The 144,179-nt window shown below is 40.2% G+C and overlaps 3 long non-coding RNA genes and 4 pseudogenes across 4 annotated transcripts; 4 read left to right on the plus strand and 3 right to left on the minus strand.

The window, feature by feature from the left end:
• The first annotated feature begins 4,558 nt into the window (after window positions 1-4,558).
• Window positions 4,559-5,546, plus strand: LOC129011667 (dnaJ homolog subfamily B member 14-like; annotated as a pseudogene).
• A 34,075-nt stretch (window positions 5,547-39,621) lies between these two features.
• LOC129011669 (uncharacterized) lies at window positions 39,622-65,731 on the plus strand. Its single transcript, XR_008493392.2, has 3 exons — window positions 39,622-41,256; window positions 51,704-51,876; window positions 64,881-65,731. It is a non-coding gene; the product is annotated as an uncharacterized LOC129011669 (long non-coding RNA).
• Window positions 51,220-71,779, minus strand: LOC129011668 (brain acid soluble protein 1-like; annotated as a pseudogene).
• On the plus strand, window positions 71,648-73,427 carry LOC129011940 (dehydrodolichyl diphosphate synthase complex subunit NUS1-like; annotated as a pseudogene).
• An 8,691-nt stretch (window positions 73,428-82,118) lies between these two features.
• Window positions 82,119-115,606, plus strand: LOC129011675 (uncharacterized). Of its 2 annotated transcripts, none has more exons than XR_008493397.1 (5): window positions 82,119-82,320; window positions 111,692-111,776; window positions 112,329-112,498; window positions 113,694-113,785; window positions 115,517-115,606. It is a non-coding gene; the product is annotated as an uncharacterized LOC129011675 (long non-coding RNA). The 2 variants fall into 2 exon arrangements; XR_008493398.1 differs by lacking the exon at window positions 115,517-115,606 and adding an exon at window positions 114,591-114,817.
• LOC129011674 (uncharacterized) lies at window positions 97,243-117,837 on the minus strand. Its single transcript, XR_010123523.1, has 10 exons — window positions 117,384-117,837; window positions 116,943-117,281; window positions 116,686-116,804; window positions 115,832-115,941; window positions 115,337-115,675; window positions 114,764-114,899; window positions 113,895-114,013; window positions 112,832-113,005; window positions 109,212-109,294; window positions 97,243-101,719 (listed from the first exon to the last, which is right to left on the minus strand). It is a non-coding gene; the product is annotated as an uncharacterized LOC129011674 (long non-coding RNA).
• Window positions 117,838-121,384: 3,547 nt separating this feature from the next.
• On the minus strand, window positions 121,385-129,230 carry LOC129011941 (centrosomal protein of 192 kDa-like; annotated as a pseudogene).
• Between the last annotated feature and the right edge of the window lie 14,949 nt (window positions 129,231-144,179).

A 144,179-nucleotide genomic window follows, 5' to 3' on the forward strand; every position in this document is an offset into this window, starting at 1 on the left:
TAGCTTGGTAGTCACATAAAAAAGGCTACCATATTTAGATAAGATCATGTAATTATTTTCCACTTGAATGGTTTCTGTAGTTAGGTGTCTCATTTTCCTGTCTTACTTAAAATAAGGGGAAAGAAAAGCAACAGCAGTAGTTGATCATAAAGATTCATGATCTTTTCAAAGACATCGACTCCCTACAAAACAAAAAAAAGGAGTCTACAGAGGCTGTCTTTGCAAATAATTATCTTTGCGCAGACGTTTCCATACTTAGACGTACTCCTTTTCATCATTAGTTTCCAATTTACTACAGGGAAGTTGTCTTTCCAGAATCTTTTACATTTCTTTATTTCTTCATTTCCTTTTTTCCTTTCTTCTCTTCTTTTTTTTTTTTTTTTTTCTTTTTGGTATAAGGTATTAAATCTAGAAGATATCTCAGAGAATATCTAGTTTAACCCCTTAGAAAGTCGATGTGACTTGTCAAAGTCACTGACATTCGGTAACAGAAGTAGCATTTGAGCACTGGTGTCCAGGTTTCCCGCACATCAGTCCTGTGCTCTTCCCATCACAGCTCCTTGTCTTCCCTGTCTTTCATGTTTTGTTTCTTTCATACTCAGAATAAATAGCACAGTATTTTACCATTTAATTGTCTGGATCGCCTCAACACAATTCTGGGGGCTCCTAATCTGAATGGCTTCATTCCATAGACTGTGAAAATAAACCAAACGCACACAGACACACAGTGAGGTGCTTAGAGTCAGAAGTTGCATGGACACTAACTACACTGGAGTGACACCACAGGCATTTCCTTTCTGATCACTCAGCCTATAGGGTGATAACCAATAAATATGAGCAAAACCAGTATAACTGAGATTGGCAAGAAGCCTCCTGGACTCCAAAAGTGTGACTTTAAAGACAGAAAATACATTATTTTTCCTATGGCTAGTAAGATTCAGATATTTTTATGAGCCATCAGAGGTACCTTTGTAGGAGTCCTTTAGCAAATCTTTCAGGCTAACATTATTTTGTATAAACCAACACTGATAGGTAATCAAAGTCAAAAAGGGAGGAACACACGTTCCTATCTATGGTTTCATTGATCTCATCTTACCTCTGGCCTTCGCCGGTCTAAGTGATCATTTCCTCAGACTGACATGTCCATCACCAAGGCAGTTTCTGTAGTTTGACATATGACCCACTGAAGCAAAAATGCCCCAGGGTATACTCCAAGTGAAAACAGATAGTGAATAAATAACGTGGTTTCCAAAGCAAGTAGCATGAAGTGTTGAAAAGTTCTCTGTGCCAATTTTTTGACTTTTCTCTAAATTCTGAAGAAGTTCTAAGTTAACAATTCATGATTATCCATGAAATGAATTAATCTGAACCCTGTTGACTTTTGTCTGATATAACTGTGCTTTAATTCTTGTTTTAATTAACCTGTAGATGAAGAACGCGTAACAGCTCAAAGCTCATTTCCCAAATGAAACATTGTTTGAGCTGGTATGTGTTAATTTCCCAAATAAAACATTGTTGTTTCACTCTTTGAGATGTCAAATTAAATTGGTTACAAGAAAAAATTCTGACTTTGATCATTCCTCTATGCCAGCCAGGAACATTTTTATTATAGAAAATCTGCATATGCAGTGAAGATGTTGCTTTCTCACTGATACAAGGGCGGAGCAGTCATAATCCTTTCTGGTGAAACACAGATGGTCTCTGCAGAGCCCCCATTCATCTTTCTGCAACAGTGTTGCAATTATTCAGCTACCGTCTCCTGTCACCTTCTTTGAGAAAGATCATCCACTCCAAATACTCTTGCTCCCTTTTACTGACACATATTCAGAGCCACATATGTGACATCTTGGACAAATACACCCATCTTAGGAAAAAATTTTAACAGCAGTATGCAGTAGTTAGATCTAGAAAAACTTTTTTTGAGTTCCATTTATTTCTATCTTGAAAATAGAAACGATGTACTTCCAAAACAGTTGAGAATATAGAAAAGCATAGTGGCATATAGTAAGTCACTTATAATCTCATCAGAAGGGGTAAATATTATTAATATTTTTACATATTTTCTTTCAGTCTTCTCTTCATTCATACATATAATATGTCTATTTATTAAACTTCAGCATTCTTTTTTGAACAATTTATGGATAATTTGCCATATCCTTGTGTATATTTCTGAAACATGATGTTTAATTGCTAATAATACTCTACTATATACTTAGCCAATCCTTACTGGCTTATGTTTTTCATTTTTAAATTTAAAAAGTAATATTCTGATTAACAATGTTGTATATAAGTATTTCTCTATGTTTATGATTAAGTTCTTGAAATAAATTCCTGGAATTACAATTAAGTCAAGTAATTAAATGTTCTCAAGACAGCATAATATAAGAACCTATTTTCCAAATACTCACCAGTAAAAGCTATTTTAATAAGTTAAATTTGTTTGACATTCCGTTCAATATTAAAGGATTGACTTTCAAATATTGATTGTCCACTTATATTCTTCTTGTGGACATCTTTTTTTTTTTTTTTTTTTGAGACGGAGTCTCGCACTGTAGCCCAGGCGGGAGTGTAGTGGCGCGATCTCGGCTCACTGCAAGCTCCGCCTCCCAGGTTCACGCCATTCTCCTGCCTCAGCCTCCCGAGCAGCTAGGATTACAGGCACCCGGCTAATTTTTGTATTTTTAGTAGAGACGGGGTTTCGCCTTGTTAGCCAGGATGGTCTCGATCTCCTGACCTCGTGATCCGCCCGCCTCGGCCCCCCAAAGTGTTGGGATTACAGGCATGAGCCACCGCGCCCGGCTGTGGACATCTTTTAATATGCTCATATTTATATGAAGTGTTGTGCCAAAGCATACATTATATTTATAAGGATTAAATGAAATATGTGAATGATCACTGGCACTTGGATGACACACTCCCTTGCCTAGCTATTGCCTGGGACCTCCAGCCTTATCTTATTTCTCCTACTACCATATTGTTCTTAAATATCCCCAGACCCATTGTCTGTGATTGTCAGATGGCACTGACATCGTGTTTTCTTTGATTCAAGTAGCTCAGCCTTATACTGAGAGAAAGGCAGGTTTCATTCTGCAAAACACTATTTGCAGAATCATAACTCATGATTAAAGATGAGGAATGGCCAGGTGTGGCTCACACCTGTAATCCCAGCACTTTGGGAGGCCGACATGGGCAGATCACAAGGTCAGGAGATCGAGACCATCCTGGCTAACACGGTGAAACCCCTTCTCTACTAAAAATACAAAAAATTAGCTCTGCGTGGTGGCGAGCACCTGTAGTCCCAGCTACTTGGGAGCCTGAGGCAGGAGAATGGCGTGAACCTGGGAGGCAGAGCTGGCAGTGAGCTGAGATCACACCACTGCTCTGCAGCCTGGGGGACAGAGCAAGAATCCGACCATAAATAAATAAATAAATAAATAAATAAATAAATAAATAAATAAATAAAATACGGTGAAATTGCAAAGCAAGTCAGATTGATTTCTTTGATTATGTGTTCATCACAGGTGAAATTGGCCTATTTCAGTATTCTGAACAAAATGTTAATTCTGGTATAAATCTGAGAAAATAGGCCCAAAACAAGCTAAAGAGTTTTATGCTGATCTTCATGTGTTGTTAGTGAGTGTTCTCCTTTCCACGTTCTAATTTGTTTCTGACAGTGTTTATGGACAGATGTTGTAAAATTACTGGCATTGCTACTTCAACCTTGTACTTCACATTCTGTAAAACTGGCCAAAATAAGGATTTCCTTCTTCTTTATTCCCTGATATGCTACATTCCAAAATTAGGTGCAATGAAAAGCCTCAACTGAAAGGAAATCTAAACCGGGTTTGCATTTGTCAAGTTGTGTCTGAAAAACGAATGTGGTGAGCTGAAAAAAAAAATGCATGAAATAACTGGGTTCTTAAATTATCAGACTCCTACCTGAGAGGACTAATACAGATGGTGTGTTCATTTGTGTTGCTGTAAAGGAATACATGAAACTGGGTAATTTATAAAGGAAAAGAGTTTATTTGGCTCATGGTTCTGCCGGCTGTACAAGCACAGCACCAGCATCTGCTCATCTGCTGAGGGCCCTGGGGAACTTACAATCATGGCTGAAGGTGAAGGGGAGCTGGCATGTCACATAGCGTGAGACGAAGCAAGAGAGAGATAGAGAGAAATAGGTGCCAGGCTCTGTTAAACAACTAGATTTTGTGTGATCTCATAGAGCAGGAACTCACTCATTACTGTGAGAGCACCGCCAAGTCATTCATGAGCAATCTGCCCTCTTGACCCAAACACTTCCCACAGGCTCATCTCCAACATTGGAGGTCCCATTTCAACATGAAGTTTGGAGGGGACAAACATCCATACCATATCAAATGACAAAGGTGAACACAACTTGAAAAATAGATTTGCAATAAGTGAGGAAGTCTAGATTTTCAAAAAGAAAGAATAAAATTCTGATTCTCATCTTTTTTTTTCTACTCTAAACCACAGTAATTCATATTATTGAGCTGCGCTGCCGGAGGAAACGAAAGAAGGAGCAAGCTGTGGAGGGGAACAGGGATGAGGCTGAGAAATGTGTCGAGATCGCCCGGGAGGCCCTGAACGCCGGCAACCGCGAGAAGGCCCAGCGCTTCCTGCAGAAGGCAGAGAAGCTCTACCTACTGCTCTCGGCCTGCGCATAAACAAACGTAAAAATTACTATGAAGTACTTGGGGTTACGAAGGATGCTGGTGATGAAGATTTGAAAAAAAGCTTGTAGAAATCTTGAAGTTTCATCCAGACAAACACCATGCACCTGGAGAAACAGATGCTTTTAAAAAGTTTGGAAATGCTTATGCTGTTTTAAATAATCCAGAAAGCGAAAACGGTATGACCTCACAGGCAATGAAGAGCAAGCATGTAACCACCAAAATAATGGCAGATTTAATTTCCATAGAGGTTGTGAAGCTGATATAACTCCAGAAGAGTTGTTTAATATACTTTTTGGGGGTGGATTTACTTCGGGTAATATACATTCTTTTTCAAATGGACGAGCTCGTGATAGCCAACAACATCAGCATCGACATAGGCGACATGAAAGAGAAGAGGAAAGAGGAGATGGAGGTTTTTCTGTGTTTATCCAGCTGATGCCCATAATTGTATTGATCCTCGTGTCATTATTAAGCCAACTGATGGTCTCTAATCCTCCTTACTCCTTATATCCCAGATCTGGAACAGGGCAAACTATTAAAATGCAGACAGAAAACTTGGTTGTTGTTTATTACGTCAACAAGGACTTTAAAAACGAATATAAAGGAATGTTATTACAAAAGGTAGAAAAGAGTGTGGAAGAAGATTATGTGACTAATATTCGAAATAATTGCTGGAAAGACAACAAAAAACAGATATGCAATATGCAGCAAAGTGTACTGTGATGATCGACTCCGAAGGAAGGCAGATGCCTTGAGCATGGACAACTGTAAAGAATTAGAGCGGCTTACCAGTCTTTATAAAGGAGGATGAACTGGAATTTTTATTTATACCTTTTAGCGTACTCTTTATTTTTTTCTGTAAGTAAGTTCAGTTTCATCATGAGAGATGAAGGAAAAGATTTGAAACTGAATTGTTGGTTCCTAAAATCTTAGACTGTTTGTGACCTACTGGCTCCTTTAAATAGTAACTGAAAACTAAAATGGAATATTTTATTTACACTTCTACAATTATTTTCATTTTAAAAACTTATATAATTCCTAGCTAAAATGTCTTGAGAAAGGATTATCACGCCTGTAGCAATTTCCAGTTTTAGTGATTCTCCATTTTTTCCCTTGTTATGTAAATATTTATGGAATGATCATTTTGTGTACATATAGGTTACTGCTTTTTTATTTAAATTCTTTTAGTGTTTAGCTCCATGAAACACTTCAGTTTAAATTGATGGAATAAATGTTATATGACACATTTACATTTTCCTTATCAAGGTGTCAAATATGTGGAGTTTAAACAATGAAACTTTTTCAAAAAGAAAAAACAAAAACTTTAACTTTGTGTAAAATCTTACAGTGTTATCAGCCTAGAGAAAATTGATATTTTTAATATTGTCGTTATATTCCAAAACATATATTGAGATAAATGAACTGGTGTAGAATATCAGTTTGCTATTTAGTTGTATGAATTACTATACATATACATGCATAGAAGTGAAATGCTATGCTGATAGATTTTAAAGAAAAATATGGGCCGGGTGCAGTGGCTCACTCCCGTAATCCCAGCACTTTGGGAGGCCGAGGCTGGCTGATCACAAAGTCAGGAGATCGAGACCATCCTGGCTAACACGGTGAAACCCCATCTCTACTAAAAATACAAAAAAATTAGCCGGCCGTGGTGGCGGGCGCCTGTAGTCCCAGCTACTCAGGAGGCTGAGGCAGGAGAATGGCGTGAACCCGGGAGGCGGAGCTTGCAGTGAGCAGAGATCGTGCCACTGCACTCCAGCCTGGGCAACAGAGCGAGACTCCTCTCAAAAAAAAAAAAAAAAAGAAAATTTGAGGAAATGGCTATAAATATTAAACTAAAAGGGTCTTCAACAGTAAGGTGCAGTTATATCATTTACAATTCCAGTAATTAAAAGGCCACAAATTTTGATGTATATGTCTTTGAAGGCTGCTAAAATTTATGAAGAGGACTCACATTTTCCCCCATAGAAATTTGCAGTTTCTTATTTATAATAAATAAATAGGCCGGTCACGGTGGCTCACGCCTGTAATCCCATCACTTTGGGAGGCCGAGACGGGTGGATTACGAGGTCAGGAGATGGAGACCATCCTGGCTAACACGGTGAAACTCCTTCTCTACTAAAAATACAAAAAAATTAGCCGGGCGTGGTGGCTGGCGCCTGTCGTCCCAGCTACTCGGGAGGCTGAGGCAGGAGAACGGCGTGAACCCGGGGGTCGGAGCTTGCAGGGAGCCGAGATCGCGCCACCGCACTCCAGCCCGGGCGGCAGAGCGAGACTCCGTCTCAAAAAAAAAATAAAAATAAAAATAAAAATAAATAAATCTCCCACCTGTGTTAAGACAGTTAAATATTTCTTGATGTTAGCTTGAGGACCAAGTGAGCCATCTTGCCAGTTAAACAAGTCTTATGTCAGAAGACCAAATGCTTAAAAGAGGAGAATTTGTACATTTGTTGAGCTTCCCCATGTGAAGCTTGGGTTCTGTACTATCCTATTACCATCCATCTTCATACTGAGTGAAACAAACTGAAAGGGAACTCATAATCTTTTTTCTTAACTGAACAGAAAAACTAATGAAAACCAACAATAAATCTGAATTTTAATTTTCATTCAACAGCTGAAAAACCATGTCTGTTGACCACATTGGACTATTGCCTAGTTAAAATCCATAAAATTCTCTATAAACCAATGAAAAGAAAGTAGTCTGGTAATAATTTCCAACTTTTTAAATCCTATTTTTTAGGTCGGGCATGATGCCTCACGCCTGTAATCCCAGCACTTTGGGAGGCCGAGGCAGGTGGATCACGAGGTCAGAAGATAGAGACCATCCTGGCTAACATAGTGAAACCCCGTCTCTACTAAAAATACAAAAAAACAAAAATAAAAACAAAAAAAATTAGCCGGGCGTGGTGGCAGGCGCCTGTAGTCCCAGCTACTAGGGAGGCTGAGGCAGGAGAATGGAGTGAACCCGGGAGGCGGAGCTTGCAGTGAGCCGAGATCGCGCCACTGCACTCTAGTCTGGGCGACAGAGCGAGACTTCGTCTCAAAAAAAAAAAAAAAAAAAAAATTCTAATTTTTAGTTACAAAGAGAAGGATACAATGAGGCTTTTCAAGGAATTCTTGCTCATCCCTTCAATAATTTGGCAGGCAACACAGTCCTAGAATTCAGCTTCCTTTTTGGTTTTATTACTGTTAAATAGATACTTTCACATAAATGGAAACACTTTTCCTCAAAACATTAATTCAAAACATACTCCTTATATTAAAAGTTATGGCACCACATTTTTGGTAAATTCCCTATGTGTAACTTTTTCCTGTTGGTATGTAATTTTTTTCATTTAATATGACTATCTGTTGGTGTTGGGGGCAATAGGTTTGTGAATATTCTGTGGATATGTCCATGTATAGGTGTATATATATATATATATATTTCCAGCTAATACCTCAAATGTGTGATTGTTTAATATATACCACACTATGTTTGCACAGAGCAGGGCTTCCATTAGCAGTGGATATTTTTATTTATTTATTTATTTTTTCTTTTGAGACGGAGTCTGGCTCTGTCGCCCAGGCTGGAGTGCAGTGGCGTGATCTCCGCTCACTGCAAGCTCCACCTCCCGGGTTCACGCCATTCTCCTGCCTCAGCCTCCCGAGTAGCTGGGACTACAGGCGCCCACCACCACGCCCAGCTAATTTTTTTGTATTTTTAGTAGAGACAGGGTTTTGCCATGTTAGTCAGGATGGTCTTGATCTCCTGACCTTGTGATCCACCCGCCTCGGCCTCCCAAAGTGCTGGGATTACAGGCATGAGCCACCACGCCCAGAGGATATTTTTATTTCTAACTTTGAAAATCAGTCCACACAATTTCATTGGTGTGAATTCTTTCTGTTGCTCTTTTTCATATTTTAATGCAGAGATTCCTCTTATAAGGCCCATGCTTCAAAGACAATTACATCTTTCTATATCCAGCCAGCTGGAAATATATGGGGGTAAGAAGTATTTCTTGAAAAGTCCTTGTTTAGTAAGTTAGTAACAACTGGGATGACTAGTTGCCAAGATTTCTTGTAACTGCCTAGCAGATGACACCTGGCATGGCAAGTCTCATTCACTTCAGTACAAGACTCTGTACATTTCAATCTGATATTCTACTTTGCCATTTAAGTACACCATTAAAATCATACAGATTTTCGGTGACATTGGAGTACTGTAAATATTAGTTTCAAAAAGAATTATTTTGAATAGGATGATTAAACCAATGAGAAGAAAGAAACACACACAAACGATATTTCGCAGTTTATCTATATTAAGAAATTCTTCTTGCAAATTTCTGGTTTTGGTTTTTGGATTGCTACATAAGACTTTCTTTCCATTTACTTTATGTGTTTTTAAAAGCTGCAGGTGATTTTTAAGATTTGATGGAATTATAATGGGAGCCTTGTATAAGTTAAATGAAACTGGTAAAGGAGAGCTTACTTTGTCTATAATGCATTCAGGATTATAACTTAGATTTAAAAATGAAACATCTGACTTGTAAAATATTTAATGTTATATCAGACTTAAATAAAATTTTCTGTGAGAACTCAAAGTAAATGCATTTGATTTTTAATGAATGTTCTGAATGAAATATGAATTTTTGTCTTTCAGTTTCTATAGTTTATCTCAATATATTAATAAAAAGGTCTGCTCTCACTGTAAAAAAATTCATATGATGATGACATGAATATACAGACTTCCGAATTAGTTCTTTTTATATCTGTATTTTTTAAACCTCTTGAGTTGGGTTATTTTTATTTCCATTTTCTGGCTCTTCTGCTGCATGAAAATCATGCTTCCACTTTTCTTGTGCCCTTTGATAAGCCTCAAAGTTACTATATGGGGTACCCGAAAGATAAGATACTGTCACTAGCCTCAAAGATTTTACTATTCTGGACACACAGACACCAATGGTTTCCCTGTTTCTGAAAGCTCCCAATTTATGCAAATAGAACTTCATGCTTTATATTCTTTATCAGACTTCACATAGTTGAAAATTATTTCCTTCCAATCTGGAAAAGATGATTTTTGAGTTGTAACTGATCACAAATTGCTAGTCAGTCTGTGTGTTCATCCTATGGTTTCAACATCTTCTAAACTGTGTTTATGGTACTAGTCTTAATTCATTTTTATATTAAAAACAGTCATTTTCATCACACATACCTGCATTTCAAAATTTTTTATTAGAAGATGACACAGTACAAGGCAGTTGAACACTAACTTTTGATATTTTGATAAAAACAAAAATGGGAATCTTTCCAAGTGACTTTTGAGCAAGGATCCAGTCATCTATGTATTTGATACCAGTCATTCAATATTTTAAGGTAAATTCAGTTGAAGTATATTACACATACATAAATGTGCATAAATCATAAGTGTAAATCTCAATGAATTTTAAAAAGAAAACACAACAGAAAAACACCTTAGCATTCTCTCTGATGCCTGCCCCTAGTCATAATCCACAATCCCCCTCCTAAACAGTAACAATTATTCCTTACTTTAATTACCATAAATTATTTTTGCCTGTTTTGAAATATTTAGGTAAATGCAGTTAGATAAATGTACTCTCTTTGTTTAAGGCCTCTTTTTATAAACATTGTATTTGTGGCATTTATTCATATTTTGTACGTGGAAACAGTTCATTTATTTTTACTGGTGAATAGTATTTTTCTCCTATGAAAACACCATAGTTGTAGTTCTCTGTTCTACTTTTGGTGAGCATTTTGTTTGTTTCCAATTTTGATATTTTGATTAAGTCTGTTATGAATATTTTCTTTTTTTTTTTTTTGAGACGGAGTCTCGTTCTGTCGCCCAGACTGAAGCGCAGTGGCAGGATCTCGGCTCACTGCAAGCTCCGCCTTCTGGGTTCACGCCGTTCTCCTGCCTCAGCCTCCAGAGTAGCTGGGACTACAGGGGCCCGCCACCACGCTCGGCTAACTTTTTTAATATTTTTAGTAGAGATGGGGTTTCACCGTGTTAGCCAGGATGGTCTCCATCTCCTGACCTCATGATCCGCCCGCCTCGGCCTCCCAAAGAGCCAGGATTACAGGTGTGAGCCACCGCACCCAGCCGAACATTTTCATACATCTATTTTGGTGCACAGATGTGTGGGGTTTTGTTGCGGGGTCATAGGATATGCATTCATTTACCTTTACTAGATACTGTAAAATGGTTATTCACAGTGATTGTACAGCAAAAATTTCCCCTTCTTACAATGTAAATGAGAATTCTAGAGTTCTATATCCTTGTTCAGATCTGGTAATTTCTCCTATTTTTGATTAGCTCTAATAGTGAGTGTATGAAGTTGTATTAACTTGCTATACTATTGATCCTTAATGAAGCATGCCTCCTGGTATTTTGCCATGTGTATCCCTACCCACATTGACTCTGGTCTTGGCCATGTGATTAGATTTGGCCAGTGGGTGCTTAGCAAGTGTGATGAAAGAGAAGGATTCACAACCACTTATGAACACTGGGAACTCCTAATCTTAGAATGTTCCTTGTTGGAAATCAGCTTCCACACTGAGAGGAGCCCAGTAATCCATGTGGAGAGGTCTTTGGGGGAGAACCAAAACTTCTGGTCATAGTCCCAGCTAAGCTTCCAGCCAACCATGAGCACTACTTGCTAGACACATGAGTGAGGTCATTTTGGAAATTCCAGCTGTCTTAGCAACAGTCAATGTCACCAGAAGCAGAAGAACCATGGCCCAGTCAAGTCACAGAGTGATGAATAATAAATAATTGTTGTAATATTAATTTGTTAACTTTGGGATGACTTGCCACCACGTAAAAATAACTTAGACAAAAACATCCAACTGGTTTTAATGTTTATATATCTGGTGATTTTAAATGTTGATTATCTTATTGATATTTGGCCATGTTCTAGTTACTATTGATGCATAACAGGCCACCCTGGGGCATTAAGCAACAGTCAGTTTCTTATACCAGTTTTGTGGCCCAAGAAATTAGGGCTTAGCCGTGAGACTGTGTTTCTGCTACCCAGCATTGGGGGCTGAAGGCTGGAATCATCTGAAGACTCCTTACTCACTCCTATGTCTGGCTCCTGGGCTGGGATCAGTGCAAGTCTGGGCTCACCTGGTACTTGACTGGAGAACCTACACTTGGGCTGGCCGTGTAGTTTGGCCTCTCACAGCATGAAGATTTGATTCTAGTATGGAGCATATCAACAGGGGGCCTCTTGAAAATGAGATGGCGCTCCATGGCCTCTTATGATCTGGCCTCAGAAATCTCATATCATCATTTCACCATACTTGATGGGTCAAAACAGTCACTGCCACAATACATTCAAGGCCATAGACCCTACTTCCTGATGGGAAGATTATGAATGAACAAACTGGGGACCATATGTTTAACCTCTCATTTTGCATCCTCTAAAGTATGGTGCTTGTTCAAGTCCTTGGGACAGAAAAAATTTGTTTCACTTAGGCTATTTTTATTTTTCTTGTTGCTGTGTAGCTGTTAAATATATATGATATGTATGCGTTTGTATATATTCTCTTTTCCCCATTTTGTGAAGTGTTTTATCTCAATAGTACATGTTAATAAACAAAATTTATAATTATAATATAATTCAATTTGTATTAGTCTTTTATTTTTTTTTGGAGACAGAATCTCACTCTGTTCCCCAGGCTGGAGTGTAGTGGTGCCATCTTGGCTCACTGCAACCTCCGCTTCCTGTGCTCAAGTGATTCTCCCACCTCAACCTCCCAAGTAGGTAGGATTATAGGCACCCACCACCACACCTGACTATGTATTAGTCTTTTTATGTCTGGTTTAAGAACGATTGGTTTAACCCAAGGTCAAAAAATTATTCTCATACGTAATATTATAGAAACTATATTTCTTTACCTTTCACACTTAAGTCTCCATTGGAATTGACTTTAATATATGCATTAGGAAGAAGACAAATTTTTTTCCTTATGTGGTTATCTGATTGACCTAGTCTCATTTGCTAAAAAGGAAGGATCTTTTTTTCTAACTTGTGTAACTACATATATCTGGATCTGTTTCTAGACACTCTATTCTATTCCATTAGTCTATTTTTCCTATCTATCCCAACACCAGAATGTCTTAATCACTGTAGCTTTGTAGCTTTATAATACATTTTGATATCTGGTAGTACAAATCAGCTTGCCACTACACACACACACACACACACACACACACACACAAACCCTACTGAGATTTTCACTGGGATTGCAGAAAATTTATACAAAAATTGGAAAAAATTTACAGATTATGAATAATGAGTCTTTCAATCCATGAATATGGTATATATCCCATTTATGTAATTTCTCTCAATTATGTTTTATGGCTTTCAGTGTAGAAGTTTTGCACATCTTGATTACATTTATCCTGAAGTCTGTAATGTTTGTGTTGCTATTGCAAATGATATTCTAAATTCTAACTTTCTTATAAATCTTTTTTCTATTTTTTGCTGGTACATAGGAACATAATTATTTCACTTAATCAGCAAGCTTGCTAACTATAATTATTTTTGACAGCTTTTCCAAAGATATTTTTGGATTTCCTACATAGCCACTTACGTCTGCAAATAATGAAAGTTTATTTCTTCTTTTCTAATCTATTTAGATTCCTGCTTTTAATCATTTATACATATTTCTTGCCTTATTGCACTGACAAGACATAATGTTAAACATTGCAGTAGCAGCCAATAACTTAGTATAATTCCTGATCTCAGGGGAAAAGCTTTTATCATTTCATCTTTCAGTTTCACACTTGTGATTTTTTTAGTAATGATTATTAAAATAGAGAAAATTTATTTTTTAATTGTACATTTTTATGGGAGCTTCCTGATTGAGGTATACTCCACCCAATCTTAAATCTGAGCTCCATAGAAACTGAGGCAAAGACAGAATCATGACTAATTACATAGCCATCACTGTTTACTAGAAGGAATCATACCCAAATGAATGAAAGCTCCATGAGAAAAAGAACTTCATATGGAGTCTTCAATGTCATATAACAAGTGCCTAGAACAGGGCCAGGCAAATAGTAAACATTCAATTAACATTTGCTGGCTGGGTGCGGTGGCTCACATCTGTAATCCCAGCACTTTGGGAGGCTGAAGCGGGTGGATCACTAGGTCAGGAGATCGAGACCATCCTGGCTAACACGGTGAAACCCTGTCTCTACTAAAAATACAACAACAACAAAAAATTAGCCGGGCGTGGTGGCGGGTGCCTATAGTGCCAGCTACCTGGGAGGCTGAGGCAGGAGAATGGCATGAACCCGGGAGGCAGAGCTTGCAGTGAGGCGAGATTGCGCCACTGCACTGCAGCCTGGGTGACACAGGAAGACTCCGTCTCAAAAGCAAACAAACAAACAAAAATATTTGCTGAATGAATATCAATTATGTGGGTCCTAAGAGGACTTTGTTTTGCCTTAAGTTGCTTGTTAGAAGTTCTAATCAACTAACAATGACACCCTTGCAGAAGTTTTATTTTTAAATGAAGACATGTTTTATATTTGGCTGTTTCTTAAATGAGCCTCTCTGAAAGTCATGGGCAGTAGAGTAACTTGCAGTTGTGGGAAAGAAACTTTAATGCAAGGCCAAATTGATGTAGTTTGGATTTGCAGCTTATTGGTTCAGTACAGGTTTAGTGCCAACTTTCCAATAACTTTAAATAATAAATGCTGCTCAGAATAGAATAATCTATTATTCTAAAGCACAGCTCCATTTGCTTAAGAACATGTAAATATCGCACCTTCTTGTATAACTTCTATAAAAAGATTTTGAAGTTTTAATTATTTAAAGGTTATATACGAAAAGCTACTTTAGAGGGAGCTTTTTTATAACATGGTGTTCTTTTATTTTCCGGGAAGAGAGAAGAAGCCAAAAAGTAATTAAAATAATGAAGGTGAAAGTAATTATTATCTCCATAGTATCTCCAAAAACAAAATAGAATGAAACACAATGAAAAACGATTTAAACAATACAGAAAATAATTAAAACCTTGCTAAAATTTTTTAGGTTCTCTGGCTCCCAGTGAAAAATCAGACTAAAGGATGACTAATTAAACCAGTGTTTCCACTGTAGGAAATGCTAACGTCTGAAGAGGCAGAAGAAGAAAAAAATATTTTACAGGTCAGGGATAAGTCATGAAAAGGATAATAGGGAAAAAGGATAAAATAGTCAAAAACAGGTAGGGAAGGGATTAAATGACAGTAATACTGCTCTTTTAGAAACTCTATTTAATTGGCTTTGCCACTATGAAAGCTTTCATATTCTCCAAATATCACTAGGGAGTCCTCAAAATTATTTATATATGACTTCATGACTCATAATAGAAAATATATTCGATATAACATGGGACTCTGTGTAAACTGGGGGCTTTTTCAGAGTAACAGCTTGTCAATAATTCATCTTGTCCATGGTCAAATCTTGTCAAAGTTCACCTCATGGCTATACATTCAAAGTTCAAATCTCTCACCAAAATACAACATAAATTTCAGAGAAACAGACCTGCTCTTGTATATGTATATACAGATATCAATTAAGTGGTGCATTTTCTAAGATTGTAATAGAAGTAACAGCTGCAAGAACTATCTAACAAGGTATTATAAAACTCTAACCTACTGCATCAACACTTAGTATCATAAAGCTGTTGTCCCGCAAGTCTCTCAGAGGTAACTATTAATAAAATTAGGTTAAGAATTGTACCATATCATCCACCTATTGATGACTTGCATAGGAACTATGGCAAGCAGCTTGGGCACTGGAATATTTCAAATAAATTAATAATGCTGAAATAAGTCAAACACCATTTTGCTTACTACTGCAGAAAATATAACGCTATGACTGCTGATAATCTCTGAAAGTTATTCATTGTGTATAACTGAAACTGTATATACATTGAACAGCAACTGCCTAATTCCCCTTTCCTGCAGCCCTGGGCAGCTACCATTCCATTCTCTGTTTCTCTGAATTTGACTATGTTAGATACCCTATATGAGTGAAATTATGTAATATTTGTCATTATGCTGCTGGCTAATATCAATTAGCATCACATCCTCCAGGTTCATCTATGTTGTAGTGTGTGACGGATTTTCTTGTTTTTTAAGGCTGAAAACTATTCCATCATATGCATTCACCACATTTTCTTCATTCATCCATTAATGGACATTTAGTTTATTTGTATATCTTAGCTACTGTGAATAATGCTACAACGAACATGAAACCCTTTCTCAAAAAAAGTAAAAATAGAACTACCATGTGCATTTCCACTCTGCAATCACACTCGGATTACATAACCCAAAAAAATTGGAAACAAGATCTTAAATCACTTTTTTTAAACAAATGGTGATTTGATTCAAGAGAGGAGAAGTAACTTGAGAGATCACATAGCTAAGAAACGGTAGAGTTAGAAATCAGATCCAGATGTGTCTAACTCTAGCATGTATTCTTAAACAAAACATTAATAATTGTTTCAGAAATAAGTAATATATATCTTTTTATTCGTTTTTTAAAAACTGTGAATGCATGATAGCAGATTACCTGATGACCATATGAACCTGTCAGAAAATGAATTTGTAGTGTCTGTTTTAGCATAAGGAATAAACAAATATAAATGTACAAAAACACTTATGTAAATCCCATTGTGCTGGCAGAATTGGCTATCTGGAAGAAAATGCTGACCATTGTGCTGGCAGAATTGGCTATCTGGAGGAAAATGCTGACCACTTAATGCATATCATTAAAAAAAATAAATTTTAAATGGTTTCAAGTTTAAAATATAAAGAGTGATAATTAAGAAAGTAAGGCTGGTGCCATGTCTCAAGCCTATACTCCCAACACTTTGGGAGGCCGAGGTGGGCCGATCACTTGAGATCAGGAGTTGAAGACCAGCCTGGCCAATATGGTGAAACCCCCATCTCTACTAAAAATACAAAAATTAGCCGGGCATGGTGTTGGGCGCCTGTAGTCCCAGCTACTCTGGAGGCTGAGGCAGGAGAATTGAATTGCTGGAGCCCAAGAGGCGGAGGTTGCAGTGAGCCAAGATTGCACCAGTGCACTCCAGCCTCGGCAACAGAGCAAGACTCTGTCTCAAAAATGAATAAATAAATAAATAAGAAAATGAGAAACTAAAGAGTCCAGGAGAACATTTTAAAATAATGGAATGGAGCCTGCTGAAGCAGGATGTGACCACAAATGAATTTGAATTCATTTATATGACAATATGAATTGGGTACTTACCATGTATCAGACACTCTTCTAGGTACTAGGGTTATAGTATGAACAAAGCAGACAATAATACCTGTATGTGGAATTTATATTTTACTGGGGAAAAGACATGATAAATACAATAAGTAAGAAAAAAAAATATGAAACGGTGATTAGTGCTAAAGAGAACAAAAAGAAAATGGGACAGAGAATGCTGGAGCAGGACTGATAGATTTTCACTGAGATGGACACGAGCAGCAGTTCTGCAATGGGACGTTTAAACAGAGAAGCAGTTCTGCAATGGGACGTTTAAACAGAGATCTGAACAAGGCGAGGGAGTGTACCATCGCGGTAAGTGGCGAATGAGCTCTCCCAGGAGAGAGGCGCACATGAAGTCCTGGAGGTAACAAGTATGAGTACCAAGCTGGAGGCCAGTGTGGCTGGAGCAAAGTTAGCAATGGGGAGGGGCCGGTATGCACAGAGCTGCTCCTATATTTCAATGGTTGCAGAGCTGCCGAGAAGTCCGTGTGCACATATTTTTCTTAATAATTAATAATCAGTGTTCTGAGGTCTTTGTAAAACACACAACTTTTAGCAGAATGACTGCCCAGCTGAAAAGTTGAGGGTTGACTACAGGGATCCACTCAGAGGAGGAAGCCAATCCCAGGGCAGTTCACCTCATACCCAGGCAGCCTGGTCTGTAAGGACCCTCAGCCCCGCTGTGACTATGAACAACTCTGGAAGGTGAGCATTCCTAAGAAATGAACAATTTCGGCCGGGCACGGTGGCTCATGCCTGTAATCCCAGCACTTTGGGAGGCCAAGACAGGCGGATCACGAGGTCAGCAGATCGAGACCATCCTGGCTAACACGGTGAAACTCCGTCTCTACTAAAAATACAAAAAAATTAGCCGGGCATGGTGACAGGCACCTGTAGTCCCAGCTACTCGGGAGGCCGAGGCAGGAGAATAGTGTGAACCCGGGAGGTGGAGCTTGCAGAGCCGAGATTGCGCCACTGCACTCCAGCCTGGATGACAGAGCAAGACTCCATCTCAAAAAAAGAAAAAAGAAATGAGCAATGTCTTCTGCAAGCTATACGTCCACTCTACCAGAGGGTGCCTCCCTGGGAAACAGCCTTCCCAGGAGCCTTTTATCCCAAATTCCTTTTTGTTCTTGGACAAAGAAGAGAAGGTTCAAGTTCCTACTTCACACCTCTCCCTGGGTTCAGATAATGGACCCCAGATTGGGAAGGAGATTGAGAAAAGGGGAACAAGAGAAAAAGGAATCCAGAACGAGCCACTTCACAAGCACTAACAACCACATTTGAAAGGACTACAGTGTTGTTGCCAGTACTGCCCTCCGTGGGCCTCCATTGGCCCTTCTATTGGTGGGCCCCAGGGTACTTGGTTCATACTCAGGCTCTGAGTATGAATGGAAGGGCCAATCTCTTAAGCCTGACACTCTTCAAACCAGAGAAAGGAAATCACCTGCACCATTCTTTGACTGGAAAATAATCAAAGTTGAGGTATTTTATAAACTTTAAGTTTATTCTTAATATTATTACAAATACTTTAAGTGTATCAATATATGTTCTATCAAAACCAATCAACCTCATTTTAAAAAGCACATTTTCTTCACAAACATTTCTGTCATCTTTAAAAAGTCTCGTTTTTGAGACAGGGCCTTGCTCTGTCACTCAGGCTGCAGTGCAGTGGCATGATCATGGTTCACTGTAACCTTAAACACCTGGCCTCAAGCAATCCTCTCACCTCGGCCTCCCAAAGCACTGGGATTACAGGCGTGAGCCACTGCACTCAGCCAAAATCTGTTTGTTTTTTTTTTTTGAGACAGTCTCGCTCTGTCACCCAGGCTGGAGTGCAGTGGTGCGATCTCTGCTCACTGCAATCTCCGCCTCCCGGGTTCATGACATTCTCCTGCCTCCTGCCACCTCGCCCAAATAATTTTTTTTTTTTTTTGTATTTTTAGTAGCGACGAGGTTTCACCATGTTAGCCAGGATGGTCTTGATCTCCTGACCTCGTGATCCGCCCACCTCGGCCTCCCAAAGTGTTGGGATTACAGGCATGAGCCACCACTCCCAGCCAAAAAATCTCTTTTAAAGGTACTCATCTGAGCAGCTTCTCTTAGCCCTCTGAGAAAACCAATACACTGTTACAGAAATCAAAACTCTCTCTCCTTTGTTCATGACCTAGGACACCAAGAATCAATCCTGCTTATACATAGTCGATCAGTTATAGAACTTTGTTTTAGCCGTTTTCCCCCTACACACCACACAGGCTTCTGACTCAGTTTTGGTCTGTGTGGAAGAATTTCAGTCCAAATCTGTTGGGGTATGGTAGCAAGGCCATGTTTTCCAATTCTTTGGAAGTTGGTGGTAACTAAAATAGAAAAGAGATTCTTAGCACAAGGAAACTTCGAGATTTGATTAGCTATATGAAATTTAGTCAATAAAATATTCCATGGTATGCATTTACCACATTTTCTTCATTCATCCATCAATGGACATTTAGTTTATGTGTATATCTTGGCTACTGTGAATACTGCTACAATCAACATGAAACCCTTTCTTAAAAAAATTAAAAATAGAACAACCATGTGTAATTCTAGTCTGCAATCACAGTCAGATTACATAACCCAAGAAAACTAGAATCAAGATCTAACACCACTTTTTTTTAACAAATGGTGATCTCAAGAGAGGAAAAGTTCAGATTCAAACGACTCAAAGAGGTAAATTTGTAGGTAAAAAAAAACTGAGGGCTTCAATATTATAGTTTCTCTTCCTTGTGCTGGTGCTGTGTCCAGCAGTGTGGCATGCCGTATGATGAAGGTGATTGAAAAACAAATTCCAATGCTACAGTGTCCAGGACCTAGCTCATTCTTTACAGTCTGTGATCCACATCACCACCACAAAGTTCATCCCTGCACTTTGAAGGTCCCAACTTATGTAAATTCCACACATCACAGGAAAATAAAAACAAGTTATTCTAAATACTTAGAATGGAGGAAAGAATACAAAGTACAAAAGAAAATATGTTGGCCGGGCGCGGTGGCTCATGCCTGTAATCCCAGCACTTTGGGAGGCCGAGGTGGGCAGATCATGAGGTCAGGAGATCGAGACCATCCTGACTAACATGGTGAAACCCTGTCTCTACTAAAAATACAAAAAATTAGCTGGGCGTGGTGGCGGGCACCTGTAGCCCCAGCTACTCGGGAGGCTGAGGCAGGAGTACGGCATGAACTTGGGAGGCAGAGCTTGCAGTGAGCGGAGATCGCACCACTGCACTCGAGCCTGGGCGACAGAGCGAGACTCCATCTCAAAAAAAAAAAAAGAAAATATGTTATGCACATTTCTTTCCAGTTACAGCCAGTGACAGCTCTTCTACTGGATCAGCTATCGATTGCCACAAAAAGCTGCACAACAAACAACCACTCAAGCTCAGTGCTCTCTTGGCAGCCACAGAGGAGCTAGAGAGGAAGTGGAAATATGCAAGGGCCTTGTTGAGGCTCTGTTTTTGTCATATCTGTTAGTATCCCTTTAGCAAAGCAACGCACATGGGCAAGGCCAGAGTGAGAATGGGAAGGCACTGCAAAGTCACGTGACTGAGGGCAACAGGCAGAAGGAAATGATCAGACGCTTAACGTGTTACTGTATTTCAGTTATTGAATACTCATTTGATTATTTTTTTTAGATTCAATCTCTTAATGATGTTTTCCACCTTGGCATCTATCTTCCTGAATATACTAATCACTATTATTTCAGTCTGCCTCTGTTAACTTCAATTTCTGGATCAACTCTGCATCTGTTTCTATCATCTGTTTTTTCTTGGTCTTATACCTTAGAATGCCTAATAGTTTTCTGGTTCTTTCTTTAATTTAATAACTGATGTTGTGTATGAAAAAATATCAATTCATTAGAGAGCATTATCTTCTTTTAGAATGAATTTTTGAGGCATCTGGCAGAGCAGTTATGTTAAGGGAAATTTCCATCATCTTAACACAATGAGGCATGGGGCTGGTTTGAGATTGGATTTCAGTCTTTCTAAGTCCTAATACAATTCTTATTTCCCCTGACTCCTATGGTGTTGCCCTTCTGGCAGCACAACTAAAGTTGAGGATAATTACCAGTGAACTTCAGAATCGAATATTCCAATGTTCACCTTTTCAGCATTCATAAGACAGCTAATAGTTCAGCTGAAATTTTCCTTCTTTTTTCACTTGGCATCATTCCCTAGAATGATGTTCCATAGAAATTGTTGTGTGCATCATTGTTCATTTCTTTGTATTACTGAGTAGTATTCCATGTTATGGGTGCATCATAGTTTATGTAACCATTCACCTATTGAAGGATATTTTGACTGTTTCCAATATTTGGCTATTTCACATAAAGTTACTATGAACGCTTGTGTACAATTTTTAGTGTGGACATAAGTTGTTATTTCTCTTGGATGAATACCCAGGAATGCAACTGCTGAGTTGTGTAGTAAGTGGATATTTAGTTTTATGAGAAACTGCTGAATGATTTTCCAGAGTGGCTGTGTCATTTTTAACTTCCACCAGCAACATCTGAGTAATCCAGTTTTTCTGCATCCTCACCAGTACTTGGTGTCATCAACATTTTTTATTTTAGTCATGCTGATAGGTATATAGTGACATCTCATTGTGATTTTACTTTTGTATTTCTCTAATGGCTGTTAGATAACTTTTTGCGTGCTATTAATCATCTATATATCTTCGTCAGCGAAATATCTGTTCATTTCTTTTGCCCATTTCCCAATTGGATTCTTTATGTTTTACTGCTTATTTTGAGGCTTCTTTATATATTCTAAATACTAGTCTTTTGCCAGATATGTGAGTTGAAAATATTATATTACTGTCTGTAGCTTGTCTTTTCATTCTCTTTACAGGGTTTTAATTTGATAATGAGCAAGGATTTTGACTCCTAGATAATTCCTCAAGAAGCTACATATCTAATAGAATCTAATCCTACATTTGCTAGGGGACACATGAAAGAGTGTTCCAAGCAGAACTGTTCACAATACAAAAACCCTAGGGATAATACACATGTCCACTGACACAAGTAAATGAATAAGTGCTAAGATATTCACAGAAAGGAATCATATAAAGGAATCAAAGTGAATAACCAACCATGTGGTTGAATTTTAGAAATATACTATTATATTTCTAAATATAATATAATATATATTATATTTTCTAAATAGTATATTTAGAAATATACTATTAAGTATGGGAAAGGATTGCTTAGCATATGTTTTCTATAAAGTTAGAAATAAAATATATTGGCAAAATTATAGAAGCAACAAAAATACATAAATAAAAAATGGGTTAATTAACAAAGTGGTTGGATGACTGTTACTTTTGGTGGGAAGAAGAGAAGATTTTGAAATGTAGGGGGACTATAAAGCTAAATGTAAATTATGGCCAAGTTAAAGCAACGAGTAATAGATTCACAGGTGCTTCTTATCTTAACAAGTAAGCAGACTGTTGAAAAAAACAAAAAAATTAAGTAAACCAGCACACTAAATTCAGTGTGTTGTAAACATGAGTCACATCCAAAAATGTTTAAGGGGAAGAAATAGCAAACACATGATTTCAGTTTTATGTGGCATTACTTTATTATGAGATGGATGAATGGACGGATGGATGGACAGAGGACAAAATGGAAAGATTTTAGTGTAACAGTTACTATTTATTGCCTACCTGACATTCAAAGCTGCTTCTTTCTTTCTGACATGATACTGATTTTTTTTTTAGGTATCCACCCTCCTCTATTTAACTCATGCTTGCTTCACAGATTCTAAAAGGCAGGTTTGGATTCATTTTTTGTGTTCATAAGGGCTCCACTCCCTTTGCAGCTAATTGATATAGACATGAGCAATTAAGTGGTTCTTGCTAAACAAATTTGATTGTTACTCTATTAAGAATCTTCTGAAAACGTATCTTCATTCTTTTTTTTTTTTTTGAGACAGAGTCTTGCTTTGTCGCCCAGGCTGGAGTGCAGTAGCACAATCTCCACTCACTGCAAGCTCCACCTCCCGGGTTCACACCATTCTCCTGCCTCAGCCTCCCGAGTAGCTGGGACTACAGGCACCTGCCACCATGCCTGGCCAATTTTTTTTGTGTGTGTTTTTAGTAGAGATGGGGTTTACTGTATTAGCCAGGACGGTCTTGATCTCCTGACCTCGTGATCCGCTTGCCTCAGCCTCCCGAAACGCTGGGATTACAGACGTGAGCCACTGCACCTGGCCCCCAGTATCTTCATTCTTAAGAAGGTACATTATTTTATTTTTTGCCTCTCAATGCTTCCTAGCCTGGAGGATATGAATATATACCTAAATCAACTGCAAGGACCATGCCACCTTTAGAGAGTGATCTAGAAGATCAAGCCCACACATTGAGTTTGGCAGAGAAGAAAGAGGGCCTTAGCCTTACTGAACTGCTGGACTTAAAAAACCTTGGACCTAACCTGCCTTTACACTTCTTGTTATGACATTTACTTTCCTATTAATCCAGTTGATTTTTTTTTTAACTTACAATGTAGATATATAGATGATACATAAATCACTTTAAATGACAGGTTAGAAAACATTTACTTCAAGTAGCAATATTATATGGTGAATATTGTCAAAAGATTCAAAATCATTACGTGATCGGCCTGGCCAAGACAATGGTATGCATCAGGGATCTGGAAGAACCAGCACATTCAAATTGGGCAGGCTGAGACCAGCTTACAAAGGTCTGAGTAGGATGCAGGGAATTCCCAAGTTATATGGTTCGCTGTGTCCTCACCCAAATCTTATCTTGCATTGTAGCTCTCATAATCCCTATGTGTCATGGGAGGGACCCAGTGGGAGGTATCTGAATCATGGGGGCAGGTTTTTCCCATGTCGTTCTCATGATAGTGAATAAGTCTCACTAGATTGGATGGTTTTATAAAGGGCAGTTCCCCTACACATGGTCTCTTGCCTGCCACCATGTAAGACATGCCTTTGTTCCTCCTTCACCTTCCTCCATGATTGTGAGACTTTCCCCAGCCATGTGGAACGGTGAGTCCATTAAACCTCTTTTTCTTTATAAATTACCCAGTCTCGAGGTATGTCTTAATGCAGTGTGAGAATGAACTAATATAGTAAACTGGCACCAGTAGAGTGTGGTGCTGCTGTAAAGATACCCAAAATGTGGAAGTGACTTTGGAACTGGGTAACAGGCAGAGGGTGGAACAGTTTGGAGGGCTCAGAAGAAAGGAAAATGTGGGAAAGTTTGGAACTTCCTAGAGACTGTTGAATGGCTTTGACCAAAATGTGGATAGTGATAGGGACAATAAAGTCCAGGCTGAGGTGGTCTCAGATGGAGATGAGGAACTTGTTGGGAACTGGAGTAAATGTCACTCTTGCTATGCAGAGACTGGTGACATTTTGCCCCTGCCCTAGAGATCTGTGGAACTTTGAACTTGAGAGAGATGATTTAAAGTATCTGGCAGAAGAAATTTCAGAGTGGCAAAGTGTTCAAGATGAAGCAGAGCTTAAAAGTTTAAAAAATTTGCAGCCTGACAATGCAGCACAAAAGCAAAACCCATTTTCTGAGGATAAATTCAAGCCAGCTGCAGAAATTTGCGTAAGTAACAAGGAGCCAAATGCTAATCATCGGGACAATGGGGAAAATATTTCCAGGGCAAGTCAGAGACCTTTGCAGCAGCCCCTACGATCACAGGTCCAGAGGCCTGGGAGGGAAAATGGTTTCCTGGGCTGGGTCCAGGACCCACCTGCTGTGTGCAGCCTTGAGACTTTGTGCCCTGCATCCCAGCTGCTCCAGCCATGGCTAAAAGGGGCCAAGGTACAGCCCAGGCCGTGGATTCAGAGGGTGCAAGCCCTAAGCTTTGGCAGCTTCCACATGGTGTGTTGAGCCTGTAGGTGCATAGCAGTCAAGAATTGAAGTTTGGAAACCTCTGCCTAGATTTCAGAGGATGTATGGAAATGCCTGGATGTCCAGACAGAGGTGTGCCGCAGGGGCAGAGCCTTCATGGAGAACCTCTGCTAGGGCAGTGTGGAAGGGAAATGTGGGGTGGGAGCCCCTATACAGAGTCCCCATTGGGCACTGCCTAGTGGAGCTGTGAGAAGAGGGCCACTGTCCTCCAGACCCCAGAATGGTCGATCCACTGATAGTTTGCACCATGAACCTGGAAAAACCACAGCCACTCAATGCCAGCCCATGAAAGCAGCTGGGAGGGGAGCTGTGCCCTGCAAATTCACAAGGACGGAGCTGCCCAAGACCATGGGAACCCACCTCTTGCATCGGTGTGACCTGGATGTGAGACATGGAGTCAAAAGAGCTCATTTTGGAGCTTTAAGATTTGACTGCCCTGCTGGATTTTAGACTTGCATGGGACCTAGAGCCCCTTTGTTTTGGCCAATTTCTCTTATTTGGAATGGGAACATTTATTCAATGCCTGTACCCCCATTGTATATAGAAAATAACTAACTTGCTTTTGATTTTACAGACTCATAGGCGGAAGGGACTTGCCTTGTCTCAGATGAGACTTTGGACTTGGACTTTTGGGCTAATGTTGAAATGAGTTAAGACATTGGAGGACTGTTGGGAAGGCATGATTGTATTTTGAAATGCGAGGACATGACATTTGGGAGGGGCCCAGGGAAGAATGATATGATTTGGCTATGCCCTTCCCCCAAAATCTCATCTTGAATTGCAGCTCCCATAATCCCCATGTGTCATGGGAGGGATTCAGTGGGAAGTAATTGAATCTTGTGGGCGGGTTTTTCTCATGCTGTTCTCATGATAGTGAATAAGTCTCATGAGATCTGATAGTTTTATAAAGGGCAACTCCCTTGCACATGCTCTCTGTCTTGCCGCCATGTAAGATGTGCGTTTGATCCTCCTTCACCTTCCTCCATGATTGTGAGGTCTCCCCAGCCATGTGTAACAGTGAGTCCATTAAGCCTCTTTTTCTTTATACATTACCCAGTCTCAGATATATCTTTATTAGCAGCCCAAGAATGGACTAATACACCAAGAGAGAGTATAATGCCCCAGGGCCAGGTCCACTGTGACCTGTGGTAACAATGGGTGGGCACAGTTACTGGGACCTGGAGCACAGAACACGTGTCAAGATGCCAGTTGTCAGGAGTTGTGTGGCAGTTACCTATTCCACGATAAAATTGTGGATATCAATATCCACAAGATATCAATAAAATTGATTATCTCATAGTTTCTGTGGTTCAGGAATCTGAGAGGGGCTTACCTGGAGGCCTGTGACTCACAGTCTCTCAAAAGCTGCCATCAAGTCATAGGCCAGGGTCATCTCAGGGCTCACCTGGGGAAGGATCCTCTTCTAAGCTCACACATGTGGTTGTTGGTATTTGGAAATGGAGTCCTTGGAGGTTATTAGGTTTAGGTGAGGTCATGAGGGTGGGACCCTCATGAATGGGGTTAGTGTCCTTATAAAAAGGGATACCAGCAAATTCTCTCTCTTTTTTTCCATGTGAGGACACAGCAAGAAAGCAGACATCTGCAAATCAGGGAGACAGCCCTCAGCAGACCCAAGACCTGTTGATGCCTTAATCTTGGACTTCCCAGCCTTCAAAACTGTGGAAAATAAATGTTTGTGGTTTAAGCTACCCAGTCTATGATGTTTTGTTATAGCAGCCTGAATGGACTAAGACAGATACCTTGAAAACCACCATCCCCTGCTGAGCAATATTGTTCTGCTCCTTAGGCTGATTTCAGTTTTCTTTCATTTAGTGTTTCATAACTTTAATTTGCTTTTTAAAAAATTTATCTGGATCTTTTATTCCTTTTATCCTAAACTTCAAACCACCCACTTTCTTTTGCAAGTTTTCTGTTTGACATCATTCACTTCCTTTTCTTTCTCCTTCCTTCATTTCTCCCTTTCTCCCTCTTTCCCTTCCTCCCTCCATTCATTTTGTCCTTTCTTCCTCCCTTTCTTCTTTCTTCCTTTTTTTCATCTGACTCTTTCCCTGGTAATTGTCCTTGGCTCCTTCGTTTACAGTAGTCACTCTTGATGGTGAGCATTTTGAATCTCCAAATGACTATGAAATCTTTTTATTTCTCATTAGCACATGCAGGTAGTACATATGTTTCAGTAAAATTGAGGAAGGCTGGCAGAGACTCTGTGGTCTCTGCTACATTTTCTCTGGAATAGCTACAGCTCTGCAACTAAAACGCACCATATTGTGTTAAGGCACCATATTGTGTGAAGGCCTACCTAACCACCTAACCTGGGCATCACTGTATCTCTGTCTTCCTAACAAAATGAAGTGGAAATTTCAAAAAAATCAGGAGATGGAACAAAAGTTTTCTCATGTTTTTTACTGCTTATTAAATGAACAACAAACAATAATCCGATGTTAAATGTAAAGTTTTCAGCCCTCTGCCTGATAGACTCACCTAGTTATTTGAACAGGCCTCACTCCAAATTTTGTCCTCAGCAACTGTGGATAAATCATGACAGAGGAGTTGCCCTAACCTACAGCAGAGGCTCCTCAAGCTATGCCACCCTACTGATACAGAAGTGGAGAAAGAGGGCTGGCACGGTGGCTCACGCCTGTAATCCCAACACTTTGGGAGTCTGAGGCAGCGGATCACGAGGTCAGGAAATCGAGACCATCCTGGCTAACACTGTGAAACCCAGTCTCTACTAAAAATACAAAAAATTAGCCAGGTGTGGTGCTGGGCGCTTGTAGTCCCAGCTACTTGGGAGGCTAAGGCAGGAGAATGGCGGGAACCCAGGAGGCGGAGCTTGCAGTGAGCCGAGATTATGCCACTGCACTCCAGCCTGGGTGACAGAGCGAGACTCCGTCTCAAAAAAAAAAAAAAAAAAAGAAGAAAAAAAATAGTGGAGAAAAAGGTGTTCTGGCCCATTTAGTTACATTTCCCAGGGCAAAAATCATGGACACATGGTGAAATTCAATTATATTCTCTGCCCAAGATAAAATCCAATTACAGCCTCTGCTCAAAGAGGAAATCCCATCACAGGTTCCTTTTGCTTCATTAGGAGACAAAGAGACAAGTTTCTTTATAATCTATTTATAGAGGCATACACACCTTAAACAAAAAGAGGTCCTCAAGTAGGAGATTTGCATGTGTTGGTCATTTTATTTCTGGGCAGATGTTCAGTCTTTCTAACTTGAAAATTGTTTAGCAACTTTGGCTGACCTTATTAAGATTAGTTGTCATAATATATTTAAATCCCCTGTTGTTCTAAGAAGGATTAAACAAAAGTTATGGAAGGCCCTTGTTTTAGACTGAGCTATTACATTGGGCCACAAGAGACCAGACCAAACCAAAATGGAGTCACTCATGCTAAATACTGAGAGGTGACAGCATGCTGGTAGCCCTCACAGCCCTCGCTCTCAGAGCCTCCTCGGTCTTGGTGCCCACTCTGGCCATGCTTGAGGAGCCTTTCAGCCCACTGCTGCACTATGGGAGCCCCTTTCTGGGCTGGCCAAGGCCGGAGCTGGCTCCCTCAGCTTGCGGGGAGGTGTGGAGGGAGAGGCGTGGGCAGAACCGGGGCTGCATGCGGCGCTTGCAGGCCAGTGCGAGTTCCGGGTGGGTGTGGGCTCCACAGTCCCCGCACTCCCACTGGCCCTGGGCAGTGAAGGGCTTAGCACCTGGGCCAGCAGCTGCTGCGCTCTACTTCTCGCTGGGCCTTACCTGCCTCCCCGCAGGGCAGGGCTTGGGACCTGCAGCCCGCCATGCCTGAGCCTCCCCCCAACCCCATGCCATGGGCTCCCTCGCCAACCAGGCCTCACTGACAAGTGCCGCTCCCTCCTCCACGGTGCCCAGTCCCATCAACCACCCAAGGGCTGAGGAGTGTGGGCACAGCGCAGGACTGGCAGGCATCTCCACCTGCGGCCCCAGTGTGGGATCCACTGGGTGAAGCCAGCTGGGCTCCTGAGTCTGGTGGGGACTTGGAGAACCTTTTTGTCTAGCTAAGGGATTGTGAATGCACCAATTGTATCTAGCTCAAGGTTTGTAAATGCACCAATCAGCACTCTGTGTCTAGCTCAAGGTTTGTAAATACACCAATCAACACTCTGTATCTAGCTAATCTAGTGGGGACTGGAGAACTTTTATGTCTAGCTCAGGGATTGTAAACACACCAGTCAGCACCCTGTCAAAATGGACCAATCAGCTCTCTGTAAAACAGACCAATTGGCTCTCTGTAAAATGGACCAATCAGCAGGATGTAGGTGGGGCCAGATAAGAGAATAAAAGCAGGCTGCCCCCAGCCAGCAGTGGTAACCTGCTAGGGTCCTCTTCCACAGTGTGGAAGTTTTGTTCTTTTGCTCTTTGCAATAAATCTTGCTGCTGCTCACTCTTTGGGTCCACACTGCTTTTATGAGCTGTAACACTCACTGCGAAGGTCTTGCAGCTTTGCTCCTGAGTCAGCAAGACCATGAACCCACCAGAAGAAAGAAACTCTGAACACATCCGAACATCAGAAGAAACAAACTCCAGACACGCCGCCTTTGAGAACTGTAACACTCACCGCGAGGGTCCGCAGCTTCATTCTTAAAGTCAGTGAGACGAAGAACCTACCAATTCTGGACACAATACTATACAATTAAACTGCAACTCTAAGGAAGCAGGTAGATCCCACATCAGACTTGTTTTTCCTGAAATCAAGGGATGCAAGTCTGAGTCAGTATAATTAAAAAGTCCCCTCTGCTTTAACGCTTATGAAAAAAGTAATCTGCAGGAACCTGAAGTTAACCAGTCAGCTTTTGTTCTATTGGTTTGCTTTCTTGTTCTCAATATGACCTCTCCTTCTATTTTACGGAATGAAGGCATCTCTGATTCACAAATCATGAAATAAAGCCAATTAGATAACCAAATAATTATTATCTCTTACTGAAATAACTCCCAAGGACCTTTGGTAAGACCTAGCACTAACCAATTTTCCTAGAAAAACTTTGGGAAAGGACTATTTGTGGATTGTAAATCACTACTACGGCAGATCTCAATTGATTAGAGATTTATTTTGCCAAGGTTAAGGATGCACTCAGGAAAAAGAAACACAAATTAAAGTAGAACCCGTGCCCTGTGCTTTTTCCAAAGGAGGTTTTGTGAACTTCAGTATTTAAACAGGAAAGAGTAAGAAGGAGTGGAAGAAACAAAAGGAGGGAGCGTAGGCAATGATGCAAGTGGTGAGGCATTGGTTAGCACTCAATGAATCTATATTTTACACATGCAAAGAAGGGGGTAGAGGAAAAAGTCAATTATGCATTCATTTCTTGCTCAGTAAATCCATATTTTCCATAGGATAAAGTAAGCATGTGAAATCACAGCTATTTCTGTTTGGGAACAAAAGGAAGGCAGTTTCATGCGTGACTCAGTTCCCAACCTTAGCTTTTTGCTTTGGCATAGTGAGATGGGAGTCCTAAGACGTTATTTTATTTATTTATTTATTTATTATTTTTGACAGAGTTTCACTCTGTTGCCCAGGATGGAGTGCAGTGGTGCCATCACTGCTCACTGCAACCTCTGCCTCCCAGGTTCAAGCGATTCTGTTGCCTCAGCCTCCTAAGTAGCTGGGACTACAGGCGCCCACCACCACACCAGGCTAATTTTTGTTTTTTCAGTAGAGACAGGGTTTTACCATGTTGGCCAGGCTGGTCTTGAACTCCTGACCTCAAGTGATCTGCCCACCTCGGCCTCCCGAAGTGCTGGGATTACAGGCATGAGCCACTGTGCCCAGCCCTAAGACCTTATTTTTCTTTTACTTTTTCCCCATTTCTCAAAAATTTTTGGAGAAAGTTTTTTTTTTTTTTTTTTTTTTTTTGAGACTTAGTCTCCCTCTTATCCCTCAGGTTGGAGTGCAATGGCATGATCTTGGCTCACTGCAACCTCCGCCTCCTGGATTCAAGTGATTCTCCTGCCTCAGCCTCCGGAGTAGCTGGGATTACAGGCGCCTGCCACCACGCCCGGCTAATTTTTGTATTTTTAGTAGAGATGGGGTTTCACCATGTTGGCCAGGCTGGTCTCAAACTCCTGACCTCAGGTGATCCACCCGCCTCGGCCTCCCAAAGTTCCCGGATTACAGGCATCAGCCACCGCACCCAGCCTGAGAAAGTACTGTCAAATTTTTTTTTTTTTTTTAAGACAGAGTCTCACTCTATCACCCAGGCTGGAGTGCAGTGGCATGATCTTGGCTTATTGCAACTTCCGCCTCCCAGGTTCAAGTGATTCCCCTGCCTCAGCCTCCCAAGTAGCTGAGATTACAAGCACCCACCACCATGCTTGGCTAATTTTTGTAATTTTTAGTAGAGACGGGGTTTCCCCATGTTGGTCTCGAACTCCTGACCTCAAGCAATCTGCCCACCTCGGCCTCCCAAAGTGTTGGAATTACAGGCGTGAGCTGCCGAACCCGGGCAAAAAAAAATTTTTTTTAAGAGTCTTTGTTCATGTGTTTGACCTAATCATTCATCGTTAGTACGGTGTATTCCTCGACGGTGAGAAAGTTAGGTCTCACGTTGGTGGGAAGGCTCATTCCTAGGAGGTCACAAAGTCTCACGTTTCACAGGGAAAATAGGTGGAAAAAGAAAGAAAGAAAAAAGGAACAACAACAAAAAAAGGGAGACAAAGTTCAAATTATAGCAAAAAGGGAGAGGAATACTGGAAAACTGATTCAGACTATAGTACCAAGAAGTCCATACATCAGTAGGCAGGAATGAATGTGCTGGGGAGGGCAGTAGTGAGTAGACAGGTGTGTATAATTTATAGTGAAGTTTAAATTGTCTAACTTCAGTTTGCAAAGCTTCAAGAAAGGATAGTCTTAATTTCTAGTGATTCCAAGTCAAAAAAATGGGAGCACAGCACTTTGGGAGGCCGAGGTGGGCGGATCACAAGGGCAGGAGATCGAGACCATCCTGGCTAACATGGTGAAACCCCATCTCTACTAAAAATACAAAAAATTAGCCGGGCGTGGTGGCAGGCGCCTGTAGTCCCAGCTACTCGGGAGGCTGAGGCAGGGGAATGGCGTGAACCCGGGAGTTGGAGCTTGCAGTGAGCTGAGATTGCGCCACTGCACTCCAGCCTGGGTGACAGAGCAAGACTCCGTCTCAAAAAAAAAAAAAAAAAAAAAGGGAGCAAAAAATTATAAACGTTAGTTGGGAGACTTACAGCAGGAAAATATTCAGGATTCAGTCTAAATACATTGTAGACAAATAACAAAAACTGAAAAACAATGAATAAGGCTAGAATCTAATAACAGATCTACTGTAATTTTTTTTTTTTTTTTTTTTTTTTTTGGAGACAGAGTCTCATTCTGTCGCCCAGGCTGGAGTGCAGTGGCGCTATCTCGGCTCACCGCAAGCTCCACCTCCCGGGTTCACGCCATTCTCCTGGTTCAGCCTCCCGAGTATCTGGGATTACAAGCACCCGCCATCACGCCCGGCTAATTTTTTGTACTTTTTTTGTAAAGATGGGGTTTCACCGTATTAGCCAGGATGGTCTCGATCTTCTGACCTCGTGATCTGCCTGCCTCGGCCTCCCAAAGTGAGGGGATTACAGGCGTGAGCCATCATGCCCGGCCATACTGTAGTTTCTTTTGAAACAATTCTTCTCTCTGCAGTCCCCATTTTTACCAAAGACAAATCACAGTAGGAGCAAACTTGAAAAATAAATTTTAGTCTTATTACACTTGGCCTGATTATTTGCATAAAGTGAAGCAAGAGTAATTATTGGCCAAAGGCTCTTTTTGAATTGGCTTTGCTGGAAACGTTTCATGAGAAAATCTCAGATTAAACTTTTAAAGGCTTCTCAACCCCAGCCAAGGATTTATTTACTTTTATTTTATTTATTTATTTATTTTTGAGACAGAGTGTCACTCTGTTGCTTAGGCTGGAGTGCAGTGGCGTGAACTCGGCTCACTGCAAGCCCCACCTCCTGGGTTCACGCCATTCTCCTGCCTCAGCCTCCCTAGTAGCTGGGACTACAGGCGCCCACCACCACGCCCGGCTAATTTTTTTTTGTATTTTTAGTACAGACAGGGTTTCACCATGTTAGCCAGGATGGTCTCGATCTTCTGACATCGTGATCCACCCGCCTCGGCCTCCCAAAGCGTTGGGATTACAGGCGTGAGCCACCGCGCCTGGCCCAGACAAGGATTTATTTGTGCCTGCAGATAGCTGTATGAACAGACACCTGTACGAATTGGGGGAATTCCTCTCTTCTCAATGTTCCAAAGTAACTTGAGGTTCCGGGCCATTCCAAAAGTGAAATTTTTCACTTACCACAGGTCAGGAGCTTTGTAAAGGAACTGCATACAGTGGGTACCATGCCAGTTTTTCCAAGGGGTTTTTCTCAGCCCTTAAAGTCAATTTTAATTCCTCAAAGCAGTCTGGTTATTTCTGAAAAAATGTCATTCCAGTCAAAGACTTGATAAAATATCCAACATCTCCAATTGGATCGTGTTACAAGAGAAAACAGATTCTTATTGAACTTATGCAAATAATTATATTGCCATAAATTAAGGATTGTCAAAAACAGTTTCCAAATTCAGCTGGGTGCAGTGGCTCATGCCTGTAATCCCAGCACTTTGGGAGGCTGAGGAGGGCGGATCACCAGGTCAGGAGATCGAGACCATCCTGGCTAACAGGGTGAAACCCCGTCTCTACTAAAAAAAAAAAAAAAATTAGCGGGCGTGGTGGCGGGCGCCTGTAGTACCAGCTACTCGGGAGGCTGAGGCAGGAGAATGGCGTGAACCTGGGAGGCAGAGCTTGCAGTGAGCGGAGATCATGCCACTGCACTCCAGCCTGGGTGACAGAGTGAGACTCTATCTCAAAAAAAAAAAAAGTTTCCAAATTCTGGAGAAATCAGGTAAAAGAAAAAGAAACGTGGTGGGGCGCTGTGGCTCACACCTGTAATTCCAGCACTTTGGGAGTTTGAGGCGGGTGGATCACAAGGTCAGCAGATCGAGACCATCCTGGCTAACACGGTGAAACCCTGTCTCTACTAAAAATACAAAAAAATTAGCTGGGCGTGGTGGCGGGCGCCTATCGTCCCAGTTACTCAGGAGGCTAAGGCAGGAGAATGGCGTGAACTCGGGAGGCGGAGCTTGCAGTGAGCTGAGATAGCACCACTGCACTCCAGCCTGGGTAACAGAGCGAGACTCCGTCTCAAAAAAGAAAACAAAAAAAGAAAAAGAAAAAAACGTGTTTCAGATTTTGGTCATAAGAGTATACTTTACTCAATTGTTAAAAATTATAAATAGATCAAAAGAAAAAAGTTATCTTTTTAAAGTAATTTCAACTTTTATTTTAGATTCAGGGGGTATATGCACAGGTTTGCTACATGTGTATATTGCATGATGCTGAGGTTTTGGGTACAAATGTTCCCATCACCCAGGTAGTGAGTATAATACTCAATAGTTTTTCAACCTATGCACCTTCCCTCCCTCCTACCTCTAGTAGTCCCCAGTGCATATCATTGCCATCTTTATGTCCATGAGCTCCCAAATGTTTAGAGAACATTTGTAAATGAGAACATGTGGTATTCAGTTTCCTATTCCTGCATTAATTCACTTAGGATAGTGGCTGCATCCATGTTGCCGCAAAGAATATGATTTCATTTTTTTATGGCTGCATAGTACTCCATGGTGTATATGTACCACATTTTCTTTATCCAATCCACTATTGATGTACACCTAGGTTGATTTCATGTCTAAAAGTTTTCTTGACTGAAAAAAAAAATCAACAATGCTTCAAACAAAAAGGGTTATAAAATATATTTCAGTCCTCTATTAGTTCAGTTCTATGAAATTAATTCATTTCATTTGATATTGGCATTAGTAATCCTCATGAACACAGTAGCTCTACAATGACAGTTCTGGAAGTTTGTTTCTCTCTTCTACTGATGAAATCTCCAAGGTTGTCAGAAACTTACATTTGAAACACCCATCAGAATCCTTTCTGTGAACTTCCCTAAAGAAGCAAGTTTTGGACTACAGCTGATTATTAACTGCTTTTTGAGAAGAATCAAAGTAAAACAATAATTGTCTGTGGGTGACAAAAGTTTTAGGACAGCCATGGTTAAAGATAGGGAAATTTAGTTATTTCTGTGTCATACTAAAATTTAACTTAATAATAATTATTTTGATAATTATGATTATCAGACAAATTAGAACTATAGGATCTCATTGTGCCACTGCATTCCACCTGGGTGACAGAATGAGACTCTGTCTCAAAAAAAAAAAATAATAGGATCTCATACAATTTTGGAACACATGTTAATAACACATTTATGTAAGTAGAACCCAAAGAAACTTAAAAACCTTTCATATTTGAATGTTTCCTGTATGATTTTAACATATCGAATAAGCCAAATGTGTTTCTTTTAGACTTCAGGGGACCTATTATCTAAAAAAGCTAATGAAGTAAAAAAAAATACTGAATTACAACTGAAATTTCAATGTTTGAAAGTTTCTCAAATGTCAAATGTTTAAAACACTCTATACCTCAAGATAGAATTACAGGTCACTATAAAATAAATCATTCACTTAGCCACAATAATAATTCAAAGACTTTAAAAATCAAAAACATTTACTTTTTGATAGAGCAGAGACTCAGTTTCCCAAACAATACGACCTAATAAAGATCATATGAGGCCAACTGAATATCTCCCTCTCTCCCTCTTTATTTTTTAGTTTACTCAACAGGTAAACAAAAATCTTTCTTTATCAAAACAGAAAACCAGCCGGGCGTGATGGCTCACGCCTATAATCCCAGCACTTTGGGAGGCCGAGGCAGATGAATCACTTGAGCTCGGGAGTTCAAGACCAGCCTGGCCAACATGGCAAAATCCTGTCAGTACTAAAAATACAAAAATTAGCCGGACGTGGTGGCAGGCGGGAGGCTGAGGCAGGAGAATCGCTTGAACCTGGTGGAGGTTTCAATGAACCCAGATCAGGCCACTGCACTCCAGCCTGGGTGACAAGAGCGAAACTCTGTGTCAAAAAAAAAAAAAAAAAAAAGAGAGAGAGAAAACCAAATTTTACTTTTACATTAGTGTAGCATAAAGATAATTTTTTTAAAAAAATTTAGAGACAGGGTCTTGCTATGTTGCCTAGGCTGGAGGGCAGTGGCTATTCACTGGCCCATCCCGTTACTGATCAGCATGAATTTTGCACTGCCCCATTTCCGACCTAGGCCAGTTCACCCCTCTGTTGGCAACCTGGTAGTCCCCTGCTCCCAGGAGGTCACCATGCTAAAACTAATTTTTAATGAAACCTTATAAACAAATTCATCCAATCTTAATAAGTTTGATCATAAGGTAAGATTTCCATAAACCTCTCATAGCCTGTTATAGTTTTCTATTAAAGAACAGATTAATGCTCCAAGGAAACCATTGTTTTCACACAGGAGCCCAGACCATGGCATCAATGTGCTTTTGATATTAATGCTGAATTTATAGAAAAACTAAATAATATCTTTTAAATTTTAGCCAACTTGATCACACACAGAATTCCTTTTACAAGATCTGTCTTCCACAGACCTTCTTCAATTTCCTAACATCTTTAGCCTTATCCTATCATTCTGCCTTAGCACAAAAATTTACTTTCTTTTCAACTTTCTATATCCGTTTAGTTTTTAGTTTTATTCATCTTTTTTCCTCTTTTAATTTAAGAAAACCTCTAAACTAGGCAAAATTACTTCCCCTTTAACAGAAAACATATTCCCATGCCTTCTCAAAAGCTTTTTACCAAAACATATCTACTTTTCTAAGTTTGCATATTAAATTGTTTCTTTTATATCTAGTAGTTTTCACTACATACATTGATTATGTTAACTGTTAGTAACTCTTATTTTTAGTGAAAAACTTAGGAAGTAATTTTTATTGTGTGCTAGATGCAAAGTCCAGAACAAAGGACAATGCCTGGAAATAGGCCTCGTTATATTTTAGAGGCTCAAATCTAAAACCATAAGTTTATTTATGAGTTATGTATCAAAAATTACATAAAAGCAAGTTTTGACCTTAAAACATCTAGCAGATACATAGTATCAAACCAGTAGACCAATAGTCTCAGACAAAATGTCTAAATTCTGAAGATGCTTCCATTTTATTTTACCAATAACTTTAAAACTGTCTTTATTTACTAAAGATTATTAAAGTTGCATGAACTAAAAGGCATTTAAGTTTCTATTTTTCTGATAAAATATTTGATTTAAACACATTTTCATTAAGCCAATTAATTAGAGTGCTTTCATATTGAAGGAAGAGAAAGACCCTCTCATATTATTTTATATTGTTTTATACTCAGTACCTGTTTTAAGAAAAAACAAGGAAGTAAAACCAAAGACAGGCAGCCCAGCGCCAGGCCCGAAACCAGGCCTGGGCCTGCCTGGCCTAAACCCAGTAGTTAAAAATCAACTCATAACTTAGAAACAAATGTTATTCATAGATTCCAGACATTGTATAGAAGAACACTGTGAAACTCCCTGCCCTGTTCTGTTTCACTCTGACCACGGGTGCATGCAGCCCCTGTCACGTACCCCCTGCTTGCTCAAATCAATCACGACCCTTTCATGTGAAATCTTTAGTGTTGTGAGCCCTTAAAAGGGATAGAAATTGTGCACTCGGGGAGCTCGGATTTTAAGGCAGTAGCTTGCTGATGCTCCCAGCTGAATAAAGCCCTTCCTTCTACAACTCGGTGTCTGAGAGGGTTTGTCTGTGGCTCGTCCTGCTACAATATATTTTGGTAGTGAAACATCACATACACTTACAACATATAAATAAATAGATAAACAGAAACATAGAAGCAGGCAGTTCTTACGGATGTATAAGATTTTTCATCCATCAGTTTTAAATAGTGCGGTTTTTTAAATTCATCCTCCAATGACATGTTTTACTGCCCTAGGCAATTGTTAGCTAGGCAGCCCTAAATTTGCATTTCTAAAGGAGAAAATTTGCATCTCAAAGTATAGAAAGAGCCTGGGAATTTAAGCTTTTAAAAAAAGAAGAAATTTGGCTGTGTTAGAGGACAATTTGAAAATTAATGGCAGGGTAACACAAAATTATACACATGTATTAGAAGATTTTATAAGAAGACCAATTTCCTTTACATAGGTCTCTACCTTTTAACTGAACCGCTGAACTTAGGACAGAGCCCACACTGAATTTTAGGTCTGCAAAAAGAGACATGCCATGGGGACGGCACCATGCGGTGTTTTCACAATGCATATCATCACAAAGACATTCCCCGTGGGCAACCCAACACCAATCAGCCCACTCTGTGATCTGCCCATTCCCTAGCCATTATACACACCAGAGTCAAGTTCTTCAAAATACAAAATAATTTCTGTTACCACCCCGCCCCTCAACCAAAAAGATCAGGTAATGCAATACAAAAGAGAGTAGAGTTTCAGATACAAGAATGCTCCGTCTGTTGCAGAAGGTATTCAGGCAGACATGAGCAGGGCAGGAGAAGGGCCCCCCACCAGGACTGTCTGGCAACCATCAAGTGATGGTCAGGCAGTTGTTAAACAGTTGCTCTAAAATAATAATTGGTTGCAGCTGGCGCCAGGGAAAGAACGTCTCCCAATAAATAGAAACACCTGTAACTAGTGATCAGCAGCTTCCAGATAAGATCTCAGAAGTTAGGTGTGTGAAGGAAAAATATCTTGGGCCCCTTCAAGATGCGAACCGCTCAGGGCAAATCTGCCTCCTATTCTGTTCAAGTCATCCATTTGCTCACAGAGACAGATGCATATTCTGATTGCCTCCTTTGGAAAGACTTATCAGAAACTCGAAAGAATGCAACGATCTGTCTCTCACCTACCTGTGACCTGGAAGCCCCCAGTAGGGGGGCCTTGCTTTCAGCTGTCTCCGCCTTTCTGGACGGAACTAATGTACTTCTTATATATTGATTGATGTCTCATGTCTCCCTAAAATGTATAAAACCAAGCTGTGGCCGGACCACCTTGGGCACATGTCATCAGGACTTCCTGAGGCTGTGTCATGGGTGCAGCCTCAACTGTGGCAAACAAGCTTTCCAAGTTAACTGAGACCACTCTCCTAAGGCCTTGACTTTTTTTGAGCAAAAGTTTGCTTTTTTATTCTTCTCAGTTGACTGAATTCTGTTTTCACCTAATTTTTTGACTAAAATAGTATTGCAATATTGCAACAGAGGCTACTCTTGGATTTTTAAAGAAGAATATAGTTTAGACACTCAAAAATGTCTTTAAAAAAAAGTACACTGTAAAAGCATCTCCCTCTAGCACTACCAGACTTTTTTTCTGTACCTTATGATGTAAATTTTGCTATTTGATTTTCACCTGAGTTGTTTCCTTTAATGTGCAAATTTAAGGCTATTTAGCTGACAACTGCCTAGGGTTGTGAAACCAGTTATCTGGAATCTGAAAGTCTAAGGTAGAAAACATGCAAAATGCAGGGGTCTTTTGTCTTTTTTTTTTTTTTTTTTGAGACAAAGTTTCACTCTTGTTACCCAGGCTAAAGTGCAATGGCACCACCTCGGCTCACCAGAACCTCTGCCTCCTGGGTTCAAGTGATTCTCCTGCCTCAGCCTCCTGAGTAGCTGGGATTACCAGCATGCGCCACCATGCCCAGCTTTTTTTTTTTTTTTTTGTATTTTTAGTAGAGACGGGGTTTCTCCGTGCTGGTCAGGCTTGTCTCGAACTCCTACCTCAGGTGATCCACCTGCCTCGGCCTCCCAGAGTGCTGGGATTACAGTCATGAGCCACCGCACCCGACTGGGTCTTTATAAATCTATAAAATGTACTTCCATCTGTATGCCTAATATGTCTTTTTGTGTATTTATGTGTCGTATACAAAATGTTTCACTACTAAAAAGAGCTCTAGTTAATTGACATAAAAATAAAAGTGCTTAAATCAGATACTAAAAAACGACTAGTCAAATGCTTTTTCAAGTTTATGTAACAAATAAAATCTTTAATAAATAAGCTAGCTTTAAAATTATTGGCAAAGTAATATTAGAAATGTGTTAAGAATTGCCAGCATACATTTTTGTTTGTATTTGTTAATCAAGCAATTTCATACTTACCCCTGCCAAATACTATAAGGTGTCAAAATTTGACATAAGGGTTACAAAACCCAACCCAAATCAGAATGATCTTTGCTTGTGTAATTTTTAATAAATAAGACATTGATATGGGTATAGTGAAAATAGCTACATCTTGAATTTAGTAAGATTACTATAACTTCTAATCCTGCAGCTATAGGCAGTCTAGTTTCCAGACAATGGGAAGGTTTGTTTTGGGAAAGGACTGTTATCATCTTTGTTTCATAACTAAATTGTAAACTAAGTTCCTCCCAAAGTTAGTTCAGCCTATGCCCAGGAATGAACAAGGACAGCTTGGAGGTTAAGAGCAAGATGGAGTCAATTAGGTCAAATCTTTTTTTTTTTTTTTTTTTTGAGATGGAGTTTTGTTCTTGCTGCCCAGACAGGAGGGCAATGGTGGCATCTCGGCTCACTGCAACCTCCGCCTCCACGTTCAAGCAATTCTCCTGCCTCAGCCTCCCTAAAGGAAGAAAGAGACCCTTTCATATTGTTTTATACTCAATACCTATTTAAAGAAAAAAACAAGGAAGTGAAATCAAAGACAGGCAGTCCGGCTCCAGGCCCGAAACCAGGCCTGGGCCTGCTTGGCCTAAACCCAGTAGTTAAAAATCAACTCATAACTTAGAAACCAATGTTATTCATAGATTCCCGACATTGTATAAAAGAACACTGTGATACTCCCTGCCCTGTTCTGTCTCACTCTGACCACCGGTGCATGCAGCCCGTCACGTACCCCCCTGCTTGCTCAAATCAATCACGACTCTTTCATGTGAAATCTTTAGTGTTGTGAGCCCTTAAAAGGGACAGAAATTGTGCACTCGGGGAGCTTGGATTTTGAGGCGGTAGCTTGCTGATGCTCTCATCTGAATAAAGCCCTTCCTTCTACAACTTGGTGTCTGAGAGGTTTTGTCTGCAGCTCGTTCTGCTACATTTCTTGGTCCCCTGAGAGGGAAACAAGGTGACTGATGGATGGCTGAGGCAGCCCCTTAGGCGGCTTAGGCCTGCCCCGTGGAGCATCCCTGCAGGGGACTCCGGCCAGCCTGAGTGATGTGATCCAAAGAGCGCTGCCAGGTAGGAAATTGCCCCGGTGGAACGCCTCGCCGGAGCAGCGCGTAGCAGGCCCCCGTGGAGGATCAACACAGTGGCTGAACACCGGGAAGGAACTGGCACTTGGAGTCTGGACATCTAAAAGTTGGTAAGACTAGTCTTTGGAACTTGCCCCACTCCATCTGAGTGGAAGCGTGGCTTGATCACCCACGGTGTGCCTGCATTGGCACTTTTGTTCTGGATTTGACTTGATTTGAATTGCTGGATACTTTGGTTTTGGTTTTGACTTGGCTTGAATATTTTGGTACTCGGATTTTGAATTACATGACTTTGGTTTGGTATAAACGGTAAAAATGTGTGTGTGCCCTCTTTGCCCATTCTTTGTCTTGTGGTGAGTGTGTGTGATGTGAGTGTGGAATTTTGTCTCGGAGAAAAAAAAATTTTTTCAAGAAAGAATTTAAGGGAGATTACAGTGTTATTGTGACACCAGGAAAACTTAGAACTTTGTGTGAAATAGACTGGCCAGCATTAAAGGTGGGTTGCCCATCTGAAGGAAGCCTGGACAGGCCCCTTGTTTCAAAGGTATGGCACAAGGTAACCTGTAAGCCAAGGCACCCAGACCAGTTTCTGTACATAGACAGTTACAGCTGGTTTTAGACCCCCTTCCCCCCGACAGTAAAGAGAACAGCAGCATGAGCAGCTGGCAGAGGCAAGGAAAGACCAGCAGAGAAAAAAAAGAGGCCATCTATACCAATTCTAGGTTTACACTAAACAAGGTCTTATTAATAGCAAAGGATAATTAAAATCCCAAACTTATAAGGTTTTCAACAAAAGTGAAGTTTGCTAAAAGTTAACAGTGTAGCATGTATTATGGTAACTTCTAATCTTGTAGCCTTAGACAGTCTAGTCCAAAGACATAAAGAAAGTTCGCTTTAAAAAAGGGGAAAAAGGGGGGAGGCAGAATTTATATAAAAAGAATGTTATATGGTAAATTCTTGTCCTGAAATAAATTAACTGGTTGTTTAAAGAAAAAAATGTTTGTAATAAGTCAGAAAGTTAAGACATGTTAAAAAATTGTCTGTGAAAGTTGTGAAAGAAAAAATGTTATCAAAAATTTTATGCAAAAAATGTTGTATAATTTAAAAGTAATAAGGCCTCCTGAGCACTATTGAATAAACAGTTTATGTGCAGGGTGTATAAAAAGTGTAAAATATACCTTTGATAAAAAGATTATAAGGAGGCATAAGAATGTGAATTTTTACCTACATTAAAAGGTTAAAAAAATTATTGTTTTAAAAGTTTAAGCAAGTTTTAAAACATTAATTGTAAAGAAAATTCTGTGTGTAAACATATTAACTAAAGTTAAAAAGGTATCATCCAGTTTTTCTGTAAACTAGACATTAAAGTAAAAATGCAACAGGTTTTTCTTAAAGCATCAACCTGCTCTTTAACAAAAATTATAAAAGGTTAAAAAGAGTCTATAAAATCTTACCTTATAGTCAAACATGAAAAATTGGATAAATATGTCTACAAGGTTTTATTAAAATTAAGTTTAACATTAGTAACACACTAATATAAAGGTAAAATTTAGCTTATCTGGTATAAAAATCATATAAGAAGCATTATTAAATATAAAATGGTGTTTAGCTTTCTTTGGCCTAAAAACTAATAAAAATAGGTGCTAAAGTAAACATTCATTTTACTAAAGAATCACAGAAGTTAAAGACTTAAAACAAACTTTGGCAATTAAGACAGCATACCAAGATGCAAATGCCTGGTTGAAATGGATCAAATATTCCATCTGCACATTAAAAAAAAGCAATTGTTATGCTTGTGCACATGGCAGGCCAGAGGCTCAGAATGTCCTCTTTCCACTAAGGTGGTCCTCCAGTCGACCAGGCGTGGGCTGCATGGTAGCTCTTTTCCAGGATTCTACAGCCTGGAGTAATAAGTCATGCCAAGCTCTCTCTGCTATATCCTGAAGTCCTTGCGGGTCAGCCCCCGGGGGCCATCCAGCTTCCATCTCCCAACATTAAGTTCACTTCACATCTCTCACCGCAGGGAGGAGACTTAGCATTCCTTGGAGACCTGAAGGATGCAGTGAGCTTAAGAATTTTCAAGAGTTTATCAATCAGTCAGCCCTTGTTCATCCCTGAGCAGATGTGTGGTGGTATTGTGGTGGACCTTTACTGGACACTCTGCCGAATAACTAGAAGTGGCACTTGTGCTTTAGTCCATTTGGCTATCCCTTTCACCCTGGCATCTCATCAACCAGAGGAAAAAAAAATAAGACATCGTAAAGCGAGAGAAGCCCCTTATAGATCTTTCAACTCTCACATCTATTTAGATGCAATTGGAGCCCCACAAGGAATACCAGATTCATTTAAAGCTTGAAATCAAATAGCTACAGGACTGAAGTCAATATTTTGGTAGATGACAGTCAATAAAAATGTAAATTAGATACACTACATCTATTACAACCAACAGCAACGAGCTTTTCATGAGTTAAAAAGAAAAACTCATGTCAGCCCCAGCCCTGAGGCTACCTGACCTGACAAAACCCTTTACACTCTATGTGTCAAAAAAAACGGCAGTTGGAGTTTTAACCCAGACTGTAGGGCCCTGGCCAAGGCCAGTGGCCTATCTCTCAAAACAACTAGATGGGGTTTCCAAAGGTTGGCCCCCATGTTTAAGGGCCCTGGTAGCAATGGCCCTGCTAGCACAAGAAGCAGATAAGCTATCTCTTAGGCAAAACCTAAACATAAAGCCCCCCCATGCTGTGATGATTTTAATAAATACCAAAGGACATCATTAGCTAATGAATGCTAGACTAACTAGATACCAAAGCTTGCTCTGTGAAAATCCCCACATAACCATTGAAGTTTGCAACACCCTAATCCCGCCACCTTACTCCTGGTATCAGAGAGCCCAGTTAAACATAAACTGTGTAGAGGTGTTGGACTCAGTTTATTCTACTAGGCCCAACCTCCGAGACCACCCTTAAACATCAGTAGACTGGGAGCTGTAGGTGGATGGGAGGAGCTTCGCCAACCCCTGCAAAGTGACTCTGAAGAAGACGACAAGCCCTGCTCCAGTCACACCCAGAAGCTGACTGGTCCACGCATGGCCGAAGCATGAGGAAACTCATTGCAGGACTCATTTTCCTTAAAATTTGGACTTGTACAGTAAGGCTTCAACTGACTTTCCTCAGACTGACGGCTGTTCCCAGTATATACATCAAGTCACTGAGGTGGGACAAAAGATTGCTAGAGTCCTATTATTTTATAGTTATTATGAATGCCTAGGAACTCCAAAAGGAACCTGCCTGTATAATAACACCCAGCACAAAGTATGTAATCCAGGAAGTGACCAGCCTGATGTGTGCTATGACCCCTTTGAACCGCCCATGATCACAGTCTTTGAAGTAAGACTGAGAACTGGTTGTTCTCTAAGTGACACAAGTAAAGTAATAGCTACAACAGAAGAAAGAGGGGTCCCAAAAATGTAACCTTAAAATTTGCTGCTTGTGCCACTATTGATAGTAAGCAGCATGGAATAGGATATGGTTCTCTACATTGGAAAAAAAAGTTACACAGTTAAAAAAAAATAAGTATATCTGTCAAGAATCATATTTTTGTGAGATGTGTCAATACTGGTCTTGTGTCATTTGGGCTACTTGAAAAGAAGATAAAAAAGATCCTGTTTGGCTCCAAAAAGGAAAAGTCAGCCCCTCCTGCAAGGCCGGGCTTGGTGGCTCACGCCTGTAATCCCAGTACTTTGAGAGGCTGAGACAGGCGATCACGAGGTCAGGAGATCGAGACCATCCTGACAAACACGGTAAAACCTCATCTCTACTAAAAATAGAAAAAAATTAGCTTGGCATGGTGGCAGGCGCCTGTAGTCCCAGCTACTCAGGAGGCTGAGGCAGGAGAATGGGGTGAACCCAGGAGGCAGAGCTTGCAGTAAGCCGAGATCACGCCACTGCACTCCAGCCTGGGCGACTGAGTGAGACTCCGTCTCAAAAACAACTTTTTTTTCATCCATGGACAATTGTTGTCTTGTTTTAGTCCTTTTTAGGAGGTGGTTTTATAATCAGCTATAAAACTCCAATAGGTGCTCTTGAATGCAGGTTCCTGATAACTTTGGAGATTGTGACATCAGAATAGAGGAAGAACTTTCAGGACTCATGGAGAGCTAAATGTTCATGAGTATCAAGCAGGAATTAACAGGAATTAACTGCATGGACTGAACCAATCTTTTTGACTTTTTGCTCAAAATATTTGCTGGTCCTTTGTTTTGCTTTTCCGAGTCTTATGACTTTTCTTTTGAGCTATTGATAGATTTTAACAATTTAGTATACCCCTATGAACAAAATTTGTGGCATGGTTGTTTCTCTCTATCTGATTTCTCCAGAATTTGGAAACTATTTGTGAGTATTCTTAACTTATGGCAATACAGTTATTTGCATAAGTGCAATAAGAATCTGTTTTCATTTGTAACAGGACACATTTGGAGAATTTGGTTATTTTACCAAGGCTTTGACTGGAATCATGTGCTTTCCTTATAAGGAATCAAACTTGACTTATGGAGCCAATAAAGCCCTTGGAAAAACTGGCCTCATATTCTGTATACACAGTCCCTGAACAGGGTTTCTGACCGGTGTAAGTAAAGAATGTCACTTTTTGGCAGGTGCAGATGCCCCAGGTTTATCTTGGAACCTCAAGAGGAGAGGAAATTTCACCCAACTCATGGGTATTTCATGGCATAAACCCATGGCTGGGCTGGGTTTTACGAAGTCTTATCTGAGATTCCTCCTATGGAACAAAGTTCCATCAGAGCCAATTTAAAAGCCTATGTAAAAAATAATCATTCTTGCTGCATTGTATACAAATAGTTAGGCCAAGTATAATAAACAAACCAATCCTATCATGATTTGTCTTTAGTCATATGCGAAACTGAAGAGAGAAAAACAAATTATCTTCTAAAACAATTGTACCCCTGTTGTTAGATTCTAGTCTTGCCTATTTTTTAAAAAATTTTTATTATTTTTCTAGAGTTTGGACTGAATGCTAATTTTTCTTGGCTACAAGCCTTCAAAATAATGTTTTCAATTTTTTTCTTTCTTTTTTTTTTCTCCATTTTTCCTAATTTGGAGTCACTGAAGACTAAGCTATGCTTTCTAAAAACTCTGGGAACTGAAGCCAGACAACTTAAACTTCAGAAAAATATAACATAACCTATTTACATACATAAGCCACTTTCATACCTGCCTACTATTATGGACTGCAGAGTAATGTGGCCTATATCAATTTTTTCAGGATTGTTCTTTTGTTTGTTGTTTTTTTCCTCCCTTCCTCCCCCCACCTATTTTCTCTTCACAGGACATGAGACTTCACAACCTGCTAAAAATGAGCTTTCCAGACCTACCAATCTAGGAATAAACCATCCTAGCCAGGAAAGGTCAGATGACCTTTCCTGAGACTGCAGACTCATTCTGTTGTAAAAATGCTTTCTCCAAAGATGTTAAAAAAGAAAAGGGGGAAAATGTGAAAGAAAAATATCTTGGGACCCTTCAAGATGGGAACTGCTCAGGGCAAATCTGCCTCCTATTCTATTCAAGTAATTCCTTTTGCTCACAGAGGCAGACACATATTCTGATTGCCTCCTTTGGAAAGACGTATCAGAAACTCAAAAGAATGCAACCATCTGTCTCTCACCTACCTGTTACTGGGAAGCCCCCAGTAGGGGGGCCTTGCTTTGAGCTGTCTCCGCCTTTCCAGATGGAACTAATGTACTTCTTACATAGTGACTGATGTCTCATGTCTCCCTAAAATGTATAAAACCAAGCTGTGGCCGGACCACCTTGGGCACATGTCATCAGGACTTCCTGAGGCTGTGTCACTGGGCAAGTCTTCAACCTTGGCAAAATAAACTTTCTAAATTAATTGAAACCTGTCTCAAATTTTGGGGGTTCACAGGTGAGGGGGCTCAAGCATGTGCACTAATAGGCAAAATGGTGGAGTTTAACTAGTCTATGACCTTCCTCTAGAAACACCTGACTGGTAAGGGAAGAATGCCTCAACTGAGCATGTGCACAACTTCCATAAACACATTTGCTAAACACACTTGTGCTTGCGGAGCCTCTCAAGTGCTGGCAGGCCACTGCTCAGGTGGATAGCCCACCCGGAGGGAAGAATTAGGGGAGAAGGGACACAAGCCCCTGGATGCATGCCAACATGTAAAACCTCAAATCAAAAGTCAAACCATGCAGTTTAATCGCTCAAGTTGCCCACTTGGTGCTCTTCCAAGTGTACTTTACTTCCTTTCATTCCTGCTCTAATACTGTTTAGTAAACTTTTACTCCCGCTAAAACTTGCCTCAGTCTCTCACTGTGCCTTATGCCCCTCAGCTGAATTCTTTGTTCTGAGCAGGCAGGAATGGAGGTTGTGGCAGACATATATGCATTTGCCACCAGTAACATACTTTGGTGCCACATGACTAGGATATGTTCCCTAGTGCTAACATGTTCATTTACAGTTCTTAGGACTCCCTGATGGAAAAACAAAAACAAAAAAACAAAAACAAAAACAAAACCAACTAACCAACCAAACAAACAAACAAAAAAAACACAGGAGTTTCTCCCAAAAAGAAGTCTGCAGTGTCTTTTCTGTTTTCTCTGAAGGTATCCCAGGGTGTTAGATTTTTGTTGTTATTCCCTTACGTGGCACTGAAATTGGCAAGAAGAAGGAAGTGCTGATATAAATAAATAGGGAAATGAACAGAGAGAGTACATGTGGCTAGCAGGAGTTTAGGATGAGAGAAATTTAGTGGACCAAGAAATAGTCTAAATATCAGTTTTAATTTGTGAAAGAAAAATAAAAACCTGGGACCCCAATTCACTATGCCTAAAGGAAAAAAAATTAAGCTGAAAGCTGAATCATGCAAGAAGCTGTTTTTCCCTTTGTTCTTAAGCAGAGAGCTACAGATAAAAAGGTGAAATATCTCCCCAGGTAGCTACTCCATGTTCACCTGAACTTTATGTAAAGTGCTGATTTACTGAGCATGAGAAGAACACATAATTGACTATTCCTGTACCTGCTCCATTTCTCCTACAACATGTGGATACAGTAATATGATCATACCCTCCCTTGCTCCCCTCCAGGCCACTTTCCCCTTTAAATATTAAAGCCATCACAATCATCTTTGGAGAAAGACACCCAGATCTGTCCTTAACCTTGGCAAAAAATAAATAAATAAATAAATAAATAAACTCTTCTCAATTGATTGAGACCTGTCACAGATACATTTTGGTTTACGAATCAATGAACAATGGAGGGAACTCTGTCCTTAATCTTCTTGGTGCGAGACGATGAACCCCAGGTATTTACCCCAGACGACGCCGCTTCACCATGATGATAGACAATAGCCAACTTCTTTTTTTGGAGTTTCAGCTTGCTTCCAACAGGGACGGTGAGTGTGAGGTTTATTCCCGTTTCTAAGACGATAGAAGTTTTCAGCCCAAGCCGTATTCCTAGCTAAGCAGCTGGATTGCAGTTTTGTCTTGGAAATTCTCCTCAATGACTAAAAGTTAAGATTAACAACTAGCTGGTCTTAATTTCTCCTTACCATTAGAGTACCCAGTAATCATATAAATTCTGCAATCATCTGTTTATTTAGCTTAACTTTTTTTTTTATTTGTTTAAGTTGTTGTTGTTATTTTAGTCTTTTTCTTATTGGGTTGACCAGCTCTACCTGACTTGGTAAAATCTGTAAGAAAGTTCCATAATTATGGGGAAGAATTCCTCTGAATTGGCTAAATTCCTGCAGCCAAAAAAAAAAAAAAGAAAAAAACACCAGCAAAAGTAAAAAAAGAAACATTTTGATTACCTGAGAGGCTTTATTTACATGGCAAGACCACCTTCTGCTAGCCAAACTAAACTAAAGGAGCAATGGTAGTCTCCCTATGCAGTAGTTCAGCAGCAAAGATTCTGCCCTTTTTTTTTTACCATGACCGCCTGGGTTGGCTGGTTATGAATCAAGTCCTTTCTGGTTTGAGATTTGTTTTACCTTTGAAATATCAGCAGCTTTTCCCAGCTAAAATATGGCAATAATATTTAAAAGGATTTTTTAAGACCTCAACAGTTAAAACGCAGCTTAATTAAAAGATAGTATCCGCAATCTGTGTGTGTGTGTGTGTGTGTGTGTCTGTGTGTATGTAAAAGGACTTTACTTTTTTTGTCTTCTAGGATCGTGTTTTTGAAAAAAAGTTTTTTTCTTCTCAGTCAACTGAATTCTGCTTTTTCTATTTACTTTTGCCTGTCTCTCCTTTCTCTTCCCACCCTCTGCTGCATGAGGCACTGGAAATAATTTTAACAATGGTAATGAGACAAATTATCAAGAAATTGGAGCTGGGATTCCTTAAAGAAAACAAGAGAAGATGCCAGACTTTTTTGGGGCAAAACCTCTGTTTTTCCTTATGGAACCCCAAGAGTATAAACAAGTTCCTCTCAGATCTTAAACTCCTTGCTTCTATATTTTGTTTTCTGATTTTTTTAAACTGAAATAGTTATTATTACAGGGGCTACTCTTGGGTGTTTAGAATAAGAAAGGGTGCTTAGACACTCAGAGCAACATCTTTGTAACAAAGTAACACCGTAAAAGCATTATGTGGCCTAGTCCCATGATTTCTCTCTCCTTTTGGAGACCCAGGATTCAATGTGGGCTCTGCTCAGAGCTCAGAGATCCAGTTAAAACAAAGACTACATTTAAACCTATCTAAGTGCGATTGGTCTCTTTATACAATCCTGTGGTAGATTTCTATAATTTTATGTCTGACTTGGTATCCATTTTTTAATCACCCTGTTAACACACCAGATTCTCTCTCTCTCTTTCCTTTGAGAAGTAAATTTTGCTGATTTTCACCCGAGAGTTGTTCCTTCAGTATACAAATTTAGGGCTATCTACCTGACAATTGCCTAGGGTAATGAAACAAATTATCAAGAAATTGGAGCCAGGCAAGGGGGCTCGTGCCTGTAATCCCAGTCCTTTTGGAGGCCAAGGCTGACGGATCACTTAAGGCCAGGAGTTCAAGACCAGCCTGGCTAACATGGCAAAACTCTGTCTCTACTAAAAATACAAAAATTACCTGAGTGTGGTGGTGCTTGCCTGTAATTCCAACTATTTAGGCGGCTGAGACAGGAGAATTGCTTGAACTCAGGAGGTAGAGGTTGCAGTGAGCCAACATCACGCCACTGCACTACAGCCTGGGCCACAGAGTGAGACTCTGTCTAAAAAAAAAAAAAAAGTTGGAAGTCTACAATAAGAGGCAAAAAAGGAGGAGGTCTTATGAATCTGTAAGATCTATTTCTACCTGTGTGTCTAATACATGTATGTATTTATGTATCATGTATATGTTTCATTATCAAACATATATAAAACAGCTCTAATTATTTGGCCTTAAAGGGAAAAAAGGGGCTTAAATCAAATACTTTATTAGAAAAACAGAAACCTTAAGCCCAAATGCTTTTTCAAGTTTATGTAACTTAAGTAAATTCTTAATAAATAAGCTGGTTTTAAAGTTATTGGTAAAATAAAATTCGAAATATCTTCAGAATTGTCAATATACATTGTTGTTTAGAGTCATTGGTCAAGCAGTTTAAAATTTACCTCTACTAGATATTATAAGCTGTCAAAATTTGGCATGAGGTTTATAAAGCTAGAAATGCAGCCCACAAGAGTATTATATATGTTGGTGTAATTTGTTGATAAATAGGGCATTTAATATTGTTGATTTAATGAAAACAGCTAAATCCTGAGTTATTTAAAAAAAACACACACACATTTAACCTTAAGGTTCTTACTTAGGTAAACACCTGAAACTCACAAGATATAGTTAACAGGGAAGTAACATTAAATAATGACTAACACGGTTTTTATAAGTAGGCTAGGTAATTTATTTTAAAAATTACTTCAGTAAAGATAATAAAATAAATGCTTATAAATAAACTTGTCATATAACTTAGAACCTAACGTTATGTTAAATTAAATAATAGATACTCATTAAATGTCTGAGTCATTCCCAATTTTGTTAAAATTATATTATGGGAAAACATTTTTCTTTTTTTTTTTCTTTTTAATTGTTTAACTTTATTACTGTTGCACCATTTATACAATTACGTATAATTTCAATGCATCCGTTGTACTTTTTTTTTTCCATTTTCCAATGAGTGTTGTGTTGGTGTTTGTGACACAGAGTGGAGGAGAAACTGGAACTACAATGAACGCAGATTTTTTTTTTTCATTTCCACTGACCAATAAACAGAACTACAGGTGCATCCAACCACGGATATGCATTAACTCATCATGAGAATTCTAGGTAGGCTAAGTAGGATGAGAGAATGTTTGTCACTCCCAAAAATATCTGGAGAGGAAGAATGGAATATTGGCATTGAGATCCATGTGGACAAGCTAAGTGGGCTCTGTCTGAAAGCTGGCATTCATCCACAACATTAAAAAAAATCAAAATAAGAAAGGCTGTAAATTAAAAAGAAAACAGAAAATACTACTCTCATAAAGACCTGATTGCCTTGGCACAGGCGCTGCGGGCAGAATCAAACGCATCACTCCCAACTCCCACTGCAGAAGAAAAGCTATTCAACTGTCAGTGGTGGAGGAGCGCATGTGGTGGCAGTTTCAGGTACAAATGATGTACTGCACTTTCAGACGCGGATCTTGGAAATCCAGGACTTCTCGGTAAAGTTGACTGAAGGTACATTAGATATTTCCCCACAAAAATACTATTTGCATTCTCCCGCCCACTCCCTCCCTTGATGGGACAACATCCTTTATTTTTCCTTGGGCATACATATCATTACTTCCAATTTGAAACAAGTTAGTATACGAGGGAGAGGGAGAGGAGACAGAGAGAGAGGAAAGGAGAGAGAAAGGAGATGAGATAGAGAGAGACAGAGAGGAGATTGTTTTAAGTGGTACTATTTTTCCGATATGCTGTCCTTGTCACTCTTTCACGGCCACGGTTTGATCGGAATTAGCTGCCAGGGCCTCCACCGGCTTGGGCTCTTCTGCGGAGGCTGTGGGGCCTGGGCCTTGGGTGTGGAACTAGGGGCTTCCTGGCGGCGGGGGTCTCCTTGAAAGAAAGGGCAGGCTCCGAGCTGCCGGGGTTTGAGTCTGAAGCTGGGGCCCGTCGCTTTTGGTCTCCTGGGTGGCAGGAGCTGCAGGCGCCTCAGTCTTTTCAGGTTCCCCTTCCTCCTTGCTGGGCTCCTCCGCAGTGGCAGGGTCCGTGCTCTTGGCCCGGGCCGTGGTGGCCTCGGCAACTTTGGGGGCCTCGCCGTCCGCAGCGGGGTCGGGGGCCGCCTGCTCTTTCTCAGGGGGGTCAGCCTTGGCCTCTGCCGTGCCCTCTTGTCTTCTCAGTCTCCTCCTTCAGAGCCTCCTCCTTGGCGGCCGCCGCATCCTTCTCATCCTCCTTCTCGTCGGCCTTGCCCTCCGCGTCCTGGTCAGGCTTCTCCTTGCCCTCCATGGCCTCGGTGGGCTCCGCCACTGCCTGGGGCTCGCTCTCCTTCGGGGATCCTCCTCTTCCCTTGCCACGTCCTCATCCTTCTTGTCTTTGTCCTTGGCTTTCTCGTCGTTCACATTGTAGCCCTTCTTCTTGCTGAGCTTGCCTGTCATCTTGGAGTTTGGCTCTGGGTGCCTGTGCAGCCCCTGGGTGAGCGCGGTGCCCCCAAGAGGCCAGGGTCGCTGGCGGCGTGTAGCTCGTGCCTGGCCGGGGCGGAGGCTCTCTCCTGCTCCACAGGGGGTCGAAGCCAGGGGCCAGTTGGAACGCTGCCTCCGCCTTTGTCGCGGCTGCCGCTACTGCCACCGGGAAAACATTTTTCTTAAAAAATGTGTTGTTATGGCCAGGAGCGGTGGCCCATGCCTGTAATCCCAGCACTTTGGGAGCCGGAGGCAGGCGGATCACGAGGTCAGGAGATCGAGACCATCCTGGCTAACACGGTGAAACCCCGTCTCTACTAAAAAATAGAAAAAATTAGCCGGGGTGGTGGCGGGCGCCTGTGGTCCCAGCTACTTGGGAGGCTGAGGCAGGAGAATGGCAGGAACCCAGAAGGCGGAGCTTACAGTGAGCCGAGATTGAGGCACTGCACTCCAGCCTGGGCGACAGAGCGAGACTCCGTCTCAAAAAAAAAAAGGTGTTCTTATTTAAAGGAAAATTATTTTTGTGTAATTTTAAGGTTATTTATGAAACAGGATAAAAAGAACCAGTAAATAGGAAAGATGTAAAGACAGTTACAAATATAAAGAGGTATTCTGGTAAGGAAGGTTAAAAAGAAAATTATTTTATATGAGAAAGAATCTTGTATGGTAAATTTTTGTCCTAAAATAAAATGACTGGTTATTTAGGAAAGAAGGATGTTTACAATAAAACAGGAAGTCCAAGCATGTCATAAGTGGTTTGTGTATGTCATAAGGGATTATAAAAAGAGGATTTATGTGAAAAAAATTTTATGTGATCAAGTTGTCTACAATTACAAGGAAATTATTTATAATAGACTTTCTAGAGATTGATCTATGATATTAAAAATACACTAATACACTAAAGAATTGGTTAGAACAAAAATTTTTCTTAATGTATTATTTTAATAAAATTACAAGAGATTTTCATTTGTTTTTAAACCAGAAGTTCAATTTATATTGCACCTTGCTGTTTTTAGCTGTCTCACCTTTGAGAAGGACGGTGATGATATCTCTCTCTCTCTCAACTTTTTTGTCAGCTCCTGTAAATTTTTCCTTCAGGTTTTTAACTGCTATTGCAGCCTGACACTAAAACGTTTTATCTTGAAGTTATAAGGGAAATATTTTCTCCCAGTATAACATTCTGTGCTTTGGCTTTAAATTGTTCTATGAAACCAAAAATGTTCACTTACAACTCAGGAAACACTCTTCCTATGTCTAACTAATTCCAGTACATTTTCATTAGTTTTGACTTTCAGGTTATCTAAATAGACTCCCTATACGGAAAAGCAGTCACACTGCAGAAAGTGTTTTTTTTTCTTTGTTTGTTTGACTTTTGGTAACTGGACTAACAAAAAAGATTTATGTTTTATTGAAATAAGTCCTATATAATTGTTACTAAGTTTTGATTTGCTTATGGAAACTGAGAGTTACATTTTTTTTAAGTTAAAGTTATTAACATCTATTTAACTTTGTGTTGCTTTTGAAATCCTTGTGCTGTTAAGTTGGCTTTGACTCCTTTGACTCCTGGGTCTGAAAAAGACACCAAGCCCTGCTAAATTTTAAACATTGACAGCAGTTAAAGCCTCATCTTCAGACTCAGGAGAAGATGACAGTCAAAACAAAGTGTGTTTATAATAAGACCACAGGAACAGAAATTAAAACTCTTCAACTCCTCAATCCCAGGGACTACTGCAGAAGAGGTGGGCACATGAGATTGTAAGGGCCAATTTTGAGAGACAAAATTAGTTCAGGGTTTCTCTATAAATTAAACATTAGTATCAAAGGTACACTGATGCAAGACCAGCAACTGGGCCCCTGTGTCAGATTAATATGGCTTTCGTGGAGCATTAATCTACTTTTTTAAAAATATAAAAGGTTATAAAAAGGTTTATTGAATTATATCTTATAGTCAAGATGTTTAAAATTTAGTAGATTTATTTATAAGATTTGAGAGACCTTTAATTGGTCTTGACCTAATGCTGTCTTTATTAGAGCTTACTGTTTGGGAAATTAAGTCTCCTGTCTCAAAGTATAAAGGGTTTGGCCATTGTTTTTTACATCTTTGAGTTATCATTTTGGCTAAATGAATGACTTATTTTACAATGACCTGTGATCCTATTTTGTGATATCCTGTATTTTAAACTTTTCATATATGACAAACTTTCTAAAATCAAATACTAAATTCAGTCCTTTTAAACTCATTAATGTTTTGATATTAGGTCCCCTGAAGTCCAAAACAGCCATATTTGGCTTATTTTCTACAAAAAAAATTATACAGAAAGCACTGTCAAATATGAAATGGTGTTTAACCTACTTTGGGTTATATTTATATAAATGTGTTATTAGTGTGTGTCCTAAAATCGTAGAATATTCCTGTGATTCTGATATGTCTCAATATATGTTGTCAGTAGTAATTACGATTATTATGTGTAAAATTGTTGTATGCCACAGAAGTAACCAAATTTCCTTGTCAGTTGTGTCTCTAACCATGGCTGCTCTACAACTTTTGTCATCTACAATTGTTGATTTACTTTGATCCTTTCATAGTGTGGTTTATAATCAGCTATAGAACTTTGTGGAATTCACATTTAGAGACTGTGTAATTGAAATGGAGAGAAAATCTTCTAGGACTCTCATGGAGAGCTGATGTATTCATGAGGATTGCTGATCCAATATTGACCAGAAGTTAATTGCATGGACTGAACTAACAGACAATTGAAATAATCTTTTATGACCCTTTGTTTAAAACATTTGCTGATTTTGTTTTTTGTTTTTCAGAGTCAAGAAACCTTTTTTTTCTTTTAAGCTATTTACAGCTTTTAATATTTGAGTAAAGTATATATATATATATATATATTTTTTTTTTTTTTTTTTTAATTGAGACAGAGTCTTGCTCTGTCACCTAGGCTGGAGTGCAGTGGCACAATCTCAGCTCAATGCAACCTCTGCCACCCAGGTTCAAGTGATCCTCTCACCTCAGCCTCCTGAGTAGCTGCGATTACAGGCACCTGCCACCACACCCAGCTAATTTTTGTATTTTTAGTAAAGATCAGGTTTCACCATGTTGGCCAGGCTGTTCTCAAAAACCTGACCTCAAGTGATCCGCCCACCTTGGCCTCCCAAAGTGCTGGGATTACAGGTTTGAGCCATCATGGCCGGCCTCAGTAAAGTATACTCTTATGAGCAAAATTTAAAACATAATGTCTTCTCTCAACTTAATTTCTCCAAACTTACAAACTATTTTGTTTTCTGCTTAATTTATGACAGTATAGTTATTTGCATAAGTTCAGTAAGAATCTCTTTTTTATTATAAGATGGCATAACTGGAGACACTGGTTATTTTACCAAGGCTTTGACCAGAATGACATTTTCAGACACTCTTGAGAAAATGATACTGACATATAGAGCTGACAAAAGCCCTTTAGAAAAACTGGCCCCATACCCTGTCCTTTACAGGGTCCTGACCTGTGATAAGTAAAGAATGTCACTTTCTGACAGTCCCAGGAACCTCAGGTTTTCTTGGGACCTTGAAAAGTGAGGAATTCACCCAATTCACACAGGTATCTGCAGTCACACTTAAATCCTTGGCTGGGCCCAAGGATTATAATAAGGTCTAATCCTAGACTCCTTATGAAAAAGGTTCCAGCAAAGCCATTTTTTTTCTTAAAGAGAGCTTATAGGGGAAATGATTATTCTTGCTGCACTTAATGCATCTAATCAAGCCACATTTAATGGGACTAAAACATTTTACAAATAAACTGGTTCTATTATGATTTTGTCTTTATAAAATTGGGGAATTGGAGAGAGAAAAATCATGTTTCAAAATAAACTATAGTACACTTGTTATTAGATTCTAGCCTTGCCTAATAATGTTTTTAAATTTTTATTATTTTCTACAATTTGGACTGAATTCTGAAATTATTCCTGGTTACGAGCCTCCAAAATAATGTTTTCAATTTTTTCCTTCTTTTTTTCCCTTTTTTCCCCATTTTTCCTGATTCGAAATCAATAAAAAGTAAGCCATGCTTTCCTTAATGCCCTGAGAACTGTAATAAGACAATTTAAACTTCAGAAGAAAATAACAGCCATCTGTTTATATACATAAACCATTTTCATGGACTTCAGAGTAATATGGCCTATATTAGTTTTCAAGGATTTTTCTCTTTTGTTTTTGTGTTTTATTTCTCTACTTCTCCCCCTATTTTTTGTTTTGTAAGACATGAGATTTCACAACCTGCTAAAATGAGTTTTCCTAACAACATGGGACCTATTCATCTACAAATAAACTGTCCTAGACGTGAAAGATCAGACAAGATCCAAGAGCAGAGACTCATGTTCTTCTAAAATGCTTTCTCCAAATGATTTTTTAAAAGGTTGGGGGGAGAAATGTGAAATGAAAATAAAAACTTGAGACCCCAATTCACTGTACCAAAAGGAAAAAAATTAAGCTGTAAGCTGAGTCATGCAAGAAGCTGCCTTTCCCTTTTTTCTTAACCACAGAGCTACAGATAGAAGGTTAAATATCTCCCTAGGTAGCTATTCTATGTTCATCTTATCTTATGTAAAGTGCTGATTTACTGAGCATGAGAAGAATACATAATTGACTATTCCTGTACCTGCTCCATTTCTCCTGCAACATGTGGATAGAGTAATGTGAACTTACCCTCCCGCATTTCTCTCTAGCCTGCTTTTTCCCTTTAAATATTGAAGCCCTCATAATCATCTTTGGAGAAAGGTACAGACTTGTCTCCCTGATGTGTCTTTAACCTTGGCAAAATGAACATCTTAACTTGATTATGACTTGTGTCAGATACAATTTTTAGTTTACAAATTAAATTGACTTGTGACAATAAAGATCTTTTAAAAAAAAAAATTATTTCAGCCGGGTGTGGTGGCTCACGCCTGTAATCCCAGCATTTTGGGAAGCCGAGGCAGGCAGATCACAAGGCAGGCAGATCACAAGGTCAGGAGATCGAGACCATCCTGGCTAACACGGTGAAACCCCGTCTCTACTAAAAATACAAAAAAATCAGCTGGTCCTGGTGGCATGTGCCTATAATCCCAGCTACTCGGGAGGCTGAGGCAGGAGAATCACTTGAGTCTGGGAGGCGGAGGTTGCAGTGAGCCAAGATCGCACCACTGCACTCCAGCCTGGGTGACAGAGTGAGACTCCATCTCAAAAAAAAAAAAAAAAATTATTTCACATCTCTTTTTACTAGATTTTACCTAGGACAAACAGTTGATATTTCTGGCTTTTGAATTTCTTTACCAACAGTTACCTTCCGAAGTGCCTTAAGAAACATGACTTAACCATGGGCACATGACTTATCTAAAAAGAGGCGGCAAGCAATTTTTTACAAGATCCAGGATCACCCCAAAGATAGCTCAGAGTAGAAAAATTTGCTAGCCATAAATGGGGTATAATGCACATTTCTGTCAGGCCTTATTATCTAGGGTCTTAGATTCTCAGCTGTCCGTCGACATACAGAGGCCCAAAAGCCTTGCGTGCCCCCCATGGATGGAAGAAGGCAGGGAATCAAAGGCTGTCCAAAGAAGAAGAAATGATAAATAATAAATTGGTACCCCAAAAGATACACAAATATCAAACCAAGAGGGGCTAGTTCCCTGCCCAGGAATCAAACCCATGCTGTGGAGGGAAAAGTGGAGAATTTTAACTATTAGACCACGAGATGGAGTGGTCTTTGTTGTTCCTTGTTCAGGAAGTAAACCTAAGACATAGAATTTTAACTACCAGATCTGTTTTAGGCCATATTGTTTGCTCTTAGTTTTATCAAGAGAATTTTTAAGGCTAGCTGTGACACTACTATGTGTCCTGTTCAAAATCTTTTCTTTCCATTACTTATTTAGAATAAGATCTCTATAAAATTTTTAATTAATAGCACAGAGAGAGAGAGGCTGGGAAAGCAGCCTTGTTATGTAAATGAAACCTCTTAGGTAGTAAAAAAAAACACAAAAAGCTGAGAAAGTGATCACACAATTTAAATACAGTCAAGATCTCTGAGCATAAGAAGAGGTCAGAGCCAGCTGATAGTAACCTTGATCTTCAGCTACCAAATCTCAAAATGAAACTCCAAATGAGTTCGTTATTGGAGATGGGGCCCAAGCTGAAGATTGCTCTTCATTATAGATGCAGTAAACTCTAAGAAAAGGAGCTCTCCAGCAGAGTAAACCTGAGATCTCAACCACAAAGTTTTGTGAGATCAGCAATCTCTGGAGGAAGAAGCCCCCAGACCTCAGCCAATTGTTTAGTTGATCAAAGTGATAAAGAGCTTCAGCTGGTACCAGGGCCCTGATAGGAGAGGTGCTGCAGGCCAGGGCCAAACTCCAGTCAAATAATTGCTTTGTGGTTGCCAAAATGTAAACCAGGAAGTGACTGAGGCAGATCTCAATTGTCTAGAGGTTTATTTTGCCAAGATTGAGGACACACTTAGGAAACAGATGCAAGTTACTGTAGGATCTGTGAGCCATACATTTTCCAAATATGGTTTTGGGAACGTCAATATTTAAATAGGAAAGAGCAAGTGGGGAGGTGGGGGTGGGATGAAGAAAAAGAGGCAGGATAGGCAATGAGGCAAGTGGTTACATTCTTGTGACGTTTGATTAGCACTCAGTGAGTCTACGTTTTAAATGTGCAAAGAAGGTAGTAGAAGAAAAAGTCACTTAAGCACTATTCTCATGCTCAGTAAATCTGCATTTTACATAAAATAAAGCATGTGAAATTGCAGCTATCTGTTTGGGAACAGAAAGCTCCCCTTCTTACTCACCACGGGGATTGCTTTAAGAGTACTTGGGTGTCCTCCAGCTAGTTTTCCATTCCAGCTGTCGCTCCGGTGACCCTTCGACCTGGATTCGAGCCCCCACGAATGGACACCACTTGCAGAGACCAGCTCGGTCAGGGAGACCCTAACCCAGCAGCACTAGAGGAATTAAGGACACACACACAGAAATATAGAGGTGTGAAGTGGGAAATCAGGGGTCTCACAGCCTTCAGAGCTGAGAGCCCTGAACAGAGATTTACCCACGTATTTTTTAACAGCAAACTAGTCATTAGCATTGTTTCTATAGATATTAAATTAACTAAAAGTATCCCTTAAAGGAAACGAAGGGATGGGCCAAATTAATTGCAGCAGGAACACGCCCTTAAGACACAGATCACTCAGGCTTTTGTTTGTGGCTTAAAAATACCTTTAAGTGGTTTTCCGCCCTGGGTGGGCCAGGTGTTCCTTGTCCTCATTCCAGTAAACCCACAACCTTCCAGCGTGGGTGTTATGACCATTATGGACATGTTACATTGCTGCAGAGATTTCATTTATGGCCAGTTTTGGGGCCAGTTTATGGCCAGACTTTGGGGGGCTTGCTCCCAACAGTTTTAAATGTGCAAAGAAGGTAGTAGAAGAAAAAGTCACTTAAGCACTATTCTCATGCTCAGTAAACCTGCATTTTACATAAAATAAAGTAAGCATGTGAAATTGCAGCTATCTGTTTGGGAACAAAAGGAAGATAGTTTTTTGCATGACTCAGTTCCCAAGCTTTACTTTCCCTTTGGCATAATGAATTTGGGGTCCCAAGGTGTTATTTTTCTTTCACAGGAGAAAAGGACATCCCTTGGTAGGTGTGATACGATAGCAAGTTTTGGAGTTTTGGCATTCTGTTCTGTGACAGTGTTTGCCACCTAAAATGTGCTACAGAGGTTGTGTCTACAATACCATTTGGTTTCATTGCAAGAGTACCAAAGTAAACTGGGTAGAATCCAAAGGAAATTGTATACAAATCTAACAGTCAGTTTATAGCATTTTTGTTGCCAAATTATAAGCAAATTGTATTTATTAATATCATTCCAAGGAATGACTAGCAGTGCAAAAAATAGCTACTTTAGTGGTAACAATTATTTGCTAATAATCCAGAACCTATAAATAACAGAAGGAAACAGCATACTGTTAAATAAATAATGGGACAAGGAAGAAACTACAAAGTCAATCAGAAAATACTTCAAGATTATGTAGAATGAGGGCCCAACACACGAAAATGTATTGAATGAAGTGAAATGGTGCATAAAGGGAAATTTATTATTTAAATATTTGTATCTAAAAAAGAAGTAAGGGCTCATATAAATAAACCCAATCTTCTACATACAATTCTGGAAAAAGAAGAGCGACTAAACCTAAAGTAAGCAGAAGGAAAGAACTAATAAAATGTTAAGTGAAAAATAAAGGAGAGAATACAAAAACAATAGGTAGAATAAACCAATCTAAAAGTTGGTACCTTGAAAACATCAACAAAATTGGCAAACTTTTCACAAAGATGAGCAAGAAAAAAAGAGAGAAGGCTCAAATTATTAGAATCAAGAGTGAAAGGAACATTACTACCGACCTTATGGAAATAAAAAGAATACTGAGGGAATACTACAAAAAAGTGTATGCCAATAAGTTAGACAACATAGACAATATTGACAAATTCCTAGAAAGACATAAACTTCTAAAGATTACTCAAGAAAAAAATAGAATATCTGAATAGACCTATAATAAATAAATAGGTTAAATTAGTAATTTTCAAATTTTCCACACACAAAAAAGCTCAGCCCTGGGTGGCTTTAATGCTTAATAAAACCAAAGATTTAAAGAAGAATTAGTACCAATTCTTCTCAAAAGGTAGAGAGGAGGAGCAGACACTTCCCAACTCTTTGAGGCTAGTATTATCCTGATACTAAAACCAAACAAAGATATCACAAAAAAGAAAACTATAGAACAATATATTTTAGGAATATACGTGCAAAAATCCTCAAAAAGTTCTTGTAGACCAAATCCAGCAACAAATAAAAAGGTTATACTCCATTCCAAGTGGAATTTGTTCCAAGAATGCAAGATTGGTTTGGCATCTAAAAACCAATTAATATAATACATGAGATTAACAGAATAAAGGACAAAACCATGTGACCATCTGAATAGATGTAGAAAAACAAATTGACAAAGTCCAGTACCCCTTAAGGATGGGGGAAAAAACAACTCAACAAACTAGGAATAGAAGAGAACTTTCTCAACGTGATAGAGAACATCTACAAAAAATGATCTGAATAGACATTTCTTTGAAGAAGGTATACAAATGACAAATAGGTATAATAACAGATGCTCAACATTATTAGCTGTCAATTAAATCTGAATCAAAATTACAATGATATATCACTTCACAACTGCTGGTATGGCTATAATAAAAAACAAAGATATAAGAAAGATCTATTGAGCAAGAATGTGTAGAAATTGGAAACTTTATACACTGCTGCTGGGAATGTAAAATGGCTAACAGTTACTCAAAATGTTCAACACAGGGATACTATATGGTCTATTAGTTTTACTTCTAGGTGTCTACTCAAGAGAAATAAAAACGTATGTCCACATAAAAACTTGCACGCCAAGTTTTCAATGTACACTATTTTAATAACATCCAAAAAGTGCAAACAATCTAAATGTTGATCAACTGATAAACAGGGAAATAAAACGTGGGATATTCATAAAATGTAGTATTCGGGTTAAAAAATGAAGTACTAATATGTGCTACAATATGGATGAACCTTAAAAATACGATGCCAAGCGAAAGAAACCAAATAATAAAAGTTCAATATTGTATGATTTTACTCATATGAAATGTCCAGAACAGGAATATCTATAGAGACATAAAGTAGATTACTGGTTACTTAGGGCTAGAGATGATGAGAGAATAGGGGAGTGACTGTAAATGGGTACAGGGCTTCTTTGGGGAATGATGAAAATGTTCTAAAATTAATTGTGGGGATAGTCATACAACTCTGTGAGTGGACTAAAAACATTGTATTATATACACTTTAAATTACTGAAGTGTACAGTATGTAAATTATATCTCAATAAAGCTGATATGTGCATACACACACACACACACACACACCCACCCAACAGCAGAAGAAAATACCTAAAAGATAAAGAACAAAAGCATTCAGATTAAAGTATGAGAATCTGAAGGTTTGGTCATCTACATCTTGTTCCACGGATAAGCATAGACTGTCTACTAAACACAGTTGTCAACTTGATCCAAAAATCTTCGCTGGACTCTGTTTCTTTCAAGACTGTCTGTTTCTAGAGGGGTCCACAAATAATTATCTTTGAAATTTCTGATTAGGACATCTTTCCAGGGATTCTAAGATTATTTATGCCTCTTTAATTGAGAGACTTTAAGGATCAATATATTGGAGTTGCCCTCTTCTGTCCATTATTAGCAGTATTTGATATAAACTTTTTCATTCGGGTTCTAGAGCTTTTTCTCTTATTTCTTTAAGTCAGAACACCAGATCTTCAGGTTTACGATCATGCAAGTTTTTAGGAAGATTATGAGAAAAGGTTGCCTGTGCCTATGGATCATAAGGTTGAATGTGTGGCATGAATTCCTTGCAATATTTGGCTGTATCCATTTGCAATATGTTAGTGTCTACAATCAGAGGTGACATTTGTAGATGTTTGTGTAGGCCAGTCTGTTACTAATGTATAAGGGAAGAGTTCATGAACCTCAAAGAAATTGATGGCATTGACATTAAAGCCATGGCAATACCTCAGGCTATGGAATTTTGAAGGTTTCTGAGAGCTTCCCTGATTTTAGTTTCTGAATCTTTTTTTTTTTTTTAATCTTTCTTGAATAGTGAAGCTGATATGGGCAGTGAAGTTTCTGAGTAAGTGTTAAGGTTTTGTAAAGGTTTTTAATGACAGTGCCAGTATAATGGTTTTTTCTGTCACTTGAAAAATGGGTTAGAATTTTGTAGGTTGGGAACACAAAATCAAGTAATATTTTTGCTGCCATTGGAACTCTAAGTATTCAGAAAGGAAATGCTTCAATTCAATCCCCAAAATAAATGAACAATGAGAAGAACACGTTTAAAATCTACTGAGTGTATAGTTATCATCTGTAGTTGTTCAAACGCTCTCTGAAGCTTATGTTCTTGTTCATGTCCCACTTTTTAGTTGTGCCTATGTGATGCTGGCAACAGATAAGACATGTAGTTTTAGTAAATCACTAATTTTTATATTCTGCTTATTTTTAAATTATAAATTCCAACTGTGTAAACAGTTTCTCTCTTCTTGTACTTTACTAAAAGCAGTTAAAAGAAGCCATTCTGAGGCTGGGCACAGTGGCTCATGCCTGTAATCCCAGCACTTTGGGAGGCTGAGGTGGGCGGATCACCTGAGATCAGGAGTTCGAGACCAGCCTAGCCAACATGCTGAAACCCCCTCTCTACTAAAAATACAAAAATTAGCTGGACGTGGTGGCGTGTACCCTTAATCCCAGCTACTTGAGAGGCTGAGGCAGGAGAATTGCTTGAACCTAGGAGGTGAAGGTTGCAGTGAGCCAAGATCACGCCACTGCACTCCAGCCTGGGTGATACAGTGAGACTTGTCTCAAAAAAAAAAAAAAAAAAAAAAAAAAAGAAAAAGAAAAAAGAAAGAAAAAAGGAAAAGAAGCCATTCTAAGTTCTTACTGCTTAGAGATGTCTTCATTCATAAGTTCATTGCTCTTAAGTTCCACCTTCCATAAAGTCCTAGGATATGGACATAATTCAGCCAAGTTCTTTGACACTTTATAACAACAATGACCTTTCTTCCAGTCTCCAATACCTTGTTCCTCATGTCCATCTGAGACCTCATTAGAAGAAACTTCACTGTCATGACCACTTAAATAATCTCTAAGAAGATTCAGGATTTCCCTACAGCTTTTGTCTTCTGAGCCCTCACCAAAATTGCCCTTAATGCTCAGTTCATGGCAATCTAGGTTTTTTCTAGCATTAACTTCAATACTGTGCCATCCTCTCTCCCCATTACCTGGTTCCAAATCCACGTCCACATTTTTAGGTATTTTTCATAACAACACCTTACTTCTCTGGTACCAATTTTTGTCTTAGAACATTTGTGCTGCTATAATAGAATATCTAGCTATTTTAATAACAGAGACTGGATAATTTATAAAGAAGATAAATTTATTCTCTTACAGTTCTGGAGGCTGGGACGTCCAAGGTCAAGATGCTGACAAATGATGAGAGCTTTCTTGCTGCATCCTCACGTGGAAGAAGGTGGAAGGGCAAGAGAGAAGAAACTAATGCTAGCAAATGCCTCTTTTAAAAGGGACTTAGTCCCATTAACAAAGAAGCAGGTCTTATGGCCTAATCATCTCATAAAAGCACCACCTCTTAATACTATCACATTGGCAATACCTTAATTTTGGAGGGGACACATTCAAACCATAGCAGAGACCGCTAAGTATAGGGAAGACTAAACCCGAGAACCAAGTGGCCAGAAGCCCGCACTAGCTCAGCTGATTCTGCTATTACACTTAGATAAGGTATGAGCCTTTTGCTACTGAATCAACAGAAAGGCTGCCCAAAAGCAATGAGTCTCAGATGCCTCCCATGAAGTTCACACATCACACCAGGACTTCTACTCATACGTGAAAAGCTAGAGAATCATGTTTAGGTAGGCAAGGGGAGAGAGGTCCTGGACAGGTTATTGAAGGACTAATTTTAAATTACAAAATACCTCTTTATGTTTAGTTTGCAAACAAAAAGAGTCAATTAGTGAAGGCTTGGCTGAGCTGATTTCAGAAACAGTGGGAACCCACTTTTTGCGGTAGTTAGGAAGCCTCAGGGTCTTTTTAAATGTATCCTAATTACTAGCCTAGGTAAGTCTTAAAAGAGCTATAGTTTGTTGGGAGAAAGGGATTTGCCTTCTTTAGAAAAATCATCTTTGGTAATGCACTTGGTTTTGACAAAACCAAGTGCACTGGTTTTTGTTACTTTCCTTTAAAAATTCTGTCTTTTTAAAACATTCCCGGAACTCATCTGCTCTTTTTTTTTTTTTTTTTTTTTTTTTGAGATGGAGTTTTGCTCTTGTTGCCCAGGATGGAGTGCAATGGTATAATCTCAGCTCACTGCAACCTCCGCCTCCTGGGTTCAAGTGATTCTCCTGCCTCATCCTTCCTAGTAGCTGGGATTACAGGTGCCCACCACCACGCCCAGCTAATTTTTGTATTTTTAGTAGAGATGGGGTTTCACCATGTTGGCCAGGCTGGTCTCGAACTCCTGACCTTAGGTGATCCACCCTCGTCAGCCTCCCAAAGTGCTGGGATTACAGGCGTGAGCCACTACACCCGGCCTCACCTGTTCTTTAGGATATGGCAGCAGATCATCTACATATCAGATAAGAATAGCACCACAGAAAAATTTAAGACCCTTAAAATTCTTGGTTAAGGATTATTATAAAATAGAATGGTATTTCAGTAAATCCCTGAGGCTTAGGAGTCCAGGTATAATGTTGGTTCACAATTAAAATATAAATCATGTCTAGGGACACTTAGGAACACAGAACATATATTTATAGCTAGAAAATATACAGCTTCAGACCAGGCATGGTGGCTCATCCCAGCACTTTGGGAGGCTGAGGCAGGTGGATCATCTGAGGTGAGGAGTTTGAGACCCTGTCTCTACTGAAAATACAACAAATTTGTTGGGTGTGGTGGCACATGCCTGTAGTCCCAGCTACTCAGGAGGCTAAGGCAGGAGAATTGCTTGAACCCAGGAGATGGAGGCTGCAGCGAGCTGAGATTGTGCCACTGCACTCCAGCCTCAGCGACTCCGTCTCAAAAAAAAAAAAAAAATACAGCCTCAAATAGGACTAAAAATAAGATTATATATAAATTTGGTTTTCCAAGTATATGAGGAATAACTATGAGGCTGAGGTCATGAACAAATGTATATTCTCACACTTTTTTTTTTTTTTTTGAGATGGAGTCTCACTCAGTCACCCAGGCTGGAGCGCAGTGGCGCAATCTCGGCTCACTGTAACCTCTGCCTCCTGGGTTCAAGGAATTCTCCTGCCTCAGCCTCCTGAGTAGCTGGGACTACAGGCACACGCCATCACACCTGGGTAATTTTTGCATTTTTAGTAGAGACAGGGTTTCATCGTGTTAGCCAGGATGGTCTTGATCTCATGACCTTGTGATCCACCTGCCTCAGCCTCCCAAAGTGCTGGGATTACAGGTGTGAGCCATCGCACTCGTCCTCACATGGGGTTTTATTATTAGGATGGTAAGGGTATTATAAGGATTGGTACAAGGCATGATGAGTCCTTTTGCTTTTAGGCTTTTGACTTCTGGTTTTAGACTTTCTTTAGCCTCTGTTATTAGACAACATTATGCAAGCTTGGTTTTTAGAAGTTTGTATGGATTAAAATGAACTTAATGAAATTGTCCCTCCCCCCAAATTCTCAGTACAATTTTTAGGCCCACAAGGAGTCAAGCACCTCAAGGAGATCTTCAGTTTGAACTTGGTGTAGACACAGGGATACTGATGAATCAATATTCAAATTAGCTGTTACCTACTTAAAGAGAGGAGACCTTGGGGATTTCGAGGAAGGGTTCGTAAGGGAGATTTTAGCTGAGAAATACCATTTGCACAGTCAATCACTTCTGACCAAGTTATCAGAAAAAGGAGAAAAGAATGTCTCCCCACTAAATGTTCTAGGGTGGTGGTTATCTAAAGATTGTTGGAAATACTCTCCTGAAGTGTTCATTGAACTCTTAAGAGAGACAGCTTGTGTATCAGTGGCAGGGTTTAAGGTTCATTGTTTGGTACCATATTAATCCTTTAATATTTAGACAAATTTCCTTCTGAGTTTAAGGATAAAATGGGATGGGTTCTGTCTGGGCCTGGCCCTCATGGGGACATCAAAGGGCATTGTTGCAAAAAACAAAAAAACAACCACCCCACACCATCAGATTGCATGAGACTCACTCATCACAAGAACAGCATGGGGGGAACCACCCCCATAATTAAATTACCTCCACCCGGTCCGACCCTTGACACCTGGAGATTATGGGGACTGCAATTCAAGGTGAGGTTTGGGTGGAGACATAGAGCCAAAGTATATTATTCAAATAAGAAATCAGAAGAGAAATTGGAAAGTTCATTGAGCTGAAAATGAAAACACGATATATCAAAATCAGGGAGTTGCAGCTAATGTATACTTGGAGGCAAATTTAAGCACTAAGATCCTATAACAAAAAAGAAAGGTCTCAAATCAGTAACCTGAGTTTTCACCTTCAGAAACTGGGAAGAGAAGAGCAAATTAAACACAATGTAAGCAGATAAAGAAAATAATAAAAAGAACAGAAATCAATGAAAGAGAAAAGGGAAAATTATAAGAAAAATCCAAGAAAGTAAAAGCTAATCATTTTAAACAATCAATTAAATTGTTAAACTTCTAGTCAGCTAATCAAGAAAAAAGTAAAAAGGCACGAATTACCAATATCAGGAATGAAAGGGTGGGTGTCACCAAATCTTCTACAGTAATTATAAGGAAACAAGGGACTACTATGAGCCATTTTTTTCTAATAAATTTGATAACTTAGATGAAATGAACACATTCCTTGGAAGGCATAAACTATCAAAGTTCACTCAAGAAGAAATAGATAAAATGAGTATCTATCGAAAAAATCAAGTTTTTAATTAAAATCCTAATGACAAAGAAAACTACAGGTCCAGGTGGTTTTCATGGTGAAGTCTAACAATATTTAACGAAACAATAACAATTCGACACAAATCCTTCCAGACAATAGAAAAGGAAAAGGTCCTTCTTTTATTAGATGAAGACAGCATTATTTTCTTACTAAATCAAACAGACATCATAAGAAACAACAACAGAGACCAATAACCCTCATGAACAATGATGAAAATAGTCTTACCAAAATTTTAGCAAATCTAGTTCATCTATGTAATGACAAAGTGTAGTTTATCGCAGGAAGATAAAGTTGATTTAACATTCAAAAATCAATAAATGAACTTTATCATATTAGTGGACTAAAAAGAAAAATGCATATGATCATCTTAATAGAAAAAGCACTTAGTAAAACCCAACATTGAGTCATGATTAAAAGCCCTCAGAAAACCAGGGATAAAATGAAGAGTCCTCACAGGATGCAGGCCATCTACACAAAAATCTATGTCTTCCTAAAATTGAGAACAAGGTAAAGATATCTACTCTCACCACTTTTATTAAACATTGTACTGGAGGTTCTAGCTCATGAAATAAGGCAAGAAAAAGAAATCAATCATCTAGATTGGAAAGAGTAACACTTTCCTTATCATTTGTATAGACCAGCCAATGGAATCCATGAAATAAAAGCTATTAGAACTTATAAGTGAGTTAGCAAGGTGGCAGAGTTCAAGATTAATATACACAAATCAAGGGTATTTTTACATAAAACAATCAGAAATTGAAATTGTAAAAATGTTATTTCCAATACCATTAACAAATATAAAATTGTTAGCCATAAACCAAATAAAACATGTGGAAGACTTGTACATTGAAAACTACAAAACATTGCTGAGAGAAATTAAAGAAGACCTAACTAAATGGAACATGTACCATGTTCATGGATAGGAAGACTTGAAGTTGTTAAGATGTCAATTCTCCCAAGTTGAGTTATAGATCAATGGAATCTCAGTCAAAATTCCAGAAGGCTTTTAAAAATGAAAACCAATAATTGAACTTTAAGTTTTATGTGGAAAAAAATGAAGGACCTAGAATAGTGAAAATAACTTTGCAAAAGAAGAACAAAGTTGGAGGACTTATCTGATTTCAAGGCTAAATATAAAGCTGTATTAAAACAGTATGGTATTGGCATACATATAGACAAATAGATCAATGAAACACAATAGAGATTCCAGAAATAGACTCACATATATATGGCCAATGGATTTCTGACAAAGTACAAAGACAATTCAATGGAGAAAGTATAGTCTTTTCAACAAATGATGCTGAATCCCCAAAAAAGTGAACTTTGATTCATACCTCACAGCATATACAAACTTTAATTCAAAGGAATTCATAGACTTTAAACTATAAAATTTTTAGAAGAAAATAGAGCAGAAATCTTTGTGACCTTGGATACAATATCAAAAGCATAATTCACAAGAGAACAAATTGATAATATGCATTTCATCAAAATTAAAAACTTCCACTCTTCAAAATACACTGTTAAGAGAATGAAAAGACATAGATCAAGAGGACATATTTTTAAATCACATGTCTGTAAAGGACTTCTATGCAGAACATATAAAACCCTCGAACCTCAATAATAAAATGCAAACATCCAATAAAAAGAGGAACAAAAGATTTGAACAGACACTTCACCAACAGAAATATTGATGGCAAACAAGATCATAAAAAGATGCTTAATATCAATTTTTCTTCTTATTCAATAAAGAGATGCAAATTGAAACCACAAGATGATATCACTACACACCTGCTAGAAGGTGTAAAATTAAACAGACTGATATACCAAGTGATGGCAAGGATGTAGAGAAATTAGAAACCTCCTACACTGCTGGTGGGAAGGTAAAAATGGCACAACCACTTTGGAAAACAGTTTGGCAGTTTATTAAATAGCTAAATACACCTACCATATGATCCAGCCATTCCACTCCTAGAGAAATAAAAGCATATGTCTATATAAAGGTTTGTATGCAAATGTTTGTAACAGCTTTATTTATAATAACCAAAAGCTGGAACCAATCCAAATGTTCATCAACTCCTGAATGCATTAACAAATTGCGTTTACTCACAAAATTGAAGACTCTTCAGCCATAGAAGGAAATGGGTTGTTGATACTGCCAAAAACATGGATGAGTCTTAAAATAATTTCGCTGAAGGAAAGAAGCCAGAGCTCACAAAAGTATGAGGACATACACTATGCTTCTATATAAAATTATAGAAAATGCAAACTAACCTATGATAACTGAAAGTATGTCAGTGGTTGCCTGGGGACAGGCTGAGGGTGGAGAAGTGGAGGGAAGGATTACAAAGGGCACAAGGAGAGACTGGGGTGATGGATATGTTTATTATCTTTTTTTTTTTTTTTTTGAGACGGAGTCTCGCTCTGTCACCCAGGCTGGAGTGCAGTGGCGCAATCTCGGCTCACTGCAACCTTCGCCTCCTGGTTTCAAGCGATTCTCCTGCCTCAGCCTCCTGAGTAGCTGGGATTACAGGCGTGTGCCACCACGCCTGGCTAATTTTTGTATTTTTAGTAAAGGCAGGGTTTCACCATGTTGGCCAGGCTGGTCTCCAACTCCTGACCTCATGATCCACCCGCCTTCACCTCCCGAAGTGCTGGGATTGCAGGCGTGAGCCACTGCGCCTGGCCGATCTGTTTATTATCTTAACTGTAGTGATGGTTTCACAAGCACAAACACACATCAAATTTTGCAATTTCAATATGCGTGGTTTAGTGTAGTCAATCATCCCTCAATAACACTGTTTAAAAAAGAAACATTAAAATTAAATTGTAAATTATCAAAGAAAAAGATAAACACTAAAAGCACTTTAAAAAAGGCATAACTATAAAAACACTGATTAGATTGAGAGCAAACTTCACAACTGCAGCAATCACGACCACACACAGTGGAACAGTATATTCCAAGTGCTGATGAAAATAATCATCAGTATGGAATCTACCCTGCTGAACAGTGTTCAAGAGATAGTATAAAATGAATGATTTTTAAAATTATTTATTTTTAGGGCAGGGCTGCCAAGGGAGGAGGGAGATGGCGGCGGGGGCTAGGTGAGGTGTTGGCAGTGGGAAGGGGTTCGGGCTCAGGGGGAGGGGGGACGCGGAGCGACGCCCGCGCCGGCGCAGGGGTGGATAAAAACCCATAGCGCCACGGGAGGGGGCGGGAGGGAGAGGGGGTGCCCGAGGGTCACAAGAGTATGACGGGGCTGTACGAGCTGGTGTTGCGGGTGCTGCACCCCTGTTCTGTCTGCACCCCACGCTCACCTCCTGGCTCCGCGTTCGGTTCGGCACTTGGAACTGGATCTGGCGGCGCTGCCGGCGCGCCGCTTCTGCCGCGATCCTAGCGCCGCTCGGCTTCACGCTCCGCAAGCCTCCGGCAGTCGGCAGGAACCGCCATCACCATCGGCACCCGCGCGGGGGGTCGTGCCTGGCCGCCGCCCACCACCAGATGCGCCGGCGCGCGGACGGCTCTTCCCTGGAGAAGCTGCCTGTGCGCATGGGCCTGGTGATCACCGAGGTGGAGCAGGAACTCAGCTTCTCGGACATCGCGAGCCTCGTGGTGTGGTGTATGGCCGTGGGCATCTCCTACATTAGCATCTACGACCACCAAGCTATTTTCAAAAGAAATAATTCCAGATTGATGGATGAAATTTAAAACAACAGCAAAACTTCTGGGCCTAGATTGTTCAAAATACCAGAGTTTGCAAATAGTAACGACAAAGATGATCAAGTTTTAAATTGCCATTTGGCAGTGAAGGTGCTATTCCCGGAAGATGGAAAAGCAGATATTGTGGGAGCTGCTCAGGACTTTTGCCAGTGAGTAGCCCAGAAGCAAAAGAGACCCACAGATGTGGATGTAGATATATTAGTTCACTCAGTTCAAATGGTTGTCCTGATCCTGATTTAGTACTGAAGTTCGGTCCTGTGGACAGCACACGAGGCTTTCTTCCCTGGCACATCACATTGACTGAGATTGTCTCTTTGCCTTCCCATCTAAACACCAGTTATGAGGACTTTTTCTCTGCCCTTCGTCATTATGCAGCCTGTGAACAGCGTCTGGGAAAGTCGTGGTCATTGGTTGCATAATTTGATTTGAGGCTTATGGAGGAAAGGACTCAAGTGACTCTGATGTTTAGAAAGCACCTATGAAACCCTGTACACACCTAGTTCATAATCTTCATAATTTATCAACAAACACAAAAAAGTGTCTTACTTGAGCGTGAGTGTGTGCGTGTGTGTGTGCACACGTGCACGTTTGTATATGTGGAAATAAACATAAATGGGGACGTATTGGAGAAGGAAATACATAGACCTACAACTTTGAGCAAATAGCCGTGATGTTTTAGGAACTGAAATGTCACACTTAAAGTCTTCAGCCCAGCTACTTCCCTGTTTTCGTGGGGCGAAGAGGGCCTGATTAGAACTGTTCTGGTTGTGTTTGGCGGGAGGGGAATACATTTTGTTCAGTCCTTCTTAGTGACCAAACTTTAATTTTTAAGAATAATATATTGACTTACTGAACTGAGGCATTCTGAGTTGAAAGGAGCTCCAGAGGAATGGAGTTCTGTGTTGCTCACATGTTAAAAGCTTGCTCACCTTCAGAGCAGACGGAATACCTATCTTCAGATATCCGCCCATTTTCATCTCTTCATTATAGTCAAACAATGTGACTTGAGAGTGTTGCTCTGGTGCCTGTATTCTGGCTTATGAAGATTATTTGAAAAAGAACTCACTACATTGAAATGCAGACTTTTAAAAATTTAAACATTGGATTAGGCAGTCAAAAAAACCAAACAAGCATAAAAGATCAGTAAGTTGTAATCTTAAAAGTAAAGGTCAAAAACTAATTATAAATGGAAAAAAAGTTTTGATTTCCTTTTTTGTTTGATGGGCAGTATGCCATATTATACCCAAACTTGGTTTAAAAAATATTCCCATCAACTATTTTTATTTAAAATAAACATTTGAGGGAAGTTACCAAGGCAACATTTTTTCCTCAAAAGTAACCTGTTCCTCTTTGGAATTGCACATTTTAGGGGCATGGTTAATACCAGAGAATTTTACTCAGTAAATCCTGATGGTTACCGTGTGTAAAATATCTTTAAGTAGGATTGAAGGCTTCTGTGGGGAATAAAATATTGCCAAAGTCTATAAAAATAAATTTTACATGTTCTCTTTTATGACAGAGAGCAGCACTGGTTCTGTTATTTTTTAAAATGAATAATTGATTTCTTGACAGGTGTTTAGTATTTCTTCCCTCACTGCTGATTCTTAGATAGAAACCATTCTTTATATTTGATAGACTGTTTTCAGAAAACTCTTATCACCAAGTGTACAATAGTTATCTAAAACTGTACATTTAGAAGGGAGCAGTTTAATACTAGATCTCAGAAGTTTGAAAAATAGCAAAGGACTGGATTTGGAAAGCATGGTCTGCAATTGCTTGTCAATTCTGAAGCTATGCAGAATAAATGTTTCAGCTTTGGATTATGAAACCTCATTTATGATTTTTAAAATACACTTGAAATAAAAATGATTAAACTAAATTTTGGTCCAGTGACATTACTTTGCACTGCATAGTCCATTATACATTTTAAGACTTTTTGTTTTAATTTATTACTGAGAGTTTTGTGTGAAGCTACAGCATATCTAATCAGAGAATTTCTGATTTGTTTCCTTATACTGTGATTATGTTATATTGAGGCATTTGTAGTGCAGCTTAAGACTGAATTTATGCCTTTTGTAAACATGATAGGTATAAATGTCTTATAAACATTCTGGAGTATGTATAGTTTTAATGAATGAAATTTAATGGACCTGATTAAAATGAAGGGATTTAATCTTTGTTAAAGTGAAGTTAGTGAAATAAATTACCTAAGGGAATATAGCCCAAGCCACTAAAGGTTTAATATTTGCATTTTTGTGCTTTTATTTTCTCCTTCCATTCATAAGTATATACTTGAAAGTACATCTAGCCTATGACTTGGGTCTCTTGAAGTTCTAGGAAGAGGCAAACTACAAACTACTAGGATTCTGATTTCAGATATAGGCATTCCAGAACCTTCTCTTTATGAGTTCACCTGCTAGTACAATCTCCACAACTTGAATGGCATTGGTTGTTCTATAATTCCTGCCAAAATCATCACAAGTTCTATGTCATCAAGGATCCCTTTGCACTCCCAAGAAGAACTGTTCATTTTAAACAAAAGTGTATGTCTTTATTTATATTGGAAAATATTGTCTTTAAATTGTTTCTTGTTGACACTCCCCACAAGGGAAATACTACCAAATTAAACCTGTTTCATGAATGGCAGCTTGGAGCATAGCAAGAAGTTGGAGGATTTGAATTCCATTCCCAGTTCTCATTGTGTTTTGTTTCTTAAAACCATAATAATTGATTACTGTTATAAAGTTTAAAAGGTGGTTTTCATGTGAATAGCAAATTCTGGTATATTGTGACTAACACTTAAGAATGCCTGTCTTTGAGAGGAAGGTGTTATAATATTAATGAACAGTGCCAAATACATTGTGCATATCTACAATTTAATCTTTGAATGTGTGTTACTGGATTGGCTCCCTCCTCCTTCTGTGTGATGGTACCATGCATAGAGTCAATCAAATCCTTGTGACGTTTTGTATGAACTTTAACAACATGTAAATAATGTGTAAAGCAAGTTTTTATGATTAAGGAATCAAATTTATTGAATTTTATTATTGAAAGTTGAAATTTAACAATGTATGAACAAAAACCAACAAAAGAATATACTCTTTTCATTGACTATAAAAAATTATTTATTTTTAAAAATTCACACATAATACTGTAGTATTTATGGAGTAGGTAGTGATGTTTCTATACATTCGATGTATAGTCATCAGATCAGGGATATTAGCATATCTGTCATCTGAAATATTGATCTTTTTTTGTGTTGGGAACATTCAATATTCTCTTTTAGCTATTTGAAAATATATATTCTTGACTATAGTCATCTTACAGTGCTATAAAACATTAGAACTTATTCCTCCTAATGTAATTTTGTGTCCTTTAACAAATCTCTCCCTATATTCCCCTTCCCCTTCCACATCCTCTAATAACCTGGGTTCTACTCTTTACTCCTATGAGATCAACTTTTTTAGCTTCTGCATATGAGTGAGAACATGTTTAACTTCCTGTTCCTGTCTCATTTCACTTAACACCATGTCCTCCAGGCTCATCCATGTTTCCATGGACGACAAGACTTCATTCTTTTTTATTGCTGAATAGTATTCCACTCTGTGTGTGTGTGTGTGTGTATGTGTGTGTGTGTGTGTATAAAATCATATTTTCTTTAACCATTCATCTTTTGATGGAGACTTGGGTTGACTCCATAGCTTGGCTATTGTGAATAGTGCTGCAATGGACAGGGAGTGTGGACAACTCTTGGATGTACTGATTTTCTTTCCTTTGGCTCTTTACCCAGTAGTGGGACTGTGAGATCATAAGCTAGTTCTATTTTTGGTTTTTTGAGGAAACTCTATACTGTTCTCTATAGTGGCTGTACTAGTTTACATTCCCACCAATAGTGTATAAGAATTCCCTTTTCTCCACCTCCTCACCAGCATTTGTCATTTTTTGTAATTTTGACAATAGCCATTCTAACTGAAGTGAGATGATACCTCACTGTGGTTTTGATTTGCATTTATCTGATGATTAGTGATATTGAACTTTTTCCATATATTTCTTAGCCATTTGCATGTCCTTTTGAGAACTATCTGTTCAAATCATTTGCCCATTTTTAATTTTTTTTTTTTTTTTTTTTTTTTTTTTCTGTTGAGGTGTTTGAATTCCTTGTGTATTCTAGAATACACAAGAATAAATCCCTTGTTGGATGAATAGTTTGCAAGTATCTTTCACCCTATGCAAAAGTTACCTCAAAATGGATCAAAGACTTAAATGCAAAACCTGAAACTATAAAAACTACTAGAAGAAAATACAGGGAAAATGCTTTACAACATTGGTCTTGGAAAAGATTTTATGAATAAGACCTCAATGCACAGGCAACAAAAGCAAAAATAAACAAATGGGATTACATAAAACTAAAACGCTTCAGCGTACCAAAGAAAACAATCAACAGAGTGAAAAGAGAACCGACAGAATGGATGAAATGAAGACTTTCAGAACCAAAACATCCTGAGAGAGTGTCCCACTGAAGACCTACACACAATACCCCACTAAGAGGTATACTTTGACCAAAAGTAAATTGAACCTGGGAAGATGGAATAAGATACATGAAGCTCGGGTGAGCAAAGAAAATGCAAGATAATACAGGTAAATCTAAAGGAGCACTGAGTGTGTAAAATAATAATAATCATAACTAATAATGCAGGTAAAAAATACTACTGAACTAAAACCTTATAGAAGATAAACACTAACTTATGATTTAAGAAAAACAACAACCTCTTAACCTAAGATTACAAGAGAATTTCCTTATCCTGATAAAGAGGATTAAATCATATAGAAAGTATTATCTTTCATTGTAAAATTCAGCGCTGCTCTAAAATCAGCTCCATTTTTATGCCTCATTGTGCTAGAGACCCTAGAAGCAGATTGTGGGGAAAAAAGAAATCTGTTATAGGGTCTAGGAAGGAAAAGAACTATTACTATGCTTAGAACATTTTTGAAGAGGAAATTCAAGATAATCTAGAGACAGCTATTGGAATTAACTAGGGAATTCAATGAATTGCAGGATATAAATTCAGCATAAAATTACTAGCAAAAATTAGATAAGTATATAGGATTCCATTAACAGTGAAAAATCCCACAAGGTTCCTAGAGATACATGTAATAATAATGTGCAAGACATTTCTAATAGGAGGAAATGGGTAAACTTTGTTGGAAGGCATGAAAGAAGACCTAAGTGAATGGAGAAATATGCCATATTCATGAATGGAGAGACTCAATAATGATGAAAACTATCATTACATTGATCTAAAGATAAAATGTATTTCCAAAATCTTTTCCCAAAATTTGTTTTTCATGCTGATTTACAAAATTAACATACAAGAGCAATGAGCCAAAAATAGCCAGGACGTACCTAAATATAAAGGTGAGAGAGATAACAGATATCACAACTTACTTTATAGAGCTACAAGTCTTAAGAGAGTGTGATATGGTTCAGGGGTGGGTAAATCAAATGATGAAACTGAGGCTACAGCTGGAAAAAGAACCGTGAATACATGTGAACTTGGTATGTGATGGGGACATTACCTCTCAATGGGGAAGGGGTGCACTACTTGGCACGTGGTGCTGGAGCAACAGAAAACAAATTCATCAAGAAAAAATAAATCACAGGTAGATCAACACCTACATGTGAGAATGCAAAGCCGTAAAAGATAACATGAGTTTATACCAATATCACAAAGCAGGAGGAACAGTTTGAAGTATCAGACACATTAAAATTTAAAATTCTGTTCAGAAAAAGGCACCATCAATAAAGCAAAAAAATTTACAAGCCTCAGTCTGAGAGGATGTATTTGCAATCCACATAACCAATAAAGCATCACTATCCAGACACATAAATAGTTCTGAAAATCAGTGAGAAAAAGGCAAGCAACCCAATGGAAAAATGAGCAAATAATAAGAAACAATAAATATCAGGAGAAAACAATGGGCAATAAATACGTGAAAAGAGGCTGAACTTCACTGTAAACACTGAGAAATACAAATTAAAACAACTAGATGCCATTTTTCACCCATTAGAGTGTAAAAAATTAAGAAGTTTGATACTACTGAGTGTTGCCATGAATCTGTGGAAATGGAAACTCTGCTGCTGGAAGGCGTGTAAATTGGTGTAACCACTTTGGACAGCAAAGCAGCAATACTTAATAATAATGGTAATGATAGCGCTAATGTTTAATACTTACTGAACATTTATAAAGTGCCAGGCACTGTTAAAAGCTGGCGTGGAAAGCTGATGACACACATTCCCAGAAGCCAGGGGCTCTTCCTACAGTGGCCTGGCCCAAGGACCCCAGCACACGGCACCGGCAGACACAAGCAAGGCTGCTCGTGGTGTGGTGGGAAGCAGAACTCGTTTGCAAGTTCCTGAGTGGGGAAGGATCACTAACCTGTGCCTCATTGGTACGACAGAATATTCTGCTCTAGTTAACAGAAACACACTGAATTGATGTCCGTCAATACGGATAAACTTCAAAAACTTGATGTTGAGTGAAAAAAAGCAAGTTGCAGGAACCTTTACACCATTTGGCCATTTATGTCAACTTTAAGGCACATAAAATATTGTTGGAGGATGCAAGCATGTGATGGAAAAGTACAAACTTGTAGGTGGGAAATACGGACACCAGCCCTCCTCCATAGAGAGCTGACAGCCAGCTGGGGAGCCGCTGGGGCTCTCCATCCATCCATCTGTCCATCCATCCACAGGATCCAGGCCATCTCCAGGGAGGGAACACTGGCTAAGGGAAGCAAGAGCCAGCCTTGAGGAGCTGGAATCTGGAGGAAGGTTATTCTAGGAATTCAAGGACTTAAGACATTTGAAATCTACTAACGTCATTTGTTATGATTCATTATACATTAAAAAGTCAAGAAACAGCAGATGCTGGAGAGGATGTGGAGAAATAGGAATGCTTTTACATTGTTGGTAGGAGTCTAAATTAGTTCAACCATTGTGGAAGACAGTGTGGCGATTCCCCAAGGATCTAGAACCAGAAATATCATTTGACCCAGCACTCCCATTACTGGGTATATACCCAAAAAACTCTAAATCATTCTACCATAAAGACACATGCACATGTATGTTTATTGTGGCACTGTTCACAATAGCAAAGCCTTGGAATCAACCCAAATGCCCATTAATGATAGACTGGATAAAGAAAATGTGGCACATATACACCATGGAATACTATGCAGCCATAAAAAAGGATGAGTTCGGCCGGGCACAGTGGCTCATGCCTGTAATCCCAGCACTTTGGAAGGCCGAGGCTGGTGGATCACAATGTCAGGAGATCCAGACCATCCTGGCTAACACAGTGAAACCCCATCTCTACTAAAAATACAAAAAATTAGCCGGGCGTGATGGCGGGTGCCTGTAGTCCCAGCTACTTGGGAGGCTGAGGCAGGAGAATGGCGTGAACCCGGGAGGCAGAGCTTGCAGTGAGCCGAGATGGCTCCACTGCACTCCAGCCTGGGCGACAGAGCGAGACTCCATCTCAAAAAAAAAAAAAAAAAAAAGGATGAGTTCATGTCCTTTGCAGGGACATGGATGAAGCTGGAAACCATCATTCTCAGCAAACTAACACAAGAACAGAAAACCAAACACCACATGTTCTCACTCATAAGTGGGAGCTGAACAGTGAGAATACATGGACACAGGGAGGGGACCATCACATACTGGGGCCTGTCGAGGGGTGGAGGGGAAGGGGAGGGATAGCATTAGGAGAAATACCTAATGTAGATGATGAGTTGATGGGTGCAGCAAACAACCATGGCACGTGTATACCTATGTAACAAACCTGTACATTTTGCACATGTATCCCAGAACTTAAAGTATAATAAAAAAATTTTTTTTAATTAAAAAAAAAATCAACACGGGTTCAATGAACATGCAGCCAAGGTAACACTTGTTAAAATCCTACCTCCATGCAGGATGAGAATTCCTCCGGAGGTGGAAACAGAGAAAACTTCACGCTTGGTAAAGTACCTGAGGCACCCATTACAATCTGGGACAAGAAGAGGACATCAACACTCACGCTGTATTCCACATGGGAGGTCCAAGTCAACTCTAGATGATTTTTAAGAGATATAAGAGCCGGGCACGGTAGCTGACACCTGTAATCCCAGCACTTTGGGAGGCTGAGGTGGAGGTTCACTTGAGTCCAGGAGATCAAGACCAGCCTAGGCAACAAAGCAAGACCAAGACTCCTTCTCTACAAAAAAAATAAGAAAATTAGCCTGGCGTGGCAGTGCACACCTGTGGTTCCAGCTACGCTAGAAGCTGAAGGGGGAGGTTCACTTGAGCCCCAAGTTTGAGGCTGCAGTGAGCCACATTAGCGCCACCGCACTACAGCCTGGGTGACAGCAAAAGCCTGTCTCCAAAAAATAAATAAATAAATAAAAGCTATAAATACTGCAAAGAGGCAAAAACTGCTGTGGTTTGCTAACAATCTAATCATATCTAGCAAATCCAAGAAAAAAAACAGTAAAAAATGAATAAGAGAATTCAGTAATATAGTCAGAGATGAGGCCAACATATTTTCCATGTCTTTCTATATACACAAGAAATAATCATTTGAAAGAAGCTGTCCCATTTACAATAGCTAGAAAAACTGTGAAATATCTGGGGGCAGAGGTTGGAAGAAACAAAAATGCACACAAAACCTGCGAGAGGAAAACCAAACCTTTATTGGCAGACACAAAATAAACTTTCTGAGTAAATGGAAAGACATTTTCTTCTTGAATGAGGAAATTAACATTGTAAAGATGTCAACGGTCTCCCAAAGTGATCAAGATGTGCCCTGTGCAGTGGAATCCCAAACTGCAATTGCATCTTTTACGAAATTTGACGCAGGGACTGAAATTCACCTGGAAAAGAACATGCTTAGTAAACATGGTTTCCTGAGGGGAAAAAAAAAAAAAAAAAAAAAAAAAAACAATGAAAATTGGTCTTGCAGACAAGGTTAAAATTAGAGATCCCAGAAAGAAACGGATGTATCTCCATGCGGTGAGGTACACTGGGAAGGGCATGTCCTATGGAAAGAGCAGGGTAGATGATGGACCGTCTGGAAAACAGGCTGCCAGGGGACAGAATCAACACAGATTTCCAAGTTACAAAAACAGGTAAATTCTGTGGATTAAAGAAAGATATCTAAAGATCTACAAACACAAATCTAAAGAATCCTTAATTTCACTGGAAATCAAAGATGTTGATGAGGGTAATCATGAGCTATTGTTTTTCACTCGTAAAATTGGGGGTGAAAGACCAGGATTAACCTTTCTAGCGATGATAAAGGTGTAAAAAGTATTTGGCTGCGCGGCTGGTGGTGAATAATTTTTACAACCTTCTCAGAAAACAATATGGAAACATCCAGCACAAGCCAGCAGAGAAAACCTGTTTGAGGCCTCTGCTGTGGATAGGGACGCCTGCCTGAACACAGGAGAATCATGCGCATCCATGCTAGTTGCAGTCATTTTGGTAATAGAAAAAAAAAAGAATTAGAAGGGGAAGAAAAGAGAAGCACCTTAACTCTTCGCCGGCAGAGGAGAGCTTGTTACACAGCAGCCTGCAGCCATCAAAGAAAATGAGGTCGAGCTAAGTGGGCCAACGTGCAAAGCTCCCGGGACATCGTGTTAAATGTAAAAAGCAAGTTGCAGACGACGCATGAAATATGTATGATTCCATTTGTGAAAAAGCAGCATTGCTAGAAAAAAACTGTATATTTTATTTCGTATGTACACAGTGTGTAGATCCATGTAAAGAAAGCAGTCCAGACGGTGGCGGGGTGGGGGGGGTGGTTGGAGATGCAGCCAGCCCTGCTTTGTGTCTAGATACCCTGGCATGCTTGGCGCCCCCATGCCCGAGGTCATGTGCTCCTGCCATAATTTAAACAAATGCCTGAACAGCAAAATGAAATTAGAATAGGCAGCTGGACGTGGTCTGGAGTGAAACAGGGAGGCGCGGTGTGGTGCGGTGAGAAGGGAGACTGCGCTAGACCAGGCGATGTCTTAGGGACCGGAGAGGGGTGAGGCCCACGGCGGTCCTGGGGAGCGGCGCACGCAGAGCTTGTAGCCAGTGAACAGGAAGTATTGGCGAGAGAGACTGAGAAACCCAAGAGAGTGTGGGGTGAGGAAAAGGTCAAGGAAGCCCCAGACTTCCAGGTAGGGCCTGGGCGGCGGGGGTTGGGGAGGAGGTGGTGGGAAGTAGCGGGAAGGATGGGCGGGGGCCGGGGGTGGGCGTGGCCTTGGAGAAGCCGCTCAGCCGCGCGGGGGAGCCCCGGGATCCGGGGAGCTGCGGAGGGAAGGGAAGGAGCAGGGCGTGGCTGGAAAGGCGGTGGGACAGGGAGGGCTGGGCTGTGCGGCTGCCCTGTCCTGGTGAAGAGGAACCTTGGGAGGAGCCGGGAGAGAGAAGGCTATGGGCGGGGGGCGGGGAGGGCTGTCCCTCCCTCAAGGAGTGGAGTTAGCGAGGCCGGGCTGGGGTGCTCAGTTGCCGAGGATGGGCCGAGTTCGAGGCGGAAAAGGTGCGGGTGTGCAGGGGGAGGCGGCGCCCTCCTCTCTGGGTCTGGGGTCCCGCAGCGCCTGGGGCCGGAACGGTGAGCGAGCGCGGTTGGGAGCTGCGGCCAGGGTCCCTGCGCCCAGCTGCCCCGACGGCAGGTGCACCGGGGTTAGGGGGGGACTCAGCGCATCTCCAGGGCGAGTGAGTCCAGGGCCCTCGGCCTACAGGCTAAGCAGAGAGGACAACAGCGAGGGGGCTCCGTGGCACGGCCTGGCGGGGTCACCGCGCACGCCTGGGCGCCCTGCAGCCCGGAGACTCAGCAGCCATCGCGCGGGGCTACCACGGCCCTCCAGGCCCCTGAGCCACCCACACGTAGGACGAGCTGCGGAGCGCGGTGTGCGGACAGCCAAGCTCCTGCCGCCAAGGCCACCCCGAGCCCAGGCTGCCCGGGCGGCATCCACAGCCGGCGGCCCGCGGGCCTGGGCCTCAGACCCGCGCAGCAGCCCCACCTGCCCCACCGGGAGAGGGAAATAGACCGCGCTTGGTTTCCGCCGGTTAGAGTCTCAGATGCTTTGTTACAGGGGCGCAAACTACCCTACCCCTGACTGTGCGTGGGTGCCGGAGCCTTGGTCCATAAGGGAGCCGTGTGGGCAATGGCTTAGGCAAGAGCCTGACCGGTGTCATCTTGTCCACTTGATTACTAAAACCGTCCTCTGCTGTGGTCATTCATTGCTGACCATTCACATAGGACAGACATATCTTCATGATTTTTGCCCATTCTGCGAGGCCTATTCACATATCTTTTCCCTAAATATTTTTCTTTGCCACCAGTTTTTCCAATCGTTCTTTCCATGTCCCTGACCATCCAGCATAAACATTGAGCACAGCTGGTGAAATAGTCCATCACTGCACAACTGGACACTGCTCCTTCCAAGCAAAGCGCACAGCCAGGTGCACTGCCCGCAGCTCTGCCCAGGAGGACTTCCCTTCCCCACTATCCTTCAGGGATGTCCCAGGGAGGGACTGTAGTTCTGCAGCGTCTACTTTCAGGTGGTGCCTGCATATGGGGCAGAGCCGTCTGTAAACCAGGCCTGAGTCATCTCTTCCTCTGTCAAATGATCATGGGGAGCTCTCCAGGAGGTCACAGGCTCAGGCTGGGAGAGAGGGTCTCAGCTGAGAAAGGCGTTGGGGCAGGAGTGGGGACCATGGGCACTTGGGCCACTTCTTCATGTAACCTACTTGAGCATTCAGGGGCTGGTTGGGCCTAATCACATACATACCCCTTACATTTGATGACAGAGTGTTGCTGTGCACACCTAACTTTATGGCTTGGTGGGTCAGATAACACCCTTGGACACACAGACATCTCATCAATAAGTGTAGAGTAGTTGCTACTTCTTGCTCACTAAGTCCAGTCAGCATAATGTCATCAATGTAATGCACCAGTGTGACATCTCATGGAAGGGAAAAGCAACCAAGATTCCTGCAGACTAAATTATAATGTAGGGCTGGAGAGACGATGGGACACTCCCTGAGGTGTGACAGTGAATGCGTATTGCTGGCCTCGCCAGCTGAAAGAAAACTGCTTCTGGTCAGCCTTCTGGACAGGGATGGACAAAAGGTATTTGCTAGATCAATAGCTGTGTACCAGGTAACAGAAGATGTGTTAATTTGCTCAAGCAATGAAACCACATCTGGTACAGCAGCTGAAATTGGAGTTACCACCTGGTTAAGCTTATGATATTTCAGTCATTCTCCAAGATCCATCTGTGTTCCCTACAGGCCAAATAGGAGAGTCAAATGGGAATGTGGTGGGAATTGCCAGCCCTACATCTTTCAAGTTCCTGACGGTGGCATGAATCTCCACAGTCCTTCCAGGAATGTGGGATTGTTTTTGACTTACAGTAGTCACCCCTTATCCCTAGTTTCACTTTCCACATTTTAAGTTACCTGTTGCACAGTACAAGATATTTTGAGAGAGAGAAATCACATTCGCATAGCTTTTATTGCAGTATATTCTTCTAATCGTTTGATTTTATTATTGTTGATCGTCTCCTACTGTGCCAAATTTATAAATTTAACTTTATCATCTGTATGTATGTATCAGAAAAAACATAGTATAGCTAGGCTTTGGTGGTTTATATGTCCATAGTTTCAGGCATCCACTGGGGTCTCAGAACACATCCCCTGCCGATAAAGGGGGGCTACTGCATTATTTTCCCAGGTTAAAGCAGTTCTAGTGGCTTCTGCTTGGTCTTCTTCACTGTAATAGTCCTTACTCCACAGGTCAGGGACCCAGTGTGTTGATGCTACCAGCTCCTCAGTATGCTTCTTCCAATTACGCATTCTGGAATGGGGAAATAACTACAGGATGGGTTTGGGGACTCACTTGACCCACTGTAAAATGAACCTGAGCTAAAACTCCATTGATCATTGAGGTCCATAAGCCCCTACTCTGCCTGGATGGCCACAGTGACCTTTTCAATCTTCTGGAATCAATGTCAGTGCAGATCCAGTGTCCAGTAGTCCCCGAAAGGTCTGAGTATTCCCTTTTCCTCAATGCACAGTTACTGGAGACGGATCCAGTTGTAGGAAGAACATTCCACGGTCTCCATGGCTGCAGAGTGTGGTCTCCGCCAGTGGTGAGGAAGAGATGGGTTTCCACTTATATCGTAGACAGCATGTCTGTGTCCTCCCCAAATTTCTCTGTTGAGGCCCTAACCCCCAATGTGATGGTATTTGGAGATGGGCCTTTTGTAGGTAATTAGGGCTAGATGAGGTCATCAGAGTGGGGCCCTCATGATGGGTTTAGTTAGACAGGAGAACCCTATCTGTCTCTCTGTCTCTCTCTCTCTCTTCCCCCACTGGCTCCCCCGACCTTTTCTCTTCCGACCATGTGAGGACACAGAGAGAAGGCAGCTCTCTGCAAACCAGGACGAAAGCCCTCACCAGGAACAAATCCAGCTGCCACCTTCATCTTAGATTCCCAAACCTCCAGAACTGTGAGAAATAAATTATTTTAAAGCCACCCCTTCTATGATATTTTGTTTTGACTGATACAGCCTGAAAACACATTTTCTCTTCAAGGAAGGGTTCGTAAGGAAGATTTTAGCTGAGAAGTACCATTTGCACAGTCAATCACTTCTGACCAAATTATCAGAAAAAGGAGAAAAGAATGTCTCCCCACTAAATGTTCTCAGGTGGTGGCTATCTAAAGATTGTTGGAAATACTCTATTGAAGTGTTCATTGAACTCTAAGAGAGACAGCTTGTGTATCAGTGGCAAGGTTTAAGGTTCATTTTTTAGTACCACATTAATCCTTTAATATTTAGACCAATTTTCCTTCTGAGTGTAAGGATAAAATGGCATATTGTGCATTTCATTTCTCATCAGATTATTGGCTCTTGAGTCCCAAATAAGACCACTGTCATGACCTGTCAATCAAATAATAGTGAGTTCATTAAACTTACTGCAATAAGAGACAATAGTGCTTCTTAGCAAAGGGGTGAAGGCCACTGAAGAAATTTATGAAGTCTTGAAAACTTACTACAATCATTTATGGTACATAGCTCAAGGTGTGTGTTTTAGTGAGCTCAGGCAGCTATAAGTTACCATCGATTGGGTGTCTTACACAATACACATTTGTTTCCAGTCGTTCTCGAGGCTAGAAGTCTGCAATCAGAGTGCCAGCATGCAGCATGGCTGGTTTCCAATGAGGGACTTCTTCCTGCATTTGGCCACCTCCTTACTGTGGCGTCACATGACAAGAGAGCAGAGACAGAGGAAGCAATCTCTCTTATAAGAGTGTCCCTTTTGTGAGGGCACTAATCCATGAGGGTGCTGTACCCTCAAGACCTAATTATTTCCCAAAGGCTCCCCCTCCTGACACCAACCTATTGGGTGTCAGGATTGTGACATTAATTTTGGGGTGACACAAACATGCAGTTCATAACAATGGGGAACTGATTGGAACTGGAAAAGGTGTGAGACAGTAGTCTGGTGGATAAGGCAAGGTCTTTAAGCTAGTCTCTTTCCATCCCACTGTCTTTTCCTAACGCCTTTTCCCCCCTCCCTCTTGCCACACTCTTTTTCCCTCCATCTACCCAAAACCTTTTTCCCCCACTGTCTTTTCCCCTCTGTCTTTTCCCAAAGCCTTCTCCTCTCTCCCTCTCGCCTGTTTTTCCCCTTCCCGCTCACCACAGTCTTTTCCCCTCCATCTACCCAAAAACATTTTCCCCACCGTCTTTCCTGAGTGCCTTCTCCCGGCTCCTCCTCACCAGCCTCTTTTCCCTCCATCTACCCAAAGTTTTCTCCCCACCGTCTTTTCCCAACGGCTTCTCCTCACTCCTGCTGGCCAGTCTTTTCACCTCCATTTACCTCAGGTCTTTTTCCCCATCATCTTTTTCTCACTCCCTTTTCCCCACGGCCTTCTCCCAGCTCCCTCTCCCCACCCTCTCTCCAGGCTCCATCTACCCAAGTATTATTTCCTCCACCGTCTTTTCCCCATACCTTCTCCCCTATCCCGTTCACCACCCCATTTTTCCCCTCCATCTATCCAAGAACATTTTCCTGCACAGTCTTTTCCCCCTCCTGCCACCCTCTTTTCTGCCTCCATCTATCCAAAAACTTTTCCTCAGTCTTTTTCCCACCCTCTTTTCCCTATCTCCCCCTCCCTCTCGCTACCCTCTTTCCCCCTTCCATCTACCCCTAATCTCTTCCCCACCACCTTTTCCCCTCGCCTGCTCGCCGCCCTCTCAAGTGAGTCTTTTTTTTTTTCTTTGAGACAGAGTCTCGCTCTGTTGCCCAGGCTGGAGTGCAGTGGCGCGATCCTAGCTCACTGCAGCCTCTGCCTCCCAGATGCAAGTGATTCTCCTGCCTCAGCCTCCCAAGTAGCTGGGATTACAGGCAGGCACCACCATGCCCGGCTAATTTTTGTATTTTTAGTAGAGACAGGGTTTCACCACGTTAGCCAGGCTGGTCTCGAACTGATGACATCAAGGACCGTGGTCTAAGAGGTTGAATGTAGGGGGCAGGAGTGAAGTCCAAGTCAGGTCGGTTATCTAACAGACTAAGTCATCACTCCGAATGGAGAATCTAGGTAAGAGGGAATGGGAAGGAAACAAGAGCAGAGAATACCAAGTGCAGAGAAGAGCCTGAGAGTACAAGAATTTCCTGAGTAGTTTACAATTGTTGAAGCTGCATTTTATCTGGTACCCACAACCTTAGCCTGCTTACACCTCCCAAAGTGCTGGGATGGCAGTCCTGAACCACCCGTGCCCAGCCTCAAGTGAGGCTTGATCACTAAACTGTTGCTTGCTAAGCAAGCTCTTTGCTCAGGTGAGCACATATTTTGCTGATAGGAAAGTTATTTGCCCAGATGAGCAAATTGTTTACTCAGATAAATTGGTTTTCAGGAATTTCTTGAAGCAAACAGTAAGATTTTTTTTGCTGACTTTAAGTCTTATCTTTTTGGGCAATAATTCCCTAAAACAAATGATTAAGTCTCAGCCTTGATAGTTAATGTATGTGGATTCAAGTGTTCATAGTTCTCTCTTGTTTACAATCTTTTCTCTCTATTTAATAATAACTATAGGAAGGCTGAAATAGCAAATAGTATTAGAAATTGATTACAATATTTAAACATTACATTCTGCAGACAGTAGTAGAGGAATTAATATCTAGTGTGTGATCTCTACAAGTACAAATTCACTAAAGTGTCTTCAGTGTAACAAATTGCAAGGGCTTCCCTGAGACTTGATCATCATCACCTACTTATCGTTCCCTATAATGCGTTTTATAACTATTAATAACACCTTACATACTTAAGAATCTGCTTTAATAACTAATGCTTTGTGGTTTTATTATAATTAATTATAGATAAATAATATACTTTGATGTGAAAGGTTGTATGACTTCTCTGAGTTAGTTTAATACTCAAATTTATAAATATATCAAGTGTGCTAAGAACTTTCATTTGTTAATGTATAAAGGGTTAGACAGATTAATGTAAAGTTGAAAGGATGTATGGTTAAGTACAAGAAACTAATAAAAATGTTCCATAATTTAAGTGAGTTTTTATGGACTCTATCCACTCCCTAAAACCTATTTTAAATACTACCCATGTCTGTAGCCTGCCTCAAATGCAGTTAATACCTCCATCTGAATTTTATCCCACTGGATGGATTTTTTTATCATCTTCTCAGTCTTTTTTTTTTTTGTTACATCGCCTCTAAACTATCTCTAAATAGTAGAGATTCCCTGGAGTATTATTGTAGGGCTTTTTTATATACAATGCCTCATTTTGGGAGGTGACTTTATGTTACATGAGGAGCAAAGGCCCTCAAAATGTGTTCATATCACCATATGGTATTTGTAAAATATTAAGAAAAATTAGATATTTTAATCATTACCAGATAATCCTTGTCTTTTTCCACTATGGCTTCCTCCGTAATTCCTTCTATCAGAGGAGGTTACTGAAGTAGCCAAGCACTTCTTTGGGAATCCAGCTAAGTGAAACCAGACTGAAAGGGTTAGTGATATTAATTTAATTTTAGTTTTCAAATTTATATTTTGTTGACAGTGGTGGGGGAATAAAACCCAGCCAAGGAAAAAGTGAGCTGGGAAAATGCCATTTACCCACAACTTAAATACACATTGACTATTTTAATAACACAAGTGAGAAATTACAGATTCCTGATTTGAATTTACACAAAGGACAGTTTTTGTCCTATTTAAATTTATTTATTTTAAAGATAATAGAATTCAGAAGAAATGAAACAAAATCAGCAAAGATGGTCAGTGAAATCAATAGAGATTACTCTGACTTTAAGAAGTGAATTGCAACAAGAAATTGTTCATACTAAAAATAATAATTCACTGAGTAAAAATAAATTTCGGGAAGAGTAAAGAGTTGGCTTTTGATTAATAATCTAATTAATAATAACATAAAATGCATGATAAACTGCTTACAGTAAGTGCATCCACCAACAACCAATTGGTTAATGAAATTTTGTCAATCCAGAGTATTTAAAATTAGTCACTGCACGAGGGTAATCAGTGGATGTTGGTCCAAGGATTTCAAGATTGATGTTCCACCCACAGCAGTAACTGGCTGGCTGGTGACTTTGGCCAAGAAAATTTGAATAAAATGGACCACTGGGGTATATGAGAATTAAATTAAAAAATAAAGTACTTTGAACTCCTTTAAAAATAGTTGGATTTGATATTGTGGCAAGGATTTGATAATTGTTAGTTAATTGGTTATTTTTGTTTATGCATATATTCCAGGCAATGGGTCAGCAAACTTTTTCTGTAGAGGGCAAGAAAGTAAATATTTCATGTTTCGTGAGCTATATGGCCACTGTAATGTGAAAGCAACTATAGACACTATGCAAATAAATTTGACTGTGTTCCAATAAAAATTTACCTATGAACACTGAAATTTGACTATCCTACAGTTTTTGTGTGTCACAAAATATTATTATTCTTTTGATTTCTTTAACCATTTAAAAATGTAAAATATATTTTTATCTTATGAGCCATTTAAAACCAAGCAGCAGATGTGGTTTCTGGTCTGTGGTTTGCTGAACTATTCTGGGACTAAATAAATAAATAAACAAACAAATATCAGGGAAAAAAATAATCACTGAGAATGAAAACTTCAAATACTCTGATATTTTATAGTTTATATATTCAAAAAATACTCAAGGAGATTTTCCCACATTTGAAAACAATCCTAAAAATTTGCATATTGCCAATAAAAACTGGTGATGCTAAAAGAAACATTTTTAACTTTTTTTTTTTTGTTAAGTTCCATAAGCCTGTTAGAGGACAGACTGAATTTCCTATTCCCTTATGGAAAATATTACAAAATTATTGTCATATAAAGATGTGACTAAAGAATATATAGCCAAAACAGGCGGAGAAATATTATAGGAGTGTATCAGGTGGTGAATTAATGCAAATATAATTTTTCTGGATTTTATGATGTTTGTGGTATTTTATTCAACAGTTAAAAATTATAATTCATGTAGATTCTAAGTAAATGTTCATTCTAATACTCTAAATTTACCCTAAGTAAAATTCACTTTTATAAACTTGAATTTGATTGATAATTATATATTGTCTTGCAGAAAACCCTCAAATGCATAAAACATTTAAGTATCACAAAACCTGTTATCAGTCCCTCTTCTGCAGATGATTTCATCAAAACATGTAGCTATAAAAATATGTATCTGATATCTCCAAAATTTATATTTCTAATTCTGATCTCGCCCTAAACTATACAGACATGTATGCTTCATAATATCTGTGAAAATTTAGGGAAGATAAGAGCAGGTTGATGGGGGATTGTTTATGGAATTAATATTTTATACTGGTAAAATAATAAAGAGAAAAGAGGATGGCTGAGAGCATGGAAAGATGTCAAGTTCAAAGGAAGGACCTCCAGACTAACAAGAACAAGAGAAAAGGGGCTTCAAGAATAACAGCAGGGAACATTGCCTAGAAATTAACAACAGAGTCTGGGCAGTGGGTTATACTGCCAAATCAGGCGCAAGGTTGCCATGGCCTCATCAATAGCTGTGACCAACTCCTGAGTTCCTCTCTGAATCCAATGGAATGTTCAGCCGCGCGTTGTGCACGTAGGCTGCTTTGGTCATGCAGGGCTAGGAGACAAGATATTTTGTATTTTTTATGAGATGGTCAGTCAGGTACAGCCACAAAAGGAAAGGCTCAGGAAGACAGAGCTTATGGCACTCACAGGTCCTAGGGACAGGAAGTGCACATGTCATGCAGGCCACACGGGGAAGCACCAGGGTGGTCAGCAGGCAGAAGATAGGAGTTAGGGGAAGGTTCAGACCACAGCCTCTTTCGGGGTTTCCTCAGGAAACAGTAAAGGACAAAGACTTCAACAAATTATGGAGAATCAGAAAGTCAATGATGGAGGCTGGGTGCAGTGGCTTATGCCTGTAATCCCAGCACTTTGGGAGGCCAAGGCAGGTGGATCACCTGAGTTCAGGAGTTTGAGACTAGCATGGTCAACATGGTGAAACCCCGTCTCTACCAAAAATACAAAAATTAGCCGAGCATGGTGGTAGGCACCTGTAATCCCAGCTACTCAGGAGGCTGAGGCAGGAGAATCGCTTGAACCTGGCAGGCGGAGGCTGCAGGGAGGCAGAGGCTACAGTGAGCCGAGATCTTGCCACTGTACTCCAGCCAGGGCAACCGAGTGCGATTGTGTTTCAAAAAAAAAAAATGCCTGACATATAATATGCACTCAGAAGGAGGAGGATGGGGATAAGGAGGAAGGGAGAAAAGAAGGAAGAGAAGGCACACAAAAAAAGAAGAAACCTGGATAAGAATATCACATCTTAATGAGAAATATTTTCAAGTAACTCTTTTTTCTTTTTTTAACTTTTTGAAATAGGGTCTTGCTCTGTTGCCCAGGCTAGAATGCACTGATGCGATCATGGCTCACTGCAGCCTCAACCTCCCGGATTTAAATGATCCTCCTGTCTCAGCTTCCCAAGTAGCTGGGACCAGACTTGCACCACTATGCCTGGCTAGTTAAAAAAAATTTTTTTTTCTAGAGACAGGGTCTTGCTATGCTGCTCAGGCTGGTCTTGAACTCCTGGGCTTAAGCAATCCTCCTACCTCAGCCTCCCAAGTGCTAGGATTATAGACAGAAGCCACCATGCCTGGACAAGTGGCTCTTAAGAGTCAGCAAGATGAGGAATGATTGGAGGCCAGGATAACGACTCATGGGCATGATTCTTGGTCTTTGCTCACAGTCATGTGCAACTTCAGAGGTGGCATTAGGTATGAGATTATTTGGCACTTACTGGCAGTTGCTGCACTACTTTCCAGTTTATCTTCAGGCCACCAAGCAAGCATCCAAATGCCATCTGGGAAAATCCAGCCATGGATCCAGTAATTATTGTAGATGATATTCTTGGACTTCCTATAACAGTCAAATGTTTCATGTACTTCATTTCAATTCATTTCTGTGTATAGTGTTTGGAGTTGGGAATAAGGGTCAGAACAGCTCAGAGATATGCAGATGATTTGCAACAACGTGGATGAACCTGGAGGACATTGTGTTAAATGAAATAAGCCAGGAAGAGAAAGACAGGTATGTGAAATATTATATGTGGAATCTAAAAAAATCAAACTCATAGAAGTGGAGAGTGGAATGGTGGTTACCAACGGTGGGGTGGCAGTGGATTCCGGAAGTGATCGTCTGAGGGTACAGAATTTCAGTGAGAAGGAAGAATAAGTTTGAAATCTAATGTACATCATAGTGACTACAGTTAATAACAATTTATTGTATTCTTGAAAATTGCTAAGAGAAGATTTTAAATGTTTTCACCACAAAAAAAGTATGCAAGGTAATGCATATGTTAATTAGCTTGACAGCCATTTCACAAGGTATACACGTATCAAAATATCATGTTGGACCAAGCACCGTGGCTCACGCCTGTAATCCCAGCACTTTGAGAGGCTGAGGCGGGCAGATCCCTTAAGTCCAAGAGTTCAGGACCAGCCTGGGCAACATGGCAAGACCTTGTCTCTACAAAAAATATAAAAAATAGCCAGGCATGGTGGTATGCACCTATAGCCCCAGCTACTTGGGAGGCTGAGGTAGGAGGATTGCTTGACACCTGGAGGTCAAGGCTGTAGTAAGCCAAGATCACACCACTGCACTCCAGCCTGGGTGAGAGAGACTCTGAACACTCCCCCAAAATAAAATCATGTTGTACACCATAAACATATACAATCTTTAACTGTCAATTAGAAAATAAATATGCAGCTGAATTTGAATATGTCTGTATCAGCCTGAATCTTTTAAACAATAGCCTATAGTCCATATTCAGACAAAACAACATAATGAGGACATAGCCTCTGAGCAGTTTTAGCAAATGGCAGTCCACAAAGCCCACTTCCTTCCCACGCCGTAACCCAGACACTCGTGAATTCTGACTTTACTCTGACCACGGGCTATGGTCTAAACCTCCACTTCCCATTTATAAAATGATCAGTTATTACTAAGATTCCCTCAAGGTCCAAAACCTTATGATTTAATGGGATGCATTTGTGAGGTTGAAGGCTCAACTTAGGTAGTTGGTGACAATAAAATATACAAGGTCAACAGCTGCTACTGAAAGTGAAACTGCCTCTGTGGTCTCTTTAGCAATGTGACTGAGTCAGAGAACCAGACACAGTGGCCAACTGTATTGTGTGTTACTTTGCGTGTGTTGCCAGTATAGATAGATGCATCTACATAAATTGTATCTGTCAACTAATTTTTAGTAACATTATAAAAACATGTAACTAAAGTGATATTCAGGAGTGCTTCTTATGATATAGTTCTTACGGGAAAAGATGTATATGGCTGCCGTCTGTGTTCAAAGATAACATTACTCATTCCTGACGATTCTGTAAAGCCACAAAAATAAAACCCAAGGGCAGTAAGCACTCTCTTTCTTGTGCCATTGAGCATCTGCAAAATCGGTATTGACAATATGCACCATAAGCAAAGGAATTCACTGAAGCACAAAAGAACTTAATTATCACCATCCTATTATCTCAAAACCGCTAAAAAATTAGCTCCTATGTGATCTCTCCTGATTTTCAAATCATGTTTTATTTTTTAAAAATTACAGCACAATTTAAAGAAAACACACACACACACACACACACACACACAGTATTTTACTATCAACAGCAAATCTGGAAGAAGTAGCCAGTGCTGATGGGTGGAAGTGTTTATGTGAGCTTCCAGCAGGCAACCCATATTGCTCTGGCAGCAGGCCCGGCAGGCATTGCTCTCTAGCAGTAAAAACCCCCACCCTCACCTCCACAGAGAAAATGACCCAACCAGCGGGAAGGGAATCACATTTTCCCAACACTGCCTCATCCAATTGTATCATCTCCTCTTGCATTCTTACCATTGCTCAGGAGGCCCGGATTGTCTCTTTTGAAAATTCCTTTCTTTACATTTGTTTTTAATAAAGATGTCCTCCAAGTCTTATCAAACCAAGCTGTCAAGTATAAATTTGGATGCATCCAGTGAAAATATTTGCTGGAATATAAGCATATGACTGATTGTTCAAATACCAACAATTCTAGACAGCATCGTGCAGTTTTTCTATCCTTCTGCTGCTTTGTTGATTTATTAAATATTGCACAAGCCCAGATGGACCACCAAAATACAACTCATTTCAACTGGTAGAAGAAAACACAGATTTATAAAACAGTTTAGGAAATGGTTAATTGCCTTTTTTTTTTTTTGAAACGGAGTCTCCCTCTGTCATCCAGGCTCGAGTGCAGTGGTGTGATCTCAGCTCACTGCAACCTCCGCCTCCCGGGTTCAAGCAGTTCCCTGCCTCAGCCTCCGGAGTAGCTGGGATTACAGGCTCCCGCCACCACCCCTGGCTAATTTTTGTATTTTTAGTAGAGATGGGGTTTCACCATATTGTCCAGGCTGGTCTTGAACTCCAGACCTCGTGATCCACCCGCCTCGGCCTCCCAAAGTGCTGGGATTACAGGCGTGAGCCACTGCGCCCAGCCTGGTTAATTGCTTTTAAAGAAGGATTTGGCACACTGAATTTCAAGTGGGTAGAACAAAGACACAGGTCCTCATGGACGCCTATGCAATCTACGTTGGTGTGTGTGCATTGCCCAGAAATAACTGCTCCAGAAAAACTGGTAGAGAAATTTCTCATACCTCCCAAATCTGTCCTGGAGGATTTGCCTCTATTATTTTCTTTACAGCTTCAACTTTTGCTGTTTCCTGGGATCTGCACTGCCTTTTGTCATCCTACCACCTCCCTCCTTTCATTTTCCCGGCAGTCCAGAAGGTTTCCATGACAGCAACAGAGGTCATCACAATGGCAAGGAGAGGAAAGGGAAAGGAAAAGATCCCCCTCCTCTCTCTCTGCTCCAGCTACTGCCTCCACCCGGCATTAACTTTCTCGGCAGCACAATTTCCCCAATTCCTCTATCCCCAACTCTGCCCTGCTCTGATTACACCTTCTTTATTTCATTCTCTCAAGAAAATACCTTGTAGAGGCCGGGTGCGGTGGCTTACGTCTGTAATCCCAGCACTTTGGGATGCCGAAGTGGGCGGATCACGAGGTCAGGAAATCGAGACCATCCTGGCTAACACGGTGAAACCCTGTCTCTACTGAAAAATACAAGAAAATTAGCCAGGAGTGGCGGCGGGCGCCTGTAGTCCCAGTTACAAGGGAGTCTGAGGCAGGAGAATGGCGTGAACCCAGGAGGTGGAGCTTGTGGTGAGCTGCGATCGCACCACTGCACTCCAGCCTGGGCGACAGAGCGAGACTCCGTCTCAAAAAAAAAAAGAAATCTTGTAGACTCACTAAATCAGAATTTCCTCTGACATCTAGAGAAATATTATACTGGTTAGGGTTCTCTAGAGAAATAGAACTAACAGGATATATATAGATACACAAAGTAATTTTTTTTTTTTTTAGTAGAGACGGGGTTTCACTGTGTTAGCCAGGATGGTTTCCATCTCCTGACCTCGTGATCCGCCCACCTCGGCCTCCCAAAGTGCTGCGATTACAGGTATGAGCCACCATGCCCAGCCCAGAAAGTGATTTATTGTGTGGACATGGCTCATGTGATTATGGGGGCTGAGGAGTCCCAAGATCTTCTGTCTGCAAGCTGGAAACCAGGAAGGCTGGTGGTGTAGTGGCAGTCTGAGATCCAAGGGCCGGGAACCAGAAGCTCCAAAGTCTGAGGGAAAGAGAAACTTCATGTGCCAGTTCAAGCAGAGAGAGTTAACTCACCTTTCCTCTGCCTTTTTGTTCTATTTATACTTTGAATGGACTGGACGATGACCACCCACATTGGTGAGGGTGGGTAGTCCATACTCAGTCCATGATTCAAGTGCTAATCTCTTCCGCAAACACCCTCACACACATCCAGAATAATATTTCACCAGCTATCTGGGTGTTCCTTAGCCCTGTCTTGTTGATGCATAAAATTAACTGTCAGAAATATTGTTTCAGATGTTATTTTTACATTGATGTTCTAATAGGCCTACTGTCCTCACATATGCGTGCCCCCACTTTTCTCACAAGGGGAAAGAAGGAAAAAAAAGGAGGAAGAAATAGGTAACATAAAATCCTTACCAAAAATACAAGCTTCAAAGGCCCTTGTGCATGGTCCCAAGACAAAACGATAAGGGACTGCCATGCTCTGGTTTCCTGTGCAAACGGTGTCTGCTAAGGATAATGGCCTCTGTCAATGGTAGACTAGGTAAAGAACATGTGGTTCACGTATACCATGGAATGCTATGCAGCCATAAAAAAACCAAGATTATGTTCATTCCAGGTACACGGATGGATCTGGAGGCCATTATCCTTAGCAGACTAATGTAGGAACAGAAAACCAAATACTGCATGTTCTCATTTATAAGTAGGAGCTAAATGATGAGAACACGTGGATACATAGTGTAGCAGGATGAGCCGCAGACAAAACTCCTCAGACATTGAGTTAAAGAGGGAAGGAGTTTATTTGGCTGGGAACATCGGCAAGACTCCTGTCTCAAGAGCCGAGCTCCCCGAGTGAGCAATTCCTGCCCCTTTTAAGGGCTCACAACTCTAAGCGGGTCTGCGTGAGAGGGTCGTGATCAATTGAGCAAGCAAGGGGTATGTGACTGGGGGCTGCATGCACCGGTAATCAGATTGGAACAGAACAGGACAGGGATTTTTACAATGCTTCTCCATACAATGTCTGGAATCTATAGATAACGTAACTGGTTAGGTCAGGGGTCGATCTTTAACTACCAGGCCCAGGGCATGGTGCCGGGCTGTCCGCCTGTGGATTTCATTTCTCCCTTTTAGTTTTTACTTCTTCCCTCTTTGGAGGCAGAAATTGGGCATAAGACAATATGAGGGGTGGTCTCCTCCCTTATTCCCCCACTTTGAGACTCTCACTCACTTTATTAGTGGGAGTTCTCACCTTCATTTTCACTACCTATGTCTTCCTGCATGACAGATCGATAGTGATTTATGCAGTACACTTGTGCTGAAGCATTCTGGTGGACTAGAGTAGTGATGAAACCTTTTACTATTTGAATGAGTACAGGTAGTAAATAAGGGATCTGTAAGCAGGTTCCTATTACTACTATAATTTTTATTATAAGAGTTTTAAATCCTCTTAGTGTTGGGAACAATTTTTAAACATGGCTTCAGGGTCAAATCCATGCCACACTTGTACAGGCACATGTGCCAGTTTCTTCATGTCTTTAACTGTATCTTTGACTACTTGCCCCTGATCATCTATGTGCAGGCAGCAACTGGTAAGGTTACATTTTCTACAGACTTCTCCTTCAGCTGCTAGCAAGTAGTCGAGAGTCAATCTATTTTGATAGATAGCATTTCTCATCTGAGTTTCTTGCCGAGCCAGAACAGTCAAGGCTTTACCGGTTTTATTAGAGATGATCTCCAAGACAGCTTGCAACCGTATGATTCGGTTGAGCATGTAAATGGGAGTCCAGTATCCCCACTTGTGCCCAAGTGGCAGGCCCATAGTATTGTATAATTTTTTTCAGGAGGCCGTTTGTCATCTTTTTAATTATCTATGGCTATGCTTCGCTTTTCGTGGGAAGCATAGACGGGGAAGCCCAGGAGTTCACCTGTTTTTATGGGCAGTAGGAAGAAAAATGGTTTAATAGTGCCAATAACACAACTACCTGTCCACTGGTCAGGCAGGTTAGCATAGGCTCTATGTCCACATATACAGTATAGCCCAGTGGGGGCCGTCCAGTCCCGGTGGGATTCTGGGTAGGCCCAAATGGTCTGCAACTTTGGAAATTTACTGAATGGATTTTTCTCTGTGTGGTTTGAACTCCACCATGTAGACTTCCTACAGGAAGGGTGAAGTCCTTTCCCACTCTTGCTATACAGTATTGTCTAATGATTGAGGGTTTTAGGACCTAGAAGTGATCAGGGTGATTCTTTTGGGCTGGGAATTCATCAGGAACTGTGTCTATAGGTACTAATTCTCGGGCTTCCTATGGCCATTGATCTCCTATTACAGTTCCTCCACATACATAACATGAAGTGACATTGAGAGACTGGGCTACGTGCTTGGCTAATTGCAAAAACCAATTTCTTGTTTTTCTGGAATTTCTGGTACTGGCACATTTAGTTTATCATAGAAGGTTTGAAATACTGGCTCAGGAGAGCGTTTATAAACTTTTTCTCAAACCATGATATTTACTTGAAGATCTAGTCCAGCTCCATCAATTTTTAGGGTTACATGTTCCCTTTTTTTCTAGCGAGGGGGTTGTTCTCTTACTAGTTCTAAGGAGTTACACTGCCCACTGGTACAGGAAGGGCCACTTTTCCCTTGCTGAAGGTGGACAGGATTGTTTTCATTTTTTTTTTATTCAAGTAGCCTAAATGACACAAGACCAGTATCTACATTTATTTTCACACAGTCCTAATTCATGATAAATGTACTTATTTTTTGCCATATAGCCTCTTTTCTAATTAAGAGAACCATATCCTATTTTTAACTTATTATTATTAATGACGGCACAGACATTAAATTTTAAGGTGGCTTGTTTGGGCACCTCTTTTTTTTTTTTTTTTCTGTTTTGGCTAACACTTCACTCTTATTGTTTATGAGCCCCTACCAGTCTTCAGTTCTTAATCTTATTTTAAAAACAGTGGTCATGGGAGGCTCAGATGGGTCATAACACACATCAGGTTGGTCATTTCCTGGGCTACATACCTTGTATAGAATAACATTATATAAACAAGTTCTTTTTAGAGTTCCAGTACACTTATAATACCCATAAAACAATAGGACCATAGCAACCTTTTGTCCTACCTCAGTGACTTGATGTATACACTGGGAACAGCCCTCAGTCTGAGGAAGGTCAGTTGAAGTCCTTACTGTACAAGTCCAAATTTTAAGGAAAATGAGTCCCGTGGTAAGTTTCCTCATGTTTCGGCCGTGCATGGACCAGTCAGCTTCCGGGTGTGACTGGAGTAGGGCTTGTCGTCTTCTTCAGATTCACTTTGCAGGGGTTGGCGAAGCTGCTCCCATCCATGTACAGCTCACAGTCTACTGATGTTTAAGGTTGCTCTCGGAGGTCAGGCCCACTAGAATAAACTGAGTCCAATGCCTCTACATAGTTATGTTTAACTGGGCTCTCTGATACCGGGAGCAAGGTGGTGGGGTTTAGGGTGTTGTAAACTTCAATGGTTATGTGGGAATTTTCACAGAGCAAGCTTTGGTATCTAGTTAGTCTAGCATTCGTTAGCTAATGATGTCCTTTGGTATTTATTAAAGTCACCACAGCACGGGGGGAATTTATGTTTAGGTTTTGCCCAAGAGTTAGTTTATCTGCTTTTTGTGCTACCAGGGCCAATTGCTGCTAGGGCCCTTAGACATGGGGACCAGCCTTTGGAAACGCTGTCTAGTTGTTTTGAGAGATAGGCCACTGGCCTTGGCCAGGGCCCTACAGTCTGGGTTAAAACTCTAACTGCCATTTTTCTTTTTCTGACACAGGGTGTAAAGGGTTTTGTCAAGTCAGGTAGCCCCAGGGCTGGGGCTGACATGAGTTTTTCTTTTAACTCATGAAAAACTTGTTGCTGTTGGTTGTAATAGACATAGTTTATCTAATCTACATTTTTATTAACTGTCACCTAGTAAAATATTGACATAAATCCTGTAGCTATTTGATTTCAAGCTTTAAATTGATCTGGTATTCCTTGCGGGGCTCCAATTGCATCTAAATAGATGTGGGAGTTTAAAGACGCATAAGGGGCTTCTCTCGCTTTACGACGTCTTATTATTTTTCCTCCCTCTGGCTGATGAAATGCCAGGGTGAAAGGGATAGCCAAATGGACTACACCACAAGTGCCACTTCTAGTTATTTGGCAGAGTGTCCAGTAAAGGTCCACCACAATACCACCACACACCCGCTCAGAGATGAACAAGGGCTGACTGATTGATAAGCTCTTGAAAATTCTTAAGCTCACTGCATCTCTTCAGGTCTCCAAGGAATGCTAAGTTTCCTCCCTGTTGTGAGACACACGAAGTGAACTTAGTGTAGGGAGACGGAAGCTAGATGGCCCTTGGGGGCTGACCCGCAGGGTGCTGGACTTCAGGATATAGCAGAGAGAGCTTGGCACGACTTACTACTCCAGGATGTAGAATCCTGGAAAAGAGCTACCATGCAGCCTATGCCTGGTCGACTGGAGGACCACCTTAGTGGAAGGGGGACAATTTGGGCCTCTGGCCTGCTATGTGCACAAGCATAACAATTGCTTTTGTTTAATGTGCAGATGGAATATTCAATCCATTTTAACCAGGCATTTGTATCTTGGTATCCTGTCTTAATTGCTAAAGTTTGTTTTAAGTCTTTAACTTCTATGATCGTCTAGTAAAATGAATGTATGATTTTAGGAAATTACAAAAACCGGTTGGGGTAGTACATCCTTGCTCTTTAGTGGTCCACGGAATATTGGACCAACTATGGCATAAAAGCTCTACACTGGGGGGCAAGACTCCTGGCTGGCACTGGGGTCTTTATCAAAATCTCCCCAGATTAAATGGTCCTAGTTTACTAATGCCCAGTCTGAGGACAGTCAGGAGGGACAGAAGTACTTTTCTGAATTAGAAATCTGTCTTTGACTTGGCAAGTCTCCACAGGGTATAACAAGGCAAGCATTAAATGCAACAGTTTGAGGTGAAATTGACTTGGTTATGTTAATAACTAGATGGTCAGCAATAGAACGAGGAAATAAGAAAGAGTAATAGAATAAATGAAAAGAGTTAAATTTTTCTTAGCTTTAGTTTGGTAGGGTTTTCCCCTGGGACTATGGCCCATGACTCTGGAAGAGGGTGGTGCTTTCTTGACTCAGGTGTGATGAGTCCATCCTTTTTTTGCTGTACAAACAGCAGTCTTGGTGGTTAGCAGCACAAGGTAGGGTCCTTCCCAGGCTGGCTCGAGTTTTTCTTCTTTCCACCCTTTGATGAGAACATGATCTTCAGGCTGGTGCTGGTTTACTGGAAATTCTAGGGGTGGTACATGTGTTAAAAGACTTTTAGTTTTTGAGAGAAAGGAAAGTGGAAGATAAACCAAGTACATACTTTTTAAGAAACTGACCTTTTGTTTTAAATGTGGGGACCTTGGCAGTGGACTTTATAGTCCTTAGTGCCTTCTTATTGTGAAATTTCCTTTAGCACCTATTTTTATTAGTTTTTAAACCAAAGAAAGCCAAATATCATTTTACATTTAACAATGCTTCCTGTATGATTTTTATACCAGATAAGCTAAATTTTACCTTTATATTAGTGTATTAATGTTAAACCTAATTTTAATAAAACCTTGTAGACATATTTATCCAATTTTTAATGTTTGACCATAAGGTAAGATTTTACAGACTCTTTTTTAACCTTTTATAATTTTTGCTAAAGAGCAGATTGGTGCTTTAAGAAAAACCTGCTATGCTTTTATTTTAATTTCCAGTTTATAGAAAAACTGGATGATACCTCTTTAACTTTAGCCAATGTTTACACACAGAATTTTCTTTCCAATTAACATTTTAAAACTTGATTAAACCTTTCAAACAAAATATAAATATTTTTAACCTTTTAATGTAGGTAAAAACTTACATTCTTATGCCTCCTTATAATGATTTTACCAAAGGTATATTTTATTTTCTTTATACACCTTGCACATAAACTGTTTTTTGTTGTTGTTTTTTTTTTTAGTTTTACATTCAGGAGGCCTAGTTACTTCTAAATTACACAACATTTCTTGCACAAATTCTTTTTTTATAACATTTTTCTCTTTCACAACTTTCGCATACAATTCTTCGACGTGCTTTAACTTTCTGACTTATTACAAATATTTCTTTCTTTAAACAACCAGTTAATTTATTTCAGGACAAGAATTTACCATATAACACTCTTTTTATATAAATTCCTCCCCCCTTTTTTTCCTTTAACAGAATAGCCCCATACTTTAGGATTTTTGAGTTAGTAGGCTACTTTTTTGCTTTTTTGATTTAGGATAGTTCTGAACTGAACTAGTGAGGTGTGCTTACAATGAGGTTTCCTCTAAAAGTTATTTTTTTAACTTTTTTTCTGTTAGCAAAGCAGTTGCCGCTACAGATTGAGTGCATCTGGGCCATCCGCCCAAATGCTGGGTTAAGGATTTTTGATAGGAAGGCCTCAGTGCTTTCCGGATATACCCTTGTTTACAATGACAACAAAGTAGTATTGGAGCATTATAGGGTTATGGAGAATACCTTCAGTTATCAATTACAGGTTTTAAATTTACCTTGGCTTTTAAAGGAATAGGGTACACTTTTTTTTTTTAACTACTTGTATATATTTCTCTTTCTCTCTTTCTTTTTCTCTTTGACTTTGTCTCTCTCTCTGACTTTCCTTTTGCCTCTGTCTCTTCCTCTCTCTCTTCTCTGTCTTGCTTATGCTGCAATTCTCTCAACCACTGTGGAGGGATCTAAAACCAGCTGTAACCAAGCGTCTATGTACGGGAACCGGTCTGGGTGCCCTGGCTTTACAGGTTACCTTGTGCCATACCTTGGAAAAAAGGGACCTGTCCAGGCTTCCTTCTGATAGCCAACCCACCTCTAATGCTGGCCAGTCTATTTTACACAAAGTTTTAAGTTTTCCTGATGTCACAGTACTCCATAGTCTCCCTTAAATCCTTTCTTGAAATTTTTCAACATAGTTCCCAGTAGGGTGTGCTTATTTGTGCCTGACCCATGCTTCTTGGAGACAACACACCATGCCCACACCACACGCACACAACAAAGAACGAGTAAAAAGGCACATACACACTTTTGCAGTTTACACCAAACCAAAATCAAAACCAAAATCAGAGTATCCAGAAATCCAAGCCAGGTCAAAACCAAAACCAAAGCATCAAGCAATCCAAGTCAAGTCAAAAACAAAAACCAAAGTGCCAGTACAGGCACGCCGTGGGCGATCAGGCCACGCTTCCACTCAAATGGAGTGGGCAAGTTCCCAAGATCAGTCCTGTCAAGCAATTCAAACCAAGTCAAAACCAAAACCAAAACCAAAACCAAAACCAAACCAAAGTGCCAATAAAGGCACGCCGTGGGTGGTCAGGCCATGCTTCCACTCAAATGGAGTGGGCACGTTCCCAAGACTAGTCTGACCAAGTTTCAGATGTCCAGACTCCAAGTGCCAGTTCCTTCCCGGTGTTCAGCCACTGTGTTGATCCTCCACAGAGGCCTGCCACACACTGCTCTGGCGAGGCGTCCCACAGGGGCAAATGCCTACCTGGGAGCTCTCAGGATCCACGTCACTGGGGCTGGTTACAGTTCCCCGCAGGGATGTTCCACAGGGCAGGCTTAAGTTGCCTAAGGAGCTGCCTTGACCATCTGCCAATCACCTTGCTTCCCGGTCAAGGAACCAAGAAATGTAGCAGGGCAAGCTGCAGACAAAACTCCTCAGACACTGAGTTAAAGAACGAAGGGGTTTATTCGGCTGGGAACATCGGCAAGACTCCTGTCTCAAGAGCCGAGCTCCTTGAGTGAGCAATTCCTGTCCCTTTTAAGGGCTCGCAACTCTAAGGGGGTCTGTGAGAGAGGGTCGTCATCGATTGAGCAAGCAGGGGGTACGTGACTGGGGGCTGCATGTACCAGAAATCAGATCGGAACAGAACAGGACAGGGATTTTCACGGTGCTTTTCCATACAATGTCTGGAATCTATAGACAACATAACCGGTTAGGTCAGGGGTCTAATCTTTAACTACCAGGCCCAGGGCATGGCGCTAGGCTGTCTGCCTGTGGATTTCATTTCTGCCTTTTAGTTTTTACTTCTTCTTTGTTTGGAGGCAGAAATTGGGCACAAGACAATATGAGGGGTGGTCTCCTCCCTTAATAGAGGAAAACAAAACACACTGGGGACTATCAGAGGGGGGAGGGTGACAGGAGTAAGCGGATCAGGAAAAATAACGAATGGGTACTGGGCTTAATACCTGGGTTATGAAATAATCTGTACAACAAACCCCCATGACACAATTTACCTATGTAACAAACCTGCACATGTACCCCTGAACTTAAAAGTTCAATTAAAAAAAATTTTTAAAAATCTGTATTATGTCCAGTACCATGAAATCTGTTCACTTAAATGGATGTTTAACATTAAAGGTCCAATTAAAGTATTTCCAGAAATTAAAAAAAAAAATTTTTTTCTTGCAGTTAAGTTCTATAGCAGAAAAAAGACAAATAAATGCAGTTAAATTTTAATGTATACAATGAAATAATGTATTTATAGTATGATTTCAAACATACCATTGTCTAACAAAATATCAATAACTGTATGAGATTTTAGCTATTCTTGCACCTTGCCTCAGATTTTTAAATAAGCACTTTTTAGATTTAATAAGTAACATTGAAGGAATGTCTCTAATAACTTATTATCAGATTAATATACATGATTTCTGTCACTTCCATGCTCATAAAATTAAGAAACTCTCAAATGTCATTTCTGATTAAATATCAAAAATTACTCGTAAAAATACCATAACTTGGAAATTGGGAAGTTACTGAATTTCATAGCAAGAAAATGTATAAGTTCCTCTTTAAAAATAAAAGTGAAATATATTGTACTTATTACAGGGTATATTTAAAGAGCAATATAAAGAAGCACCATTAAACAAACTAGGAAGTCAAAAACAAGACTCTCTGGACATTATGTAGAATTTGTGTCTTTTTATTATTTTAGCTCATTCAGAATATAGTGGTGTAGGCATTTTCTAGAAGATACATATAATCCAACAATATGTTACTGTTATTTTCTTGGAGTAAATGAGATTTGCTATTAGATGAACAATTATGACTTACGTTATATAATGGTTCAAATATAATTTTAGGCCAGGCGTGGTGGCTCACGCCTGTAATCTCAGCACTTTGGGAGGCCGAGGCAGGTGGATCATGAGGTCAGGAGATAGAGACCTTCCTGGCCAACATGGTGAAACCCCATCTCTACTTAAAAATACAAAAATTAGCTGGGCATGGTGGTGCGTGCCTGTAGTCCCAGCTACTCGGGAAGCTGAGGCAGGAGAATTGCTTGAACCCAGGAGGCGGAGGTTGCAGTGAGCAGAGATCGCACTCCAGCCTGGTTGCATCGTTGCCACTGCACTCCAGCCTGGTAACAGAGTGGGACTCTATCTCAAATAATAATAATAATAATTTTATAGGATACTATGTTTGAACACAAATGTACAAAATCTGCATAGGTAAAAAAATGATGCAGCTTAATTTTAAGTAGTGAAGCAAAGCTAACTGTATTCTGCTCAGAACAAAGTTATTTTTCTTTAAATGCATTAAACATAAAGGAAATATTAGTAGGACTCAGTGAACAACTTGATAGTAATAATTGAAACCATCCAATCACCTATCCATATACTATGACATTTATTAGATAGGAAATTTCATCAAAATGCTACATTGTGTAAAATAAAAGCATGCTGCCTGATTTATTTAGGAGCCTTAATTTTTATGGAAGAATTTCAACCTAAACTGAAATTAGAAAATGAATTCTGATGAAACTTGAAAAATCATGAAATATTTTAATCTCCCTACATTAGGGACTGCTGATAGACACTTAGTTACCAACTGGCTTCCTATGGCCCAGGGCTGAGAGGAAAGGCAAAGCAAACATTTGGTGTCCTTTCCATATAATGGAGCTTTTTTTCACAACTCAGCTTGTTACCCATCTTTCAGTAGGCTGGGAAGAAAAATAAGGAAACAGTCCTTTCTTTTTTAATGCTTTTTAAAAAGATTAAAATTTTATGTATTTACTGTGTACAATATTATGTTTTGAAGTATATATACATTGTGGAATGACTTAATCTAGCTAATTAACATATGTATTAGCACGTATTTTGATTATTTTTGTAGTTAAAACACTTAATACCTACTCTCTTAATATTTCTCCAGAGTACAATATGTTATTAAGTGTAACTCACCATGTAGTAGGTAGATCTATTGAACTTATTCCTTCTATCTAACTGAAATTTTGTATCCTCTGATTAACATATACGCAGCCCTCCCCAGTCTCAACCGCCATGATTCTGCTCTCTGTTTCTTTAGGTTCCATCATTTTAGCTTTCACATACAAGTGAGAATATGCAGTATCTGTCTTTGTGTGCCTGGCTTATTTCACTTAGCATAACATACTGCAGGTTCATCCACGTTGTCACAAATGACACGATGTCCTTCATTTTATGGCTGAATAGTACACTTCATTCATCCATTGATCCATTGATGGGCACTTAGGTTGATTCCATATCTTGGCTATTGTGAATAATGCTGAAATGAACATGGGAGTGCAAAAGCACTGATTTCATTTCCTTTGGATATATACCCAGTAATAAAATTGCTGGATCACATGGTAGTTCTATTTTTAATTTTCTGAGGAGCCTCCATACTGTATTCCATAATGGCTGCACAAATTACATTCCCAAAAAGGTACAAGGGTGCCCTTTTCTCCACATCCTCACCAACACTTACCTTTTGTGTTTTTGATAATAGCCAACCTAACAGGTGTGAGGAGGTATCTCGTTGCGGTTTTGATTTGCATTTCCCCGATGATTAGTGATGCTGAGCATTTTTTCAGACACCAGTTGGTTATTTGTAAGTCTTCCTTTGAGAAATGACTATTCAAGTCCTTTGCCCATTTTCAAATTTCTTTGTTTCTTGCTATTGAGTTGTTTGAATTCCTTATATATGCTGGATATCAGCCCCTTGTCAGACGTGTGGTTTGCAAATATTGTCTCCCACTCTGTAGGTTGTCTCTCCATTCTGTTCACTGTATCCTTTGCTGTGCAGAGGCATCTTAGTTTGCTGTAATCCCATTTGTCTATTTTTGCTTTTGTTAGCTGTGCTTCTGGGGTAAAATCCAAAATGTCATTGCCCAGATCAATGTCATGAAGCTTTTCCCATATGTCTTTTTCTAGCAGTTTCATAGTTTCAGACTACTGACATTTCAGTCTTTAATCCATTTAGAGTTGATTTCTCAATAAGGTTCAGCACATGGGTCTCATTTGACTCTTTTACATGTGGATATCCTGTTTTCCCCACACCATTTGAAGAGATCGTGCTTGACCCTTTGTGTGTTCTTGGCACCTTTGTCAAACATTAGTTGACTGTTAAGTGTGTTTTATTTCTGGGCTCTCTATTCTGTTTCACTGATCTATGTGTCTGTTTTAATGCCAGTATTATGTTGTTTTTGTTACTATAACTTTGTAGTATGAGGTCGATATATTACGTATTATAATATAAAAATATGTATATATATGTATATGTCAAGTATATTAAGTAGTATTTTATGAGGTCAAGTGGGATGCTTCCAACTTTATTTTTTCTGTGTTTGCTCATTTGTTTTGCTCAAGATTGCTTTGGCTATTCAGAGTCTTTTGGGGTTCCATACAAATTTTAATTCTTTTTCAGTGTTACTATGTTTTCTTTCATTAATGTTTTATAGTTTTCAGTGTAGAGATCTTTCACCTCCTTGGTTAAATTTATTCCAAAGTATTTTTTATAGTTATTGTAAGTGAGATTGTTTTACTGATTTCAGATAGTTTTTTGTTAGTAAATAAGGATGCTACTGATTCTTGCATATTGATTTTCTATCCTACAACTTTACTGAATTTGACTGTTTTCTAACAGTTTTCTGGTGGAGTCTTTAGGGTTTTCTCTGTGTGGGTATGGGGGCTCATGCCTGTAAACTCTGGGAGGCTGAAGCAGGAGGATCACTTGAGCTCAGGAGTTTGAGACTAGCTTGCACAACACAGTGAGACCACATCTCTACAAAAAATTTTTCAAAAAGCCATCTGTGGTGGCACATGCCTGTGGTTCCAGCTACTCAGGAGGCTGAGGCAGGAGGATCACTTGAGGCAGGGAGGTGGATGCTGCAGTGAGCCATGAACATGCCACTGTACTCCAGTCTGGGTGACAGAGACTCTGTCTCCAGAAAAAAAAAGAGCATGTCATCTGCAAACAAGGACAGTTTAACTTTTTTCTTTCCAATTTGGATGCCTTTTGTTTCAGTTGTCTAATTGTTCTAAGACCTCCAGTACTATACTGAATAGAAGTGGTGAGGGCATCCTTGTCTTGTTCCGGATCTTTTTTCTGTTGATTACGATGCTAGCTGTGGGTCTATTATACGTGGCCTTTATTCTACAGTTGGCATATTCTTTATATACCTAATTTGTTGAGAGTTTTTATCATTTAAAAATGTTGAATTTGTCAAATGCTTTTTTCTGCATATATTGGAAGGCCCACAGAGTCATATGGTTTGGATCTCTGTCCCTACCCAAACCTCATGTTCAACTGTAATTCCCATTGTTGGAATGTTGGAGATGGGAACTTGTGGGAGGTGACTGGATCATAGGGGCAGTTTCTCACGGTTTAACACCATCCCCCTTGGTGTTGTCATGGCAATGGCAAGTTACCATGAGATTATGTTTAAAAGCATGCAGCACCTCCCCCCTCTTTCTCCTACCTTAGCCATGTGAAATGCCAGTTTCCTCTTCGCCTTCCACCATAATTGAACCCAAGGAGATGTTGCCATACTTCTTGTACAACCTATGGAACCATGAGCCAATTAAACCTCTTTTCTTTACAAATTACCCAGTCTCAGGCATTTCTTTAAAATACAAGAATGAAATAGTACCAAAAATTGGTACTGGGAGTGGGACATTGTTATGAAGATACCTCAAAATATGGAAGCAGCTTTAGAAATGGGTAAACTTACAGGTCTGAGCCTGTAAGTTTGGAAGGCTCAGGAGACAGGAAGATGAGGAAAAAATCTGAATTTCCTAGAGACTTGTTAAATTGTCGTGACCAAAATGCAGATAGATACTAATATAGACAATGAAGTCCAGGCTGAGTAGGTTTCATATAGAGATAAAAAAATACTTATTGAGAACTGGAGTAAAGGTCACTCTTGTATGCAAAGAGACTGGTGGCATTGTGTTCCTGCTCTAAGAATTGGTGAAACACTGAACTTGAGAGAGATGATTTAAGGTATATGGTGGAACAAATTTCTAAGCAGCAAAGCATTCAAGATTTGACCTAGTTGCTTCTAAAAGCCTATGCTCATATGCCTGAGCAAAGAAATGACCTCAAACTGGAGCTTATATTTAAAAGAGAAGCAGCACTTAAACATTTGGAAAATTTGCAGCCTGGCCATGCAGTAGAAAAGAAAAATTCATTTTCAGGGGAGGTATTCAAGCAGGCTGCAGAAATTTGTCCAAGTAAAGAGGAGTCAATCGCTAATAGACAAAACAATGGGGAAAAGGCCTCAGAGGCATTTCAGAGACCTCTGTGACAGTCCCTCCCGTCACAGGCCTGGAGGCTCAGGAAAATGGAATGGTTTTATGGGCCAGGCTCAGGGCCCTGCTGCTCTGTGAAGCCTTGAGACATGATGCCCTGCATTTTGGCCACTCTAGCTCCAGCCATGGCTAACAGTGGTCAAGGTATAAATTGGGCTGCTGCTTCAGAGGATGCAAGCTCTCAGCCTTGACAGCTTCCACATAGTGTTAAGCCTGCAGGCACACAGCGTGCAAGAGTTGGGTCTTAGGAACCTCTGCCTAGATTTCAGAAAATTTATAGAAAAGCCTGGATGTTCAGGCAGATGCCTGCTGCAGGGGTGGAGCCATCACAAAGAACCTCTAACTAGGATGGTGTGGAGGGGGATTGTGGGGTTGCAGCCTCCACATAGAGTCCGCACTGGGGCACTGCCTAGTGGGGCTGTGAGAAAAGAGTCACCATCCTCCAGACCCTAGAAGGGTAGTTCCACCTGTTACCAGAAAGTGGTCCTGATCCAGACCCCAAGAAAGGGTTCTTGGATCTCATGCAAGGAAGAATTTGGGGTGAGTTCACAGTGTAAAATGGAAGCAACTTTATTAAAGGAGTGAAAGAATAGTGACTCCATAGACAGAGTATGGCATTTCCAAAAGTAAGAGGAAAAAAGTATCCATCCTAGATACAATGCATATTTAAAGCTAGGAATGCTTTTTTTCTCAAGGTATCAGGACATTCCTGGGTCTGTTAAGTCCTGAGTCTGTTTAGAAAACGTTATTAATCTGTTCCCTAAATTGTAAACATCTTGAGGGTAGGAATGCTTAACCTCCTGGGAATGCAGCCCAACAGATCCCAGCTTCATTTTTCTTAGCCCTTATTCAAAATGGAGTTGCTCTGGTTTGAATGCTTCTTACATATATCCTCCCTCCTTTTTACAAGAGGACCCTTAATCCTAAGGGTTGCAGAAGGACCAAGGTCCATCTTCTGTTCATGCTGAACAGGGGCAATGATATTTCCACATAACTATTAGGGTCTCTTGTATTCAGGGTAGAGAGGAGCTCAGTCAGAAAGTGTTGGTATGGTAAGCATCGTTTGTAACTCTGAGTTCCAGCAAAATGTGACACCTGGAAGATTAATAAGTGTCCAATTTAAGAAAGTATTGAGTAAGCTCATTTTGCGTTCCTATACAAAGAATACAACTGTAATATATTCAACAAGAGCAAAGTAAAGTAAGTAAAATTATCCCAGGTAAACTAAACAACAAGGCTGTCCAAAAACTGGGCAGTTGTTGGAACCAAGCTGATATGGAGTTGACTGACGGTGCATCAACGGCAGATATGAGTGTCTAAACCTTTCTTAGCCTGGCTAATAATTATGTGAATAGTCTGGAAAATGCAACATTTGGTTTTGATCAAAGCACAGTTTCCCCCTTGACCCACTGTTAAAATGTCCAAAGCCATAGGGTTTGATAAGGCCACCTGCCTAATCTGAGAGGTGTCCTCAGTTAGAAGGGTAAGGCTATACTGTGTATTATTCAAGCTGCAGCCACGTGCTTGGCCAGGGCCTCAACTTGCAGCTGGACATTGATTGTGGCTGCCCGTGAAGAAAGTATAGCCATCTGGTAGAACCACCAACATGCCCATTTTTGTCACCTATAATGAGCTTTTACTTTCCCAGTTAGATGGAAGACAGTCCAGTTTGGTGCAGATACATCCCAGGAAATAAAGACGACCCCACAAACACCTTCAAGTTCACTTATAAGGTAAGTATGACAAGCCATGAGTTCCACAAGCCCCTAACCATCTCAAAAAACAAGAGGAAGCTGGTCTGTTAAAAGAAGGCTCTTACTCGAATTTTGGAAAAATCAGCAGCTAATAAATTATTTAAGCTGTGGCCTATATTCAAAAAGAAAGCTGAGACCTTTGGCTACTGGCGCCTCTGGCAAAGCCTTCCACAGGTACGACTGGGAAAGACTTAATTTGAAAGAAACATTACTTATAGTTTTCATTTTTATTTATTTACTTTTTACTTTGTAAAAAAACAAACAAACAAAAAAAACCGTGGTTATTATTTTCAAGTAGTAGAGTTATCAAGTGGAAATGGGAGAGGCTGGGTTTCCATAGAGTCATATAGTCAGTTAAATGTGCTCAGAAGTTAAGAACTAGCTAGCTACTGCTTGAGGGAAGTGGAAATATTCCTGCCACAGGTTTCTGAGAGCTGTTTCTCCCAGAGGCACTTTTAAAGATAAATCTGTATAATATAGGGAGTCTCAAAAAAAACAATTTTACAGTAAATATTAAATCCCATTTCTTAGGGTCTCCTCTCTGTCAGGTGCCCCATTTGGTATGGACAGGAAGCGTGACACCCAAGGCTGGTGCATCAAATCTATTTCTGTGGGTTTTGCTAAAACCATGGAGTGAATGATTGAGAAATTTAGCTCACTGAGATGCCTGGATGGACTTCATGTTTTCTATACAGCTCTCTGTAAGTACCTCTCTTGGCTGGCTTTTGAAAATACGAGGTGGCTGTAAGTTTGAGGTGATAATACTCCCTTTTCAGCAGCTTCCGCGTTGTTGGTCACATGTGCAAAGTGGTCACACCACTTTGCAGCTGGTGAAGCCAGAATCAGGATTGCAATACATGTTAAACAAAGGCTGAATCAAGACACATGAACATCTAGAAGGCTTTTCCAGTTCTTTACAACTGAGCCTCAATAGTGCCTGTTACAACAAAATTGTCCTCCAAACACTAATTCACAATCTTCTCCAATACATGTACAAATAGTGGATTGACTATTTGTCCATTTTTGACACTTACTGTTTTCCACCAAGAGGGAAATGTTCCAAAGCAAGAAACTGTTTGTTGGACAAAATCAATAGAATGTCTGAGCATGATCCATGTGGCAGGGGTTTACTTCCTGAAGAATGGACTTCACCTTTTATCACCACTTCACACTGAGGTCCAAACGGCTGCACAAACATTTTTTAGATCCTAAAAAAGAAAGGAATCTGAACTGAAGATCCTGAATTCAATTCTGTTGTCAACTATTTCCTGTATTTGCTTTGCCCAAAAGATAGCTAGGTGTTGAGGATACAATGATATTCCCACCCTTAGAGCTTGTGCTCCAGAGAAGAATATAGGCAAGGAGAGAGATGATCACAATGCCATCTGCACAGGGGGTGTGAGCGGCCATGGTGCTACAAGCATGCTATTTATAAGAACTCTGGGAAAAGTGGAGGAAAATTCCCAGGAGCCAGCCCAGGGAAGTTGAGGGCAAGCAGTCCAGGCACAGGCATTCACACTGGTGCAGGCACGACTCTTTTCTTCTTCTGTAAGGTCCTAAGAGCAGACTGAGCACACAAAGAGTTCTGTAACCCAGGCAGGGGGATAAGCTGTGTGTGTCTAAGCGGAGAGTGTGCTTTAAGCAAGCGCCACACAAGCGAGCTAGAAACTCTTCACAGGGGAGCTCTGGCTGTAAGCAGATATTCACTTATGATTTGGGGGCCCAGAATTCATGGGCCCGTAGAAGAAATGAAGAAATACACCTCAACAGCTGACAAAATCAACTAGTGGTTTCTGGGAGAGTAAGAAAAGTGAATGAGAAAAATCAAGATTGATGTTTTATTATTTACTTTTTTCAGAATATACTTAAAAATAATGATTTCTTCATATCTTTCAGCTGGTTTCAAAGGAGATTCTCAGTACCAAAAAGAAGAAAATGTGAAGCTAAATGAAAGAGGTTACACAGATTCATAGCATCTATTAACCAAAGTAAGATGTAGACTTTGTCATTCAGATTGTGGGTTTTGAAGCACATCCAAGTGAGTGGCTATTTTGAGAGATGAGTAAAACCTTGTAGTGATAAACATATTTATGTTACCTTTCCTCCCAAGCTTTGGGATCCTTTGGAGAAAAAGAATCTATAACCTCATGTTCTTCTCCAGGCTTAAGGAATAGATTCTCTGGATCCACTGAGGAAGGACTTCCTCATTCTGGGACCTAAATAGTGACAGAATCATAATTAAATGTCAACTTGCAGCTTTCACTCAGTAACTCCTGCCTTAGGTTCCTTTCTCATTTACTAGGAGAGGTTATCTTTCCCTTTCTCCTAGTCCATCACAGTCTCAACTCATCCCATTCTCTTGGAAAGCATCTCTTTTCCTTCATTTTCTTCCATAACAAACCTATCTCCCACAAACTGCACCCACAATTTCCTGTCACTAATGCCCTCTCACTCTCCTTTAGGTCTCAGAAAAGAGGTCAAAGTGTGTGGGTCACTCCTCCCCAACTGTAGCCACAGGCTGACATGCACATTTTTCAGAAATCAATGTAGAACTTGGTTTTCATATTCAAGACATTGGACTCTAACCTAACAGCACCATAGCACATATTTCACACTAGAGAAACATCCAGTTTTTCAAACTCTCAGCAATTCTGTCATCTGCTCCTCAGGGCACCCTGACAGGGCAGGCAGCACCAGGGCCCTCAGAAGGCAGGGAACTCTCATAATCTCAGGAAAGACTACTTTATGGTGCTCTGGTGAGAATTCATATGTTGATATCTAAATAAACTTCAGTATTCCCAGTGTTTCTCAGAGGTAAGAGCTGCTTTGTGGATGAAGCCATGATGGGACACCAAATGCATCATCTAGAAGATGGAGTGAGACAGACCTTTCAACAATCTGTCACCATTAAAGTGAAAACAGTCTGAATGCAAGACAATGGTGGCAGAGGGGAGGACTGATGGTACCTGTAAGTCCCTGGGAGCATGAGTTTTAGCTGTTTCTACTCTTGGAGATCAACACTTCTAAGAACTGGTGTAGGGTTTCGGCTGTCAACTTCTATGTCAACTCTTGCCACAAAGTCTGCTCCTGAGTCTTGAATCTCTAAAATTAAAAAAATGTTATTCTTTTAGTTCAGAGACCAGAGAGTTATTAAATTGTACACACTATCACCACTCCAACACAATGCTTTTAAGGACAATGAGAAAATGTAGGTAAGAAGACATGTTAAAGAATTAAAAGAGGACTGGAAATGAGTGGAGAAGCAGAAAAAGCAAGAGCAAATCCAACTGGTAAATGAGATAAGATCAATTTAGAGAAAATATTGCAATAGGTCCTCAGTAGTACTTTCTGTGTCATGCACATCCACCTAGGTTTGACCCAAAACAGCAGGCCATCTGCCTCATTGTCAGAACAACAGAAGAAGATAATTGACAAATGACTCGAAACATACACATTTACCAACAGAGGAAAGAAGTCTCAAATTTGCAGTGTATTTAGATGTAGAGAAAAGCAATTCCCAGAAAATAGAAACATGATACCTGAAGAGCCGAGTTGCTTCTTTGGACTCTGAAAAAGACCTGAAATTATCAGAAATTCTGGACCTTATTAGATAAAAATAAAAAATTAATGTATCGTAGTATTAAGATTGAAATCTGAATGAAAGAAAAGCAGTTTGGAAAAACTTATCTTTTTTTTTTTTTTTTTTTTTTGATGGAAAGTGCATCGTGTCCTACCTGTCCTTCTTAACTGGCAGATGTCATGTGGTTGATCACAGAGGGACCTGCCAGCCAAGGGACCACTTCAGCACAGGGAGCTGCTCCTGCAGGAACTCAGCCAGGATCCTTGGAAAACATCAGACCTTGCCAGGCCACGGTGCTCTGTTCGGAAACAGAAGACTCGGCTTCAGTAAAGCCAATAGTGTAATGTGAAATTTGTGAACAAAATTCTTAACAAAAATATTTTATTTCGTAAGACTGATGTATTCTGTGAATTTTTTTTATTACACATTCCTACTCAAAGCAGTAACAATCAACCTGATTGGCACTGTGGCATGCATCCAGTCCATCGATTTTAGTGGCAGAAATTTCCAGCCTCCACCACTGCAGCCAACAAAATCAAGAATGTCTTTCCCTTCTGTTTCTACCTAATTACAAAAAAGGGACTTATTTATGAAAAGCAATATATTAATAAATAGCACTTGTGTTCCTATCACTGCCATTTCTATCCACAAATTAAAAGTCAGGATTAAAGAAAACTTACCTAAGTTTTCCTGGGCTATTTTCTAATTGCTTATTTTCTACAAAGATAAATGTTAAATTCTCCTTTCTAGGTTATCTACATGCCCAAATAGACCACAGAATTAAGCTGCTGCTACTTGAAAAAGACTATTCAATCTTCAGATGAACTGAAAATTGTATAAAATATATAAACCTCTTTTATTAAGAAGTTGTAAATGAGTTTTAGTATTAGAATCATGACTTCTCAATTCATTTCAAAAACTATCATTAATATCTCGGCATTTTCAGCCAATCTAAATGTGCATAAATGATATCAAAATAGACATACACAAAGTTTACAACAAGTGCCTATGGTCATGATGCACTCACTTCCTCAAACATGGGTGACAAACCTAACTCACACCCTTCAGAATATACTTGAAAATAATGATTTCTTAATTTCCATTCCACTAGTTTCAAAGGAGATTTTTAGTAATAGAAAGAAGAAAATCTAAAGCTAAATAAAAAAGGTTACCTGGAGCCATATCATCTATTAGTTAATGTTAGATGTGAACTTTGTTATTCAGACTGTGGATTTTGAAGCACATCTAAGTGAATGGCTGTTTTGAGAGGCACGTGAAACCTTGTTATTATAAACATGTTTATGTTACCTTTTTTCCCAGGCTTCAGAATCCTTCGGAGGAAATGAAACTATGACCTCATGTTCTTCTCCAGGTTTAAGAAACAGATTCTCTGGATCCTCTGAAAAGGGACTTCTTTGGTCTGGGACCTAAATAGTGATAGAATCATAATTGAATGCTGACTTAGAGAAGTGTGGCTTCCACTCAAGTCACTCCTGCCTTAGGTGCCTTTCTCATTTACTAGGACAGGTTATTTGGCCCTTCCTCCTAGTTCACCAGAGTCTCACCTTGTCCTATTCTCCCAGGAAGCGTCTCTTTTCCTTCCTCATCTTCCCTAACAAACCTGATCTTCCACCCACTGCACCCCCACATTTACACTAGCGAAACATCCAGTGTCTAAAATTCTCAGCGATCCCATCATCTGCTCCTCAGGGTACCCTGACAGGGCAGGCAGCACCGGGGCCCTCAGAAGGCAGGGAACTCTCACAGTCTCAGGAAAGACTACTTTATGATGCTCTGGTGGGAATTCATATGTTGATATCTAAATAAACTTCAATGTTCCCAGCATTTCTCAGAGGTAAGGGCTGCTTTGTGGATGAAGCCACGATGGCCACCAAATGCATCATCTAGAAGATGGAGCAAGACAGACCTTTCAACAATCTGTCACCATTAAAGTGACAACAGTCTGAATGCAAGACAATGATGGCAGAGGGGAGGACTGAGGGTACCTATAAGTCCCTAGGAGCATGAGTTTTAGCTCTTCTCTTTATTGGAGATCAACACTTCTAAGAATTAGTGTAAGGTTTTGACTGTCAACTTCTATGTCAACTCTTGCCCACGAAGTCTTCTCCTGAGTCCTGAATCTCTAAAATTAAAAGTTATTCTTTTAGTTTAGAGACCAGAGAGTTATTGAATTGTACACGCCATCACCAGTCCAACACAATGTCCTTAGAGGCAATGAGAAAATGTAGGCAAGAAGATTTTTTAAAGAATTAAATGAGGTAAGATCAATTTAGAGAAAATATCGCAGTAGGTCCTCAGTGGTACTTGCTGTGGTCATGCACATTCACCCAAGTTTGACCCAAAACAGCAGGCCATCTGCCTCATTGTCAAAATAACATAAGATATTTGACTGATGACTAGAAGCATTCACATTTACTGACAGACGAAAGAAGCTGCAAATTTGTAATGTATTTAGATATAGAGAAAAGCAATTCCCAGAAAATAGAAACATGATACCTGAAGAGCCGAGTTGCTTCTTTGGACTCTGGAACAGAACTGAAATTATCAGAAATTCTGGACCTTATTAGATAAAAATAAAAAATTAATGTATACTAGCATTAAGATTGAAATGTGAATGAAAGAAAAGCAGTTTGGAGAAACTTATCTTTTTTTTTTTGATGGAAAGCGCATCGTGTCCTACCTGTCCTTCTTAACTGGCAGATGTCATGTGGTTGATCACAGAGGGACCTGCCAGCCGAGGGACCACATCAGTGCAGGATGCTGCTCTTGCAGGAACTCAGCCAGGATCCTTGGAAAACATCAGACCTTGCCAGGCCACGGTGCTCTGTTCGGAAATAGAAGACTCGGTTTCAGTAAAGCCAATAGTGTAATGTGAAATTCATGAACAAAATTCTTAACAAAAATATTTTATTTCATAAGATCTATGTATTCTGTGAATTTTTTTTATTACACATTCCTACTCACAGCAGTAAGAATCAGCCTGATTGGCATTGTGGCATGCATCCAGTCCATCGATTTTAGTGGCAGAGATTTCCAGCCTCCACCACTGCAGCCAACAAAATCAAGAATGTCTTTCTCTTCTGTTTCTACCTAATTACAAAAAAGGGACTGATTTATGTAAAGCAATATATTCATAAATAACACTACTTATGTTTGTATCACTGCCCTTTCTAGCCACAAATTAAGAGTCAGGATTAAGGAGAACTTTCCAATTGCTTATATTCTACAAAGATAAATGTCAAATTCTTCTTTTGAGGTCGTCTAAGTACCCAAATAGACCAGAGAATTAAGCTGCTGCTACTTGGAAAAGACTATTTAATCTACAGATGAAATAACAATTGTATAAATTACATAGACCTCCTTTCTATTATTAGAAAGTTTTAATAATGAGTCCTAGTATTAGAATAATGACTTCTTCATTCCCTTCAAAAACATTGTTGATATCTTGGCATTTTCAAATTTTATTTAAAAATGTTAAAAATGCTATCAAAATAGACATATTTAAAGTTTACAAGTGCCTGTGATCATGTTGAACTCACTGCCTTAATCAGGGAGACCAACATAACTCAGACCCCTGAGATCCCCATGTATGGAAATATTTGAAGATATGGGAATGCCACTGGACAACCATAATCAGTGCACATCCCTGACAGGAAATGGCATACTACTTGCCTGCAGCCTAGGCACATTCTCCTTCATACTTCAAGTCATTTCTAGATTACTCATAACACCTAAAAGAATGTACGTGCTGTGTAAATAGTTGTTATATATTATCATGTAGGGAATAATGAAAAGAAATGCCTGTACATTGTCCAGTACAAATGCAACCATCTTTTTTATGGGGAGGGGGGTTGGATATTTTTGATCCAAGGTTGGTAGAATATGAGGATGCAGTACCCACAGATACAGAGGACTGAATATATTTAACACACACGCATTTTGCTTTGCCCAAAACAACCATAAAATAAAGGGAAATGAAGTCCACCTGGCGAGAGGGAGCTGACTTCCATGATGGCCCAGGAAAGTCTGGGGTCCAGATTCACTCTCAAGGTTGTAAAGCTTTAACATCTTCCAGAGAACAGACGATGTTACTTCAAGCTTGTGGACAAGGAGAGGCTAAAATGAAACTGGAATTCTATACATAAAGCCCAGAAATGCAAAGAAGTGCCCTTTCTAGAAATAAAAACTGAAAAAAAGTCTGATCACATGTCTGTGACAATAACAAGGAACCTGTCCAGAGGTGGGTGGCATCGGAGACTGTTAATAAAAACATGAAGGCCTGGGCCTAGGCCCCACCAGGTATGGGAGCCCCAGGCTAAAAATCACGGAGGCTTTCAGTGCCTCCAGCATTTCTGCAAAGTCTCTAGGAACATTTCCAAAGACCAGGACACATGGGATTCCTAAAGCAAAAAAGCAGCCTCATGAATGTGAGCTTGCATGAAACATTTTTAAATATCAAAAAATGGAATCCACTCAAAGTCAGGAAGACTCAACAGAAGTAACGGGTGGAAACATTAGTACTTCAAGAAACAGAAATCTGAAATAAACTACACAATTATCCATTTTAAATACATATCATGAAGTCTATAACAGACAAAAAGATGCATGAAGCAATGGTGAACACAAAGAAGTATAAATAGCTTGATCAATCTGTAAAATTTTTTTAATGTTGGGGTTTCAAAAACTGTTTACAACTAAAATATTGGTCAAAGGTAATATGGAAGGAAAATATAAGCATTTAAATGAAGAAAGCTGACTCTGTTGATTGGGAATAGAATAGAGCTCCTGATTCACTTTAGATTTGAATAAGCAATATGAAATTAGTAGAAATAGAAACACATAATGTCCAAGCTGGTGCTAAGGAAGAACAAAGGAAAATCTAATCTATCCAAGAGGAGACAAAAAAGGAAAGAAGAAACAAAAGGAAAACTTTTGGCTAATTTTTTAAGGTATATTATACTAAAGTAGATGTTAAAGGCTTAAAACAGAAAGATGGAAATAAATACACCAGGAAATTCATAAGGAAAATAAAGGTGGGCCGGGCATGGTGGCTCACGCCTGTAATCCCACCACTTTGGGAAGTCGAGGCGGATGGATCACTTTAAGTCAGGAGCTCGAGACCAGCCTGACCAACATGGTGAAACCCCGTTTCTACTAAAAATACAAAATTAGATGGGTGTGGTGGTGCACACCTGTAATCCCAGCTACTTGGGAGGCTGAGGCAGGGAAATTGCTTGAACCCGGGAGGTGGAGGTTGCAGTAAGTGAGATCACCCCAATGCACTCCAGCCTGGGAAACAAGAGCAAAACTGTCTCAAAAAAAAAAAAAAAAAGAAAGAAAAGAAAACAAAGATGATGCACAAAATTAACACCAGACAAAATTGGCTCTAAGACAAAAGGGATAAAGAGAATTTTTATTTCTCTATTTTATTACTTTTAAAGTTTTTTAGGGTCAGAGTCTTGTTCTGTCACCAATGCTGGAGTGCAGCAGCACAATCATAGCTCACTGCAGCCTGGATCTCCTGGTCCACCATACCTGGCTTATTTTTCAAAAATTTTTTTAGAGAGTCACTAGGTTGCTCACGCTGGTCTAAAGCTCCCGGCCTCAAGTGGTCCTCTCCACTAGGCATATTAAAATTGCATTTCCAGGTATTTCAAAAGCTTATATAAGCAAATCATCAGATAAAGTAGTCAAAAAGACTCCCCTTACCAAATGAAGGCATAAGCCCCAAGATTAACTTGTTTGTCTCCTTTCTTTTGATAAATGACCATAACTTATATTCAGTCCCATTTTACAAAATTAACAAGTAGAGGGCCAGGAACTGTGAACTTTCAGTAATTGTAATAGTAGTACTAAAACCAAATTTGTATAATTTTATAAATAAATAAAAATAAAATATAAGTAATGAATGACAGAAAAAGTAAAACCTTCATATTTTACTGTACATTATAAGCACTACAACAAAATGGTGCCTGAGGAGAAGATCCTATGGCAATGCTGGTGTGAGGTGGAAAGGGGTGGAGGAGAACCTGGCCCTGAGAGAGGAGAAATCAAGAGCACTGACTCCTAGTGCAACTGTTGCATCAAAGGAGAGCACCCTAGAAAGCTGCCTTTTCCCCACTGATGCTGATCTGAGGACCCAGATGCTGACTTGCAGCCAGCGGCCGGTTGCATTGAGCACAGGAAGGTGGGACTGGGAAGCCATCCCAACACCGCAGGCATGAGGAAGCTTCCACTCCTCAGGCACTCCGACACTCCCTGGGTGAGAATAAGGCACAGTCAAAGATGCAAGCGATAGCAAACCCCTGACTAAAAGCCCAATCAATTCAATGGCAATGAGTCTATGAGACAACTTGTTTGTGGCTCAGAGCTACAGTTCAAAGTGCTCCAGATGCAGGAGTCCTTGCCACTGCCTGAGCCTCAGCAGAGGCCTGCCAACAACTTTTTCCTGCTTCCATCCAGTCCAGGAAAAACAATTAAAATTAGATCAAAGTCACCATTATAGCTACTGAATTATTTGATGTTACTGCCAGTTAGTCATCTCTTCCTTTTGTCTCTCACAAATCATATGCCACTGCTTAACCTAAAAGAAAACCACAGAGGCTCTAACTTTCCAGATGTGGAGCCTAGCTGATTTTAATACTACCACCCATCTTTGCACCATCTTCATGCAGTTGCTCTGGAGGGCAGAGAAGACAGCACCTCAGTGGTTATGTGTAGCATGTAAGTAAAAGCACAGCTCCCAGCTATGGGTGCACAGTGACCATCAGCAAGAGGGAAGCTGCCCCACAGATGGACCTGAGGGCTGCCTCTCCACCACAACAGCGACCCAGACACTCTCAAGGTGGAGACACTCGTTCACTCTGGGATTCAACTCTAAACTGGACATTTCCTAGGTGAAATAATCACAAAACTGCAATGGCAGAGCAAAAGAGGAGTAAGACAGGCAAAGCCACAGGCAGCCTGTCACCTGCATAAGTGCTAGGGGTGTTCTAAGCCATCTTCGGGGACGCTTGCACAGAAATATATTGTGGTGGTCTCAGTTTGGGACAAAGCACAAAACTTACAAGAAAATAGGCCAACCAGTAACTCCTTGAAACAAGCTAGCTTTGTGGGGTCATCTGAAAAAAATTCAACTGTGAAATAACAACAACAATAATAGAGCAAAAGCATCTCACCCAGTCCTGATGTCATTCCTGAATCCCGTGGCCCATTTCCACAGTTTGTACCAACAGACTGCACAGGAAAATGTTTTGCTGTGCTTAGCAGGTTCTGATGTAAGGCATTAGAATATGGGTTGCAGATGGAAGAGGTATCCATCCATCCAGAGCCAGTATTTGGTCCCAAATTCCCATAGCCACAGAGTTCTGCACATGCTCTCCCCTGAAAGCTGGATAAGGACAGCCTCCTAAGAAGCCATGGACTGTGGCACTGCCAGCCTGGCACTGAGGCAAGGAAACACTTCCAGCCGAAGGCAGTGTTCTTAAATACCTCTGGAAGCTGTGCTGGGAGGGGGTCACATCAAAGGGTGCAGGCACCGCAGCAGGCATGTTCTGCATCTTAGCTGCAGAGCCATGAATGGTTCTGCTTGGAACAGGTCCTGGCCTCTGAGCTCACTACTGGCAGTTGATATATCTTTAGAGATGATTCTTTGCTCTTCAACTATAGTCTCCTAGCAAGACACAGGGAAGTGTGAGCAGCTGACCCTGTCTGATGACTCAGACCTAACTTGCTCAGGAGAGCCAGCCTGATTGGGTCCACTTCCCTGAGGTTTGAGGTCAAATCCACCTCAATGGGTTCCAACAGATCTCCACTTTTGGAGGAAGGATCTTCACTTGATCTAAGATTAGGTTTTACATCTTTAGGCTTGCTACTCAGAGAAGTAGTTTCAGTCATTTTTCGTATCAGTTGTTTTGGATAATAGATGGTAATGTTCCTTTTTCTATATTCTGAAATGAAACTTTTTCTCTCAATTTTTCCACAGCCTGTTCCTCTGATGGGGCTGGGCTGGCTTGAATAATTTGAGGTGCTTATCTCACTGGTGATATCACTCTGAGTCTAATAAAATTTAAAAAAACAGTCACAGATAAACTGAATATAAAAAATTCAGGTCATGCTGGTATAAACTCAGGTAATATAATATGGAAATCTACATGGGTTATCTTTCTGAAATAGGTGTGGTCTACACAACGGAGTTATTCTGCAACTGGGAAATGCAGGCTATTAGAAAATTTACATTTGTTGCTTTGTAAAAAAAAATATGAGAAAAATAAACAGGAGGTGTACACCAATTGTATCTGAAATTTACATAAAGGACCAGAGTCAAGTAAGCTTTTGAAAATTTAAGGGACGTTTGCAAACTTTATAATGAAAATCTAAATACATTAATCACGAGGGCTAGGGGGGATCAGAGGTGCAGCCTGTTCGCAGGGGCCCCCGCTCCCGATGTGTCCCTGCTGCTGCTTGTGTTTGAAGAGTCAAAGGTGTTAACTCTTATGTGCACTCATCCCTATCCTGTGTTTAAACGCATGTGGCTCTGCTTTCCTAAGAATGTAGTTAACAGTCCTAGTGGATGTTCACACACTCATCTCTTTACACATGATGCAGAATCTAAAGAGTGACAGCTGCAGCTGTGGCAGAATGGACCAGCTGGAGTTCACACACAAGTCAAGACAGACTTCACCCTCACTGATTGTTGTTGGTACTGGGCTTGGAAACTTCTCCTGGCCAAAGATTTACGAACAAAGACACAAATAAACAAAGGCCACATTATTTGTCAGTTCCTAATAATAACAAATAATATGTATTCAGCAGTGACTTACTAGGTGACAAGCACTGCCCTCACATACTATTCTTGCTTAGGGATGAAGCAGTAGGTTGAGGGAGGGTTACCATCTGTCTAAAGCAGCAGCAGAGGGGAAATTATCTGATGCTTCAGCCCTTACCCACTATGCTAAGAATATGCAGACTCAATACCTAACAACATCACAAAAAGACAGCTTTCAGTGAAATGGGTGTGACATTTTGTCTAACACTGCACTACACATTTAGTAACTCTAGTGCACATACTTGGCAGCTTGGTGGAGGAGGGCTTTTCAGCAAACCCAGAGCAGTCACATTCAGCTCATTAAAAACCGAACACTGTCATTTCCACAAAATACACACACAAAACAGACAATAAAATACTGCCTTCCCCAACATAAATCTCTCTGATCTTCTCTCCTAACCCCATAGCTACTGCCTTAGCCCAAGCCATTTCTTTTTCTAAATTACTTCTCGATATGTCAGATTTTCTTATCAAGGAAGTAAGCTCTCTCTTCTCCGGTGGTCTAATAAAATAGCCCATTGATGGCTGCAAAGTAATTAAATAATGATTTCCTTACTCTTCAACTGCTTTGAGAAGTTCTAGACTATTTTATCTTACACTGACATCACAGCTAAATGATGTCAACAAAGCTGTTCTTCCCATTTAACCTCAAATTACTAGAGACAAACTTTAAAGGATCAGATACAACCTTTTATTTCCTTAATGCTAGCTATCTTTTAATCATTAAAACAAATACTGTCAAATAAGTTGCCCTTACTAAGTAAACCACAGAAATACTTTATTCCTTTAATAATTATTATTCAACACCTTCTACGTGTTAGGCACTGTTTAATCATTGGTGACATATTAATGAGAAAGAAGATAAAAACTCCTGCCTCCTGGAAATTATGGTATAAGGGTACTTTATAAAATAAACACATTTTAAAAGATCTGTATTCAGATTAGGGATGCTCCTTCTGATTTGCATGAAAGTTTCAGGAAGGTTTGCATTCAAGGAACTTGCTACAGGGCGGAAATATCCACTGTCTTTCTTACACAACAGTCACACGACAGATCTAAAATGTGAACTCAGTAAATGCACTTCATTTTTTATTGATATTCAACTTGGGAACTTTTTTTCTTGATTCAGTAACTTAAATGTGAATCAAAATTGTAACTTATACCCAAATAAAAGTTTTGAATATTAGAACTATTTTTCTATGATCCAGTGTTTTTTTCATCTATTTAATAAGGAAGTTAGTTACTCTTCAACTTCTGTCATAATCTCAAAAGTCCCAATCAATCCAGGCAGAAAAATCCACCTCTCTAAAGTATTTATTCTCATTTAAATTCACTGCAATGGACAAGACCACAATTCAGTTTCAACATTAAGTTCTATAAATCAACTTCGATTTATTTATTTATTTATTTATTTTTTGAGATGGAGTTTCACTCTTGTCGCGCAGGTGCACAATCTCGGCTCACTGAAATGTGCACTGCCCAGGTTCAACTGATTCTCCTGCCTCAGCCTCCCGGGTAGCTGGGATTATAGGTGCGTGCTACCACACCCAGCTAATTTTTTGTATTTTTTTTTTTTAGTAGAGATAGGGTTTCACCATGTTGGCCAGGCTGGTCTCAAACTGCTGATCTCAGGTAATCCACCCAACTCAGCCTCCCAAAATGTTAGGATTACAAGCGTGAGCCACCGTGCCTGGCCATCAACTGTGATTTCTAACATTATGTCTACTATCTCAAAATGAGACTTAGTGAAATTCAGGTTTTATCAACACTCCCTCCAATAACCCTAATTTCCTCCATGGAGTTAATCAATAAGTCCTCTGACTCTAGGGAATCAATCTTGAATTCTTGCCCCGTCCTCTGCTTCCATATGTCAGTCTTGTCCCCAGCCTTCATCTCTTCTCTCCTGTTTCCTATGCCTCTGCCTGCTTCTTTCCCTCCTCTGTGCTTCACTGATGTCTCCACCCAGGCTTCTCACATATGATAGCCTCCTGCTGCACCTGGAGATGGGCAGCACCACAACAAAGTCACCCCTGTCCCCAAGCACTTCCTCCCAGTTTATTGGAGATAAAACCCAACTCCTACCAGGAGCTGACATGCTCTGGCCTTGGAATCACGCATCCATCCTACCCACCCACCCTCTCCTCTCAGCAGCTCTGCCTGCCTGCTTTCCATTCTTCCAAGATGCCATCCCACTGCCTACCTCTGGGCCTGCACACAGATAACCTCCCTCTGCTGCAACACTCACCCTCTAGATCTCTGGGCATTGTCTCCTTTTCATCACTGAGATGCCAACTCAGCACCCTCCCCTAGATGTCACCCTGACCAGCACAGCTAAAGTAGCTCCTTCTCCTCACTCATGTTTTATGCGCTTTTCACTATCTGAATAGCTACTGTCTTTTTATTTGTCTATGTATTGCATTGTATTAAGTCAAAACAATCCATACTTCAAAACATCTTTTTAGAGCATAGTTTAAAAAAATGAATTTTAAAACTCTTCACACCAACCAGCAATGTAACAATAGCAATGAGAAGCTGGGAAGTGCTTACTACATGTTGGCGTGGGGCTAAATGCTTTACGTGGACCATCACTTTTAGATCATACAAAACCCTATTAAAGTGTACTATTTAGAAATTGGGAAATTAAGGCATAGAGAAGTTAAATAAATTGTTCAATGTCCTAGAAGTAGTTAAAAGGCTGAGCTAAAATTCCAGGACAGTTAAAACCTTAGATTTTTACCACTATTCAGCCCTGCCCCCTTCTGCATTTTGAAGTTACTATGCTCCAGCTCTGCCGTTTATAACACCCAAAATCTAAAACCTGCTGATTGGGAGCACTACAGCACATTCCATGCTTCCTCTTTTCATACTGTGACCACGACAAAGGCAACCAAGAGCTTCAGATCTTTGAGCAAAGAACTCTCTTAAAGACAGACAAGACAGACATAAATAACCAGCATCATCTGTCCAAATCTGAGCTGCAACATAATTTCCTCAACAAAATGTAATCAATTTTGTTTGATTGCTCCCCGGGATGTATCCTCAAGTGCATCTGAAGTATTCTCAGCATCTTTGTAATGTAGCAGCTGAAGAATAAATTCCAGGAGCAGAGTGGGTTGGTTACAGGAGAGCGCGCATGTAACATTGCTAGATGCTGTACCATCACCATACCTAGAGGCTGCGCCAAGAATGGGCTAGCATACCTGTGTCCCTTACATCCTTGCCAACACAGTTTTTTATTACCGAACTTTTGGATCACTACAAAGGAAACAATTGAAAAATAACATCACGGGGTAGATTTATTCTGCATTTCTTTCCATGAGTAAAAATAATTTTTTGTGTATTTAACAACCATTTTATTTTTCCCTATACATTTTTCTTTTCTTTTCTTTTTTAAGAGACGGAGTCTCACTCTGGCACCCAGGCTGGAGTGCAGTGGCAGTTCACTGCAACCTCTGCCTCCCGGGTTTAAGCAAGTCTCCTGCCTCAGCCTCCTGAGTAGCTGGGACTACTGGTGGACGGTGCCACACCCAGCTAATTTTTTGTATTTTAGTAGAGACGGGGTTTCATTGTGTTGCCCAGGCTGGTCTTGAACTCCTGAGCTCAGGCAATCCACCTGCCTCAGCCTCCCAAAGTGCTAGGATTACAGGCATGAGCCACCGCACGTGGCCTTTTTCTTATTGGTTATTAGAACCATTTATATAGCAGGAGAATGGGCCCTTAACCTGTGACATGAATTGCAAATAATTTTTCTCAGTTTCAACACTAGTTTTTTAAAACTTTTTCCCAAAGCATAACATACATAGATAAATGAAGGGTATAACTGAAGGAAGTTTCACAATCTGAACACATCTGCATAGCCAGCAGCACAGATGGAGAAGCATAACACTGCCAGTACTACCCAAGCCACCCCTAAGCCCGCTTCCCAAGCCACCTGCCAATCCAAGTGTGACTGCCCTTGCTGCTTGCTCTGCAGAGGAGTGCACTTTTGAGCTGCACGCAGATAGAATTACAGAGTGTGTTCTTAGTCAGCCTCATGTCATTCCACACATTCCTGAGATTCAACCATGTTGCTGCATGTAGCTGTACATCACTCACTCACTGTGACCTAATAGTTCAGAGGATGAACAACATGATGATGAACCCCACATGCAGGTTTTGTTTCATTTTGTTTTTGCAGTGACTTGGAAAATTCCACTGCTGGTAAGAATTTGGGAGGTCGCTATTCTGAAGCTGGTACAAGTAGTGCTGCTGTGAACATTTTAGTGTCTTTTGGTGAACATACACACTTTTTCTACTGAGTAGAAGGTGTAGTATTAGTTGATAAAATATGAAGTTCATCAAGTTCACTTTACAAGACACTGCCATGCAGGTTTCTACAACAGTTGTACCAATTTACACTCCCACAAGCCATATGAGAATTCCATGACCTTTTCAGGGACAAAGTCAATATCTACTGTTCAGTCTGCATCTTCACTGATCTTTTGAGATCAAGATATCCCTGACCAAGTTGTAACTAACTTACCTCCAAATTTTTGACCCCTATTTCCACTACTGAACACTTCCACCTCAAACCACAATCACCTAAAATCTACACTTTCTTCTGATTCCTGCACCCCTCAGGTAATGGAATTGCCATTTCCCCAAGTAACTCAGACCACAGACCTTATTTTCTTCCTGCCTCTCTACTATCCCCGACATCCCACCCAAAATCCTAGCCACTTTACTTCTACATTTTTCATTAGCTAGTTTCATTTTCACTGGGACACCTAGATTTCTACAACATCCTAAAGACTGTCCCATTCAAATGACCTCCACTGCCAGGAGAAGACTCACAAAGTTAAGTTCCACAAGCAATGAGTCCTGCCGCTTTCCAGAGACACTTCAATCTCTGGCATGGTTGTTAAAACTCGATCTACCTCCTGGCCCTACTGACCTCTCCATCTTCATCTCCTAGTCTCTGGCCACTCCCCTCATTCTGCCATAAAGGCTGGGCACACTGGACCATGTACCTTCTCAAACACGCCCACGCTTCACCATCTCCTTTTCTTTCCACTGGGCTTTCCCTCTGTTTGGAAAATTATCATGCCCCAAAGGATTACCTGTTAAAACTCTGCCTTGAAAGTGCCCACCTCTGTGAAGTTCTTTTGCTACCTACTCATGCAAGTTGTTTTTCTCTAAACTTCAAATGCTTTTGGCTGCTGTCTCTTGTGATGCTGATTATGGTGTCTTGTATTTGTGTCTTATCCCTCTGGGCTGATGGAGAGTTTCTCAAGGATTGGAATAATGCATCACTTATTGCTGTAATTCCACATCACTGGATATTTGGGAGAAGCTTAGGACAAGCAGTGGGTAGAATAATTTCTCCTCTGGCCCCTTCTGAGCCTATTCACAGTAAGTCTGGGCTTGACAGGCAGGTGAGCACCTTGGTTCCTTCCAGCTACAGAGGAGCCAGGGCCTGGGGATGGCAGCACAGCATCTTCACAGGCTAAGGCTCAAAATGCCATGGCCCGTCGTTCTGCAGACCTAAGCTAGGTTATACTTTCACTGTCAGAGATCATGCTGATCGGCAACCAAACTGCTTCCTTTAATGCTCTTATGAAAATGGTACAGTAAATGTGTTTATCCACATATACTTACTTTACTTACTTACATACTTACAACCAGATCTCAAGTCTTCAGTCAACTCATCACATTTTGTTTGCTCATAAAACATGTGTGACAGGAAAGGTCCATGACCCATCTGCCCTCTTCATTTTCACAAACCATATTCTGCATGAGATTCATTTCTAAAAAACACAATTCCCAAACTATCCATTGGCACATGTAACAACTAAAATGATAACACATTAGCACGTAATTGTTTTATCTAGATGACTGCCTTAGTTATCAACAGTACTGAAGTCTGCCCAAAATTTGTTGGAAAAATAAAAATCCATTTCCCCAAATGAAAATATCTCTTTGATAGAAGAAAAGCCAGCCTTGCTCATGAAAAAAGGCTGTTAACTGAGAATGAGAAATAAAGGGAAAGAATGCTAAGACATAGAAAGGTACATTTCCACTAGATCTCTGATGAAAGATACTATTTCTGAGCAATTCTCCCTATACTAGTATATTTGAAATTTTGTTTGAACTATAAAACACTTAAATATTTCAACCTAAAAGATTGACACAGTCCATATGAAACTATGCCCTATTCAAAATGTACAAATATCTGTTTCTTTTTTTTATAGTTACAGTGACAGTTCATTATAAAGCATACAAATGAACAGCCAGATGGAGATACTCAGGGCAGCAAGGTCTGGAGGAGTCCTGGGTACAGAGCTTCTGTGCCCTCTCCAACTGGTCCTTCTAGCACATCAATATATTCACCAACTAGGAAGCTCTCCAAGCCTTATTGCTGAGAGTTTTTATCTAGGTGTCATTTTACAGGTATAATTGGTTAAATCATTGGCCATGTGATTGAGCTCAATTCTAGCCCCCTTCCTCTCCCCAGAGTTTGGGAGGGTTAAAGTTCCAACCCCCTAATTACATGATTGATTTTTTCCGGCAACTAGCCTTTATCCTGAAGCCATCCAGCCAGTCTCCCCGTCCCACATCCAAGAACCACCTTGCTGGGATAAATTCAGGTGTGGTCCACAGGGGTTGGTATGAATAACAAGACACCCTTGTTCAGGAAATTCCTAGGGTTTGTGAAGCTCTGCTCCAGGAACTTGGGAAAAAACCCAAACGTACTTTTAAAAATTATACCACAAACTTGTAATTTGGGAGTGGTTAGTACCTATTGGAAGTGGTAGGTACCTATCTAAAAGCCTCAGTCATAAGTGAGAGAAAGAATATTATTTTAATGTCCTATTACAGAGTGAAAGTGCAACAGAACTATTGCAACATAAATGGTAGTTCAGATAGGACAAATATGACCTTTAAATTTGGGTGTGATGAGTTTTAAATGTTCTTGGACTTTTTTTCACCAAGTTAGATAACTGTAAGTGAAAGGAAATGAGGCAGATCAAATAACTTGTTGAAATATTACATCCCTGATAACTAGTGACATATATTTAATGTTTGTTATAAACACCCTGTAGGTACTGCCTTTAGTGAACCAATTTAGATGAGATCCCCTGGGTATCAAAGCCATGAGAACAATGGCATATTTTGAGAAGGATATTTTCCTATTTTGAAGGATTTCTGCTTAGAATCTATGTGCTTATATATCTTAATACAGGATTGGAAAGGAACAACTTATCTGTTAACAGGAATACTTCAGTCATCAGTGCTTCTGGTGGGGGGAAAAAGGAGGGAGCAGAGAACCACTTAATAAAAGTGGAAAAACTGTAATAGTGTTCCTCTGAGACATATTTTTAATAAAATTATGTTTTCATTTGAAAATCAGAATCAAAGGCATATTTAACTACAGTGAAAATAGCTGTTTTTAATCACCAAGGCTATCAAACGTGATGATACAAATTTAGATAACATGATACAGCTTCTTCAATGTAATATAAACCTAATCGTATTCACATATTTACAGATGAGTAAAAGTGTTTTACCATCCAGTGACTCATTTAGGTGGAAGGCACCTATTTCTTAATTGTATTGTTTTAACCTTGAATAAATAAAAACTTGTGTTTCTTTTATTGTTTTCTCAAGCCCACTTACTTTCAATGGACTCATGACAGTCACATGTTCTTTTCACAAGTTGGTGACCAAAGGGTATTAGTGAAATTAATTCTATGGTCACTAATAGGCTTCAGAGACACTGTGTCCACATTTTCTTGAAGGGACACTGTAGGAGTCTCAGGGTGTAAACATCCATTCATGTGCAAAACTGTCTTGCATCTGATGCCACACGCTTATGTTGATAAGGAGACTGTGCCTCCTCATACAGGATCAGTCAGGTCAAAACCACTTTTGTGGGCATTTGCATCATGAAAATTAACAGAACTGAGTGTCACACTAGTAGACTGAGAGTTTTCACCAGAATATCTTCTCTTGCATTTTTCTTTAAAAAAGAATCAGTAACAGAGCCATAGTAAATTTAATGTTTCATAACTCACTCTAAAATTTATGGGAAAATTTATGTAGTTGATATAAAATGAATATGGGAGAACAATATACAATATTTACTGTATTCCAGACTACATGTGAACCAAAAGTAAGTGGCTGTCCAAAACCAAACATTATGATGCAGTCATAAAAAATACACACATAAACAGATTCAGATACTGAAAGTGGGTCTTAGGTTTCCATTACATCAGGGGTTCCCAACCCCCAGGCCACAGACATCAACAGATTTTGATACAAAAAGTGGGTCCTGTGTATCCATTACATGACAGAATGATAGCGTGTCAGCTTAACTTTTGTCATTACCAATCATTGTCTCTACAAGGGTGGTCAGCCCATTATTGTGACCAGCCTCCTAAAGTTAATATGAGTAACAGTCCCTGAAAACACAGATATTAGTATCTTTTAATAGGAGTAAAATAGTGGATACTACAAATGCCCCTGAGGAGTCCAATAAAATTTGTATCAAACACAGCAGATTTAACCAATGCCTTAAAATTATGCTCTGCATCACATTTTTCCAAGTGGCACATCTTATTCTCTCCTAAAATTATAACTGCTGAAAAGGGGCTCAGATGTCTTCAATGTTTGTAGACATTTGGCTGCCACCATGGTCTTGAGGCCAATAAAACCTATTAACAGCAGTCCCTTCTGCTATAAGATGAGCAATAAGGAGAGCAGCTTGATAAGGCCCAGCTTCCGAAAGTTACAACACTAAAATTCTAAATAAAAGATTCTGGCTTAAAGATTTAGATGTGAAAGTATTAGGAAAATATACAGATGGATTTGCTTATAGTCTTCAGTGGATAACATCTAAATATAACACTAATGTTTTGAATTGTGTCCCTTCAAAAAGATACATCCAAGTCCTAAGCCTGGTAACTATGAATTGTTTTGTTATTATTCTAGAACAAGGTGTTTGCAGATGCAGTTTATTTAAGAATTTTCAGATGAGGCTTTCCTGCATTTGGGATGGATCTTAAGCACAATGACCAATGTCCTTATCAGAGAAAAGAAGGAAAATTTTCAGACAGACACACCAAGGCCAAGGCCAAGCAAAGAGAGAGACAGAACCTGGAGTGATGGTGCTACAAGCCAAGGAATACCAAGAACCACCAGAAGCTAGGAGACCCAGGGAAGATTCTCCCCTAGAGCCTTTGGGGAGAGCACCACCCTGCCAACACCTTGATTTCAAACTTTTGGCTTCCATAAACCTGAGGGAATAAATTTCTGTTGTTTTAGGCCAGCATGACTGTGGTAATTTGTTCTGGCAGGCCTAGGAAACTGACACACACATTAAAGCCTAAGATTCATAAAGATCAACATATTTTCGTAACATAGAAACCTTATAAAACCAATAGTTAAGATATGAATATCCCAATAGAAAAAAAGACAAAAATGACAAAGAAATGCCATTTAAAACTGGATAACTACTTTTCATATACAACATTTGAAAAGATTAAAAAGAAGCGTGATGTGAAAAACTAGCTTTCTCGCCCACAAAGCAACTTAAAAGAATCTTGAATAAAGAATGCAGTTACAACTTCTAGCTTCCAGTTCTGCACATCGAGAGCCTGGAAGTCACCACTCCATCCCAACAACAAGTAAAAGATGAACAAACTGACAAGTCAACAATTCTTCTGAGATCTGTGAAAGAAGTGAGGTCATAGCACAAACCACTGCCTCCAAAGCTGGAGAGACAGACAGGTGGATCTAGAGAATTATAACATATGGGAGCATAAACTCCCAAGCAGAGGCCCCCACAGTAGCCACAGCCAAGGTAGGAAAGCCTGAAATGCAATTGAGGAATTGCTGCATGCTCAGTGTGGAAGTCTGAGAGAAAATTCCAGGGGGCCCAGTCATAGGGGGGCTCCTATGCTTTTGTGAGTTTTACCTCCAGGAACATGACCAGCAAATACTGGAGAAATATCCCCCTAGACTTCCAGCAAGGAGAAGGAAAAGGGGCAACTTTGAAATATGGCAGGGAACTTTGCTCTTAATTAGGTCAGCCCTCAGGAAAACTGATTAACCAGAGCCTAACCTGCTGGGGTTTCAGCTGAGCCTAACTAGCCTAGGGGATGGGAAATACCCAAATCCAGCTCCCTCTAGCCACCCTGTTCAACCTAAGAGGGAGAAAGACTGAGACACACTTGTGAACTGCACAGTTCAAAGGCACAGGCTCACTTAAAGACTGAGACCACAACACAGAATTGTCTAATGCTTTCCCTCCGAAACATCTTACCACAACATGTTGACAGGCCAATTCACAGCCATTCTTTTTACTTAATATATCACATCCAGCTAGCAATAAAAAGTTCCAATTTAGTAAAAGGCAAAAAACACAGTTTGAAGAGACAGAGCAAGCATCAGAAACAGATACGGCAGGGATGTAGGCATATTCAGGTCAGAAATTAAAAACAATTACGATGAACATGCTAAGGGCTCTAACGGATACAGGAGACAAATGCAAGAACAGATTTTCAATGCAAGCAGAGATGAAATGTCTAAGAAAGAATCAAATAGAAATGCCAAAGGTCAAAAACTGTAACACATGAGGAATGCCTGAAAGAGACTCTCAACTTGAGGATATGCCAATGGAAACTTCCAAAACTGAAAGGAAAGACAACAATAAATGGAAAAAAAGAAAAAGAATCTCAAAAAACTTTAGGAAAACCATAAGACCTGTGAGTCAAAAACCACAATCTCAAAAGTGTAGGTAACATATGCCTAATGGAAATATCAGAAGGTGACAAACCAAAAGGAATAGAAGACATATTTGCAACAATAATGATTTAGAATTTCCCCAATTTAACTCAGACACCAAATCACATAACCAGGAAGCTCACAGAACACCAGACAAGATAAAGATGTTATTGCAATGGGACTGGTCTTGAAGGATAGAGGGAAAGATAAAGACCAAAATCAACACTATATCTAAGCATATTATTTTCAAACTACATAAAATCAAATATAAAGAAAAAATCCTAAGAGAAGCCAGGTGGGGGGCTGAAAGGAAATCACCTTACTTATAGAGAAACAAAGAACAACATCTGAAATCTCAGAAAATATTCAAAACAAGAATTGAGTGAACTATTTGAAAAAGATTAAAGAAAGAGACCACCAACCTATAATTCTGTACCTTGAAAAACTATCCTTCAAAAGTAAAGAAGCCAAGGCCTGGAATGAAACTGTAATATTTTCCTCCAAGTGCTTATATCTGCTATAAATCGGTCTGATTTTGCTATAAACAAGTAGACTTCTAACTAATATTAATAAGTGCTTTTTTTTTTTAGAGACAAGGTCTCACTCTGTCACCCAGGCTGGAGTGCAGTGGTATGATCATGGCTCACTACAGCCTCGACCACCTGGGCTCAAGCAATCCTCCTGCCTCAGCCTCCTAGGCAGCTAAGACTACAGGCACGTGCCACTGTGCCTGGATAGTTTTATATATATATTTAGTAGGCATGAGGTCTCACTTTTGCAGACCAGCCTCGACACCACCCGTAGGGTACCCAAAGTCCGGTGGTGACAAAGGAATGAGAAGAGACAGGTTAAGAGTTCATAAAGGTGGGAGCCAGGGGCCAGCTGCAAAATGGAGGCTGCAAAAAGGCACCAAGCTCTGGTCTCCACACTATTTATTGAATACACTCACTTAGCTCTAAGAAGCAGATGTGCAGGGGTGAAACGGTGAAAAGGGGGCAGTGTGTCATACACCTATCTATAGCAGTGGCAGTTTAGGTAAATTTTCTTGTGCTGAAGCAGCATAAACTTAACTACTGATTTATTCTTTAACTTATCGGAGAGCAGCTGTGGTGAGTGGGACTAACTAGGAGCCGGCATATCTGGCCACATTCCAGTGCTTCAAAGGAGTGTCTTTTTCCTTGAGCACAGTGTTTATAGATAAGAGAGCAGGTCTCGCTCTAAGCATGGGAACATGATGGCAATTAAGAGGCTTTCCTCCTCAGAGGCCTCTTGTGGCTTTCCACAACTTATTGTGCTGTGTTTTTACGGCCAGTTTATGCAGCCACCCCACAAGCCCTTTTCCCAACATGCCCCCCTTTTTTTCTTTTGTAAAACCGCCATTGCTATCATGGCTTGTTCATGGTGTCTGGTCTCTCTCCAGAGGCATCTTCCACATCTGCAGACTAAAAGCAAACAGCATAAACAGATACACATTAAAGCAAAATTTGCAATAGTTGATCCTCCCATGGTCTTAATCCATTTAAGAGGGTTTATCTTTGAAAGTCCATCAGCAGCTCCAGCGAGAATCTCAGTCCCAGGCAGGAGAGTTAAATCAGCCTGAGATGCTTCAAAAACCTGTTCCTTTAATTTGGCTATATCCAACGTTAAATTTCCATCCCTTCCTTCCAGATGATGTCTTTTTCCCAGTGATGTTCAGTAGCATTATACGAATGGGGAGTTATGCAGAAATCAGAAGTATTCCAATCACATTGCATTTATCATCGATGCTCTAAGCTCATTATATGATCTCCCATCCAAATAACAGTCTAAGATCATTTATTTGATTTGCCAATTGTCGGTCTATCTGGATCTGAGAATTCCACAATTTTGAGGAATTATTTTGCCAATTATTTACATATTCTGCAGTTTGAACAGAGGAGTGTAAGGCAATTCCAGCAGCCGCAGCAGTAGCTGTGACAGGAATAAGGCCCATAATGACTGCTACAAGGGTAAAAATAAATCTTTTTGTTCTGGTAAACACTCCCTTTAACATTTCTGTGATGGTATGAATGGAAGGAGAGGCTTCCCAAGGTCTATTGAAGGAAACTGGTATCCAAACTCCTTCTCTAGCCCTCACCAGCAACGCAGATGTTTTCACACCAAATGTGGAATCAATACAGGTGAAAAGGCAACAGTTTTGACAAGTAATAGTTTGAGAACTAGGTCGAATATCAATATTTCTGACCATCAACATAAATGGAGGCTTGACACAACTCTGAATGGGCACCGTTCGGTTGGAAGAAAACTGATACACAAACTGAAGTCTCTCACCTTTTCCCTCAAGGTAATATTTTCCTTCCCAAACCCGAAAATGAGATTGGGCCACCATTAACTTCCATAATTCAGAATGTTCAGGGCCTATTATTGGATTAATCATTTTTGGATGTGAGCCAGCCATACCAAAATTGGTCCAAATTATGGGAAACTGGGCACATTTTTCAGTGTAAATAGTGTCATCTCTTTGACAGTATAGTTCCTCTTTTAGTCTTGTCTTGCATCTATCATTCTGATTGGTACAATTAACTGCAAAGGTCCCCTTAGGGGACCAATCAATGATTCCATAGGAATTATTTTGCAGTACCACAGTGTGATTAGAGATGCAATCCTTCCAAATCAATATTTCTAAATCCTTTGATCAATGTTGAGGTTATTGACACCTCTCTTTTCTGGGCTTAAACTGTTCCAATTGAACTGAACTCTGTGAATGATCCAGGCTCCATCCAGAAAATAAATGATAGGATACTAGTCTTCGATTATGACCTGGAATTTTAACTAGCCAATAATGTCGATAGCCTTTTAGGCAACTGACAGCTGGCCCTATGCAAAGAGGGGGGAACTGATAACCCACGGACACATTTATTAACATTCCTTCTTCCTCTGGGTGAGAGGGCCCAGGAGTATCTGTAGGCTCAAGCATCCAAACACTATCATTAACATAAACCTCAACCGGGGGTTCCAACCATGTGACAGGCCTAATTAAAGGCAGAAATTACCACAATCATAGCCACCATCAGGTTACTCGAGGTTAGTGGTTTTTGTTGTGCCTTCAGGTTTTCTTCTGCAAGCTGGGTCAGCCTCTTGATCTGTCCCCAAGTTGGTGGGCTCGCTTGATGGGTTTTGTAGGTCTTCATCTGGTTGGCTGAAATGTTCATTTGAGCCATCAGGCATGCCGGGGGGGGTGGAGATCTTGGTTCCAAAGTCCTTTTCTCTTCTTTGGAATTTTGCTCATGGTAGAGTTTAAGATGTCTTGTAGGTACCCAAACTGGAAGCTGGTTTTCTCCTGGGGCAATACAAGCAAACCCTCTTCCCCAGGTTATAACTTTCCATCTTTCCCAGGTCTTTGCTTTAGAGTCTTTCCACTACACAGGCTTTCCTTCATGAACATTTACCTTCTGTTCTGTTAAATGCTGTTCAGCTGCTGTAGTAACCTGATCCTGGGAGATGTTCAAAAAATTTAAGGTAAGAAGAGCCAATTGTAATTGCATATGAGGGGTGGAATACTCCCTATCTCCCTCTGTTTTCTGTTTATGTAATTGGATTTTTAAGGTTCAACTGGCTCGCTCAACAATCACTTGCCCTTGAGAATTATAGGGGATACTCGTACTGTGTTCAATGCTCCCTTGTTTTAAAAATGTTTGGAAAGATCTACTACAGTAGCCTGGTCCATTGTCTGTTTTTAATTTTTGTGGAATTCTTATCACAGCAAAACAGGAAAGCAAGTGTCTTTTTATATGTGCTGCAGTTTTGCCGATTTGGCAAGTAGTCCATATAAAATGAGAATATGTATCTATAGTCACATGGACATGAGAAAGTTTGCCAAATGCAGGAATGTGAGTGACATCCATTTGCCAGATCATGTTAGGTGCCAACCCTAGAGGGTTAACACCAGTTCCTTGATGCAGTAGTTGCAGTACCTGGCACTGAGGACAATGTTGTACAATGTCCTTGGCCTGTTTCCATGTAATTTGATATTTGTTTTTAAGTCCTGCTGCATTAAGGTGTGTTAATGAGTGGAAACTTTGGGCATCAGTAAGTATGAGGGAAACCAACAAGTCAGCTTGCTCATTAGCCTCAGTCAAGGGTCCTGGAAGATTGGTAAGTGCTCAGATATGAGTTATATACAAAGGAAAATCCCAAGTATGCACAGCTGTTTGTAAAGAGTTGAACAATTGATAAAGCTGTTCATCAATAAATATATTTAATTAAGGCAGTTTCAATATGCTGAGTAGCTTGCACAATATAAGCTGAATCTAAAACAATATTAACTGGCTGATTAAAATCTTCTAATACTGTTATCACCAAGTGTAATTCAGCTCTTTGGGCTGAGGAAAAGTTAGCGTGGATAACTTTATCACAAGGTCCCACATACGCCACTTTCCCAGTACTAGAGCCATCAGTAAAAACAGTCACGGCTCCTTCCAAAGGGGTATCACGAGTAATTTTTGGAACAACCCATGTAGTTAATTTTAAGAACTGGAAAATTTTATTTTTAGGATAATGATTATCAATACATCCCACAAATTCTGCTAAATTAACTTGCCATGTAACTGAGTTAATAAATGACTGCTTAACTTGATTTTTATTCATTGGAACTATAATCCTATTGGGCTCAAAGTTTAACAATTTGCATACGAACCTGTCCAATTAAAATTGCTATCTGATCTAAATATACTGTAAGTGCTTTTATGGTATTATGTGGCAAAAAGGACCATTCAACTAAATCATCATTTTGAACAATAACCCCCACTGGGGTGTGTGAAGTAGGGAACACAATGAATTGTAAAGGCAAGTCTGGGTCAATCCTACTGACCTGGGCTTGCTGAATTTTTTATTCAATTACTCTTAACTCTTTCATGGCCTCAGGTGTTAGTTCTCTTTTACTGTGTAAGTTGGAATCTCCCCTCAATATTGAGAAGAGATTAGACATAGCATAAGTAGGAATTCCTAAGGTGGGCCGAATCCAATTAATATCTCCTAACAATTTTTGAAAATCATTTAAGGTTTTTAAAGAATCTTTTCTAATTTGAACCTTCTGAGGCTTAATGGCTCTATCCTGTACTTGCATTCCCAAATCCTGAAAAGGAGTGGTTGTTTGAATTTTGTCAGGTGCTATAAGCAATCCAGCGTTTGTAATTGCCTTTTGCAAAGATGAATAACATTGAATAAGTTGGTCTTTATTTTTTGCTGCACACAGTATGTCATCCATATAATGGATGATGTAACAGTCTGGAAATTGATCGCTAACAGGCTGGATAGCTCTGCCTACAAAAGTTTGACAAATTGTGGGACTGTTTAATATACCCTGGGGCAAAACTTTCCAATGATATCTAGCTGCAGGTTCTTTGTTATTAACGGCAGGGATGGTAAAGGCAAATTTTTTGAAATCTGCCTATGCTAAAGGAATTGTAAAAAAGCAGTCTTTTAAATCTATAATAACAAGTGGCCAGTCTTTAGGTATCATGGTGGGGGATGGGAGCACGGGTTGTAAGGCTCCCATCGGTTGAATTACAGCATTGACCACTCGCAAGTTGGTCAGCATGCACCATCTAACGTACTTTTTCTTAATTACAAATACTGGGGAATTCCAAGGAGAGAAAGTGGGTGAAACATGTCCTTTTTCTAGTAGTTCTTTAACTATTTCATGAAGCACCCCCAACTTTTCCTTAGGGAGCAGCCACTGTTTGACCCAGACAGGGCGCTGGGTCATCCATTTTAAAGGAATTGGATCTGGCGGCTTAACAGTGACCACTCCCACAAATAACTTAATCCTTTTCTGCTTTTCCAGTAACTTGTATAGGTTCTGATGTGACATTTTCCTGTCTTCCTAACCCTTTACCAGGCATATAGCCCATTTTAACCATTATCTTTTGACTCTCTGGACTATACAGAGGCATTGGGATAGAAATCTCAGTACCCCATTGTTGCAACAAATCTCCTCCCCACAAATTGACAGAAATAGGGGTGATAATGGGTTGAATTGTACCCTCCTGCTCATCTGGGCCAAAGCACTGAAGAACAGAAGAACCCTGATACACTTCCGAAGCTGTGCCAATTCCCACTAATCCTATAGAGGCCTTTTGTTTAGGCCACTGCTTAGGCCATTGATTAAGGGAAATGATGTGCTGGTTCCCAATTTAATGTATAGCAAAAGTGATAATTGAGCTATTGGGTCTCCTGGATTAGCACTCCGACGTGCAGTGAAAGAAAGAACAAGCTGAATTTCTCCCTGATACTCAGGGTCCACAACTCCTATGTGAATCTGCACACCCTTTAAATTTAGACTGGATCTTCCTAATAATAGTCCCACTGTGCTATCTAGTAGTGGCCCGTACACCCCCAGGGGGACCTTACAAGGAGGCTTTCCAGGGAGTATGGACACCGCTTCTGTACAGCACAAGTCTACCGCTGTGCTCCCTGAGGTGGCGGAGGACAAGTGTGATAAATCTGCAATGGGATAGGTTGGGCTGGATTGGCTGGCTGGGTTAGATACACACCATTTTGGATCAGGCCCAGGGCTGGCCCCTCTATCCATTTCCCAAAAACGGCTGTCCATCTTTATCAAACTTTGAATGACACTGACTTGCCCAATGTTTTCCTTTTTTACATCGTGAGCATATGCCTGGCCCTCTGCTTTTTCCTGATGTGTTTTTGTTGTTCTGACCCTTCTTACATTGCTTTTTAGTATGTCCCATTTGTCCACAATTGTAACAGGACCCTGAGAACTTCTGTGTGTTATTTCCAACTTTTAAACTTGTCATTGCCTGGGCTAGGAGATTAGCTTTGTATACATGTCCTCCAATGCCATCACAGGCTTTAATATGTTCATTTAGTACCTTGTCTTCTGGTGCTTTTCCTTTAATAGGTCTAATGGCCGCCTGGCACTCAGAATTAGCATTCTCAAAGGCCAACAGTTGGACAACTGTCTCTCGGGCATGTGTGTCTGAGATAGCCTTTTGAACTGCATCTTGCAGGCAGGCAATGAAGTCCAGATAAGGTTCCTTAGGGCCCTGTCTAACTGAATTAAAGGAGGGATATGTAACACCAGGATCTTGAATCTTCTCCCAGGCCCTCATACACACTGACCTGAGCTGTGCAGTGGCTTCATCATTCATCACTATCTGTTGTTCTATTGTACCCCAGGCTTGTCCTATTCCAAGCAATTGATCAGAGGTAACGTTAACAAGAGGCTGAGATCTAGCATTTCTACGTGCCTGATTAGTGGCCTCATCTGTCTACCAAGTCTTAAATTGTAAAAATTGAGAAGGAGATAAAGTAGATAGAGCTAACATCTCCCAATCACAGGGGCACTGACATTTGTCATAAGTCACAGCCTGTAATAAGGTCTGAACATAAGGTGAGTTAGGTCCACACTGCCCTATTGCTTGTTTTAGATCTTTTAATATTTTAAAAGGAAAAGGTTCCCAGTGAGCCTGAGCATGCCCCCGAGCCTGCCGAGGCGGTTATTATAATCACCGGAAACTGCCAAGCCTCTAAGTCCCCACTTTCTTGTACCTGACAAATGGAAGCCTGTATGCCCCTTTCTCCATAATGAACCGCAGGACGAGCCTCAATTGCTCCTTTACCGTAATAATGAACAGCAGGGCGATCCTGAATTGCCACCTCTCCATAATGAACTGTGGGTCAGGCAATAATGAGCGCGGCAAGCCGAGTCTCGGTGAGCCTAGTCTCGGGCTCCATCCCCCAGCACTCACTGGGCTGAGGAGGAGGTGGCCATTCCGGACATTCCTCTGAAGGAGCCATGGGCTGAACAATTTTCTGAGTAGGTTTAGGGAAACTGGGGAGATTGGCAGAAATCACCTCTGGACTCTCCTTTTGGCTAGTACTTGGTAGAGGCGATTCAGAGTCCTGATCATCAAACTTCTCTCTCTCCTCCTCTGACTCAGCCTCATCATCTGTCTGACACCATTTCTGCACGCATCAAAGACCAAACTGACCAAACAGGCAAAGGAATTTTCTTTCCCTCTCTGTGTGCTTTTTAAAAGTCCTTTCCAACTCTTTCCCAATCTTTTAATTCCAAAGTTCCCTGTTTAGGGAACCAAGGACAAAACTGTTCCACAGCATGAAACTAATCCATAAGATTTTCCGTATCAACTTTTACTCCACCACGCTTCAAGAGCTGCCACAGCAAGCTCAAATATGTTGCGTACTTACTTTCAGTTTGTCCCATTTGTGTCCCTAGCTTTCTCCGAGCACCCCACTTACCTGCAGAGCTTAAAACTTTTTCGTCCTCGGAAGTCCTTTGTCCGTCGATCCTTCATTTCACATGCTCGAGCATTTCTTCACCAGATTCTTTCAGGCCCCATGACTGGGCGCCAGAACGGTGGGGACCAGCCTCAACACCACCCACAGGGTACCCTGAGTCCGGTGGCAACAAGGGAATGAGAAGACACAGGTTAAGAGTTCATAAAGGTAAGAGCCAGGGGGCCAGCTGCAAAATGGAGGCTGCAAAAGGTGCCAAGCTCTGGTCTCCACACTATTTATTGAGTACAATCACTTAGATCTAAGAAGCAGATGTTCGGGGTGAAATGGTGAAAGGGTGGCAGTGTGTCATACACCTAATCTATAGCAGTGGCGGTTTAGGTAAATTTTCTTGTGCTGAAGCAGCATAAAGAAATTACTGATTTATTCTTTAATTACTGATTTATTCTTTAACTTATCAGAGAGCAGCTGTGGGGAGCGGGCCTAACTAGGAGCCAGCATATCTGGCCACATTCCAATGCTTCAAAGAAGTGTCTCTCTCCTTGAGTACAGTGTTTATAGATAAGAGAGCACGTCTTGCTCTGAACATGGGAACATAATGGCAATTAGGAGGCTTTCCTCCTCAGAGGCCTCTTGTGGCTTTCCACAACTTATTGTCCCATATTTTTATGGCCAGTTTATGCAGGCACCCCACAAGCCCTTTTCCCAATATCTCACTATGTTGTCTAGGCTGGTCTCCAAATCCTGGGCTCAAGTGATTCTCCTGCCTCAGCCTCCCCAAGTGCTGGGATTACAGGTGTGAGCCACCGCACCTGGCCATTAACACATATATATGTGAAAATACGTACAGAATATAAACTACTAAAAAAGTAAAAATTCTATGTCTTAATATAACTTTACCATGGATTTGTTAAAAACTAAGGTAAAAGTC

The sequence above is a fragment of the Pongo pygmaeus genome, chromosome 14 (assembly GCF_028885625.2).
Source record: "Pongo pygmaeus isolate AG05252 chromosome 14, NHGRI_mPonPyg2-v2.0_pri, whole genome shotgun sequence".
In the NCBI taxonomy this organism is placed as follows: domain Eukaryota; kingdom Metazoa; phylum Chordata; class Mammalia; order Primates; family Hominidae; genus Pongo; species Pongo pygmaeus.